Genomic DNA, 144,179 nt, shown 5'->3' on the forward strand with positions numbered 1-144,179 from the left:
AGGCTCCGTGCTTCCTTGGGGCAACTTCCCACCGAATTACCAGCAAATCCAGAGACAAATCGTTCCCAAGGCACCAGAGAGAGGATTATTATTCATCCGAAATGCATCATAAAATCAACATTTCGGCCAGCAAGCGGCCTTTTTCAAGCATAAACAAAATGGCAGATGGAGCTAACATACATGCAGTGCACTGAGCCATTTTATATCTGGGAACCGCAGGGCCGCTCCTTACCGCTCCCGCCCGCTCCTCCCGCAGGTACCTCCCATGTTACCATGGAGACAATCGAAAGACATTGTGTTAAAACATAGTACAGTTTCCAAACAACACTTACATAAAATCACATAGCAAAGTAAGGAGAGTATCAGTGATGTGCAGCCATTTCATCTTGATAATATGCTCATGATCATGTTCATCCCATAGTTTAAAAGAGGAAGGGGGAACGCCCCTATTATGGAAACACCAATCAGGGAATAGCTCTCAAACTTAGGTGTAACTGCCCATGTCAGTGTATCAGGCATTGGTGCACAGTATATGGGTGTATCCAATTAGGGGTTAATAGCTCCTCCTACACCAGCTGTATGTGTGCCTGGTGCTCTGTGTGGATATCATGTGATCACATGTCACTACAGCCAGGTCATGTGCCTCTCTTACATCATGTGGGCTAGTGACCACCCATTCCATAGTCATGTGGCTGGATGTCATGTGACAGCAGTCATGTGCCTCTATTACATCATGTGGGCTAGTGGCCACCCATTCCATAGTCACATGTGGAATATGTATTTAGTATATATGGAGATGGCTGCTCTTAGTAAGCACCTGTACACACCCGTTTTCTGTCTTGGAAGTTACGGTGAGTCTTTTGATATTTGTATACATAGGCTCTCTGACTGAGCCCTCCACCCCTCAGCCTCAGGCGATTTTAATTATAGCAGGATCCCACTTCCCATATACAAGTAGACTTCAGTCTAAGAGAGAATTCACACTAGGTAGGTTCCCAGCAACGAGAGTCGCCTTACCGTGGCTACCAGGTACACATGTATTGGCCAATTTATGCGCTAAGATTTCTCAGTTATTCTATTTTCTAGAGCAGTAATGCTATTCATATTTCATATATTTCATGTTTGCATACTATAGAGCTGCAGAGTGCTAGTTTATTTGTTAGTTATATATGGAATGGGCGGTCACTAGCCCACATGATGTAATAGAGGCACTTGACCGCTGTCACATGACATCCAGCCACATGGCTATGGAATGGACGGTCACTAGCCCACATGATGTAATAGAGGCACATGACCGCTGTCACATGACATCCAGCCACATGACTATGGAATGGACAGTCACTAGCCCACATGATGTAATAGAGGCACTAGACTGCTGTCACATGACATCCAGCCACATGACTATGGAATGGACAGTCACTAGCCCACATGATGTAATAGAGGCACTAGACTGCTGTCACATGACATCCAGCCACATGACTATGGAATGGACAGTCACTAGCCCACATGATGTAATAGAGGCACTTGACTGCTGTCACATGACATTCAGCCACATGACTACGGAATGGACAGTCACTAGCCCACATGATGTAATAGAAGCACATGACTGCTGTCACATAACATCCAGCCACATGACTATGAAATGGGCGGTCACTAGCCCACATGATGTAATATAGGCACATGACTGCTGTCACATGACCTCAAGCCACGTGACTATGGAATGGGCGGTCACTAGCCCACGTGATGTAATAGAGGCACATGACTGCTGTCACAAAGAAAAACATCCAAGCCTGGCTATCTTTTGTCAAAACCTACATCAAGTCTGCCAAAAGCATGTGAAAAATGTGTTATGTGTGATAAGACCAAGTTTTAACTTTTTGTGTACAATTCCAAACTATATGGTTGGTGCAAAGTTAACAATGTGCATCACCAAAAGAACACTGCACCCACATTGAAGCATGGTGGAAGCAGCATTATGGTTTGTGGATGTTTTCTGACAGCTGGAACTGTGGCTTTAGTCAAGTTGGAGAGAATTGTGGACAGTTCTAAATATCAGTTAATTTTTTCATGAAAACCTTAAGGCCTCTGCTAAAAAGCTGGAAATGAAGAGGAATTTCACTTTTCAGCACAACGATCCTAAGAAGATCAATGTTTTGGAATGGCCCAGTCAGAGCCCAGATCTGAATCGATTTGAAAATCTGTGGACTGACCTGAAGAGGGCGCTGTACACAGGAGATACCCTCACAATCTGACAGGTTTGGAGTACTATGCAAGGAAGAGTGAGCAAACATAGCCAATTCTAGATGTGCCATGATGATATACTCCTACCCAACAAGACTGAATGCTGTCATAAATTTAAAGGGTACATCAAAAAAGCATTAGTTTAAGGGTGTGCATATTTATGCAACCACATTAGTTTAGTTCTTTTTCCACCCGAAACGATTTGTTTACTTTTCAATTGAATTGTACAGATTATGGATGACATTACAAAGGTTGTCCACTATATTAACACCCTATCCGTAGGATAGGGCATCAATGTCTGATCGGTCAGCAAGCAAGTATTAGACAGCCGTCAAGCAAGTATTAGACAGCCGTCAAGCAAGTATTAGACAGCCGTCAAGCAAGTATTAGACAGCCGTCAAGCAAGTACTTTTGGCCGGCGGCCACCACCGCCGACACCGATAACCGCTCAACCGATCGGACATTGATGCCCTATCCCAAGGATAGGGCATCAATGTACAAATAGTGGACAACTTCTTTAAAGGTGGGAAATTTCCTGAAATTATTCTTCTTGGTCTGATTTTTTTTGCATGACAAAAACCTGGCATTTTAATAGTGGTATGTAGACATTTTATATCCACTGTATGGCCCTGTGACATTGTTAGACAAGGTGTGTGCCAAGCTCAATGGAGAAGCCAACCCAGTACAGAAGATTAATGCATTCTGGGTTCTGCAGGACATCCATATCTGGAATGCAACGGGAAGCTTATGAATAATATCAGAGTACTTACTTGCTGGCCGTCTAGTTGTAGTGAACTTCATCCTTCCCATCATTCAGATTCAGTCATGGAGGCAGGGGGGGGGGGGGGGCAGTGTTGGTTCAGTCATTATTCTGAGTATACAGAGCGCCCGCTGTAACTGCGCCCCCGGCCCTGACTGACAGCTGAGCCCCAATGCAGAGGAAGTGTCAGTCAGGGCTGGGGGCGCAGTTACAGCGGGCGCTCTGTATACTCAGAATAATGACAGAACCAGCAGCGCTCCTGCCCCATGACTGAATCTGAATGCTGGTGAGGAGAATAAAGTTAATTTTCTCCCCGCTGCATTCGGCTGAGTGCAGGCGTCGGACAGCATAATAACACTGTTAACCTGCAGATTAACCATATATCTGCAAGATAAAAGCATTATTTCTGGTGACAGGTTCCCTTTAAGATACCAATTATTAGTACTAGTAATGGTAACGATATGTTCATGGACTTGGGATTCTATATGTGAACTATAGCGCGAATTCTGTTCCAAAATTTGCATTAAAAAAAAAAACGTTTAAAAAATTTTGAAGAAACTTCCGATTGATTTCAAACCACACTGTTGTTCACACAATAAGGTTTTTCCCAGCAAGGTTTTAAAAATCATGCCAAAAACAAAAGCGAATGAGAACCTTGTTGAAAATCATCATGGATTTCTGATGTGGATTTCTCTAGGCGTTTCACAACACAAACACAGGACCAATCAGTGGCAGATTTATACATATCACAGTAGCGGGACTGAGGAGCAGAGTGAAATATCAAGCGCAGGGTTAATGTACAATACAACAATTTATGCAAAGGAGTTTGTGGCACCTGATCTCACCCCTTGGCCCAACAGAGCTCTCCTCGGCCCTACAGTGCGCGCCTCGGCCCTACAGTGCGCTCCTCGGCCCAGCAGAGCGCTCCTCGGCCTTGCAGTGCGCTCCTCGGCCCTACAGTGCGCTCCTCGGCCCTACAGAGCGCTCCTCTGCCCTACAGTGCGCTCCTCGGCCTTACAGTGCGCTCCTCGGCCCTACAGAGCGCTCCTCGGCCCTACAGAGCGCTCCTCGGCCCAACAGTGCGCTCCTCGGCCCAACAGAGCGCTCCTCGGCCCAACAGAGCGCTCCTCGGCCCTACAGTGCGCTCCTCGGCCCTACAGTGCGCTCCTCGGCCTTACAGTGCGCTCCTCGGCCTTACAGTGCGCTCTTCGGCCCAACAGTGCGCTCCTCGGCCCAACAGTGCGCTCCTCGGCCCAACAGAGCGCTCCTCGGCCCTACAATGCGCTCCTCGGCCCTACAGTGCGCTCTGCCCATCATCTGCCCATATGGCTTCTCCCTCCATCTGTACAATGTGCGGGAAGCGCCTCCTATGATGCGGCCAGCTGCTGCTGCTGACCATGTCCTGAGCCTACGTGTCTGTGGTAGTGATGGTGATGGTGACAAGCACCGAGTTCCTGGACAGCTGGTGCACACGGTGTGTGGCATGGAGGTGCTTCCCTATGAGGTGCCTCTATGAGGTCCCATCGACTTCCACCTAACTCCTCTCTCCTCCCCCACCCGCCCAGACCTCTCCTCCTTCCGCCTCCTCCCGCCTCCTTCCTCCCGGGCAGCCAGAGCACTGTCTGCCGGTTCCTGAAAATGAGCAGCCGCGGCGGATTTTACCGGCAGGAGCTAAACAAGACGGTATGGGAGGTACCGGAGCGGTATCAGCATCTCACCCCGGTAGGCTCCGGGGCCTACGGCTCGGTCTGGTAGGTGAATGGGCCAGGAACAAGTGCTTCCCTCCTTCCCGGGCCCCGCTTTCTGAGGCTGGGAACACCGCAGTATATGGTGGTGCTGTACCTATAGGTGCCAGGTGTGGGGTGTATGTGCTGCTGCCCTGTATATTGCATGTACATAGTGTGTATGTGCTGCTGCCCTATATATTGCATGTACATAGTGTGTATGTGCTGCTGCCCTATATATTGCATGTACATAGTGTGTATGTGCTGCTGCCCTATATATTGCATGTACATAGTGTGTATGTGCTGCTGCCCTATATATTGCATGTACATAGTGTGTATGTGCTGCTGCCCTGTATATTGCATGTACATAGTGTGTATGTGCTGCTGCCCTATATATTGCATGTACATAGTGTGTATGTGCTGCTGCCCTATATATTGCATGTACATAGTGTGTATGTGCTGCTGCCCTATATATTGCATGTACATAGTGTGTATGTGCTGCTGCCCTATATATTGCATGTACATAGTGTGTATGTGCTGCTGCCCTGTATATTGCATGTACATAGTGTGTATGTGCTGCTGCCCTGTATATTGCATGTACATAGTGTGTATGTGCTGCTGCCCTATATATTGCATGTACATAGTGTGTATGTGCTGCTGCCCTGTATATTGCATGTACATAGTGTGTATGTGCTGCTGCCCTATATATTCCATGTACATAGTGTGTATGTGCTGCTGCCCTATATATTGCATGTACATAGTGTGTATGTGCTGCTGCCCTGTATATTGCATGTACATAGTGTGTATGTGCTGCTGCCCTATATATTGCATGTACATAGTGTGTATGTGCTGCTGCCCTATATATTGCATGTACATAGTGTGTATGTGCTGCTGCCCTATATATTGCATGTACATAGTGTGTATGTGCTGCTGCCCTATATATTGCATGTACATAGTGTGTATGTGCTGCTGCCCTATATATTGCATGTACATAGTGTGTATGTGATGCTGCCCTATATATTGCATGTACATAGTGTGTATGTGCTGCTGCCCTATATATTGCATGTACATAGTGTGTATGTGCTGCTGCCCTATATATTGCATGTACATAGTGTGTATGTGCTGCTGCCCTATATATTGCATGTACATAGTGTGTATGTGCTGCTGCCCTATATATTGCATGTACATAGTGTGTATGTGCTGCTGCCCTATATATTGCATGTACATAGTGTGTATGTGCTGCTGCCCTATATATTGCATGTACATAGTGTGTATGTGCTGCTGCCCTATATATTGCATGTACATAGTGTGTATGTGCTGCTGCCCTATATATTGCATGTACATAGTGTGTATGTGCTGCTGCCCTATATATTGCATGTACATAGTGTGTATGTGCTGCTGCCCTATATATTGCATGTACATAGTGTGTATGTGCTGCTGCCCTATATATTGCATGTACATAGTGTGTATGTGCTGCTGCCCTATATATTGCATGTACATAGTGTGTATGTGCTGCTGCCCTATATATTGCATGTACATAGTGTGTATGTGCTGCTGCCCTATATATTGCATGTACATAGTGTGTATGTGCTGCTGCCCTGTATATTGCATGTACATAGTGTGTATGTGCTGCTGCCCTATATATTGCATGTACATAGTGTGTATGTGCTGCTGCCCTGTATATTGCATGTACATAGTGTGTATGTGCTGCTGCCCTGTATATTGCATGTACATAGTGTGTATGTGCTGCTGCCCTGTATATTGCATGTACATAGTGTGTATGTGCTGCTGCCCTGTATATTGCATGTACATAGTGTGTATGTGCTGCTGCCCTGTATATTGCATGTACATAGTGTGTATGTGCTGCTGCCCTATATATTGCATGTACATAGTGTGTATGTGCTGCTGCCCTATATATTGCATGTACATAGTGTGTATGTGCTGCTGCCCTATATATTGCATGTACATAGTGTGTATGTGCTGCTGCCCTATATATTGCATGTACATAGTGTGTATGTGCTGCTGCCCTATATATTGCATGTACATAGTGTGTATGTGCTGCTGCCCTATATATTGCATGTACATAGTGTGTATGTGCTGCTGCCCTATATATTGCATGTACATAGTGTGTATGTGATGCTGCCCTATATAGTGCGTGTGTATAGTCTGTATGTGCTGCTGCCCTATATAATGTGTGTATCTGCTGTCCAATATAGTGTATGTACATAGTGTGCATATGCTGCTGCCCTATATATTGTGTGGACCTAGTGTGTATGTACAATGCTTAATAGACTTATGTTTATCTTCAATCTTAAAAACTATCGCGTTCAACCTATATCCTAACATGTTGATTCAGGAAAGGCAAAAACCCCATGGGCCAGATGCTAATAGCCCCTTATTAGGGAAAAAAATCCTTCCTGACTCCATATGCCAATGAGACTAGTTTCCTCCATCAATATCCCACCTCTGAATTTAGCACCCATAAACTAATATTTGTGAAGAAAAGCACCCAGGCCTCCTTGTAACATTGCAGTGAATCCACCATTACAACATCATGTGGCAGAGAGTTCCATAGTCTCATTGCTCTTACAGTAAAGAATCCGCGTCTGATTGCCTAAGGTGTTTGTGCTGATGCCCTATATAATGTATGTACAGAGCGTGTATGTGCGGCTGCCCTATATAGTGTATGTACAGAGCGTGTATGTGCGGCTGCCCTATATAGTGTATGTACAGAGCGTGTATGTGCGGCTGCCCTATATAGTGTATGTACAGAGCGTGTATGTGCGGCTGCCCTATATAGTGTATGTACACAGCGTGTATGTGCGGCTGCCCTATATAGTGTATGTACAGAGCGTGTATGTGCGGCTGCCCTATATAATGTATGTACAGAGCGTGTATGTGCGGCAGCCCTATATAGTGTATGTACAGAGCGTGTATGTGCGGCTGCCCTATATAGTGTATGTACACAGCGTGTATGTGCGGCTGCCCTATATAGTGTATGTACAGAGCGTGTATGTGCGGCTGCCCTATATAGTGTATGTACAGAGCGTGTATGTGCGGCAGCCCTATATAGTGTATGTACAGAGCGTGTATGTGCGGCAGCCCTATATAGTGTATGTACAGAGCGTGTATGTGCGGCTGCCCTATATAGTGTATGTACAGAGCGTGTATGTGCGGCTGCCCTATACAGTGTATGCACATATCATGTATCTCATACAATAGAATGTATACATGCGTCTCATAGAAACAATTCTATCTCATATGTATGTGCTGCCCTATATAGTGTATGTACATAGTATGTGCTGCTGCCCTATATAGTGTATGTACATAGCATATATCTCATGCAATAGAATGTATACATGCGTCTCATAGAATGCATGTATCTCATATGTATGTGCTGCCCTATATAGTGTATGTACATAGTGTATATGTGCTGCTGCCTTTTACAGTGTATCTATTGTATATGTGCTGCTACCCTATAGTGTAGGTATCTAGTATATATATCTGCTGTCAAATACAGTGTATGCACATAGTGTGTATGTGCTGCTGCTCTTTATAGTGTATGTACGTAGTGTGTATGTGCTGCAGCTCTATATAATGTGTACATTCCTCCCATGTGTATGGATATACTGTCTATAGAGAATAGGAGGGGTGTACCCCTGCTAACTGCGCCCTTTGTGACTTTAGTGTAATGCCTGCCGTGTTCCTCATCACAATGACCCCTCTTTCATGAATTACCGTAGCTTACTGCCAGCTTTAGCATGGAAAGGCACAAGACTGGGGCAACAAGGTGATGGTGCAGGTGCACATTTCCACACTATGTATGATTGTCAGTGTGGGCGCTTTGTGGCACGCGACTTAACACAACAGTCACAAAAAATCCAAAGCTGCTGAATTTTTGGTTGCAAGTTGCTTGTTACTTTGCCATCATGTGTCATTTTTTGTGACAGCGATTCGCCTACGGCTGGTCTGGAGTTTGGATGTGGTTTTGTTCTTTCTCAATTCTAAATTTATTTTTTTTTAGAATTTTAGTAAAAATTATTACATATAAGATGTCATGCAAGCAATGTAGCCCTAGCCTGAATGTTTGCTTAGCAAGCTAGTCACCTCCCATTAACTTCCACTTCATGTCAGGAGAAGTTTCCAGCTTGAATGCGAATCCTTCTGTGGAAATTTCAACTGGAACTGGTACAATGTAATAACTAATTACTCCCTTATACCCCAATAGTGTATAGTATCACTCTGCTCCTACAGCCCACCATCAGCCCGCCATCCGCTCATGTGCATAGCTTGTTTTCTGTCGTGGAACAACATGGATACAGGATTATAAGCATACAGTAGACAGAATTACATTGTAGCTTATCCCAAGATGGAGCCACACACTAGGCGAAACTTCACCCCAGCGCAGGACTTTCCTTTACATGTCAGAAGGGCGGACACAGCACATCCAGGCACTGCATGGATAGCAGTCATGCTAACAGTAGAAATGTATGGCTTTCCCTGGTAGTAGATAGAAGACAGGCCCATGGTAAATAAATGTATGTGTGTGTATATACACACACACATATACAGCTCTGGCAAATTTGAGACCACTGCAAAATTTTCAGTTTCTCTGATTAGGTATATTTTTGAGTAAAATGTACATTGTTGTTTTAGTCTATAAACTACTGACAACATGTCTCCAAAATTCAAAGCTAAAAATTTTGTATTTATTTGCAGCAAATGATAAAGCGTCAAAATACTAAAAAAGAAACAGTGCTTTCAGACCTCAAATTACTCATGTTTTAACTCAGGAACAGTTCAGAAATCAATATTTTGTGGACTAACCATGATTTTTATCACAGCTTTCATGCGTCTTTGCATGCTTTCCACCAGTCTTTCCAATAGAAAACTGTGTTTTATATATATATATATAATATATATATATAATATAATTAGTACAGACCAAAAGTTTGGACACACCTTCTCATTTACATTTTTTTCTGTATTTTCATGACTATGAAAATTGTACATTCACACTGAAGGCATCAAAACTATGAATTAACACATGTGGAATTATATACTTAACAAAAAAGTGTGAAACAACTGAAAATATGTCTTATATTCTAGGTTCTTCAAAGTAGCCACCTTTTGCTTTGATGACTGCTTTGCACACTCTTGGCATTCTCTTGATGAGCTTCAAGAGGTAGTCAACGGAAATGGTTTTCATTTCACAGGTGTGCCCTGTCAGGTTTAAGAAGTGGGATTTCTTGCCTTATAAATGGGGTTGGGACCATCAGTTGTGTTGTGCAGTAGTCAGGTGGATACACAGCTGATAGTCCTACTGAATAGACTGTTAGAATTTGTATTCTGGCAAGAAAAAAGCAGCTAAGTAAAGAAAAATGAGTGGCCATCATTAATTTAAGAAATGAAGGTCAGTCAGTCCGAAACATTGGGCAAACTTTGAAAGTGTCCCCAAGTGTAGTTGCATTAACCATCAAGCGCTACAAAGAAACTGGCTCACATGAGGACCGCCCCAGAAAAGGAAGACCAAGAGTCACCTCTGCTTCTGAGCATAAGTTTATCCGAGTCACCAGCCTCAGAAATCGCAGGTTAACAGCAGCTCAGATTACAGACCAGGTCAATGCCACACAGAGTTCTAGCAGCAGACACATCTCTACAACAACTATTAAGAGGAGATTTTGTGCAGCAGGCCTTCATGGTAAAATAGCTGCTAGGAAACCACTGCTAAGGACAGGCAACAAGCATAAGAGACTTGTTTGTTCTAAAGAACACAAGGAATGGACATTAGACCAGTGGAAATCTGTGCTTAGGTCTGATGAGTCCAAATTTGAGACCTTTGGTTCCAACCACCGTGTCTTTGTGCGACGCAGAAAAGGTGAACGGATGGACTCTACATGCCTGGTTCCCACCGTGAAGCATGGAGGAGGAGGTGTGATGGTGTGGGGGTGCTTTGCTGGTGACGCTGTTGGGGATTTATTCAAAATTGAAGGCATACTGAACCAGCATGGCTACCACAGCATCTTGCAGCGGCATGCTATTCCATCCGGTTTGCGTTTAGTTGGACCATCATTTATTTTTAAACAGGACAATGACCCCAAACACACCTCCAGGCTGTGTTGTAAGCATCTCTGGGAACTCCTTCAAGATTGTTGGAAGACCATTTCCGGTGACTACTTCTTGAAGCGCATCAAGAGAATGCCAAGAGTGTGCAAAGCAGTCATCAAAGCAAAAGGTGGCTACTTTGAAGAACCTAGAATATAAGACATATTTCCAGTTGTTTCACACTTTTTTGGTAAGTATATAATTCCACATGTGTTAATTCATAGTTTTGAAGCCTTCAGTGTGAATATGAAAATTGTACAGTCATGAAAATACAGAAAAATCTTTAAATGAGGTGTGTCCAAACTTTTGGTCTGTACTGTGTATGTGTATATATATACAGTGCCTACAAGTAGTATTCAACCCCCTGCAGATTTAGCTGGTTGACACATGCGGAATTAACTTGGCATTGTGACATTTGTACTGTAGATCAGCCTGGAAGTGGGAAATGCACTGCAGCAAATATTGTTTTTTTTTTGTTTTGTTTTGTTTTTTTAAAACGTTAAAAGTTAATTCAGAGTGTCATTTATTATTCAACCCCTCAAACCACAAGAATTCTGTTTGGTCCCCCTAAAGTATTAAGAAGTAGTTCAGGCACCAAGAATAATGAGCTTCACATGTGTGGATTAAAGATCTCTTTTGCCAACCTTTTCTGACTATTTAAGACCCTCCCCAAACTTGTGAACAGCACTCAGACATGGTCAACATGGGAAAGACAAAGGAGCATTCCAAGGCCATCAGAGACAAGATCGTGGAGGGTCACAAGGCTGGCAAGGGGTACAAAACCCTTTCCAAGGAGTTGGGCCTACCTGTCTCCACTGTTGGGAGCATCATCCGTAAGTGGAAGGCTTATGGAACTACTGTTAGCCTTACACGGCCTGGACAGCCTTTGAAAGTGTCCTCCCGTGCCGAGGCCAGGCTTGTCCGAAGAGTCAAGGCTAACCCAAGGACAACAAGGAAGGAGCTCCGGGAAGATTTCATGGCAGTGGGGACATTGGTTTCAGACAATACCATAAGTAACGTACTCCACCGCAATGGTCTCCGTTCCAGACGAGCCCGTAAGGTACCTTTACTTTCAAAGCATCATGTCAAGGCTCGTCTACAGTTTGCTCATGATCACTTGGAGGACTCTGAGACAGACTGGTTCAAGGTTCTATGGTCTGATGAGACCAAGATCGAGATCTTTGGTGCCAACCACACACGTGACGTTTGGAGACTGGATGGCACTGCATACGACCCCAAGAATACCATCCCTACAGTCAAGCATGGTGGTGGCAGCATCATGCTGTGGGGCTGTTTCTCAGCCAAGGGGCCTGGCCATCTGGTCCGCATCCATGGGAAGATGGATAGCACGGCCTACCTGGAGATTTTGGCCAAGAACATCCGCTCCTCCATCAAGGATCTTAAGATGGGTCGTAATTTCATCTTCCAACAAGACAACGACCCAAAGCACACAGCCAAGAAAACCAAGGCCTGGTTCAAGAGGGAAAAAGTCAAGGTGTTGGAGTGGCCTAGTCAGTCTCCTGACCTTAACCCAATTGAAAACTTATGGAAGGAGCTCAAGAATAAAGTCCACATGAGACACCCAAAGAACCTAGATAACTTGGAGAAGATCTGCATGGAGGAGTGGGCCAAGATAACTCCACAGACCTGTGCCGGCCTGATCAGGTCTTATAAAAGACGATTATTAGCTGTAATTGCAAACAAGGGTTATTCCACAAAATATTAAACATAGGGGTTGTATAATAATTGACCCACACTTTTATGTTTAAAATTTAATAAAATTCAACTGAACAACATAACTTTTTGGTTTGTAAGATTTATGCTTCTGTTCATAAATCCTACTCTCGTTTGCAGTTTGAAGGCTCTAACTTATTTGCATCTTATCAAACCAGCTAAATCTGCAGGGGGTTGAATACTACTTGTAGGCACTGTATGTATGTGTATATTATAATATACTAGATGGTGGCCCGATTCTAATGCATTGGGTATTCTAGAATAGGTATGCGGCCGACCGGGTGCAATCAGCAGAGCGTTGTTTAAATTTGGCGCCAATCTCGCTGATTGGACGTGTCCGGCATCCGCGTCCAATCAGCACAGCAGTGTTTAAATGTGGCGGTAAGATCGGTGATTGGTCGCGGCCGCTGTTTAAATGTGGCGCCCAAATCGGTGATTGGTCGCGTCTTCTATTTAAATGTGCCGCACAAATTGGTGATTGGTCGCCGACTTGGCCCGCGACCAATCACTGATCTTGCGGCCAAAGTTAAACAGTACTGTGCTGATTGGTCGTGGACGCTGCCCGCGACCAATCACCGATTTGGGCGCCAAATTTAAATATCGGCCGCGACCAATCACCGATCTTGGCTCCACATTTAAACATCGCTGTGCTGATTGGTCGCGGCCGATATGTAAATTTGGCGCCCAAATAGGTGATTGGTCGCGGGCAGCGCCAGCGACCAATCAGCGATTTTTAACACAAATGTCCGGACCTTTGTAACACCATGCGGATACTGTGGGGACATCAGCGGCTAGGGTGTGAAGGGAGGACCGGGGAGCGGCGCTGCGAGTCCGGATACTTCTGCTGCGAGCGCCCGCTCATGTCCCGGGTTCTTGCAGCGGAAGTATCCGCACAGGCAGCGGCGCTGACATCCAATTGGTCGCGGACGCTATTTAAAAGTGCCGCACAAATCGGTGATTGGTCGCTGTCTTGGCCCGCGACCAATCACCGATCTTGGCTCCACATTTAAACACCGCTGTGGTGATTGGTCGCGGCCGATATTTAAATTTGGCGCCCAAATCGGTGATTGGTCGCCGGCAGCGTCGGCGACCAATCAGCACAGCTGTGTTTAAGTTTTGCGCTAAGATCAGTGATTGGTCGGGTCCGAAGACCGCGACCAATCATTGAATCGTCTTGGTGAGGACCGGGGAGCGCCGCTGCCTGTGCGGGTACTTCCGCTGCGAGAACCCGGGACATGAGCGACTGCTCGCAGGAGAAGTATCCCGACCCGCAGCGCAGGATGTTATGTCCTTAAAACAAGTCAAAATGAGGCTCAGTATTGTGTGTGTGGCCTCCACGTGCCTGTATGACCTCCCTACAATGCCTGGGAATGCTCCTGATGAGGTTGCGGATGGTCTCCTGTGGGATCTCCTCCCAGACATGGATTAAAGCATCCGCCAACTCCTGGACAGTCTGTGGTGCGATGTGACGTTGTTGGATGGAGCGAGACATGATGTCCCAGATGTGCTTAATCGGATTCAGGTCTGGGGAATGGGCAGGCCAGTCCATGGCTTCAATGCCTGCATCTTGCAGGAACTGCTGACACACTCCAGCCACATGAGGTCTGGCATTGTCCTGCATTAGGAGGAACCCAGGGCCAACTGCACCAGCATATGGTCTCACAAGGGGTCTGAGGATCTCACCTCGGTACCTAATAGCAGTCAGGCTACCTCTGGCGAGCACATGGAGGGCTGTGCGGCCCTCCAAAGAAATGCCACTCCACACCATTACTGACCCACTGCCAAACCGGTCATGCTGAAGGATGTTGCAGGCAGCCGATCGCGCTCCACTGCGTCTCCAGACTCTGTCACGTCTGTCACATGTGCTCAGTGTGAACCTGCTTTCATCTGTGAAGAGCACAGGGCGCCAGTGGCGACTTTGCCAATCCTGGTGTTCTGTGGCAAATGCCAAGCATCCTGCACGGTGTTGGGCTGTGAGCACAACCCCCATCTGTGGACGTCGGGCCCTCATACCACCCTCATGGAGTCGGTTTCTAACCGATTGTGCAGACACATGAACATTTGTGGCCTGCTGGAGGTCATTTTGCAGGGCTTTGGCAGTGCTCCTCCTTTTCCTCCTTGCACAAAGGCGGAGGTAGCGGTCCTGCTGCTGGGTTGTTGCCCTCCTACGGCCCCCTGCACGTCTCCTGGTGTACTGGCCTGTCTCCAGGTAGCGCCTCCAACCTCTGGACACTACGATGACAGACACGGCAAACCTTCTTGCCACAGCTCGCATTGATGTGCCATCCTGGATGAGCTGCACTACCTGAGCAACTTCTGTGGGTTGTAGAGTCCGTCTCATGCTACCACAAGTGTGAAAGCACAACCAACATTCAAAAGTGACCAAAACATCAGCCAGAAAGCATTGGTACTGAGATGTTGTGTGTGGTCAAAACCTGCAGAACCACTCCTTTATTGAGGGTGTCCTGATAATTGCCAATAATTTCCATGTATTGTCTATTCCATTTGCACAACAGCATGTGAAATTGATTGTCAATCAGTGTTGCTTCCTCAGTGGACAGTTTGATTTCACAAAAGTTTTATTTACTTGGAGTTATATTCTCTTTTGTGTTCCCTTTTATTTTTTTTGAGCAGTGTATATATGTATGTGTACACACAATTTTTTTTTCTATTATCACGGTCACCCAGCCTCCATAGAAATGAATAGTCCCTGCATTCTCAGTCCACCTTCTCTTTGTTAGGCTTTGCTTTACAGGGTAACTATTTTAAAGTAACTTTTCAGCTTAAACTCTTGTGTGTGTATATGAGGAATAGCGCTATTTCTGGCCCTTATATGACTTGTAACCTGCATTTTTTTTTTTTTACCAGTTTTTGTTTTTACAGGCTCAATTTCTTAAAGAGCTGTTCCCAAACTGGCAGGTTACCCCTATCCATTGTTGATGGGTCTATTGGAAAAGTCGAGTACTGTACTCTGTTTTCTTTGTCAGACACATTGACAATGAATGGAGTAGAAGCTGAGCATGCAAATCTTCACTTCAGAGCCCCGATCTCGGGATTGCTGGGGATCACAGCGGTTAGACATACAGTGATCACCAAGTTATTCCCTTAACTTACAGATTGGTGATAACATGTTTGGTTTTTTTTAATAACCCTTTACTTTGCAATTGACTCTGAGCTGGTGGGAGGAGACAAGCGGCTTTTATCTGTCCCATATACAGCACAGCACACAGAGAGGGATTCCTACTCTTCATCCCTTAGCACTCAGACCAGCAGCAGAATGGAAGACCTTAAGCAGTGTGCATGTGAATCCAGCACTGGGGTTGCTTATTACAAGGCTCAGCGTGATCTTTCTGTGTACTTTCCACCTGTTTTCCCACTCCTCTCTCCTCTCAATGGTGTATAATAGGAGGTGTAACCTGACACCTCACTGTGTTGGCAGTGGTTCTGGGGTGAGTTCAGAGAGGATGATAAGTTCAGGGGGTGGGGGAGAGGAAGCAGCTTCTGATAATTGGGGAAGGAAGCAGAATTCTCTGATAAGATATATTATATTCGCCTGCGCTATTGATTTTAGCATGGGTTGTTGAAAGTACAGTTCCTTTTTACATTCCATGCATCGCCTCATCTAAGGTGGTGGTAAGCCATAGTCACAGAGAGGACATGTAGGCTGGAGCTATACATGAGTCGCAGACAGTCACCATAAAGCCCAAGCCTAAAGTACTGCAGTGTGAACAATACACTAGCCTCACAGGTTCATAAACTACATTTTCACAAGAAGTAACTAAATGTATTGATCCAGCCATGCCATCCAGCCAGCTACTGCTCATACGAAAACATCCATTGCTGACCGGTCCATCAGACCTGAGGCTGCATGGAAAACTAGGCTACCGAAGCCAGGAAATGTAAACCCTGCGCTGCAGCCTGTTGTCCTCTTCTGATCCATGGTCCTCTCAGCAATTTTCTGTATTATACGATGTTTTGTGAATAGTAAGAAAACAAATCAAATATGTGCTACTTTATCTGCATATTTACTAATGGATATGTCAGTGCCCTATGATAAGAGAACAGACTGTTGTGTAGTATCAGGAAGACATCAGAAAATGTAATGTCATTTCCGAGAACCTTGATTAGCTGAGCCGATATTATCTCCTGTGCATGGGAGAAAAAAATCTTACTTTTGCCCTAGATGTCCTCCCTTTTACTATAAAAATAAGTCTCAAGTTTAGTTGAGACTGAACTGAGGCGAATAAAATATATCTTCTTTGGTCTGGTCGGAAAGTAGCCATGTACTAAGAGGTGTATGCAGCTCCATTCACTATAGGGAAGCTGTGATAATGCAAAAACTACTCCGTTACAGTTGAAACCAGAAGTTTACATACAATATATAAAAAGACACACATGCATGTTTCTCTCAATAACTGACATGAAATCAGAATAAACCTTTCCCATCAATTAGGATTACCATAATTTCTAATATTTGCAAAATGCCAGAATAATCAGAGAGAGAGAATGTTTTAAGACCTTTTTATTACTTACTGCAAAGTCAAAAGTTTACATACATTTCCTTAGTATTTGGTACCATTGCCCTTAAACTGAATGACTTGGATCAAACGTTTGGGATATCCTTCCACAAGCTTCTCACAATAGTTTGTCAGCATTTGGGCCATTCCTCCTGACAAAACTGGTGTAAGTGATCCAGGTTTCTAGGTCGCCTTGCTCGCAGCCTTTTCAGCTTTGCCCATAAATTTTCAATATTTCTGAGATCAGGGCTTTGTGATGGCCACTCCAAAACATTGCCTTTGTTATCCTTAAGCCACTTTGTTACCATTTTGACAGTATGATTCGGGTCATTGTCCATTTGGAAGACCCATTTCCGCCCCAAGCTTTAACTTCCTGGCTGATGTCTTGAGATGTTGCTTCAGTATTGCCACATAATCTTCTTTTCTCATGATGCCATCTATTTTGTTAAGAGTACTAGTCCCTCCTGCAGCAAAACAACCCCACAACATGATGCTGCCACCCCCATGTTTCCCCCGTGAAAATTTGCATAAGAAACTGTATCAAAAAACACTGAAAAAACATAATGTGTGAACCGAACATAGCTTTAAGAGATTTTCCTATTTTTTGTATTTATGGCATATTAAAGGACATCTGTAAGTTGATCAACAATCCTAAGCCATCTATATGGGTATGCAAGTCATAGGAAGCTGAATAAAATGATACCTTGAATCTGCGATGTCTTATTCTAGAGAAATCCAAGGTCTTCTTAATATGTAAATTAGGTGTTAAGATCTATGTTTTTGCCTAAATCAGTAGTACACATGAAAGTAAGAAACTTTGTGATATAACTATATTAGTGAAATCCGTTTCTTTGTCCACCATGTCTGACCATTCATTCTCCAATTTCATACAGATTTTCCCATTGCTGAGATAGGAAATCAGGAGAACTTCCTGCAGAATGTCTGTATTTGCCCCTAGCTATAGAACTTAAAAGTACCAACTGTCATCTCTTGTCTCAGTAATGATAAAATGTGTTTCCACTGAAGACCGGTTTTACCCATGAATTGAGAGTTAAGAGTTGCCTAGCCTTAAGCTACAAGCCTGCAGTCACTCTATCTGACTGCAGACTTGGGAATTCTCCGGTGCCGGCAGCGGCCATGGGAATGCAAGTATGCTGCAACATGCCAACTAGACGTGCGCAGCCTTGCTCAATGCAGGTGTGTTGAGTGAGGCCGGACACGTTCAGTCGGAATGTGGCTGCAAGTATGCAAATCACATATTTACGGTCACATGACCGCCTGCTTCCTGCATGGGAGGATTCACCCTCTTCCTTCTGTGAGGATTCACTAGTCTAGGGACACAGAGTGACTGCAGACTTCTAGCCTAAGGCCGTACCACCCCTTTAAAAGGAACCTTACAGCTTATACATGCTGCCTGTGGACTGGCCAAACGATTTCATTTGACTCATACTGTAAAGGTCGCTGGCGACCAAGCTGCACGCTTGACTATTCGAAAAGGTCAGCTCCTGGCAGCTTCTCCCCATCCACTGCCGTTGGCCGACAGGTCTCTCACAATAGACACATTCAGAGGAGACCAGTCATTCAAGAGGAGCGGCATGGAGCAGCCTATTGGACTAGTCACCCATGCGTTCAATCACCGGCCGGCTTATGAAATATATGTTTTCACTGAAACGCTGGAGCTTTTCAGAATCAAACATTTATGGCTGCAGTCACTCAGCAAGTGCCTGATGCATGCTGCCCAATCCAACATCCATCACCTGCCAGGTTCCCTTCAAGGATAAATCCGGGAGGAGAAAGAAGCAGATTTCTTTGATAAGATATATTACAAAGTTTTCATGTTTACTATTGATTTCTGAATTTACAACAATGGTTACTCTTTAAACTTTGACTTTTGCTTTAAATACCTTAATCATAAAATGGTTAAAGTATATGTCCGTGAAAAATCCTTGTGATATAGGGATTTCTAACCATTTCATCTTTGCTCCTCTTCAAAGTGCTGCCACTAGACGTTATTTTGCCATGGGTGAATTGGAATTGGCAGGAATTGGTCATGTGATGCCATTGCGAGTGCAATATCTTATTTTTTATTCCATAAAACAGCAGACTAGTGGGCAACTGTTAATTCATAACAGGTTTTCAAGGAAACTCAATAAGGTCTGTTTTTTGAGTTGAAGAAAAAGGATCTGCACAATCCTGGTCTAGTAGCCACATTTGTAGTCCATGGCTGCCTGACTAGAGCCCTGCCTTCTATCTGCTGGCATTCCCAGTGCCTCTTCTGATTAGTATTCCTGGCGACCCATCATTTGTGCGTCACATAGATGATGATGAGCCTACTAATCAGAAGAAGTGCTAGGGATGATAACAGGTGACGGAGGTTGGCAGGGCTCTGATCGGGCGTCACGGTCTATGAACGTAGCCGCAGCACCAACTCTTGTTGCTGGTATCCCGGGTGCCCACTGCTCCCTCGCCTACATGGCATTCCATCCATAGTTCTCTATATAGTGACGTGTCATCGCTATGTGTTAGAATAACACCTCTACACCATTTATCATCTCTTGCCTTATTTATATTTTTAAGCTTCTTGTCCTACAAAACACGCTGAGCTGTGGGATTGGGTTAATCCAATAAAAGTATTTCAGGTCTTGGAACTAGTCGTTCCAGTTGTGTGGATACACTCCTCCCTGCATTTTTAGAATATTAATATAGCAACGATTCACATTGGTAAATTACTAGTCACTGAGTGTGCTCGTGTCAGGGCAGCAGGTTCTTAGAAATGTTGTCTCTCCTATGGCAAAGCCACATCTGTATCCTGTGGGTAGCGTTCACGCTTAGCAGACGGTAATATTTCTAGGGGCTGAGACACCCTGCTAAATTATATATGAGCAGATTGATCAGAGGAGCGCGGCTTTTCTAGGCATAGATCTTTGTATATCTGTTATAGGAAGAAATATGCTACATGGCTAGAAAAATCCCTGCTAAAACCCGGAGTCAGGACAATCAGAGACATACAAAGGGGTTTCCCATAGAATAGATTTATCACTGGTCTGTAGGGCACTTGGGATGAGCAGTTTTCATGAATCTGTCAATGTGTTTCTAATAAGAGTGCACCAAGACCGAGAAATGACTAAGCCTGGTAAATTATATTAAGGAGCAGGTTAGTCTGACCTCGTTTTGAAAGGCACCACAAAGCTGATGCTACTACTGATTGGAGGATCCTATGTAGTATTTTTGACACGAGAATTCAATTAATTTTTCCCTAGAGATCTCTGTGCGTGTTCCCTCAAGGCCAATAACAGTTGTAATGCACCACTCCAGCGGGTTCTTTTTTTTCATTTCAGCAGTGGAGTGGTCCCACTAATGTAAGTTCCTGACCCTTGTATTATACTCACCACCCGCCATCTTCAGCTGTTCCAGTGCCCCTCTGCTCCCGTGCCCCCATCTTGTGACCGCAGCTTCTGCCTGACCGTAAATTAGCGTTAACATTCACAAGCTCTCAATGCAAGTCTACAACAGCCCCTTTTCCCTCTGGCTCTCATAGACTTGCATTAAGCCGTGACTTCCAGCTTGTCCAGCTAACACTGGAGTGATTCGGCAGGTCACAAACAACAGAAGACGACTAAAGCGGTGCTGAGAACAGATGAAGACAGTCTTCTAGTGAGTATAATACTAGGAGTGAGGAATATTGATTAGTGACACCACTCCAGCGCTGTAATAAATTAAAAAACACAACAACGCTGAAGTGTTTATTGCAGGTTCTTTAATTATTATGCTCACTGATATAGCACCATTGTATTTCACAGCACTTTACAGACATTATCATAACTGCCTCCATTAGGGCTCCCAGTTTACATTCCCTACAAGTATGTCTTTGACGTGTGGAAAGAAACCCACACAAATATGGGGAGAACATACAAACCCCTTGCAGATAATGTCCTTGGTGGGATTTGAACAGTGGACCCCAGACAGTAGTGCTAACTACCACTACAATTAAGGTCTCCAATCTATAGTAGTGGATGTAAATCTTTTCTTATTAAAAATCTGTAAAGAGTAATTATCACTGAAGTTAGCCATGAGTTTTCTTTGAGTTTTATTTTATTTTTTACCAATTTCAAGGGGTAAAATGTGTGTTAGCTAGTTTTATCTGTTTTTTGGGGCACAACCAATGCGGCAGTCATTGCAGTTCCCACAGAGATTGTCACTCAGATTTCCTAATAATCATCTCCATACATAAATTCTGTGTATATATACTGTTTGTGCATAAGTATAATATATGTACAAAAAAGCACATAGCAGTATCACAGAATTTTGGATTTTAGGAACATTAAGTGGATTTTATTTGTGAGTGGACAAGCCATATAAACACTGGCACAAAAATATTTCTTACGTGCATGACATATGCAAGTCTCCATTTCATCATCACTTGCTTTACTAGAAGTGGGTGGTTAAAGCTGACGGGTACGTGCGCTTTACTTAGTGGCACTCCAATAGATGGGTCGCCTGGGGTCTTTTGAATAGGAATGCTCTTTAAATTATTATTCCCATTTTTTTTCCTGTAGTAGAAGACATAGGGCCTCTCCTCTTTCTGTATTACTTTTTGTCTCTCTCCCAGCAGTAGTCTCCCATCCCCTGCCACAGCAGGGCTGTGGAGTCGGAGCCCATTTTGGTAGAGTCGGTATAAAATGGACCGACTCCTAAAATATATAATAAGTTGGGTACAGTAGTTCAATGCAGTTTGTGGGGAATATTTTTTCATAAGAATTTGGGAAAGTTATGAAATGTCCTATTCCTGATCTAAGGGTCTAGACATTTAGCTGAGATGAATCTGTGCTACAGTAAATTTATCACTTAAACATGAGCCATATATGAGGGAGTCGGTGTCATGGAAATTGAGGAGTCCAAGTCGAAAGTTTGGCTTACCGACTCCACAGCCCTGTGCCACAGTATTGCTTGTCTGCATATATTCATCTCCTGTAAAGCTACTTGCAGCCACCCAGTCCCAACTGCTTCTTATAGTCCCCATCTTCCTGCACAGGTTGCTGGAGGAGCTGTGTGTTCTGTTGGTCGTGTTAGGATCATTCAGCCATGGAGGGTCCTTGTTGGAGTCGGGGTATCCCCGTAACAAGAAATACACAGACACGTAGTGTATAATCAAGTACTGGGAAGCCCCTGAGCGCGTCTGCCTCTATAGGTGCTGTCCCTTTATTTATACTAATAATCATAGTTTTTTTGTCACACATGCGCAGTAAAATGCCTTTGTTTCACAAGCAGTGAAGTGATGATTCATAACAGTGGAATGTTGATAAGAAAGTTTCATAAGCAGAAAAGTGATAATTCATAGCAGTAGAAGGTTGCTGAGACAGCTAAAAACAAGTTACAATCTAATTTCTGGGCGTCAGTCCAAATGTCCAGATAAGGGAAGAATAACTTCATCTGTGTCTTACATCGTAGTCTTGGGTGAAGTATAACTCCTATCATCCTCTCAGTCCCCCCTTTGATTCTTCCTTATGGACTTTTGGTAGAAAACCTGGTCCGGGAGTTCTTTTTTTTTTTTTTTTTTTTTCATATTCTTGAGTCCGTGTTACAAAGCTTATTTATGCATATTAAAATAATTTTTAATCCTATTTTAAACACTACATATATGACTACTATAATTAGCACAATCTGTAATATACCTTGCAGAATTCCAGCCACCCAACCTCCAATACCCTTAAACCAGTTCTTTGGGTTGAGAAAGGAGAAGGTGTCTGACCACCAGCTATCTTTATTTTGGTCATTGTGTCTGTCATATTCATCCCGTAATCGTTGTATATCTGCCAGCTTGAACCTCATACTCATTGTACTGTTTGGATCTATGTAATGACAACAGGTTGGACCAATAATTTGACACATTCCTCCCTGGGCCGCAGTTAGGTAGTCTAACACTACAGTATGTTGATTAGTAACAATTATAAGTTGATTTTGGACAGCTATACTAGTATTAAGTATATCCATAATATCCCATATCTGATCATCTAGATAGTCGGTGGCCTGAACTAATTTATCCCACATCTGCATCAACATTGGATACACAAAGAAAGTGCTGAATATTTTATTAGGAATTCCCATTTGGACCACATGTGGCCTACCTGAAGGTCTAGGCGAGTTGTCGGCTGCTCTTTTGTATAGTGTGTGTTTAGGTACTGCTTGCATATCTACCTGCTGATTCTGAACTATAAATGTGGCCGGTGTTAAGCGTCCTAGAGTACATGCACCTTTTATTCCTACTGGGAGCCATTTGTATGCTCCATTTCCACAAATCCAGAAGGTTCCTTCAGGCAGATCCCATATTGCAGAGTGTTGGAGCACCAACCTATGTACCAAATCTAAAAATTTAGATACATTCTGAAGTATACACCAAGGGGGTTTTTGACCTAATGGACTACAGTATCCTGCGTCTGGATTTTCACAAGTCGGTGTACCTGGGTCATATGCACTTGACTCATTACATAATATATTACCTGGTATCTTTGAACATGTATCATTGTTTCCATCGGGGAATAATTGTGAATATTTCCAACCATTATTGTGTATGTATTTTTCTACTATATCAGGTTTAAAAGGTTGAGGAGAAGATACTGTGCTACTAAAACTGAGTTGTATATTTTCTGTAGGAATTAACCCTAAGTCTGTTAGTCCCGTCTTATTTCTAGGAACCCATACACCTCCTTTAAACGCTAAATATTGTAAGTTGTTTATTTTTCCGGTCATATTACCTTGCCACCAGGGAAATCCCACCCACCCCACAACTGGGATGGCAACAGTGGTGTTCCATAATCTAGAATTAACGGTTTGGTTATTTGCTAATTTGTCTGAGCAATTAGTCCATGTAAACACTTCCTCAGGGGTCATGGGTACGGCCAGGAAGGGTATGCTCGTGGCTGATATTGGAGAATGCGTACAAATCCAACAGTCTGCTATTTTCTGTCCGCCATCGAGCAGCCCGTTTACCAATGTCTCATGATGTTTTATAAATTTATTATCTGCAGGTTTTGGGGAACTTAGTTTATCCCACAGGTCTCCCTGATCTATCGTTATAGCTAACACAAGTACAATCACCACTATTTCTTTTTGCAATGGCTTGCATGTACCCATGCTGATTTTCCTTCCAATTTTACTGCAGTTGGAGTTGTCAATAACACCTGATATGGACCCTCAAATCTGGGTTCTAGCGTTCTTCTGTTATGTCTTTTTACGTAAACTTCGTCTCCTGGTTGCAGCTTGTGCGTTCCCTCAATGGAATCTGGATCTGGAATGGAAGAGAACACTAAAGAGTGTATTTTAGACACATGCTTACATAAATTTTGTACATAAGCAGTTAAGCTTTCAGTTTCTAACATTAAAGTCTGTGGGAAATACAATCCTGTATTGGCAACTCTACCAAACAATATTTCATGGGGGGTGAGTTTGCTCTTTCCCTGGGGTGTGTTTCTGACTGAATACAATGCTATTGGGAGACACTCAGTCCATGGTTTCTGTGTTTCTGCCATGGCTTTCTGTATTTTTAACTTAAGTGTTCCATTCATTCTCTCAACCTTACCAGAACTCTGTGGGTGGTAAGGGGTGTGTAGTTCACTTTTTATACACAACATTTTCATTACATTCTGAAAGATCTCTCCAGTAAAATGTGTACCTCTATCTGACTCGATCACTTCTGGGATACCATAACGGGGTACCAGTTCATGTGCTATTTTTACTGCAGTGACTTTAGCCGTGGCTGTATGAACTGGATAAGCCTCTGGCCACCCCGAAAACATGTCCACACATACCAGTACATACTCATAGTGTCCATGCTTAGGCATCTGGATGTAATCGATCTGAAGTCTCTGGAACGGATATAGTGGTCTTACATGGTGCTTCTGGGGGGTCTTAACAGTCTGTCCTGGATTGTGGGCTAAACAGATTTCACAAGAACCACATTTTGCTCGAGCTACCTGGCCGAACCCTGGGGCTAACCACTTCTGTCTGACCCTCTGTATCATACCGTTTGCAGACACATGTGTAGGTCCGTGGGCTTCACTGACCACAACAGGGTACCACGCTCGGGGGAGACAAAGCTCATCTCCTTTTCTCCATAGTCCTTCTTTTTCTTCTGCCCCCTGTTTCTGCCACTCTTCTTTTTCTTCTCTACTCACCTGCTGGTGGGCTTCTTTGAGCCGTGTAATTAAGTCAAATTCTGATACTGCACTAATAGTGTGGTCAGTTGTCAGAGGTTTTACTGCAGCTCGCTTAGCAGCCTTGTCGGCTCGGTCATTACCCCTAGCTATCTCGGTGTCGAGTCTTACATGTGCAGGTACTTTTATTACTGCTACTTGTTTGGTTGAGGCAGCTGATTCTAGGATTTGTCTAATCATTGAAATGTGTTTTGGCAATACCTGATTCAGTATGCCATGTACATCATGTGTAGTTTGTACTATTAAGGCATGGTCTAGTACTATTTCTGAGGCTTTTTCTACCAAAAGAGAGACAGCTGCTACTACTCTGACACATGATGGTGCAGCTTTGGTAACATTATCTAATTGAGCAGAATAGTATGCGACAGGTCTTTGTTTATTTTCATGTTTCTGTGTTAGTACTCCTGTAGCATGATTAGACATTTCCGCAGCCATTAATTGGAATGGTTTGGCGTAGTCTGGGATTCCCAAGGCCGGGGCTGACATGAGACCTTTCTTGAGGTCTTGAAAGGCTATGAGCGCTGATTCAGTTAACTGAAAAGGCTCGATTTTTAAACAATCATATAGAGGTTGCATAAGCTGACTAGCATGTATAACCCATTGTCTGCAGTGTGATACTATTCCCAAAAATGCTCTTAATGTTTTGTAGTTCTTGGGAGGAACAAGATCTCTAATGATTTTTAGTCTGTCGGCGGTGAGGTGCCGAATACCTTGTGAAATGCAGTGTCCTAGAAATACTACCGTAGTCATACAAAGTTGTACTTTTTTCTTGTTAACTTTACAGCCCATGTCTGCTAGAAATATTAACAATCTTATTGTGTTGCTGTTTGCGGACTCTTGAGCAGGGGCACATAATAATAGGTCATCAACATATTGAAGAATTACAACCTCATCCGTAGGTTTGAAATTTTGAAGAACTGATCTCATAGCTTCTGAGTACAAGGTAGGTGAATGTATCATACCCTGTGGTAATCTTGTCCATGCTAATTGTCTATTCTTAAATGTAAATGCAAACAGTTTGTAACAGTCTGGGTGTAATGGTACTGAAAAAAATGCATTTGATAAGTCTATGACAGAAAATACTCGTGCTGTTGCTGGGATCTGTGATAGCAACGTGTGTGGATTTGGCACAACAGGAGTAATAGGTTCCAAAATTTTATTTATCTCTCTTAAATCATGTACCATCCGGTATCTAGCAGCTGACCCCTCAGTAGATTTCTTTTTTACGGGGTACAACGGTGTATTGGCTGGTGACTTTACTTCTATCAGTACTCCAGTTTTTAGATAATCTTTTATCTGTTCTCCTATGGCGTGTTCTTGTTGGGCACTAATAGGATACTGTCTCAATTGGGGTAGTGTCACACCTGGAACAGGAGTGACTTTTACTGGAGCTATTGGCATTAGTCCTACATCGGTGTCATGTTGTGCCCATAATTTTTCTGGTACCTCAGAAAGATCTAAAATAATTTGGGTAGGGGCAGGATCTTTCTCATCCTCTAAGGCTTGGACTTTTACAATGTTTTCTAGAGACTCTTGGTCATCAGGCACCAAAATTTGGACTCTACCATCCTCCAAAAATTGGATATTCATTTCTGTCTGCTTTAATAGGTCTGTACCTAGAAGACAAGTAGGTGCCCCTTTGACAAAAAGAAATTTAGATAAAAATATTTTAGATCCTATCTTTGTTTCAAGGGGAATACTATATGGGAGTGGCCTGATTCCTCCATCATACCCTTCGGTATAGGTTACATCATCTGATAAACAATCAGCATTTGGTAAGGCGTCTTCATTGAGGACGGAGGAAGTTGCTCCGGTATCTATTAGAAAAGGGCATTGTTTTCCTGCTACTTTTACCTGAATTATTGGGCGCCTTCCAGTCAAAGTGGTTTGCATCACGTCTAGTCACTCGCTTGCTGCAGGAGCAGAAGCCTGTACTGTCTTTTCTTGTGATTCTCTTGGGACATAGGTACCATCTTCTATATCCCTGGCTTTTTTCCTGCATTCTCTAATCCAATGTCCTGGTTTCTTACAGTAGTGACATGGATTAGTTTTCTTATCCAAGTTCCCTTTGTCATAGGTCTGATTTGATCTGTTGTTTTTATTGACCAGACTATTATTTGCTGCTACTCTGACGGGTTTGGATGCTGCCTCACGCATATCCATTTCTATCCCTAATAGTTTTTGTCTGACTATCTGGGGATCATCTAAGGTTCTCCAATCAGGAGTTGCAGCCTTGAACTTTTCCCTAAGTTTTGGGTTAAGATTCTCTATAAAAGTTTTTGTCATCAGTCGAATGACTCCTTCATTGGTAAGGTCCATTACCTCGTCTCTGTAACTGTTTTCTACCGCTAAGTAGTATTCATCTACAGGCTGTCCTGACTTCTGGGAGACAGTTCCTGAAGTCCCTCTCATTCGTTGTTTAGTTCTCATAAACTCCATAAGTCTGATCATAAAATTCTGTCCTGACAGTGCGGTATTTGGATCCTCACCATCTACTGGTTGAGGTCTATGAGGTTCTATAACTGTCATCAATTCCTGATACAACCCTGGTGTCATTTTCATTCTACATAATTCTGTCCCATCTGACCATGTTCCATTATGGGTGTGTATTATCTGCTGTATGTACGTAGCAAATCTTAGTGGGCATTGTATTGGATCTGGTGCATTCTGAAGTAGGGACATTCCCTCAGCGGGGGTCCATGGAAAATATTGTCTAGTCTGATGGTATCTAGTTACTCTACGCGGTGGATTGCCACCATCTTCTTCTCTGTATGGTCGACTGAGGATACGCACTGGTGCCAACATATCATGTGGTCGTGGTGCTCCACATCCTGCACATGTGTCTCTCCAGTCTGGATTCTGGAGTCCACAGTTTGTACATGTCCATCCACCCGGACCCCGAAAATCAGGATACAGTGTGGGTTCTGACCTGGGCTGATATGGTGGTGCCAATGGGTTCATTTGTTTACTGTTTTCTGTTTGTACAATGGGACCCTGTCTGACTGGAGTTCTCCATAATCCATTGTCTTTATTAAAAGTCCAATGGTCTGTCTCTGCTGTTTTTGATAGTTCGACCATGGCCTCTACTTGTTCCTGCCATCCTTTGTCTCTTATCACTCCTGCTTTTCTAACCCGAATGTCCTCCCATAGTTTCCTGTTAAACCTGTCATGCCTTGCTACCTGAAAAGTTTTGCAAACTTTCCCTAAATTCTTAGTTGCTTCTACACCACACCTTTCTTTCACGATTGTATAGACATCTTGTTCATCATTTGTGGTCTTAGTCTGTTTGTTGCCCATTTTTCCTGACTATTCCTACCTTAGGAGGCTTTTTGGGCTAGATAAAATATATTCTATATTTTACCTTTCCTCGTTACCTATTCTGTCCTAAGGAGCCAGTATCTGAAACGGTTTCTCTGGACCGTTTTGTCTGAAGTGTAGAGTAATTCTAACACATATATATATGGCAACAAGGGCAAGACCAACAATACATAAAATGAACCATACAGTCTCCATTATATATCGTGTCCCTGGAGTATTATCATTACTTCCATGGGCTCATTCTGTCAATCTCTTATCCGTCAAAAAGGAGGACAAAGGTTCGGGAGTTAAGCGTGAGCGAAGGTTTCCCCGAAAGGACACAACCTTATGACTCAGTTAGGCAATCTCCGTAATACTTATGTCAACTACCTTAGTGCGGCTTATGAGGCTATTCCCGACATCCACATCTCTTTCATACCATCCGTTTCATAACCTTCTCTGACCTCTCCTTCGGCAGATCCTACAGTATATACATGAATGACCCGAGCTATAGGTATCCTTCTCTACTAGTTCCTCAATCCCAACACAAGATATGCATGAAATTTACGGACTATCGCAGAGCAGATGTAAGAGAACTAACAGTGTCTCTTACCTGGCCAGGTTTGTCATCTGCTGTTCCGATGTCCCAATCTCAGCGGTTACTCGTGCCGGTCGATGAACTTGAAGGAATACGCAGACCTCGGGTCCCTGTTCGGGCGCCAGGAATTGTTAGGATCATTCAGCCATGGAGGGTCCTTGTTGGAGTCGGGGTATCCCCGTAACAAGAAATACACAGACACGTAGTGTATAATCAAGTACTGGGAAGCCCCTGAGCGCGTCTGCCTCTATAGGTGCTGTCCCTTTATTTATACTAATAATCATAGTTTTTTTGTCACACATGCGCAGTAAAATGCCTTTGTTTCACAAGCAGTGAAGTGATGATTCATAACAGTGGAATGTTGATAAGAAAGTTTCATAAGCAGAAAAGTGATAATTCATAGCAGTAGAAGGTTGCTGAGACAGCTAAAAACAAGTTACAATCTAATTTCTGGGCGTCAGTCCAAATGTCCAGATAAGGGAAGAATAACTTCATCTGTGTCTTACATCGTAGTCTTGGGTGAAGTATAACTCCTATCATCCTCTCAGTCGGGATGGTCAGAGACTAATGTATGGAGAAAGATGGGCCAGAATGGAACTTATAAAAAGGGGTTTTCCCATGAACAAAGTGCATTTTAATCAATAGATCTTGGAATAAAAATAATTTCCACAATTGGATGTGATTAAAAAAAATGTTCCTGTGTTGAGATAATTTTATAAATGTGCTCACTGGTGGACACAGACAAAAAAGAGCCCCTGTGCAAGAACAATATATGTGCCCTTTGCAGCCCACAAGCTCCTAAATATGCAATATTGCACCTGCTTTGGAGGTATAAATGGTCTCCCTTACCTCTCGGGCCCCTGTGTGGCCACATAGGTTGCACCAATGATATGTCAGCCCCTGAATGTGCTTCTGCTATGTGCTGTGTAATGGCTGTGTCTCACCGTGCAGGAACATTGTCTGGCTACTGCTTTCCTGCGTTCTGTGAGGTAATGTTTTACCTCACAGAAAGAATCAGCTGTGATCATGTGCTGTCCTGTCTGTATACTCTTCTCCTTCCTCCCCTGCCCAGGAGATGTGGTATGATCAGACAGTGCTCCTGCACGGGCAGACACAGCCATTACACAGTGCACAGCAGGGGCACATTTATAAGATTATCTCAGCACTGGAACATTTTATTTAAATACATTCAATTGTGGAAATTATTATTATTATAAAATCTACTACCGTATTTTTCGGACTAGAAGACGCACCGGACCATAAGACGCACCTAGATTTTAGAGGAGGGAAATAAAAAAAAAAAAAAAAAATTTAAGCAAAAGATGTGGTCATGATGCACTTTTTTAAAGGGGAGGGGGTATTCTGCTGACACTGGTATAGGGGTAATGTCCCCCAATTCTGACAATATCCCCCATCCTGGTATATATGCCCCCCCCTTCCTTTTATACGTGGTCCCCATCCCCATCCTGGTATGCCTGGCATCCCTCCATCCTGGTATGCATGGTACCCCTCATCCTTATCCTGGTATGCATGGCACCCCTCATACCTATCCTGATATGCATGGCACCCCTCATCCCTGTCCTAGTATGCATGGTACCCCTCATCCCTGTCCTGGTATGCATGGCACCCCTAATCCCTGTCCTGGTATGCATGGCACCCATCATCCCTGTCCTGGTATGCATGGCACCCCTCATCCCTGTCCTGGTATGCATGGCACCCCTCATCCCTGTCCTGGTATGCATGGCACCCCTCATCCCTGTCCTGGTATGCATGGCACCCCTCATCCCTGTCCTGGTATGCTTGGCACCCCTAACCTCTGTCCTGGTATGCATGGCACCTCTAATCCCTATCCTGTATAAACACTCGTACTCACCTTACTTCTCTCCAGCGCTGCGTCCTGTCTGCCTGCACTGATCTCTCCATGTGAGCCGCGCATGACGTCACTGCCATGCGCAGCTCACAAGGAGAGATCAGCTGCCGGAAGTCACTGCTCCCCACGCCGGGTCTGTGTGCGCGGAGAGCAGTGACTTCACTCTCCTTCATAGCCAGCACACAGCGAGCCGCGCTGCGGCTGCTGCCGGCTATCTCCTGTGCCCGCTCATTAAAGGGCATGAATATTTACCCCCTCCCCACACCCATGGGCGTGGAGAGAGGTTGAATATTCTTGTCCTTTAACAGCGGGCACAGGAGATAGCCGGCAGCATTAGGAGCCGCAGCGCGGCTATACTGTATACTGCTATTAAGGAGCATGAATATTCAGTGCTCCCCATGGGCGTGGGGAGCAGTGAATATTCATTTTCTTTAGCAGCGGGGACAGTGTAGGCGGCTGCTGCCTCCTGTGCCCCGCTCCTCCACCGATACCGCTCCCCCCACACCACACATAAATATACACCCCCCCCCCAACATTCGGACTATAAGACGCACCCCCCATTTTCCTCCAAAATTTTGGAGGAAAAAAGTGCGTCTTATAGTCTGAAAAATACGGTAATTAAAATGTACTTTGTTCATGGGAAAATCCCTTTAAGCTACATGCACAATGAAAGTTAATCATGAATGAGCGTTCTTAACGCTTGTTTAATGATTATTTTGCAGTGAAAACAGGCTGCCGATCACCTGATGAACAGGCAAAACACTCGTCCATCAGGTGAAATGATCTTTTCTGCAGAACTCGCACTGCTGAGAACTATAGCAGCCTATGTGCACTGAGCGACCTGTAACAGATGGATCAGTGCGCATCGCTTACTTTGGTCTGCTTATGTAAAGAGGTTACTGAACGACCGCCGATTAGTAAAGATTTACCGATCGGCGGTGTATCGTGCCAGCGGACAATCCATGTAAACGGTCCCTTAATCACTATGACGGGAGAACTTGTTTTGTCTCCTTTGATACTTCTAGCTCTGACGAATCTCCATGCACGTACGTAGAGTGATTCATTCTAGGCGCACATTTCTGTAAGCTGCACTTTTATTAGCTGTTGGCCTTACACCTTGTAATAATCTGGTTAGGCCGCATTCACAATTGTGTTTCCAGAACCATGTTCCCTCCTGGCATTAGTCATCAAAGCTTTCAGTGCATCCCGACAGATAGGAGAAAGGAGGGGTTTTGGAAACGTTTCCTTTGTGCCTGGATTCATTCCCTTTCATGAAAAATAATGATGGATAGGAGAACCAAACACAATTTCTGAGCTCATCGGCATATTTTTTTCAGTATGTTTAGTAGTGTGTGAGTAAAAGAGTGGGCTGCACGGGAGAAGCGAGACAGTACTATCTGTACCACTAAGCACAGGCAGTTGGTCACGGTTTTGATCTTACATACTCTGCTATGCAATTTTTTATTTTCTCTCATATATATTTTATTTTGTGTTACAGTTCGGCCTATGACACAAAGACGAGACAGAAGGTGGCAGTAAAAAAGCTATCCCGACCCTTTCAGTCCCTTGTCCACGCACGGCGGACCTACAGGGAGCTACGTTTGCTGAAACACATGAAACATGAAAATGTAAGCAATGATTTTCTACTAGGAAAGTATCCATGCAGTATTATAGTCACTGTGTAGTTGTTCTACTGTATAAAACTATTAGGACATATTCACACATGACAGATCCATCGCCAAAATTTTTGCAACTGTAAATCAGTTCCATCATACGTGTGAAGAAGGTTGTTTCTGCATGAAACGTGATTTTCTGCAAGCCCCTTTTAGATGACAAATTTTAATACTTGTTAAATGTTGATCAAAAGAACAGTGACCAGTTAAGCAGCATGGTAAGCAATGATAAAAAAAATATGTTTCAGACTTCCGTGATTTTTATTGTTCATAAAAAAAACAAAAAAACAAAGACCGTTATTCATCAGGGCTTTGGATCCAAGTTTCATCAGGGTGTCAGATTTTACAATCCGTGTTTCATTCGTGATTTTTATGTATGAAATAATAAATAAATTACAAAGCTTCTCCTATTCATTGCAATGTTAGTCAGCACATAGATGGCAATGGCACGCTGATCCATCCATGTGTCGTGATTTTCACGGACCCATAGACTTGATGATTTTTGACTGTGATAAAAAATGGATATGTCCCTGTGATTTATTTATTTTTTTTTTTTGCTGACCACTAGGTTCACTAAATAGCCCCTTAGACTATAATGGATGGGTTTTATCTCTGAAAGACACCTACGTGACTCACAGAAGTGTTGGATTCAGTCTCGAGGAGATAAGCTGCCACTATACTACATATGGCGCTGCTCAGTACACTGTTTACCTTTGGCTCCATGGGACCTGCTGGCAGCTAATCGCAGGGTGCCCATAAGTTAGCATGGCGGCCAGAAGCCTGCAATGCTAAGGCCCCATTATTGCCATGTTAGTCTTCCTAAGACGCTTACCATGTAGTATAAGTAATCAAATGACAGGTTCAGGTATGATAAGAGAACTGAAAGAGTAAAAGTAATAAAAAAAAAAGTTTCAAACCATGTAAATAAAAAATAGACTAGTTTAAACCGCCCTCCTTTTCCCAGTTCCAAAATAAAGAAGTTTAAATAGAATAAACACATTTTCATATTTTGCATTGACGCTTCATAAAAGTCCGATGTATCAAAATAAAAAGTTACTTAGGCTATGTGCCCACAATGCAGAAATGCTCTGGATTTTTCCTGAGCATTTCTGCATCTCCCTGGCAGAAAAAACGCATGTGGATTGTACATGCGGATTGTACATGCGTTTTTCCTGCCAGGGACATGCGGAAGTGAAGAGTTCTTCACATGCATTTCTGCATGCCGGTTGTCAAGCACTTTCCAAGCGATTTTAGCATCACTTGGAAAGTGCTTGACAGCTTGGTCACACTATATAAATCCATACAACCGGCATGGATTTATATAGTGTGACCAAGCTACGAGGTTGCAAATGCAGCATTAATAGTAAAAAAAAAAAAAAAAAAAAAAAACCATTATACTCACCTTCTGATGTCCCCCGGTCTCCTGTATGATGCGTCAGGTGTCTTCGGCGGCTCACAGTGCTCTAAAAAGGACCTTCCGTGAAGTCATTTAGTCATGTGACAGGTCACGCGACCGCCGACGACAGCGGTGGCGTGACCTGTCACATGACTAAATTATGTCATGGAAGGTCCTTTTACCACCGCGAGCTGCCGAAGACACTGGAGAAGGAGACCGGAGGCCATCAGAAGGTGAGTATATGTTTATTTTTTATTTTAATTCTTTTTTAACTACAGGTTCTATGGTACCCGGGTCTGGAGGAGAGTCTCCTCTTCTCCAGACCGGGTTACCATCCGCTCATTGAACCACATGATATCCGCATGTGCACGTGTGGTCATGGGGATATTATGCAGTCCAATGCAAGTCAATGGCGGCGAAAACGCAGCGATTACGCAAAATTTATGGTAGTGCTGCAGATTTTTCCGCAGCGGAAATTTCTGCAGCATGTGCACAGCACATGCGGATTATCATTGGGGAACATAGCAGACCTTCTACCAAGCGTTTTTTAAGCTTTTCCGCGGCGGAATTGCCTCTGGGGAAACGCTTAAAAAACGCATAGTGGGCACACCGCCTAAGGCTATGTGCCCACGATGCAGAAATGAAGCAGAAAATTTCTGCATCTCCCTGGCAGAAAAAACGCATGCAGATTGTGCATGCGTTTTTCCTGCCAAATACATGCGTATTTGAAGCGTTATTCACATGCGTTTCTGCATGCGCTTTCCAGGCGATTTTAGCATCACTTGGAAAGTGCTTGTCAACTAGGTCACACTATATAAATCCATGCAAACAGCATGAATTTATATAGTGTGACCGTAAGAATGTTTAAAAATAAAAAAATAAACCTATACTTACCGTCTGATGGCCCGGCATGTGTTGCTGCGCTCCTTACTGGCTGCCAGCTGATCGCGGGACACTGCACTGAAGGGCCTGCGGTCACATGACTGTGACTTCACCGCAGGTCCTTCAGTCCTGCCCGCAAGCACAGGGAAGGAGACCGGGGGCCGGCGGAAGGTGAATATTATCCTTATTTTTTATTTTATTCTTTTTTTTACAGGTACAATGGTACCCAGGTCTGGATGAGAGTCTCCTCTCCTCCAGACTTGGGTACCATCCGCACATTGAAACGCATATTATCCGCTTGCACTAATGTACAGACACGGATTCTATGGGTCTCAATGCAAGTCAATGGCGGCGATTATGCCGCGCTTCCGCAAAATTAATGGACATGCTGCGGATTTTTGAGCGCAGCATAAACGCTGCGGAAAAATCCGCAGCATGGGCATAGAACTTGCGGAATCCCCTTGGGGACCATGGGGGGGCGGATTACCTAGCGTTTAACAAGCGTTTACGCTGCGGAAATTCCGCAGCATATACGCTTGAAAAACGCTACGTGGGCACTTAGCCTTAAACTATCAGTCAAACTTAAAAAAAAAAAAAAAAATCCAAAATTGAAATATTTTGGTTGCTGCTTTCCTCCAAAAAAGGCAATAAATAGCAATTAAAACATTTTATGGACCCCAAAATGGTATCAATAAAACGTCAGCTCGGCATGCAAAAAAACAAGCCTGTGTTCATTAAGGGCTTAATAAACTTCTTGGGCATTGGAAAATGTTAAAACATATTAAAAAATACCCTTATAAGTTTGCTGTCACTATCATTTGCTGACCTGGAGAATCATATTACCATTGTATTACCACATAATGAACTGTGTTTTAGAAAAAAAAAAAATAGCAGGATTACATTTTTTTTTTCTTTTTTTCCCCCATATTGCTACACCTGAATTTTATTTTTACCATTTTCAGAATGTTGAATGGTAAAATGAATAGTGTTACGTAAAACTATTACTCGAAACAAGTCCACATCTATATATATAATTGTCTGTCTGTCTGTCTGTCTTGGAAATCCTGAGTCGCTGATTGGTCCGGCCGCAGCCAATCAGCGACGCGGCATTTCAGAAAAACATGGCCGCCGTTAGCGGCTCATGTGTGGCACGGAGGTCAGCGCCGATGCAGCCGGGAGATGCAGCTGGCTGCTCGCAGCATAAGTCCCCCGACCGCAGGCGCCGCTGACCTACATGCGGCTATCGTCGGAAGATCAGCGGCTACGGCCGCTTATCTCCCGAGGACAAGTGTGACGCCCCTCCCCTCCCCTCCTTTCCCTTCCTCTCCTCTCCCCTCCTCTCCTCTCCCCTCCCCTCTCCTCCCGTCCCTCCCCCCGCTCGATCAGGACCCCGGCACCCGGCGTCATACTTACCCCTCTCCCCTCCCCTCTCCTCTCCTCCCGTCCCTCCCCCCTCTCGATCAGGACCCCGGCACCCGGCGTCATACTTACCCCTCCCCTCCCCTCCTCTCCCCTCCCCTCTCCTCCCGTCCCTCCCCTCGCTCTATCAGGACCCCTGCACCCGGCGTCATACTTACCCCTCCCCGTGCCTGCGCAGCAGCTCCTGTGTCTTCCGCTGCAGCTCTGTGACGTCTCAGGTCAGAGGGCGCGGTGACGTCTTTACACCGCGCTCTCTTCTGACCGGTCACAACGCGCAGCGTGAAGATGCCGGCTACGCTGGAGTCCAGAGAAGCAGTGAGGTGAGTATTTTTTTTTTTGTTTTGTATGGCGCCATAGGGGACCTGCATGGGGCACTATGGGGGGATGGGACATCCTGCATGGGGTATTATATAGGGGGGGTGTGACAGCCTGCATGGGGTATTATATGGGGGGAGAGGTGACATCCTGCATGGGGTATTATATGGGGGGAGAGGTGACATCCTGCATGGTGTATTATATGGGGGGGGGGTGACATCCTGCATGGGCCATTATATGGGGGGAGAGGTGACATCCTACATGGGGCATTATATGGGGGGAGAGGTGACATCCTGCATGGGGTATTATATGGGGGGGGAGGTGACATCCTGCATGGGCCATTATATGGGGGGGGAGGTGACATCCTGCATGGGCCATTATATGGGGGGAGAGGTGACATCCTACATGGGGCATTATATGGGGGAGAGGTGACATTCTGCATGGGGTATTATATAGGGGGGATGTGACATCCTGCATGGGGCACTATAGTGGGATGTCACTTCCTGCATGGGGCATTATATAGGGGGGATGTGACATCCTGCATGGGGTATTATATACGGGGGATGTGACATCCTGCATGGGGTATTATATGCATGGGGTATTATATACGGGGGATGTGACTTCCTGCATGGGGCATTATAAAGGAGAGTTGGGAGATATATGCTAGAACAGAGGTCCCCAACCGCCGGTCCGCGGACCAGGACCGGGCCATTGGGGTTTTTCAGCCGGTCCGCGGGGAGAGGGGGCCCCTCCAGCCTCCAGCAGGGCCGCCATCAGGGCATGACTGCCCTGACTCCAGTATGGGGCCCGGCCGGTAGGAGCCCCCTCGGAGCCCCCCTCTTGTGCGTCTCTCTCCTCATGGGGCCCCCGGCCGCATGCTAAGCGCCGGGTCCGGGACATCTTAGCGCTGCGCTGCTGCGGCAGCACCTTCATGATTCCCCTGACTTCCGGTCATGTGACGGCGCCGTCACATGGCCGGAAGTCAGGAGAACCTGGTGTCAGCGATTTGGACGAGCGCCAGGATTCTGCAGGGATCGCATGGGGGTAAGTATAACAAGTTTTATTTTTTTTTAAATACAATTAACTAGGAGTGGGGGGAATGGGAGATGCACATGGGGGGAGGGGAGAGATGAGAGATGCACATGGGGGAGGGGAGAGATGAGAGATCCACATGGGGGGGAGGGGAGAGATGAGAGATTCACATGGGGGAGGGGAGAGATGAGAGATCCACATGGGGGGGAGGGGAGAGATGAGAGATGCACATGGGGGAGGGGAGAGATGAGAGATCCACATGGGGGGGAGGGGAGAGATGAGAGATGCACATGGGAGGGAGGGGAGAGATGAGAGATGCACATGGGGGGAGGGGAGAGATGAGAGATGCACATGGGAGGGAGGGGAGAGATGAGAGATGCGGGGGGGGATGAGAGATGCACGGGGGGTGGATGGGAGATGCACGGGGGGTGGATGGGAGATGCACGGGGGGTGGATGGGAGATGCACGGGGGGTGGATGAGAGATGCACGGGGGGGGTGAGAGATGCACGGGGGGTGGATGAGAGATGCACGGGGGGTGGATGAGAGATGCACGGGGGGTGGATGAGAGATGCACGGGGGGTGGATGAGAGATGCACGGAGGGGATGAGAGATGCACGGAGGGGATGAGAGATGCACGGAGGGGATGAGAGATGCACGGAGGGGATGAGAGATGCACGGAGGGGATGAGAGATGCACGGAGGGGATGAGAGATGCACGGAGGGGATGAGAGATGCACGGAGGGGATGAGAGATGCACGGGGGGTGGATGAGAGATGCACGGGGGGTGGATGAGAGATGCACGGAGGGGGATGAGAGATGCACGGGGGTGAGCTGCACATGGGGGGGTGAGAGATGCACATGGGGGGGTTATGTTTACATAACTTTGTTGCCTTATGAAGGGCGGGGGGGGCCCCCAAAAATTTCTTGCACAGGGGCCCACTACAGTCTGTGTCCGCCCCTGGGATGAAGTAAATGCAGCTGAACAGCAGCTGTCAGGACAGCTGCCCTGTCCTGCTGCAGGGCGTGATGGGGCCTCAGTGATGCGGCTCCTGGCACAGCACATTATGTGGGGCTCCTGGCATAGCTCCTGGCGGGGACCTGGTCTACACTATATGATAAGTATGCACTAAACTCCAAATCCCTCCATTACCCCGCCCCCATATGACCAAAGCCCCGCCCACCCCACCCCCTCCTTGCTGGGCCATGGAAAAATGATCTTGCTTCAAGCCGGTCCCTGGTGCAAAAAAGGTTGGGGACCACTGTGCTAGAATACCCGATGCGTTAGAATCGAGCCACCATCTAGTACTGCTATATCAGTGGAAAAATAAAGTTGTGGTTCATGGAATAGGAGGAAAAAAATGAATGCACACAAAAAAATTGCCTGATCATGAGATGGTTAAATATACAAATGAAATCTGTTTTAACATGACTTGTACAGCCAGAAAATGGATATTTAGAAGACACCACTACCTTGGGTGCCTCCCATATGGCGGTATTATAAGCTATGCTTCGAGGGGAGACCAGGCTTGCACGTACACTAGGCAGTGCGGAGACATCATACGAGTGCATGAGCCCTGGGGTCCATCACAGCACTGACTGGTCAGAATGAATTATAAAATGGCAGTAAAATAAATCAATCAGCTTATTGGTGAGTGTTCAAAAGGTTTTGCCTGAAATTTAATCCTCGGCTTTTTGTCAAATCACATTACGCAAAAAGTGACATTAAGAAGGAGCACTTCTTAAAATACAGTTGTATGTTTCCTTTATTACCATCATATTTCTAGTAAATGCTGCAAGAAAGTATTTCATAAGCTTATCATATTACTGGAAAGTAGTGTATTACATAACATGTAACCTGGGCCATGTGAGCATTGCACAAATATCAGGAGATATTGCCATTACAAAGAAAAACATCACAAGGATTTTTCATGAACACTTGCTTTAACCATTTTATGATTGAGGTATTTAAAGCAAAACGCAAAGTTTAAAGGGTAACTGTCATTTAAAATGTTTCATAAATAAATAGTACAGATGAAAATAAGCAACTTTGTAATATATCTTATCAGAGAAATCTGCTTCTTTCTCCTCCTGGACTGATCAGTCATTATCAAAATTCTCAATTTACAGGTACATTCTATATTCAATGAGGACAGATTGTTACATTACTGAGATAGGAGATGGCAGGTACTACTGATAAGATTCTATGCAGACAGGAGGGTGGAGAAGTTGGGAGAAAATGTTTCAAGCTCCTTCCTTCTCCTCCTCCCATCCCCTCCACATGGGATCTTATCAAGAAAAGAACAAAGACACAGCAACAGTATATAGTATATACATCTATCCTGGACATTATATCCATCCATCCATCCATCACAGTGCCAATAGCTACATCACATTTTGTCTGTGATTTCTTTGGAATCCTATTACATGCTTTTTTCCATGATTTTTTTGGGATTCATTCATTGATATATTCTTTGTAAACTCTTGCTACATCACACACTATTTTATATATTGATGTGTTCCCCAATTGGATCATTTCCCAAGCCGCTGTTTGTAGCATTATATATACAATTAATGCTCAAAAAGAATGTAACACTTTAATTGGCATTTAATATGCACCTCCTTATTTAGCAACTTTGTTGAACAACCACTGCGTATTATTTGTATAATAAATAAATAAAAATATTACCACTAGTGACCATAATCTTGGTTCTTTTTCCTTTTTTCGTTTGTATAGCATCTGATCAGTAGCAGGTGCCTTTGTAATAATCTGTCTTCACTGAATACAAATTTTACCCGTAAATTGAGAATTGTGAAAAGATCAGTCCTGGCACAGAAAGAAGCAGATAAGATATATTACAAAGTTGCTTATTTTCATGTGTACTACTGATTTAGGAAATACAAGTTAAAATGACTGTTACACTTTAGGCGACAACCGATTGGCTACGTGTAAGCCAATCACCAGTTGTTTAACCCTAGAACGCATACCTGGGGCCTCGCAGGCCCGCCCTGTTAATTGTTTTCTATTTTCTGCAAGATTGCTTTAGTTAGAATTTTGAAACTCTAGGTATTCCTCAGGTATATAGTTGTTTGTCATTTGAGTTTGAGTTATTCCATGTTATTTGCACACGGGCCTAAAAGGCCCCAGGTATATGAAAGTGTAGATTTTTATGGTCATGCGTTCTAGGGTTAATAGTCCGTTCAGATAGTCCGACTGCATTCAGTGCCCACAGAACGATCATTACTACGATCTTTCTGTGTGCATAGAAGGTCTTTGTTCTCAACAGCTCACATTCTGTTTACACAGGACATTCACTGCTGAGAACGTTGCCCTTAAACAATCTTAAAAATCATTTCAACAGACAAAAGAACATTTTGCGGCTTAGACAGGCTGATATTGGGAAATAAACATTCCTGGGAATGCTCATTTCTCATAATTGCCTAGTGTAAATACACTCCAAAATGTGACACTTCCGCAACTAACTTCAAAAGACGGTTAAAGATTTTCCAATCCATCTTTATTCTCCAGGTGACATACAGTATTTCTAAATGTTATCTACATTTGTAGTTTTGTAAAATAAGTGGAAATATCCTCATCTGATTTAATCACAAGTAGTACAGGCATAGAGAAGGCTGGAGAATAGTAGTCATCTGCAGCTGTAAATAGGTATGAAATACACGATAAAACACGAGATGGCTTCTTAAAGGGGTTTTCCCCTTTTAGAAACTTGGACCCCAAGTGATTCCTATAATAATAAAATAACAAAGCCAGATAGCACTTGCCCTACCCCTCTTTAGTGTCGGCACTATGTAGATGATCTGGTCTATGTTTTGGGTGAAGCAGTGACGTAAAGTTGACAGCGTGCATCGCCACTGCAGCCAATCACTGAGCTCAGCGGCTCATGCCATCCGCATTGGCATGTTATATTATCAGTTTAGGCCAACGGACTCGCTTTTAAAAGTATCTTTAAAATCTGAAGACACCATGTTAGTCAAGCACTTCCTTTTCATTGCTTCTTGGAATTATTTAGTAATTTTAGAAAGTAATATCTTCTTTTTGGACATGTAGTAAAATGACCACTGCTCGGAATCATTACCCCTCTGTTAATAAGCCTCATTAGTATAGAATTGAGCGATTTAACCTACTGAGGTTATTCTCCCTGCAGTCAGAATGAGCGATGTAATAAAAAGCTAACGCAATTATAAGACGCATACAATAAACAAGTCGGGGTGTAAAATCTGACACATTTAATCTTTTTTTTTTGAGGACATAGGAAAATATTTCTGTCGATTCTGGTCCAGACACACCGGGACAATATCATTATTCCTGGTTTTTAGACATTAGATGTCTTCGTGGAGCTTCTTGGATGCATCACCGGCATGAGTCACTGTCATCTCCACACTTACACGTTACATTAATTTCTGCTATTATTTTACCGGCGAGAGCCAGGCAGCAATAAGAAGGCCATAATGTAATGTATTAGCTGCAGATAAATGGAAGAATAATGCAGTGAGGAGGAATGGTGAAACAAATAGACTTTCCTGTCCTAAAGAATATATTCTGAAATATCAGCCTTGGTTCCTTTTAGGCTTATTTTTATCATTGATTTCTATGCTCCAATCTTATTATAACTGCTGATCTAATCCATCAGAATGTGATTTATGTGACTGTCTCTAGCAAGTACTCCTACATCGAGTTGTTATAATTGAATTAACCCTGTTGGTGAATGTATAAAAGGCTTTCACATGATCTAAATCCTCAGCATGTCATCTAACCACAGTCTGTGTGACACATCTCATTAGTGACTTTCTAACAGGACACGTCTTAAAATGGAGTTGGGGTTTTCTTCCCTGTGGCAGTCGGCTTAGTCAGGCTGGGTTCACACCAGCATTTATCACCGTCTGCAATGCTTGGTCTGGAGGTTGGTCTTCTGAATTTGCTGCCTCGTGTCTATGGGGCTGTAAGCTCTGGTCAGTCAGATCGGGCATTGAGATCCGTATATGGACTAAAGAAGGCGCTCTTCTGAACCCGACCCTAATAGGTAAAATTTAGTGATGAGTGCAAGTGCTCGTTACTCGAGTTTACCAAAGGTGCTCGGGTATACGCTAGGTATCGCGGGTGCTTGATTGAGATGTTCACGTCTCCGCGGCTGCATATTCTGCAGCTGTTAAACAGCCACAACACATGCGGGTATTGCCTGACAAACACCGGCAATCCCCGCATGTGCTGTGGCTGTCTAACAGCTGCGAAACATGCAACTGCGGGGACCCGAACATCTCACTCCAAGGAGGGTGCTCTTACAAGCTTTTTGCTATACAGCTTTCGAGTGCAGTTCTGAAGCTGGTCAGATCTTTGGATCTGCCAGCTTTTGCGCCCCTGTGAACCTTTTTTTTTTTTTTGCTGCAGAGGCAAAACTTGTAGCCTGGGAGAGCGTATGGTTCAGACAAGCACCCATTTCGCAGGGCGCACAACTCACTGTGGATAACAGAAAGCTAGGAGGCAGAAGAGCGGTGCCGCTCCTGAAGATAGACGAAGTGTTACCATATTAGTCAGCGACCTTATCAGATATGATGATATGTGGCCTCCAGGTTTACAGATGGACCCATGTCTGTTATATATAATGCATATAGAAGGTATTGCCGTTATAACCAATAGAATGATAGGAACTGTCTCTTTGGTTCTGCTTGATGGATATACATCATGTAACAAGCCATCACTGCTTGGCTGATACATTTCTGGATTCTCTATTTACCTGGCATAAGTACCTTCAATGCACCTTTTATAGGCCATTAAATCTCAACAGATGTATAGTGGGTACGGAAAGTATTCAGACCCCTTTACATTTTTCACTCTTTGTTTCATTGCAGCCATTTGGTAAATTCTAAAAAGTTCATTTTTTTTTCATTAAAGTACACTCTGCACCCCATCTTGACTGGAAAAAAAACAGAAATGTAGAAATTTTTGCAAATTTATTTAAAAAAATAAAAACTGAAATATCACATGGTCATAAGTATTCAGACCCTTTGCTCAGTATTGAGTAGAAGCACCCTTTTGAGCTAGTACAGCCATGAGTCTTCTTGGGAATGATGCAACAAGTTTCTCACACCAGGATTTGGGGATCCTCTGCCATTCTTCCTTGCAGATCCTCTCCAGTTCCGTCAGGTTGGATGGTGAACGTTGGTGGACAGCCATTTTCAGGTCTCTCCAGAGATGCTCAATTGGGTTTAGGTCAGGGCTCTGGCTGGGCCAGTCAAGAATGGTCACAGAGTTGTTCTGAAGCCACTCTTTAATGAGAAAAAAATGAACTTTTTAGAATTTACCAAATGGCTGCAATGAAACAAAGAGTGAAAAATTTAAAGGGGTCTGAATACTTTCCTTACCCACTGTATTTTGCAAGCAGAACTGCTTGACACCTTCCTTCTGTGACAAATCTAGGAAAAAAATTAAATGGTTTTCTCCTATTTTTTGATTTATAATGTCATTTGTTTTCCAGGTCATAGGACTACTCGATGTCTTTACCCCATCTACTTCAGTTGAAACTTTTAATGAAGTGTAAGTATTCTCATGCCATGGTGTACACACCTGAGCCCAGACTAGTTATAAGGGTAGAGTTTAATGCAATTTTATGTTGCCTTGAGAGACCACTTGATGGTTTAAAGAAGAATTCTGGTACACCAGGCTTGTCATTACTAATAATATATAGATGTATTTACACTGTCACATCTTGGGAGGCTTTTTAAAGTCTTGTGCAGCTGCTTTTCTATGTCTCCATGAATTACTCTGTACAAGCACAATGACAAAGCTTGTATTAGATCCTTGTAACTGGGGCTCCTATACTTCAATGAAAACTGAATAATAAGCCTAAAAATGCAATTTCCTTCAGAGATTTTTTTATTATCTCTTGGGTGATACCATATGTAACATACATTTATGTGTATATTTACCACTTGATATGTGTATTCATAGATATGATTGTGTGAATATGTATATAAGTACACACATAATGTGTGTATAAAAAGTTTAAAAATTGCAAAGTAATATACACCCTCAAACAACGGTGAAAAATGTTGAAATTCCTCCCTTATATAAAACCACCTCAAACTAAAAAGTTATTGTGCAGTTTAATGTAATGTAGAGTGCTTGGACCAAGTGCACCGAGAGAAGAGATGCATTTAAGCATGCCTATGGCACACAAACCTATAGACAACTATTACATTTCAAACTATAGCTTATCAGGAGCTTTTTCGTTTTACGAAAAGTCCCTCGAAAGTTAGGCAACGCCTTTCATCAATGGAAACGTGCATGATTTCCTCTTGGCTGATAGACCAATTAGGTATCTTGACACTGAGGTTGTTGTCCACTGTAAGCTTTCTGGTGTATTAAAATATGGTCAGGATCTTTAAAATGAAATTTATTTTTCAGGGTCGCACATAGTGGAACACAATCTTTGCTAGAGATGAGCGAATCCGTTAACAGGACACTGGTGTAGAGGCCACGTCAGTATTCCACTCCCTGCGAGCCGCCTCCTGCCTGCCGGTATCTCGCCAGTCTAATAGGCCTTACACAACACTGTGCATGCCTCATGCTGCAAAGATGGCATTGCACCAGGCCTACCAATCAGGAGAGGGCCGTGGATTACAGATGGCAGGCGGCAGTTCACCAGGCTCCCACGTGTCAATGGCCGCCGGATCAGACTCCTGCAAAATTGATTCGCTCATCATCCCTCTAATCTTGACTCCTGATGTGTCATTGAAAGGGTTTTCTGGTTTTCTATAAATTCTGCTTCTTCAGTGTTTGAGGGGACGTTTTACACCTTTCTATCATATCTGATAAAAAGTGGGCAATGTCTGTACAATGCCTTGTAAGCTACATACATCATCAGTGTAAATCTCTTGTCTTTACCACAGTGTATGTCTTGCGTTCAGGCTAACTTAAAGCTGGAAAACCCCTTTAATGAGCTTGTACAGTAATCTCTTGGTAGGTAACAGTAGTGTGGGCTTGTAATGATGTACTTTACGCCTGCTTTGTGCAGGACAGTGCATGTCTTCAGAGCAGGTGACAGTTCTGCTTACAATGCACTTTATTTTTTCATTGCTGACAACCGCTTATGGCTTTGGGCACATTCTCATTTCTCTTTTAAGAGATCAATTCCTGTTTTATTTCTTTATTTCTATAAATCATTATAGATTGCACCTATATTGAATATACAAAATAAGTAACTTTGCAAAATCACAAAACTTTTTTTTTTGTGTACATCTTCAGTTTCTACAATTGTTAGCTACTGAGCTAAAACTGTATCTCATGCTTTTTACTTTTTTTTTTTTTTTGCACACTTTTGTGGAGGGAAAGGGGGATGATTTATCTCACAAGACAACATGGGTCTGGGGCCTGCCTCCATACACGAGTGCTATATGGCCCATTCCAAAAATGCTAATCTATTGCACATCAAGCAGAACTGTAAATGCATCTCTGTGGTCCTAGATATTATCCATATACTGCACATCAGGATCAGTGCATGGTATTAGACCTTATCCATATACTCTATCAGCAGAGGCAAATCTAGGGGGATTGGCGGGGATGGGTGACATAATGCCACCCACTGGGAGACACCTCATATTGTGGCATGAAGAGAGATACTAATCCCCCATGCTGACTGCGCCCTGTGCACATGTGGTGCATAGCCTCCACCTCCCAGTTACACCCCTGCCATCAGGAACTGTACATGAAATTAGACATTATCCATATACTCCACTGACGTCACGTGAACATGATTTGACCATTGTGGCCAATCACAGGGCTCAGTGGTCCACTGCCTTCTACATCAGCATCATCGCTAATTCCATTGATTGGCTACAGTCACCACATCATGTCGACGTGATATCATTGCTGCAGCCACAATAGCAGAGACCAGAACAGCGGCTGATGGGGCAGTGTTTTAGTACAACAGTATTTATTTTTATGCACAGGAAGACAATAGATTACAAAAAAATGTAAATAGAAAACGCATTTTGGCCAGCTGTAACGTCAGAATCATTATTTTATTTTGTTTCACAAATTCTACAAATCTGATCGAACATTGAAAAAAAAAAATCACCAGTGTCTCCTTACTAACATGTCAGTCCCACTAAGTGTTGGTTTACACTCACTGGGGCTGACTTACTAAAGCGGTCGTAATTTGTAGTCTGGCTTCCATGGTCCATATTCTGATAGGCAGACACTCAGTGGGGCTGACTTACTAAAGCGGTCCTAATTCGTAGCCCGGCTTCCATGGTCCATATTCTGATAGGCAGACACTCAGTGGGGCTGACTTACTAAAGCGGTCCTAATTCGTAGCCCGGCTTCCACTGTCCATGTTCTGATAGGCAGACACTCAGTGGGGCTGACTTACTAAAGCGGTCCTAATTCGTAGCCCGGCTTCCACTGTCCATGTTCTGATAGGCAGACACTCAGTGGGGCTGACTTACTAAAGCGGTCCTAATTCGTAGCCCGGCTTCCATGGTCCATATTCTGATAGGCAGACACTCAGTGGGGCTGACTTACTAAAGCGGTCCTAATTCGTAGCCCGGCTTCCATGGTCCATATTCTGATAGGCAGACACTCAGTGGGGCTGACTTACTAAAGCGGTCCTAATTCGTAGCCCGGCTTCCACTGTCCATGTTCTGATAGGCAGACACTCAGTGGGGCTGACTTACTAAAGCGGTCCTAATTCGTATCCTGGCTTCCACTGTCCATGTTCTGATAGGCAGACACTCAGTGGGGCTGACTTACTAAAGCGGTCCTAATTCGTAGCCCGGCTTCCATGGTCCATATTCTGATAGGCAGACACTCAGTGGGGCTGACTTACTAAAGCGGTCCTAATTCGTAGCCCGGCTTCCACTGTCCATGTACTGATAGGCAGGCCTGCAGACCTGAACTAACTGCCTTATATATGCCTATCTTTTGCTCCAAAGTAAACTTATTAGGTCCATTTATGAAAGTGGAAGGTTACACCAGTGGAATACAGTGATAATAATATTGGGCTGCTTTTATGAATGGCTGCCTGTACCTGCGTATGTAAGACCGGGACAAATACTGCAACTTGTATTATGTATGTTTGCTAACCATTACTCATACATTCGAGCAGACTAATCTCTACGTCATAGTCAGCAGGGTGGAGGTGACAACAGCTTCACTACAAGGCCTGAGACGTTACCTGTCACTAGACCAGCTCATCTCTTGGATTTATTGTGGGACTTATAAAGACTATTTATAAGCACATCAAACCCGTCTGTGTTGTGTAGACCCACAAATATGTGCTACTGTATTAAATGTATCTAGTCAGTAAAGCTTTCCTTTGTCATAATTATGTGATAAATGGTTTTATACCCAGAGATGACTGACATTACTATATTAACCGCTGTAGAGGTAGCTTCTTCACAGGAGAATGATCTAGATTTAGAAGCTAAAAGTGCGCAGTCTAGTGGTGGTGTTGTCTAATGCTATAATATTCTTACTTGTTTCTATGCTACAGGTATCTGGTAACCAATCTAATGGGAGCTGATCTAAATAACATTGTGAAGTGCCAGAAGCTGACAGATGACCATATCCAATTCCTTATATATCAGTTACTTCGAGGACTAAAGGTGATACATCTCTCTCCTACACAAATCTTCTAGTACCGTAGTAGCTTTCTTATGGTCTAGCTCAGGGATGTCAAACTCAAATACACAGGGGGCCAAAATTAAAAGCTTGGACAAAGTCACGGGCCAACCTTTATATTTCTTAAGGAAAAACTACCTCAATTGTATGTTTTTTATCAAATATGATGAACATTTTCATATGGAAACAAACTTAAAGGGGTTGTGCCACGAACAAAGTACATTTTAATTAATAGATCTTAGCATGTTGAAATAATATAATGTGTGTTATGTAAGAGCAGTAGAATGCATATGGGCAGCACGGTGGCTCAGTGGTTAGCACTGCAGCCTTGCAGCGCTGGGTCCTGGGTTCAAATCCCACCAAGTACAATATCTGCAAGGAGTTTGTATGTTCTCCCCATGTTTGCCTGGGTTTCCTCCGGGTTCTCCGGTTTCCTCCTACACTCCAAAGACATACTGATAGGGAATGTAGGTTATGAGCCCCAATGGGGACAGCGATGATGTCCATAAAGCGCTGTGAAATTAATGCCGTTATATAAGTGAGTAAAATAAATCAAAGAAATATGACCCACCCAATGGCCTAATTTAAATAAGTAATAAAGGATAAAAAACCTTGAGTAATACAGATAATAAAATGATGCCAATAACAGCGCCCCCAAACACCGTAAGATACCCCCACAGTGAATTCCTCCACACGCACAGTATGTTGACCTCATCACAGTATGATTCCTCATACAGCCCTCTACTCAGTATAGTGGCACCACATAGTCCTCCATACAGTATAATGGGTCCCACAAAGTGCTTTATACAGTATAATGACGGCCGCGACCAATCAGCGATATTGGCGCGAAATTTAAAACACCACTGCCCTGAATTTAAAGTAGTTCACAACCCATTTAAACACTGCTTCGCTGATTAGTCGCTCCCGGTCGGCCGCATACATATTCTAGAATACCCGATGCGTTAGAATCGGGCCACCGTCCAGTTTATTATATATTTTAGGAGTCGGTCCATTTTATACCGACTCCAACTCCACAGCCCTGCTTAATTTCCTGATGTATTTTATAGTTATCGGATGTGTTTTTTCATGTAGATCTCTAATCCACTACATTGGCATAGGTCACCAGTAGAGGGAGCATTGTAGCCTGGTATATACTGTTAGACATTGAGCTCAGTAATCCGTTTGCAGGTAACTAGCATGGTGTCTATTAAATCTCTGGCTAAGCAGGGGATTCTGAGCATAGCATCAGAAAGCAGCTCTGATCGCTGTAAAGATACAATAACGGGTTTTTCTAGGACTTTTGTATTGATGCTATCCTTAGCATAGGTTACATAAAGGGAATCTGTCAGTAGGATCATCCCTCATAAGCGGTCTATATGGGCATGTAGGTAGTGATAGTGATACCTTAATATCTGCCACCTCATGTTTTACTCCAGAGAAATCCACATTTTTCTTAATATATAAATGAGTTGTTAAGCACTATGGGCCGAACACTGATCTGCATGAGAATCTGTCCCCAGAGCTTATTTTAACCCCTTCACAACCTTTGACGTATATCAAAGGTCGCGTCCCTGCCTTTGATGTGGACTCGCACACTGAGCCCACATCTTTCCGCGCACTTGATGGCTGATTTAATCAGCCATCAAGTGCCTTTAACAGTTGATTATATTTTGATAGATCGGACATTTCTGAACGCAGTGATACCAAATATGTGTATTTTTGTTTGTTTTATTTTTAATGGGGCAAAAGGGGTTGATTTTGAACTTTTGTGGGTTTGTTTTTTTTTTATTTTGTTTAGATTTTTAAAAACTTTTTTCACACTTTTTACTGACTTCAATAGTCGCCTTAGAAGAGCTTCAGTCCTGCTATGTATAGCATAAAGACTATCTCCCCGGCTGGTGTTCACAGCAGATTCACAATGACAGGCAGGGGGGGGTGAGGTCATCAGCAGACAACCCATTGGCACCCCGCGATCATGTTATCGGGGCGCCGATGGGTGGCATTAATGACGTGCTTCGACCAGCACGTGTTAAATCTCACTGTCAGTGAGAAATGTAATGACTAACAGTCTACTTTCCTGATGGACATATCTCATACTAGTGACTCCCCCACTCCCTCCCCCTTTCATTTAAAATAATGTCTGGAGGCAGGTTCTCATGCACATCAGTGTCCGGCCCATAGATCTTAACGTCTCATTTACATATTAAGAAAGCCGTGGATTTCTCTGGAAAAAGACATCAGGTCGCAGATATCAAGATATAATTTTATTTCGCTTCCTATGACATACATGCCCATATAGACTACTTAGGAAGGTTGATCCTACTGACAGATTCCCTTAAAATACATGAAAGGATGCTCACTATTCTTTGCTGTATAAAAAATGGTGCCATTTATCAGCGACAGTCAAGAGAGCGTGTGCATTTGGTTTATATCAGTTATGGCTGTTTGCCTTGAAACAATATGGCTATATTGATTAGAGAGACCATATAGTGCGGATGCTGTATTTGATCTCTGGGATACTATGTCCAATTGGCCTTTTAGCTATTGACTATAGTATAGGAGTATGGATTTTTTATGGGGTGAGTCCTACAATGATTTTAATGTTTGCACATACTTGGTGTTTATTCTTCACGTCCTACAATTATGCACTTAATGATTTTCTCTATATAAATTTTATATGTATTTATATAAATGTAATATTTAATTTCAATAATTGTCATATGACTTGCATACATTGCGGAGAGAACATTACACATTATATTTGATATTCTTGGGTAATCATGATCATGTTCATACTATGCTATTTAAATTCACTTCTTTGCACCTTATGATTGCTTGAGAAAGGTTTCAGGAGGAACTGTAATATTTGGATGCGCACTAGTAAAGGCATCTCATTTTTTTTCTCTTTAAAGGGAACCTGTTAGCACAGATTGGGCAGTATGTATCAGGTGTCCTGTTCCCTTTAATGGAGGAGTGCAGCTGCTTCTAGAATAAATATGTGTGTGTGTGCGTATGTATGTTTATAGACAACCATGTCCCCAATTATAAGACACACAAAGCTGACAAAAATGCAGGAAATACTTAACCATTTGCACGCCTACAACTGTGAACATTTGGTTTTCTCTTTATTGTGAAGCAAACAACGAATAGGGCAAAATAACTGAATACTTCAGTGTGCATAACTATTCACCCCCTAAAGTCAGTACTGTGTATAGCCTTCTTTTGCAGCAATTACAGCTGTAAGTCTTTTTGGATAAGTCTCTATGAGCTTTCCACATCTTACCACTGGGATTTTTTCCCATTTCTCAGGGCAAAGCTGCTTCAGCTCTTTCAGGTTAGATGGTTTCCTCTGGTGAACAGCAATCTTCAAATCTGACTATAGATTCTCAATTGGATTAAGGTCTGTGTTTTGACTAGGCCAATTCAAAACATTTACATGTTTCCCCTCAATCTACTCGAGTATTGCTTTAGCAGTATTCTTTGGGTCATTGTCTTGTTGGAAGGTGAACCTCCGTCCCAGTCTCAAAGCACTGACAGACCAAAACAGGTTTTGCTCAAGAATATCCCTGCATTTCTCACCATTTCACACCATTCATCTTTCTCTCGACTTGGACCATTTTCCCTGTCCCTCCTGCCGAAAAACATCCCCACAGCATGATGCTGCCACCACCATGTTTCACTGTGGGGATGGTGTTCTTGGGGTAATGAGCTGTGTTGGTTTGGTGCCAGACATAGCGTTTTACCTTGATGGCCAAAAAGTTAAATTTTGGTCTCATCTGACCACAGCCCCTTCCTCCATATATTTGGGGGAGTCTCCCACGTGTCTTATGGCAAACTCAAAACGAGCCTTACAATTTTTGTGTGTAATTAAAGTCTTTTTTCTGCCCACTCTTCCATAAAGGCCACCTCTATGAAGTGTATGGCTTATTATGATCATATGGACAGATACTCCAGTTTCTGCTTGGGAACTCTGCAGCTCCTTCAGGGTTACCTTTGGTCTATGTGCTGCCTCTCTGATTAATGCCCTCCTTGACCGGGCTGAGAGTTTTCATGGGCGGCCCTCTCTTGGCAGGTTTGTTGTGGTACCATGTTCTTTCCATATGATGATAATAGATTTGATGGTGCTTCGGGAGATCATCCGAGATTGGGATATTTTTTTTTTTTATAACCCAACCCTGACTTGTGCTTCTAAACCACTTTGTCCCTGATTGTTTGGAGATCTCCTTGGTCTTCATGATGTTGTTTGGTGACTGATGCCTCTTGCTTAATGGTGTTCCAGCCTCTGTGGCCTTTCAGAAAAGGTGTGTATATACTGACAGACCATGTGAGACTTAGATTGCACCAGAAATTTTTAGGGGCTTCATAGCAAAAGGGGTGAATACATATGCACATGCTAATTTTTAGTTATTTTATCCCATAAATGTAATTTATGCCTATATTTTTCTCACTTCACTTCACCAACTTCGACTATTTAGTGCTGATGCATCTCACACAAATCAGATTACAAAAATATTTAAACACAAGCCACTGTATATACATTTACATTATATTCAGAATAGCCTAATCTAAGCAATAGGTCATTTTCTGATGACACCTTCCCTTTAAGGACGTCAGTGTGATGCTGCAGTTATTTCAAGTGTTCATCTTAAGTCATTTTAATTGTATGCTACCTGTAGGCAGCAAAAAGCAGAAATGTGCTGTTGCAATCTATTCAAGGCACAGTTAGATCCCACATGAATATACATTTGTTTTCAGGGTCCCCTCCTATTTCTTTATTGTATGTGAATACCTCTTTTATATTCTTTTATTTCTCTTCTCTGCACAGATGACATTCACTGAGTTATCCATTAGTGTTTACCCTTGCACAAAAACAATGCTAGTCAGAATGCGTATTCACTTCTGTGCACATTTCAGACCATATTAAGGAATTGCATAAATGTCAGCTTTAGAACAATATAATAATACTTGTATGTGGTGGTATTGTTCTGTGGTGCTCCCCTTAGCACTTCCAGTGGGAAGTTTCTCAAAAATTATTTTAGATGCTAATAAATGCTTACCATAATAAAAGAATTGATCAAAATATTAAAGGGAACCTGTCATCAGTTTGATACAATGGGCAGCATAAAATATTGTCAGGCTGCCTTATTACAAAGAACTAGGTTTTAGTCTAAAATGCTACAGAGGAGTTTTAAAGAGGTTATCCAGCCATAAACTACAAGTCTGCAGTTACTCTATTTGACTGCAGACTTGTGAATCCTCACAGCGCCCCCACTGCGTGCTGTGAGGATTCTCCGGTAGCGAGTGGTCATGTGATTGTAAATATACGATTTGCATACTTCTGGCCACATTCCAACTAGACTGTATCCAACCTTGCTCAATACTCTTGTATTGAGCGAGGCCAGCTACAGTCTAGTCTTTACATGACTGCAAGTATGCAAATCTCATACTCACTACTCTCCCGACGCCGGCACCAGAGAATCCTAGTATGTGGTGTGCGCAATGTGAGGAATCACAAGTCTACAGTCAAATACTCAATGCAGGCTTGTAGTTTAAGACTGAACAACCCCTTTAATCTCTGAACACGAGGAGAAATATCCACACGTGGCTCTCCTCTGATTTCTCCCCTGCCCGGCTCTGCTTAATTGACTGGTCTCTATGTGCAAATGGGGAACTAGTCAATCAGAACAAGTCTGGCTTCTGGCTACATAAAATTAGTGATGGATTTTTTTAAAAGGCGTTATCTAGTTTCTAGTTGATCTTTTAAAAAATAACCAGATGAATATTATTAACCCCTCCTACAGAGGTAGCTCTACCTTTTCACTGCTTCTCTACATTTTTTGTTGATGAAACACTGCCTTAATGTTACATTTACAGCATGTGACCGCTGCGGTCGATCATTGGGCTGAACAATCTTCCGCTATAGTTATGACAGAGAAACAAGCCTATAACCCCGCCCACACCACTGATTGACAGCTTTCTGATTACTGTACATAGGCAGAAAGCTGCCAATTACTGGTGAAGACAGGGTTACACAGAGATCATGAATATGGAGGACTACATGGCAGCATGTTTACTAGTCCTATAGTGATAACATGCTGATAAAACAGTGATTTTATTAAAACTACAGCAAGCAGCCCAATAAGTGAAACATTACTGGAATCAGGGTTTCTGCCTCTACATTATGATTAGGTAGCAAAAACCTGGTAACCGATTTACTTTAAGGCAATGCTATTTAATTAGTTATTTTCTGCTTACTAACAAGGGGAAATGAACCGGCATTGCTCTATCTCGAGATATTGATATGTTCCTATGGATTATCAGCAAACATCTGCAGTGTACAGAGCATTTACATATACTACTCAGTGCTGTATTGGAGCAAAAATAGCAATATTTCAAAACTGATATATTGATGGACAAATTAAAAAAAATAATAATGTATGCTTTCTGTTTGTTTCCACAGTACATTCACTCGGCAGGAATCATCCACAGGGTAAGTAATGTATATCTGGGTACAGCACACTATTGAAATCAAGCAGATACAGAATCCACAGCATATACTGTGCCCAAAAAATGAGCCGGTCATAAATAGCCTGGTCCAGGTACCTGAAGTCTGAGGTGGCCACAGAATAGCCTCCAACCTGATACATTTTTACCTAACAGGGAGACGCTGATCTGAGAAAATGCTAAAATAGAATCAATCTCCTATATACTTCTTATATGTCAAATTAAATAGCCCTTTCCTAAGACGTTCGTTTCTCGGCTAAGTTTTCTTTGTGAATACAGACAAGTCAGGTCAGCGTGTGTCCCTGCTAGTCTGTTAGTCTTTGTATGGTTCACCATATTCATTCATTTATATCAGGTCTTAGGAAAGGGCTAGTTATGTTGGTATATAACATTCTTCTATAGCCTTTTGTGGTTTGACAGCCACAATGTCACCTTGAACCAATCCCAAGGCCCTCAGTAAAACATAAAGGGGTATTAACATCGGAAGTCTCATTGAAAGTATCTGCCATACATGTTTGATGGCTGCCAATTCCACTTCTTGGATTAAAACCAATCAGGAGAATGGTCCCCTTCTCCCATGTCTGCACTTCAGAAATGAAGGGACTATGCATTTGTTTTTTTCTATTGTAGTTTATATAACTTACGCAATTGGCTGTTTGTTTTACTGCTCCCAGAAAACTGCAATACAGATAATGACCCACATGCATGGCTACCCCTCCTGCAGTGCCAGACAGGGGATAAGGAACCCCATCATGCTGACATTTGGGAATCCCAGAGATAGCCACACAATACACCATCTAGTTTTTCTCACCTACGCTCCACTTTAAGTCAACTGGGCATCCTTTGTGAAAGTTAGTGAAAAATTAAAGTAGGCCTGTCCGTAACTTCCAGTAATTTTCTATAGGTTCTCTGTGTATTCCAGTAGTTGCCATTAGGATAGTTATGTTTAATCAGGGTGTGGTGTTTTTTCCTTTATTGTACACTAATCCTTTCATGTTGCTCTATATAATGTTTCCCCGTCATGTGATAACATTATATTTATTTTTGCTATATTTCAGGACTTAAAGCCCAGCAATTTAGCTGTAAATGAAGATTGTGAATTAAGGGTAAGCAAGCTTTCTGCTTCTCTGCTTTGCTTCTTGAAGAAGTCCTTAAAAACTGTCATAGGTGAATTATTCTATTTAAGTAAAACTATCAATATATTTTTTTCTGTTTTTTTACTCGGATATTAGATTTATTTATTTTTTGCTGTACATGATTATGTGGCAGTCTGATTTCATTATTCAGAGTTATGCTGAACTGCAGCCAAGTGTACTTGGGAAACAGTAGACAGTGTTTTCTGACGTCTATGGGAGAGTTTGCTATACTTGCTTTATCGTCTTTTAAGTGGCTACTGTGCAGAGAGAGGGACTAGCTGCACCAGACCGTTGACAGTAATATAATCTCTAGAAAACTGGAACAGTCAACCTATTATTAGGCTTGGTGGCCACAGTGAAAACTGAAAGAATTTAGAAGTTATTTTTAATAGTGATATAGAAAATATAAAGAATAAGCATCATCAAAAATTCTTAAAGCACCACTCCAGGATTTTTTTTTTATTATTATTATTGCAGCGCTGGATGGTGCTACTAACTTTAGATCCCTGCACCTAATATTATACTTGCCACCTCCACCACCTGTCTTCAGCTCTTTCCAGGGCTGCTCTGGTCCCTCAGTGCCATCTTGTGACAACAACTTCTGGCTGACTGGAAAGCCAAGGTAATGGTCACAAGCTCTAAAAGGGGGACTCCGGGGAGATAAACAAAAGTTTTGTGCTGTTCCTGCCCTCATAAACTAGAAGGATAAGATGCCCAGTGCACTTCTATTATCTTTATAACACTTGTAATTTAGTTTGACAGGAGCTGCTCTTCACTGCTCCCCCCTGCCATCTGGGACAATACGTCACACAGCAGAGTGCAGCACCCCACTGTGCGTAACAGCCAGACTGAGAAGAGGGGCAGAGAAACAGCTATTATAAGAGCAGCTCCTGTCATGCCAGCCCCCTGATAGTGTCTTCCTGTCTGAGGTGTGGGGGTGTGACATGCTGCCTGCTAGTAGCCCTTCAGAGAAGGAGACATTATCAGGGGGTTGGCTGCTACTAGAAGCTGGAAGGGGGGCAGGCCACGCCCCCCCCTCACCTCGGACTGAAGACAGGGAGACATCAGGGGGCTGCCGTGACAGGAGCTGCTCTTCACTGCTCACCGCTCCATCTGGGACGTTACAGCAGTGTGCATCTCCATGCTGTTACAATTATAATTAGCCAGTCTCCTGATAATAGCTGTTTCTCTGCAGATAACAGGTGGCATGGCCACGCCCCCTTTTTTGGTACGGCTGATACTCAATTGGGGGGGAGGTGGGGATGGAGAGCTGAACACTGGTGTATGACGTTATGTCCCAGGGGGGAGCAGTGAGGAGCAGCTGCTGTCACACTGAATTACAAGTGTTCTAAAGATAATTGAAGATCACTGGGCATCTGATCTTTATAGTTTGAGAGCAGGGACACTACAAACATTTTTTATCGCCCCGGTGTACCCCTTTAGTGCAAGTTTGAGAGCCAAAACAAGGCTTTCATAGACTTACATTGAAAAGTGACCTCCGGTGTACCAGAAACTGGTGGAGACTGACTGGAGCAGTGTCGATAAAAGATGAAGACGGCGGCTGGTAAATATGAGACTAGGGGCAGGGAACTTAGATTAGTGCCACTACAGCATTGAAAAAAAGCAAAAAAAACGCTGGAGTTGTGCTTCAAACAATGAAACGGAATTTTAAAAATTGGTCATGTTCTGATGACAGATGCACTTTAAGACATCATCTTATTAATGATAAAGAGTCCTAGAATGATGCATGGTATTTATGCTTATTTTTCTCCATCTTGCAGATTTTAGATTTTGGGCTGGCAAGACAGACAGATGATGAAATGACTGGCTATGTAGCAACCAGATGGTATCGAGCTCCAGAGATAATGTTGAACTGGATGCACTACAATCAAACAGGTAGTGGGAATAAAGATGCACAAAATCAATTGGATTGCTTTTAAACTCAAGCTTTTGTAACATTTGTGATCAAAGCCTGGTGAAGAGACCTGAGTAGTCTGAAAAGCTTGCCATTTGTTACCATGTTTTCAGTTAGCCATTAAAAGGTATAAACTACTGAGGACTCTCAAATTTTAATATGTTTCTATCTACTGGCTACAATGATACAAAGATATATATTTTTCCTGTATCAAAAACTTAAGTTACTGGGGCATAGTTATCAATACATTCTAATTTTTAGGAAGTGCACACTTAGACTAGACAGTCTTTAAAATGCACCAGATTTATTAAAGTGGTTCATGATGTTAGACAGATTATCAAAGTTTACGCCAACTTAAGTTGGCTTACTTTGTGCCAGAAACTTGTGTCAACATGTTAGCGCTCTGAGTTACTTAGGAGAGGCCACGCACCCCTTATCTGACGTAGTGGAGAAAGAGTCTAAAACACATCAATATGGCAGAAGTGAGGAGAGAGTTTGTTGGCACATTTTACAACAGAATTTTGGTGCATTTAGTTTGATAAATATGCCCCATTATTTAACCTCTTAATGCTAAAGCTAGTTCTGGCATTTAATTGGCCATGTCACTGTAAATGCGGATGGTAGACTAGCCCTTATGCAGAACTTGTGCTCTTACATTTATCCAGATTTCCCTCAAATTGTTGCAGCGGAAGGAGCGGGTCTTTCATTTCTGCTGCGTTTGGGCCAGAGAATCCCTTTACACTTAGTTTTAGTCTGAAGAACAAACATTTGTTTGGATCTAGAACAACAAATATGAAATCCTTTTCCTGATAAGTTGTCATATAGCCTTGTACACCATAAGTTAAATTGGCCTTTCTACTGTTTCTAATTTACTTTCTAGAAGTGCTGCACAGATTTTTCATTGGTGTTCACTTATCTTCCTCTAATTAGACTAAGATTATACACTATATATTTTTTACAATACAAATGTTTGCTTTTATTTTTTCACATGTACTCTTTTATGTTTGCAGTTGACATTTGGTCAGTCGGATGCATTATGGCAGAGCTTTTGAAAGGCAAAGCCCTTTTTCCAGGGAATGACTGTATCCTTTTATCACAGTTTACTTTAATATTCTAGATGACAAATTGTACCATGGAGATTATATTGAAAACAATGCCCTTACGGATTACTGATATTGTTGGGCTGAAAAGTATACTTTAGAGCGCTTTACAAGTTGTATGGCAAGATGATGTCAATTATAGTTTAGCGGTAATTGTGTCATTGATAAATAAATGTTCTTAATAATATACCAAAATCTAGGCAGCAGATTATCTCCCAGGAAAACAATGATGATGGATTAGAGTCAGGAGGCCCCAATAGCAAAAATGGAAACTGTCACTCACTTGGTTTTTATACCTGGAGAAAGGCGCAGAAACGCATTTGTATTAATAAAAATCTATTTGGAATCCCAAGGCTCTGAATTTCTGCAGTGCAGCCCACCTAAACGTGCCAGCTTCCATTTCTGCTATTGTACATAAGGAAGAATCTTTTCCTCCAGCCACCGGGCGGCAGCAGCTGCGGCTGTCCACGCTTTTATAGGAGATGTACCTGCAAACCATTCCTTCTGGTGAGTGCTACCATTGCTTTCACTTGTCCTTGCCCTATTTTGTGTGCACTTCTGTCCCTCTCCAGAGCTCAGGAGGCCCCAGTACACAGATAATCGTTGGGTGTAGTCGTCTTAAAGGGAAGAGATCGCCTAAAAGTGTCCAGTTGTTTAGCTAGAGTCTTTTCATAGACTGCTCATGACAAAGGATCCACCTTTCACAATGGGAGATTTGACAACTGACCCGCCTCTCCCTCCCTTCCCAGTAACCTTTACACAGGCTCATTTGACACTTCAGTTCAAAAGATTGTATTTAGACTCTGCTGATTGTGGCTATGTACATGTGTTATTTCCTGAAACGACAATCTCCAAAAAGCTCCAGTGGCCAGGGTGAAAATCACAAGATTTATTTTTTAATACAGATTGTAATATGTGATTTTTTTAAAAACAAAAAAATTACATGTGTTAAGTTTATTTTTTTAATGATTACTTAACTCTAATCTTGCGTTTATGGGGGCCTTGAGTTGCACAAACAGAAACCCATATTATTTTAGGTTATTCCTGACAGAATAGTAAAGTGTTTTGTTATGTTGTAATATATGTACCATTTTCCTAAATAAGTTCAGATATCGATCAGTTGAAAAGAATAATGGAAGTTGTCGGCACACCTAATTCGGAATTTCTTATGAAGATCTCATCTGAACATGTGAGTTCTTTATGCTTAAAGCTATACTCGCATGTACCCGTAATTTAGATCTGTTGTTATTGCGCGATCATATTGATCAAACCCTAAAGTAAGACCTAGAGGTAAAAATTTTTATAGAATAACAATATTACCTATTGCAAATATCCTTGTGTCGGATGTCCAATATTTTAATTTTCATACACTCTAGCTTGCATTACAGAACAATGACTTCTTATGATCCAACATACATTTGATGTCTATTTCATGTATAATTTACCGTACTACTGGCCAGGTCAGTGGCCTGGGAAATTGCAATATGAAATAAAAGAAAAAATTTCTGTTCCAATCAAGACTAGCAAGTACAATTTTACTTACCATAATTCCAATTCTGTTTGTATTAACAGGCTCGGAGGTATATTGAGTCCTTGCCACACATGCCGCAGCAGGATCTGAATGAGGTGTTTCGCGGTGCCAACCCTCTAGGTACGTACCTCTTCTGCCATATGCTGTGACTCTTATACATGGAGCAGGATGCTCGATAAGAATGTTTTATCACACAATATATCGTAGACATTGCCATTATCGACATCCAATCAGTATTATCAAAAAAGCAAATAGCTGTGCAGACAGGGAGATGTATGGAAATGTGAGTTGAATGATAATTTCATTCAAAGTCTACAGTATTCACAAGACCAGCTGCTGTGAGTCTGTAACTCTCTGGATCACTTGAAATATCCAGATTCATCATTCATATATCTTCGTTTTTAGTGAACATGGAAAGTCTTATTAATGTTATCTCATCACTTTAAAAGCTGCAAGATTTTGACAAGAATGTCTTCTCTTTTTAGCAATTGATTTGCTGAAGCGGATGCTGATTTTAGACAGTGATAATCGGATCACAGCCACTGAAGCCCTTGCACATCCTTACTTTGAGCAGTATCATGATCCAGAAGATGAGCCAGAGGCTGAGCCATATGATGAGTCTACCGAGAATAAAGAACGCACAATTGAGGAATGGAAAGGTACAGGGATGTATGCTTGTATACACAATGCACAATGTGGGAATATTTTGTGATGCTAGATATGTATGTGTGTGTGTGTATATATATATATATATATATATATATATATATATATATATATATATATATATATATATACATACATACATACATACATACACATACACATATACATATACATATACATATACATATACATATACACACACACACACACACACACTACAGACCAAAAGTTTGGACACCCCTTCTCATTTAAAGATTTTTCTGTATTTTCATGACTTTGAAAATTATATACTTAACAAAAAAGTGTGAAACAACTGAAAATATATCTTATATTCTAGGTTCTTCAAAGTAGCCACCTTTTGCTTTGATGACTGCTTTGCACACTCTTGGCATTCTTTTGATGAGCTTCAAGAGGTAGTCACCGGAAATGGTTTTCACTTCACAGGTGTGCCCTGTCAGGTTTAATAAGTGGGATTTCTTGCCTTATAAATGGGGTTGGGACCATCAGTTGTGTTGTGCAGAAGTCAGGTGGATACACAGCTGATAGTCCTACTGACTAGACTGTTAGAATTTATATTATGGTAAGAAAAAAGCAGCTAAGTAAAGAAAAATGAGTGGCCATCATTAATTTAAGAAATGAAGGTCCGTCAGTGCGAAAAATTGGGCAAACTTTGAAAGTGTCCCCAAGTGCAGTTGCAAAAACCATCAAGCACTACAAAGAAACTGGCTCACATGAGGACCGCCCCAGGAAAGGAAGACCAAGAGTCACCTCTGCTTCTGAGGATAAGTTTATCCGAGTCACCAGCCTCAGAAATCGCAGGTTAACAGCAGCTCAGATTAGAGACCAGGTCAATGCCACACAGAGTTCTAGCAGCAGACACATCTCTTCAACAACTGTTAAGAGGAGACTTTGTGCAGCAGGCCTTCATGGTAAAATAGCTGCTTGGAAACCACTGCTAAGGACAGGCAACAAGCAGAAGAGACTTGTTTGGGCTAAAGAACACAAGGAATGTACATTAGACAAGTGGAAATCTGTGCTTTGGTCTGATGAGTCCAAATTTGAGATCTTTGGTTCCAACCACCGTGTCTTTGTGCAACGCTGAAAAGGTGAGCAGATGGACTTTACATGCCTGGTTCCCACCGTGAAGCATGGAGGAGGAGGTGTGATGGTGTGGGGGTGCTTTGCTGGTGACACTGTTGGGGATTTATTCAAAATTGAAGGCATACTGAACCAGCATGGCTACCACAGCATCTTGCAGCGGCATGCTATTCCATCCGGTTTGCATTTAGTTGGACCATCATTTATTTTTCAACAGGACAATGGCCCCAAACACACCTCCAGGCTGTGTAAGGGCTATTTGACCAAGGGGGAGAGTGATTGGGTGCTACGCCAGATGACCTGGCCTCCACAGTCACCAGACCTGAACCCAATCGAGATGGTTTGGGGTGAGCTGGACCGCAGAGTGAAGGCAAAAGGGCCAACAAGTGCTAAGTATCTCTGGGAACTCCTTCAAGATTGTTGGAAGACCATTTCCGGTGACTACCTCTTGAAGCTCATCAAGAGAATGCCAAGAGTGTGCAAAGCAGTCATCAAAGCACAAGGTGGCTACTTTGAAGAACCTAGAATATAAGACATATTTTCAGTTGTTTCACACTTTTCTGTTAAGTATATAATTCCACATGTGTTAATTCATAGTTTTGATGCCTTCAGTGTGAATGTACAATTTTCATAGTCATGAAAATACAGAAAAATCTTTAAATGGGAAGGTGTGTCCAAACTTTTGGTCTGTACTGTGTGTATATTGACCAAAAAACTTGGCATGTGATTTTTTTTTTTTCCCCCCGTTCACAGTGATTATGGACTGGGTTTATTTTTTTTGCTATTTTGATAGATCAGGCATTTCTGAATGCAGCAACACCACATGTGTATTATTTTATTTTAATATCTTTATTTTTAATGGGGGTGATTTGAACTTATGTATTTTTTTAAACTTTTTTTTTTACTTTTCACTGTTCTTGTTAGTTACCATTGGGGGACTTGAAGCTGTGATCATCTGATTGCTTGTGCTATATACAGTGATGCCACAGAATCACTGCATATAGTAAAAATCACTGTCTCCTTTGAAACCTAGCCTAGCCACAGGCTTGGATATCAAAGGAGCTTGGTAATGCCAGCACAGGGGTCTTCAGCGGACCCTCGGATCTCATAGCAACCTATCGGCGACCCGCGATTATGTCACGGGCGCACCAATGGGTGCAATGAATGACGCGCCCCTATGACTGTGTGTGTTAAATGCCGCTGTCAGAGTTTGACAGCGGCATTTAACAATCGCGGGTGGTTAACACACAACTATGATCTGCCAGGTATGGGACTGGCTCATATGGATTTATACAGATTATGGATGACATTTAACATGGAAAAGTTTCTGAAGTGATTCTTCCTGGTATGATTTTTTTACATGACAAAAACCTGGCATTTTAACAGTGGTATTTAGACTTTTTATATCCACTGCGCACATGTATGCCCCAAATTCATCGAAATGTACGTGTGCATAACCATTTCACATGACGCAGAAGTTCTACTCCTGCCATCCATAGCAGGAGCCGGCTGTAATATACAGATGATCTTCCGCTGCATCTGCTCTGGCCGTATCTAGCTCAGATAGCAAAATAAAATAAAAAGTGATCCAAAAGCTGTGTGAACCCAACAATATTACCAGTGGAAACTACAGATTGTCCCTCAAAACAAGCCCCTCACACAGTTCTGTGGGCAGAAAAATAAAAAAATGTTATGGGTCTCACAATATGGCAAGAACATATTGGTTTTTATTGCTAGTAAAATGCAAGAAAAAAAAAAAAACTACCAATGTGGGCAGAGCTGAGGTGGGGCAACTGCCTATTCATCAAATTCATGATGAGCGGCGGTGTTTGTTACGCCACAAATCTTACACCAGCAGTGATTGGAGTAGGATTTCTCTCGTAGCACATAATGAGGAGTACACCTCTTGCCCAGCACTCCTCATTCAGAAAGAGGTGTATGCCTCATCGTGAATTAGGGCCGTCTGACTCCAGCACATCTCCTTATCAAGACAGGCATTAACTGTGGTCTTTATGAATCGGGCGCTTAGACTAGACAAAAACTTTTTATTTTTTATTTTCCAGACTATTTGTCAGGGAGAACAGCAGAAGGAATCGCACAGGTCTGATCGATGCCACCAGTTTGTCAGGGGACGCAACTCTGCTTCCTCCAATCGTCAGGACAGTTACGCAATTGACTGATGAGTGATGGACGATGAGTGATGTTTCCACTACTAGGCTAGCTCTTGGGGAATTCCCAGTCAGCTTATGGTGTATATACACCTCTGATTCCAATACATGGAATAATATATGTATGTATATATATATAGAATATTAGTGGTGGCCAAAAGTATTGGCACCCCTGCAATTCTGTCAGATAATACTCAGTTTCTTCCTGAAAATGATTGCAATCACAAATTCTTTAGTATTATTATCTTCATTTAATTTGTCTTCAATGAAAAAACACAAAAAGAATTGTCCTAAAGCAAAATTTGATATAATTCCACACCAAACCTAAAAAAGGGGCTGGACAAAAGTATTGGCACTGTTTGAAAAATCATGTGATGCTTCTCTAATTCGTGTAATTAACAGCATCGGTAACTTACCTGTGGCACCTAACAGGTGTTGGCAATAACTAAATCACACTTGCAGCCAGTTAACATGGATTAAAGTTGACTCAACCTCTGTCCTGTGTCCTTGTGTGTACCACATTGAGCATGGAGAAAAGAAAGAAGACATAGAACTGACTGAGGACTTGAGAAACCATATTGTGAGGATGCATGAGCAAGCTCAAGGCTACAAGTCCATCTCCAAAGACCTGAATGTTCCTGTGTCTTCCGTGCGCAGTGTCATCAAGAAGTTTAAAGCCCATGGCACTGTGGCTAACCTCCCTAGATGTGGACGGAAAAGAAAAATTGACGAGAGATTTCAACGCAAGATTGTGCGGATGGTGGATAAAGAACCTCGACTAACATCCAAACAAGTTCAAGCTGCCCTGCAGTCCGAGGGTACAACAGTGTCAACCCGTACTATCCGTCGGCGTCTGAATGAAAAGGGACTGTATGGTAGGATACGCAGGAAGACCCCACTTCTTACCCCGAGACATAAAAAAGCCAGGCTGGAGTTTGCCAAAACTTACCTGAGAAAGCCTAAAACGTTTTGGAAGAATGTTCTCTGGTCAGATGAGACAAAAGTAGAGCTTTTTGGGAAAAAGCATCAACATAGAGTGTACAGGGAAAAAAAAGAGGCATTCAAAGAAAAGAACACGGTCCCTGCAGTCAAACATGGCGGAGGTTCCCTGATGTTTTTGGGTTGCTTTGCTGCCTCTGGCACTGGACTGCTTGACCATGTGCATGGCATTATGAAGTCTGAAGACTACCAACAAATTTTGCAGCATGATGTAGGGCCCAGTGTGAGAAAGCTGGGTCTCCCTCAGAGGTCATGGGTCTTCCAGCAGGACAATGACCCAAAACACACTTCCAAAAGCACTATAAAATGGTTTGAGAGAAAGCACTGGAGACTTCTAAGGTGGCCAGCAATGAGTCCAGACCTGAATCCCATAGAACAACTGTGGAGAGATCTCAAAATGGCAGTTTGGAGAAGGCACCCTTCAAATATCAGGGACCTGGAGCAGTTTGCCAAAGAAGAATGGTCTACAATTCCAGCAGAGCATTGTAAGAAACTCATTGATGGTTACCGGAAGCGGTTGTTCGCAGTTATTTTGGCTAAAGGTTGTGCAACCAAGTATTAGGCTGAGGGTGCCAATACTTTTGTCTGGCCCATTTTTGGAGTTTTGTGTGAAATGATCAATGATTTGATTTTTGCTTCATTCTCTTTTGTGTTTTTTCCTTGCAAGCAAATAAATGAAGATAATAATACCAAAGAATTTGTGATTGCAATCATTTTCAGGAAGAAACTGAGTATTATCTGACAGAATTGCAGGGGTGCGAATACTTTTGGCCACCACTGTATATGTACACCGATACGATCCCTGCCAACTCCACAATAACAAAAGGAATTACTAGCTGCCGCCACCAATCATTTATACAGGGTGATTGGCTTCAGAGATGTGGTTTATAGAGAGAGAGCAACGAAGCTATTAAATTTTATATATTTAATCCAGACAGGTACGCAGTCTTTATAAAAAATATATATACAGTGCCTACAAGTAGTATTCAACCCCCTGCAGATTTAGCTGGTTTGATAAGATGCAAATAAGTTAGAGCCTTCAAACTGCAAACGAGAGTAGGTTTTATGAACAGAAGCATAAATCTTACAAACCAAAAAGTTATGTTGCTCAGTTGAATTTTATTAAATTTTAAACATAAAAGTGTGGGTCAATTATTATACAACCCCTATGTTTAATATTTTGTGGAATAACCCTTGTTTGCAATTACAGCTAATAATCGTCTTTTATAAGACCTGATCAGGCCGGCACAGGTCTGTGGAGTTATCTTGGCCCACTCCTCCATGCAGATCTTCTCCAAGTTATCTAGGTTCTTTGGGTGTCTCATGTGGACTTTATTCTTGAGCTCCTTCCACAAGTTTTCAATTGGGTTAAGGTCAGGAGACTGACTAGGCCACTCCAACACCTTGACTTTTTCCCTCTTGAACCAGGCCTTGGTTTTCTTGGCTGTGTGCTTTGGGTCGTTGTCTTGTTGGAAGATGAAATTACGACCCATCTTAAGATCCTTGATGGAGGAGCGGAGGTTCTTGGCCAAAATCTCCAGGTAGGCCATGCTATCCATCTTCCCATGGATGCGGACCAGATGGCCAGGCCCCTTGGCAGAGAAACAGCCCCACAGCATGATGCTGCCACCACCATGCTTGACTGTAGGGATGGTATTCTTGGGGTCGTATGCAGTGCCATCCAGTCTCCAAACGTCACGTGTGTGGTTGGCACCAAAGATCTCGATCTTGGTCTCATCAGACCATAGAACCTTGAACCAGTCTGTCTCAGAGTCCTCCAAGTGATCATGAGCAAACTGTAGACGAGCCTTGACATGACGCTTTGAAAGTAAAGGTACCTTACGGGCTCGTCTGGAACGGAGACCATTGCGGTGGAGTACGTTACTTATGGTATTGACTGAAACCAATGTCCCCACTGCCATGAGATCTTCCCGGAGCTCCTTGCTTTTTGTCCTTGGGTTAGCCTTGACTCTTCGGACAAGCCTGGCCTCGGCACGGGAGGACACTTTCAAAGGCTGTCCTGGCCGTGGAAGGCTAACAGTAGTTCCATAAGCCTTCCACTTACGGATGATGCTCCCAACAGTGGAGACAGGTAGGCCCAACTCCTTGGAAAGGGTTTTGTACCCCTTGCCAGCCTTGTGACCCTCCACGATCTTGTCTCTGATGGCCTTGGAATGCTCCTTTGTCTTTCCCATGTTGACCATGTCTGAGTGCTGTTCACAAGTTTGGGGAGGGTCTTAAATAGTCAGAAAAGGCTGGCAAAAGAGATATTTAATCCACACATGTGAAGCTCATTATTCTTGGTGCCTGAACTACTTCTTAATACTTTAGGGGGACCAAACAGAATTCTTGTGGTTTGAGGGGTTGAATAATAAATGAAACTCTGAATTAACTTTTAACGTTTTTTAAAAAAAAAAAAGAAAAAAAAATTTGCTGCAGTGCATTTCCCACTTCCAGGCTGATCTACAGTACAAATTTCACAATGCCAAGTTAATTCCGCATGTGTCAACCAGCTAAATCTGCAGGGGGTTGAATACTACTTGTAGGCACTGTATATGTGTATATATATATATTTATTTATTTAGTTTTTTACAAAATGGGAACAAAACAATCGCATATCCTTTCAGGCTAAGAAAAGAAAAAGTACTAAACCTATGACACGGAAATGGTTCAGAGGTTAGTGGAGGGGAGGTACTCCTTAGGAAAACGGACAGAACTACAGCAAGCTGTACCTTTCAGGAATGACAAATGGCCAAAACCCAAACTCTGATTTTTATTAGATCAAGATTACGCCCAAATACCTCCTGTTGGTGAGCTCATATGGGGGCTGGATGTGGGATGTGCTAGGTCTTTTAGAATTTCATGAGATCCCAAACTTTCAGGATATCTTTGCCCCTGGGAGATCCCAGGCGGAAGATTTTGTTGTCATGTTTCCGATCACGAATTTACTTTTTTATAGACATGGAACATGGCATGGATAGCAGCATTCATCTGTCCGATATTAAGTTGGAGATGTTAGAATGGCCTTACGGTGATTTGAGTTAATGTGTTATATTTTCGGTGTCGTATGGAAGAAACGAAAATATCTCCCATAAATAGATCGATGCAAACCCCAATATTCAGCACTGACCATTTGCTCCAAAAAAATCTGAGATAGGGTATGTGCACACGATGCAGAAATGAAGCAGAAAATTTCTGCATCATTTCTGCATCTCCCTGGCAGAAAAAACGCATGCAGATTGTGCATGCGTTTTTCCTGCAGAATACATGCGGATCCACATGCAGATTCACATGCGTTTCCGCATGCAGATTGACAAGCGCTTTCCAGGCGATGTTAGCATCACCTGGAAAGTGCTTGATAACTAGGTCACACTATATAAATCCATGCAAACAGCATGGATTTATACAGTGTGAACCGAGAGAGTGTATATACTTACCTCCGATGGCCCGCGCTGTCCTGCTCAATCTGTTCTCCCTCGCCGGCAACTTTGAATTGAAAGACCTGCCGACGTCAGCGTCACGTGACCCGTCACATGACTCTGACGTCACCGCAGGTCCTACAACTCACTGCAAGTGCCGGGAACCAAGCGGGAGCGCTGCGCGGGCCGACAGAAGGTAAGTATACATTTATTTTTTATTTTATTCTTCTTTTACAGCTTTTTTAATGGTACCTGGGTGTGGATGAGACTCTCCTCTCCTCCACACCCGGGTACCATCCGCACATTAGAACGCACCAATTACGCAAGTACAAATGCTGTCTTGCGGAATTGGCGCGTTCTAATGCAAGTCAATGGCGGCGAAATCGCCGCGTTTCCGCAAAATTAATTGACATGCTGCGGATTTTTGACCGCAGCGTTAACGCTGCGGAAAAATCCGCATCATGGGCACAGCACATGCGGATTTCCATTGGGGAACATTGCTGCCCTTCTACCATGCGTTTTTCATGCGTTTCCGCGGCGTTTACGCAACTGCAAAAACGCCGCGGAAACGCATGAAATACGCATCGTGTGAACACAGCCATACAGTGCGTTGTGAAAGTATTTGGCCCCCTTGAACTTTTCTACCTTTTGCCACATTTCTGGCTTCAAACAAAGATATAAAATTCAAATTTTTGGGGGAAGAATCAACAAGTGGGACACAATCGTGAAGTGGAGTGAAATTTATTGGATATTTTAATCTTTTTTAACAAATTAAAAACTGAAAAGTGGGGCGTGCAATATTATTCGGTCAAAATCTACAATGGAATGGTTCAAAAATTAACTTATCCAGGTGTTAGAATGGCCAAGTCAAAGTCCAGACCAGAAAACTGCTGTTCACAAACGCCCTCCATCGAACCTCAATGAGCTTGAGCTGTTTTGCAAGGAAGAATGGGCAAGAATTTCAGCCTCTCGATGTGTAAAACTGATAGAGACGTACCCCAAGCGACTTGCAGCTGTAATCACAGCAAAAGGTGGCACTACAAAGTATTAACTCAAGGGGGCCGAATAATATTGCACGCCCCACTTTTCAGTTTTTAATTTTTCCACTTCGCGATTGTGTCCCACTTGTTGTTGATTCTTCCCCAAAAAAATAGAATTTTATATCTATGTTTGAAGCCAGAAATGTGGCAAAAGGTAGAAAAGTTCAAGGGGGCCAAATACTTTCACAACGCACTGTAACTCCTTTGAACAGAGGAAGCTCTTGCCTTGGAAGTATACATCTCTGCCTCTGAGCTGGTTGTTGGTTTGGCTGGTTCTCATCAGATTGCTTGTTGTAATTACCTGTTCACTGCAAGAGGCCCTACTTCAATGGAGGTTGAAGTTTCAGCTCTTTCTCACTTCCCCAAGTTATAATTAATCCAATATGTTCAATGTGAGGGTGATACGGTCCCCCTCCGTAGATGTATTTATGGATTTTACCATTTTTCTCTACGACCGTATTTATTGTACAAATATAACAACATAAATAACAACTATATAAATAAATAATTGTAATAAATAACTATATAAATGTATTGCTACAGTTGCACTGACCCACACAATCTTAACATTGTATTTGCGCAGCACTGTGAATCTTGTCAAATTTAAAATAGAAAAAAAAAAACACTCAAAAAACCCAGTAATTCTGCAGTTTTTATCAATTTCTCCATATAAAGAGTTAATAAGTTACTCAATAATTATATGCACCAGAAAATGATGCAACTGACAAATTCAACTAGAAAAAAAGTGATTTGAAAAAAATGTATATGATTTCTGGCATGCAATCATTTTAAAGAAAAAAATGAACAAAATAAAAATGTTTGATGTTAGATGCTGAAATAGGCCTGGTCCTTATGTGTTAAGGTCCCCAGAACAAAGGCATGCACCATTTTTTTTATTACTGACATCACAGTTGTCACTGGGGGCTAATGACTACATGTTTTTTTATTCACACTGCTTTTTTTTATATATATATTTATGTGAAATGTTAATGTTGAAGCTACTATTTTATCTGTTGAAACTTTCATAATTTTATTTTGGCTTCTGCTTTTCCACCAGAGATTACATATGAGGAAGTGGTCAGCTTCAAGCCACCTGATATTAAAATGGATAATCTGGAGATTGAACAGTAAAGATTGCTATTTCTCCTCCTCACAACGGACAATTACAGTATTGGCTTTGGCTTTTGCAACGTGAAAGGCTTCTGTTGACCAAAGACAAGAGGGCCCTGAAGATGCCATCATTATACGCTCATAACAGCTTCCATAAACCCATCATCCTTTCTGGAAATATAATTCTCAATGAAAACCCGTCATTTTTCTAAAGCTACACACAAGCACAATCGCATGTGATTTTCTAAATTTCATGTTCTCTCGACATCTGCTATATGAATGTCAGTTAAGGTATCAGATGTCTGACAATACTTGGAGTGTAGCCTTATTGCTTTTCATCCACCGGCCAGTAACGTTCTCCTTGGTCCGAGCATTGATCAAGGCCGAATTCATCTAGCTACATAAACATCATCTGGGCGCTAAATGTGAAAGTTGAGCAGCTGGATGACTTCACGTAGAGGGCTTTTAGTACAGATGGAAGGTGACTGTGCAGACCCTTAAAGTACATTTGTGGTTACCACACTTGACAGCATTACAGCTATTGAACTGATGACATACAGTAAGGTTAATGCAATCTACAGGGGCTAATTGTGAGCATATTCCATCATGAATAATTGCCATCCCTTCTTTTGGTTATACTCATGAAGCCGAGAACTGCTGCGGACATGAGAACAGCCTAAATTTTTTATATATATATATATATATATATATATATATATATATATAATATTGTACCACTCTGGTTGTAGTAAATCATTCTTTATCACTGTAATCTGCACATAACAGTCCCCAATGATGGCCTGTTTAGTCCAACTCTGAAAACCACTTTTTTTTCTTTAATTCTCAGAAAAATCCATTTGTCAGATTCACTGTGGGACAAAATCTCTTGTCAACAGTCTTGTTCATCCGCACTTCCTTCCAATCTATAGTAATGATAGCCTTCCGTGACACACGGTGATGTGTGGGTGTTCAGAGGTGGCTTTGACATGTTGCGTAAACAGCGTGGGTGAGCGTTATTTATATGCATTGCTATATCATGATGCAGCATGGCATGTACATTTACAGCGACAAATATTTCCCATGAATGTGAAAAGGCTGCTTTTTAGTGTGATTTCTGCATGTTCCTAATATGTTTCTAATGATAGAAGGGGAGCTCCAAATCACATGGATTCACTGATCAGGTAAAGGTTTACTCCTCGGACCGAAAAGATTTTTGCCAGCTTTAAAAGCGGGTGCCTTCATATGGTGGCTGGGCACAATTAAGCCTGCTAACTATTTCTTGACTGTCTAGGAGGTAATGTGAAAAAAATGGTGGTGAGCCGTGTATTTGTCCTGCTGCAAATAAAATCAATCTTTTAATTATTTCTTGTCTTGTCTGGATAAGTTCTCTTTCCTGGTATGGTTCGTACTGAAGCATAGTAAGTGATTATAGAAGTAATAATCGATAACCTACATTGGTAAAATTCATCACTTATTAGTCCATTCTTGTTTCCAAAGGAACATGATTAACATGCAGTAACATCAATATATAGAATATATTTTTTAAGTGTTTTCATTGTGCAAAATTGGTACAACCAAAAATAAAAAAAGTATATAAATTGCCTTAATTGTAGTGACCCACAAAATAAAGTGAATAACGTCATTGATTCTGCACGGTGAACACTGTGGGGGGTTGGGGAAACTCTTGGGCTATGTTCACACGTTGAGTTTTTCCAGCGGTTTTTTTTTATTTAGTTTTTTAATGCACGTTTCAGCTGCGTTTTACAGTACCAGCCAAGTCTGAGGTTTCCAAAATCTCATGCACACACCTTGGTTTTTTTCCTGACTGTTTTGTCAAAGAGCTGCGTTTTTGCAAAATGCGACATGTCACTTCTTTCAGTGTTTTTCACCCATTGAAAGCAATGGATAGTGCAAAAACGCTGCAATAATGCAGGTAACCGGTTTTGCTGCGTTTTTGGTGCCAAAACCTGATGAAGTTGAATTAGGTTATTTATTGCTGTACTAAACTTTATCAGCATGCACAAGAGACAAAATGCACCCTGACAAAACCGCAGTAAAAAAAAAAGTGTCAAAAACTCAGGAAAATGTGCTTTTTCTTACTGCCAAGAGAGCAGGTTTTGCCTGCGGGAAAAAACGCAACATGTGAAGATAGCTTTAGAAGAAAAGTGGCTGAATTGCTTATTTTTGTACATTCTCCCTTCTAAAAATGGAATAAAAAAAAATACCAAAAAGTTATGTACTCCAAAATGTACCAATGAGTTTATCGCCATAAATGTAACGACTTGCAGAATAAATATAGTGTGTATATAATATAATTTATTATTATTATAATATATTATTATTATATAATACAGGGTTGTCCAAAAGTAGGTGGCCAGAAAATAGCATTTATTTTGATTTATATATAAAATTATATTTACTAACACAAGCATAACATTGGCAATTACATTTTATTCTGAACAATAATACAAAAGCCCTTAAATTTTATCAGTGCAGGTGCTCAAACCGTTTTCCATTACAATTTGCACAGCTTTGAAGTCGCCTCTTACACTTCTACAAACTTTTTTCACAAGTCTCTTTGGATATTAATTTCTTGAAATGCATCTTTTATGTAATTTTTCAAATCACTGACACTTTTTGGTTTTCGACTATAAACTTTGTGAGGAATGAAAAGTGGAATCTGATTAGTTGCTAAGGGCGACTGAGCCAGTTTCACTTTACACCATGTTTGATAAATCTCCCCCTTCATAACCTTATTACACTTTCTGTCCACCTACTTTAGGATAACCGTGTGTGTGTGTGTGTGTGTGTGTGTGTGTGTGTGTGTATGTATATATATATATATATATATATATATATATATATATATATATATATATATATACACATATACAGTGCCTACAAGTAGTATTCAACCCCCTGCAGATTTAGCTGGTTTGATAAGATGCAAATAAGTTAGAGCCTTCAAACTGCAAACGAGAGTAGGTTTTATGAACAGAAGCATAAATCTTACAAACCAAAAAGTTGCTCAGTTGAATTTTATTAAATTTTAAACATAAAAGTGTGGGTCAATTATTATACAACCCCTATGTTTAATATTTTGTGGAATAACCCTTGTTTGCAATTACAGCTAATAATCGTCTTTTATAAGACCTGATCAGGCCGGCACAGGTCTGTGGAGTTATCTTGGCCCACTCCTCCATGCAGATCTTCTCCAAGTTATCTAGGTTCTTTGGGTGTCTCATGTGGACTTTATTCTTGAGCTCCTTCCACAAGTTTTCAATTGGGTTAAGGTCAGGAGACTGACTAGGCCACTCCAACACCTTGACTTTTTCCCTCTTGAACCAGGCCTTGGTTTTTTTGGCTGTGTGCTTTGGGTCGTTGTCTTGTTGGAAGATTAAATTACGACCCATCTTAAGATCCTTGATGGAGGAGCGGAGGTTCTTGGCCAAAATCTCCAGGTAGGCCGTGCTATCCATCTTCCCATGGATGCGGACCAGATGGCCAGGCCCCTTGGCAGAGAAACAGCCCCACAGCATGATGCTGCCACCACCATGCTTGACTGTAGGGATGGTATTCTTGGGGTCGTATGCAGTGCCATCCAGTCTCCAAACGTCACGTTTGTGGTTGGCACCAAAGATCTCGATCTTGGTCTCATCAGACCATAGAACCTTGAACCAGTCTGTCTCAGAGTCCTCCAAGTGATCATGAGCAAACTGTAGACGAGCCTTGACATGACGCTTTGAAAGTAAAGGTACCTTACGGGCTCGTCTGGAACGGAGACCATTGCGGTGGAGTACGTTACTTATGGTATTGACTGAAACCAATGTCCCCACTGCCATGAGATCTTCCCGGAGCTCCTTCCTTGTTGTCCTTGGGTTAGCCTTGACTCTTCGGACAAGCCTGGCCTCGGCACGGGAGGACACTTTCAAAGGCTGTCCTGGCCGTGGAAGGCTAACAGTAGTTCCATAAGCCTTCCACTTACGGATGATGCTCCCAACAGTGGAGACAGGTAGGCCCAACTCCTTGGAAAGGGTTTTGTACCCCTTGCCAGCCTTGTGACCCTCCACGATCTTGTCTCTGATGGCCTTGGAATGCTCCTTTGTCTTTCCCATGTTGACCATGTCTGAGTGCTGTTCACAAGTTTGGGGAGGGTCTTAAATAGTCAGAAAAGGCTGGCAAAAGAGATCTTTAATCCACACATGTGAAGCTCATTATTCTTGGTGCCTGAACTACTTCTTAATACTTTAGGGGGACCAAACAGAATTCTTGTGGTTTGAGGGGTTGAATAATAAATGACACTCTGAATTAACTTTTTACGTTTTTTAAAAAAAAAAAAAAAAAAAAAATTTCTGCAGTGCATTTCCCACTTCCAGGCTGATCTACAGTACAAATGTCACAATGCCAAGTTAATTCCGCATGTGTCAACCAGCTAAATCTGCAGGGGGTTGAATACTACTTGTAGGCACTGTATTTGTGTGTGTATATATATATATATATATTATATACACACACAGTACAGACCAAAAGTTTGGACACCTCATTTAAAGATTTTTCTGTATTTTCTTGACTTTGAAAATTGTACATTCACACTGAAGGCATCAAAACTATGAATTAACACATGTGGAATTATATACTTAACAAAAAAGTGTGAAACAACTGAAAATATGTCTTGTATTCTAGGTTCTTCAAAGTAGCCACCTTTTGCTTTGATGACTGCTTTGAACACTCTTGGCATTCTCTTGATGAGCTTCAAGAGGTAGTCACCAGAAGTGGTCTTCCAACAATCTTGAAGGAGTTCCCAGAGATGCTTAGCACTTGTTGGCCCTTTTGCCTTCACTCTGCGGCCCAGCTCACCCCAAACCATCTCGATTAGGTTCAGGTCTGGTGACTGTGGAGGCCAGGTCACCTGGCGTAGCACCCCATCACTCTCCCTCTTGGTCACATAGCCCTTACACAGCCTGGAGGTGTGTTTGGGGTCATTGTCCTGTTGAAAAATAAATGATGGTCCAACTAAACGTAAACCGGATGGAATAGCATGCCGCTGCAAGATACTGTGGTAGCCATGCTGGTTCAGTATGCCTTCAATTTAGAATAAATCCCCAACAGTGTCACCAGCAAAGCACCCCCACACCATCACACCTCCTCCTCCATGCTTCACGGTGCGAACCAGGCATGTAGAGTCCATCCGTTCACCTTTTCTGCGTCGCACAAAGACACGGTGGTTGGAACCAAAGATCTCAAATTTGGACTCATCAGACCAAAGCACAGATTTCCACTGGTCTAATGTCCATTCCTTGTGTTCTTTAGCCCAAACAAGTCTCTTCTGCTTGTTGCCTGTCCTTAGCAGTGGTTTCCTAGCTGCTATTTTACCATGAAGGCCTGCTGCACAAAGTCTGCTCTTGTTGAAGAGATGTGTCTGCTGCTAGAACTCTGTGTGGCATTGACCTGGTCTCTAATCTGAGCTGCTGTTAACCTGCGATTTCTGAGGCTGGTGACTCGGATAAACTTATCCTCAGAAGCAGAGGTGACTCTTGGTCTTCCTTTCCTTGGGCTGTCCTCATGTGAGCCAGTTTCTTTGTAGCGCTTGATGGTTTTTGCAACTGCACTTGGGGACACTTTCAAAGTTTTCCCAATTTTTCGCACTGACTGACCTTCATTTCTTAATGTAATGATGGCCACTCGTTTTTCTTTACTTAGAATTTGTATTATGGCAAGAATAAAGCAGCTAACAGTCTATTCAGTGGGACTATCAGCTGTGTATCCACCAGACTTCTGCACAACACAACTGATGGTCCCAACCCCATTTATAAGGCAAGAAATCACACTTATTAAACCTGACAGGGCACACCTGTGAAGTGAAAACCATTTTTGGTGACTACCTCTTGAAGCTCATCAAGAGAATGCAAAGAGTGTGCAAAGCAGTCATCAAAGCAAAAGGTGGCTACTTTGAAGAACCTAGAATATAAGACATATTTTCAGTTGTTTCACACTTTTTTGTTAAGCATATAATTCCACATGTGTTAATTCATAGTTTTGATGCCTTCAGTGTGAATGTACAATTTTCATAGTCATGAAAATACAGAAAAATCTTTAAATGGGAAGGTGTGTCCAAACTTTTGGTCTGTACTGATATATAATACACACACACACACACACATACACACACGCTGTATAAGTAACAAAAAAAATACTAGCGTAAGATACGTGAGCTAGAAAACGAACCTTTATAGAAATATGGAACAAAAATGTGTAATAGAATAAGTCTGGTGCTACATGGCTACTTTAGCCAGCTATATTGCAGCGAAATACAGGTGAATGGGGGTTCTGCATCCAAGTTGCAAAAAATTGAACTAGTTCTGACTGTTTGCGGCTTGCTTGTTGTGTTCGTGATTTTCTAGTGGTCGCAATGCTACCATATATAACTGCATTATGTTACGATGTAGCAGCTCCATAGAGTGATGTTTGCCAGTGCGACCTCTATGAAGGCTAGGGATGGGCAGACCGGTGGAAATTCGGGTATTGGCACCTTACCTGAACTTTTGAGAACCTTTGGTTCGGGTACGAGAACAGTACCTGAACTTCCACCAGAACCCAAACTCCATTGAAAATAATGGAGACCCGAACTTGTAAGAGAAAAAAAAAATATTCTCTCTTCTCCTCTCTCCTGTCTCACCACCACGGACTTACTTTCTCCTGAAGTTAGGTGCAGTGTTCAGGGTGAGTGTTCGGCATTCAGTGACTGTCATTTCTGTTCGGGTTCGCCCATCTCTAATCACGGCCAAAGTCAACATGTAGCCCCAGTTATAAAGTGACTTTAATTTTAACTATATTCAAGTTTCTCTGCTCACACAAAGAAAGTTCCCTCTTTTTGTTGGTACTTGATACTCCCTTACTGATAATGAATGGTGCCATCCTAAATCCCAGTTAAAGGGTTATTCCCATCTTCAAAGATCGGTATAATTGGAAAGTGCTTGTAAAAACCAGCAACTTTCCAATTACTTTATTTTATTTTTTTTGTTTATAGCTTGTTAATAAGAATATCAGCCACAGCTGCTGTCTTGTCTCAGGGGCTGAACTGGCTCTCTGCTTAGCTCTTTTCTGTTGAGCTTGAAAGCTCTGCTCTGAAGCGCACTGTTCCCAGACAGATTCAGTGCTGCTATACTCCTCCCAATGATGCATAACGAAAGTTAGAGGTCCCAATTCATCAAGAAATTTTTGATAGGTTTCTGGAATAAAATAGCTTGAAATATTGCAAGCTTTTGGTGGCAACATGAGCTTGCATAAAATTAGTGCACCTTTTAGAGTTTTTACACCAGCCCCGACCAGCTCTGCCAACTTTTTGAAAAGTGGATGAAGCTCAGGCTCGATGGAGAATGGCCAAACGCATCCAATAAATTAATCAGAATTGACACCACAAAGGTGTCATAATTTATGCCAGGGATGTACTCCAGCCCTTGTCTTTCAGTGACACATTGCAACGTAAAGTGCCAAATTCATTGAGGCACATGCCATCTAGTGAATTTGGCGCATCTTACTCTAGCACACAGTTGATCAAGCTTGGTATGTAAAAAGCCATTTATGATTCATTAGGGCCATGCATCTCAGAAAATAGCAATACAAACAAATTTTTTTTTTTTTTTCAAAATTTTATCCACTGAAATATTAGAAAAAAATATAAAAAGTTTAGTATGACCTGAAGAATCAAATGCCTTAAAAACCAAAGAACAATGGCAGAATTGCGTTTTGTTTTTTTCTTCACTATTTCACCGCAGTTGCAATTTTTTTGATTTTTTTTTATAAGGTAAAATAAATGGTAGTGTTCAAAACTACACTTGTCCTTATAAAAAATAAGCTCTATGGGCATGTCAACAAAGAAATAAAATGATTTTAGGAAGAAGGGGAGGAAAAAGAAAAGTATAAAATGAAATTTGCCCTCAGCAAGAAAGATTTATAGCTAATACTCAGCCAGATTGGTTTTATAAAACGTGTGTCCTGACAACAAGAACCTTCTAGCAGGAGGTTGTGTCTGTCTATATTATCAGACTTCACAATTATATAGTATAGTCCGGATCCAAAGACCTTTGCCTTCTCTATACTGAATGACACTATAGGGGAAGGAACTAGACACTAAAAGGTATTTAGTTGCTTCCCAGCCAGCACTCCATTTGCAGGAATTATCCCTTGGAGTTATGGGTCATAAAGGACTCCAGAACACAATGGAAATCTTTGCCTTTCATTTGATTTCTGATTTTCACTCCTTGGTCACCTCTTGTTCATTTTACCATGTTTGTTTCGCAGCCCTATAATAACTCATGTGACTTAGTTATATGAAAAAGTTTGGGCACCCCTATTAATCTTAAGCTTAATGTTTTATAAAAATTGGTGTTTTTGCAACAGCTATTTCAGTTTGATATGTGTAATAACTGTTGGACACAGTAATGTTTCTGCCTTGAAATGAGGTTTATTGTACTAACAGAAAATGTGCACTCTGCATTCAAACAAAATTTGACAGGTGCATAAGTATGGGCACCCTTATCATTTTCTTGTTTTAAATACTCCTACCTACTTTTTACTGACTTAGTAAAGCACTTTTTTTGGTTTTGTAACCTCATTGAGCTTTGAACTTCATAGCCAGGTGTATGCAATCATGAGAAAAGCTACTTAAAGTGGCCACTTGTAAGTTGTTCTCCTGTTTGAATCTCCTCTGAAGAGTGGCATCATGGGCTCCTCAAAACAACTGTCAAATGATCTGAAAACAAAGATTATTCAACATAGTTGTTCAGGGGAAGGATACAAAAAGCTGTCTCAGAGATTTAACCTGTCAGTTTCCACTGTGAGGAACATAGTAAGGAAATGGAAGAACACAGGGACAGTTCTTGTTAAGGCCAGAAGTGGCAGGCCAAGAAAAACATCAGAAAGGCAGAGAAGAAGAATGGCGAGATCAGTCAAGGACAATCCTCAGACCACCTCCAGAGAGCTGCAGCATCAACTTGCTGCAGATGGTGTCACTGTGCATCGGTCAACTATACAACGCACTTTGCACAAGGAGAAGCTGTATGGGAGAGTGATGCGAAAGAAGCCGTTTCTGCAAGCACGCCACAAACCGAGTCGGCTGAGGTATGCAAAAGCACATTTGAAGAAGCCAATTTCTTTTTGGAAGAAGGTCCTGTGGACTGATGAAACCAAGATTGAGTTGTTTGGTCATACAAAAAGGCATTATGCATGGCGACAAAAAAACACAGCATTCCAAGAAAAACACTTGCTACCCACAGTAAAATTTGGTGGAGGTTCCATCATGCTTTGGGGCTGTGTGGCCAATGCCTTCACCGGGAATCTTGTTAAAGTTGAGGGACGCATGGATTCCACTCAGTATCAGCAGATTCTTGACAATAATGTTCAAGAATCAGTGACAAAGTTGATGTTACGCAGGGGATGGATCTTTCAGCAAGACAATGATCCAAAACACCGCTCCAAATCTACTCAGGCATTCATGCAGAGGAACAATTACAATGTTCTGGAATGGCCATCCCAGTCCCCAGACCTGAATATCATTGAACATCTGTGGGATCATTTGAAGAGGGCTGTCCATGCTCGGCGACCATCAAATTTAACTGAACTGGAATTGTTTTGTAAAGAGGAATGGTCAAAAATACCTTCATCCAGGATCCAGGAAATCATTAAAAGCTACAGGAAGCGACTAGAGGCTGTCATTTTTGCAAAAGGAGGATCTACTAAATATTAATGTCACTTTTCTGGTGAGGTGCCCATACTTATGCACCTGTCAAATTTTGTTTGAATGCAGATTGCACATTTTCTGTTAGTACAATAAACCTCATTTCAAGGCAGAAACATTACTGTGTCCAACAGTTATTACATATATCAAACTGAAATAGCTGTTGCAAAAACACCAATTTTTATAAAACATTAAGCTTAAGATTAATAGGGGTGCCCAAACTTTTTCATATAACTGTATGTAACTATTCTATGCAGTGAGGTACCAAAAGCACATGGCTAGGAGCACCATTACCGGAGGGTAATTTTGTACATGTACTCCAAAATTTAGCAATACCTTACGAGAAAACTTCACCCACCATTTCCTCTTTTATAGGAATTCTTTATGCAATGCTGTCTATTAGATCACCTTTTTATTCTACAAGTATGGAGACATATTCTTGGTTTGCAAATTTAGAATGATTTTAGAATGAAGGATTAAATAAAAACTTTAATGTCAAAGAAGCACTCCCACAATTTTTTTCCATTAATTCTGTGTATACGGCATATGAATGTAATGTAGTGTGTGTGTATTAATATACTGACCTACCGCCGCCTTCTCTATGATCCAGCACCGTTCTGCTCCTCTTCTCAGTGATGTCACCACTCTGCAGACGCCCTGGGTCACACTGCTCTCTGTGGAAGTCACTTTCGTGTGACGCAATGTAAGTCTATGGAGCGTCAGAATGAGACTTCATAGGGCTTATATTGTAAAAGACTCCCGGCTCACATATAGGGCTCCGGCACACGACCGTATAAATAGGATGAGTGCTATCCGTAGTGTTGACAGATAGCAGTGGTACCCATGATATTCTGTGGGGCTGTGCTCATGTTCAATTTTTTTCCTCACCAAGTGGTCTGAGGAAGAAAAACGCAGCATGCAAAATTTGTCTCTAAGAATTGGTTGGCACTTGACCATTCAAGTCTATGACAGCTGAGCGCGGTCTGATTTTCACAGACTGACTGCATGAAGAAGGTGGAGAAACTTTTCAAACTTTTTTTTTTTTTTTATTTGTCTCTGGATCCCACTCTGATTAGAGTGTAATTAGCATAATTGGACCGATTTTCTCAGATGGAAAGAAAATAATGGTGTGACAGTAGCCATAAAATTGAGCCTGCAAGTGTGGAGAGCGGTGGAGTCCTGAGAAGAGGAACAGAACGGCACTGGATCCCAGAGAGGGTGGAGGTAGGTGAGTATATTAGCTCCTTCACGACCTTTAATGTATATTTATGTCAAAAGTCATGTCCTTGCCTTTAATGTGAATTTGCACGCCGAGCCCACACCTTTCCCCGAACTTGATGGCTGATTTAAAGAATACACATATTTGGTATTGCTGCTTTCAGACATCTCTGATCTATCAAAATATAAAGTAAATTAATCCAATCTGTGAACGGCGTAACGAGAAAAAAAATCAAAACTCCAGAATTACGTTTTTTTGGCTGCCGCAAAATTGCAATATAATAAGAGGCAATCAAAACATATCTACTCCAAAATGGTATCAATAAAAACATCAGCTCAGGGCGCAAAAACAAGCCCTCACCCAGACCCAGATCTCGAAAAATAAAAACTTTATGGGTTTCAGAATATGGAGACACAAGCAAATAATTTTTTTTTTTATCAAATTTCGGAATTTTTTTTTGCACCACATAAAATAAAAAATAGACTATACATGCTTTGTATCTGCATACTCATACTGACCTGGAGAATCATAATGGCATGTCAGTTTTACCATAAAGCCCTCGGTAGTAGGGCTATAAGAGGGCTGTCCCTGGGTAGTAGGGCTAAGAGCGCTGTCCCTGGGTAGTAGGGCTAAAAGAGCTGTGCCGAACCTCTACACTAAGTACAGGCTCCTCCTGCTCTGATTCAAAGTTGGAACCTACTTCCTTTGCAAACCTGTCTGTTACGTACTGGCTGCCTTTGTCCTGATTTAAAGATTCAAAGATGGAACCTGGTTCCTAGGTTTTAAGTGCTAGCTGACTGCGTCCACTAGGTTTCAAATATGGCACCCGCTCCTTATCCTGGCTCCGCCACCCTGTACCAAGTGCTGGCTGCGTCTGCTCAGATTCCAAATTAAATACCAGCTTCCTGTGCTGTTTCCCCCCCCCTCTCCGCTTCGCACTGGCAGTGTCGACGTAGAACACAGCCAGTACTTAGTAGAGGGGGTGGCGCCAGCATAAGGAGTGTGTGCGCTACCTTAGGGTGCTTTCACATAGCATTCTATATCCCCGTCGGGGCATACGTCCTAAAATTCCCAGCAAATTGGGGTCCGGATGTATTCTCTGACAGGGCCATAGACCGCAATGGTGACGGCAGAGGCACCATTGCGGTCTATGGCCCTGTCCGAGCATATGTCCGGACCCCGTTTTGCAGGGAATTTTAGGACGTATGCCCCGATGGGGACATAGAACGCTATGTGAAAGCACCCTTAGAATTTGAGCTTCGGCGCACACAACCAAAGGAAACTCAGTCAGTGAATGCAGAAAGACCGACTCTCTGTATGGGGAAAAATTGAGAGCCGGTCGTTCTGCGTCCTTTCCTCACGGGCCACATAAAATGACATGGCGGGCCAGATTTGGCCCTCGGGCCTTGGAGTTTGACACCCCTGATGTACTTGGTAAATAAAAAATTAAAAAAAAAGCAATTGTGGAATTGCACTTTCTTTTGCAATTTCACGGCATTTGGAATTTTTTTCCTGTTTTCCAGTATGCTATATGGTAAAATCAATGGTGTCATTCAAAAATACAACTTGTCCCACAAAAAATAAGCCCTTATAAGGCTATATTGATGGAAAAATAAAAAAGCTATGGCTCTTGGAAGAAAGGGAGGAAAAAAATAAAGTGCAAAAACGGAAAATCACAAGGTCATGAAGGGATTAATGTACTCACGTTACATTACATGCACATATACACAGAATTAATGAAAAAAATATTCATGGGAGTGCTTCATTAAGTTCAAATACATATATAGTGTGTGTGTATATATACACATACATACATACAGTGGGTGTGGAAAATATTCAGACCCCTTTACATTTTTCACGCTTTGTTTCATTGCAGCCATTTGGTAAATTCTAAAAAGATCATTTTTTTTTCTCATTAAAGTACACTCTGCACTCCATCTTGACTGAAAAAAAACAGAAATGTAGAAATTTTTGCAAATTTATTAAAAAATAAAAACAAATATCACATGGTTATCAATATTCAGACCCTTTGCTCAGGCACTCATATTTAAGTCAGTTGCTGTCCATTTCATTGTGATCCTTCTTGAGATGGTTCTACTCCTTCATTGGAGTCAAGCTGTGTTTAATTAAACTGATAGGACTTGATTTGGAAAGATATATATAAGATCTCACAGCTCACAGTGTATGTCAGACCAAATGAGAATCATGAGCTCAAAGGAACTGCCCAAGGAGCTCAGAGACAGAATTGTGGCAAGGCACAGATCTGGCCAAGGTTACAAAAGAATTTCTGCATTACTCAAGTTTCCTAAGAGCACAGTGGCCTCCATAATCCTTAAATGGAAGAAGTTTGGGACTACCCAAAGTCTTCCTAGACCTAGCCGTCCAGCCAAACTGAGCTATCGTGTGAGAAGAGCCTTGGTGAGAGAGGTAAAGAAGAACCCCTAGATCACTGTGGCTGAGCTCCAGAGATGCAGTAGGGAGATGGGAGAAAGTTCCACAAAGTCAACTATCACTGCAGCCCTCCACCAGTTGGGCCTTTATGGCAGAGTGGCCCGACGGAAGCCTCTCCTCAGTGCAAGACATATGAAAGCCTGCATAAAGTTTGCTCAAAAACACAGGAAGGACTCCCAGACTATGAGAAATAAGATTCTCTGGTCTGATGAGACGAAGATAAAACTTTTTGGTGATAATTCTAAGCAGTATGTGTGGAGAAAACCAGTCAATGCTCATCACCTGCCCAATACAATCCCAACAGTGAAACATGGTGGTGGCAGCATCATGCTATGGGGGTGTTTTTCAGCTGCAGGGACAGGACGACTGGTTGCAATTGAAGGAAACATGAATGCGGCCAAGTGCAGAGATATCCTGGATGAAAACCTCTTCCAGAGTGCTCTGGACCTCAGACTTGGCCGAAGGTTCACCTTCCAACAAGACAATGACCCTAAGCACACAGCTAAAATAACAAAGGAATGGCTTTAAAACAACTCTGTGACCATTCTTGACTGGCCCAGCCAGAGCCCTAACCTAAACCCAATTGAGCATCTCTGGAGAGACCTGAAAATGGCTGTCCACCAAATTTCACCATCCAACCTGACGGAACTGAAGAGGATCCGCAAGGAAGAATGGCAGAGGATCCCCAAATCCAGGTGTGAAAAACTTGTTGCATCATTCCCAAGACGACTCATGGCTGTACTAGCTCAAAAGGGTGCTTCTACTCAATACTGAGCAAAGGGTCAGAAAACTTATGACCATGTGATATTACAGTTTTTCTTTTTTAATAAATTTGCAAAAATTTCAACATTTCAGCTTTTTTTCAGGTAAGATGGGGTGCAGAGTGTACTTTAATGAGAATAAAAATGAACTTTTTAGAATTTACCAAATGGTTGCAATGAAACAAAGAGTGAAAAATGTAAAGGGGTCTGAATACTTTCTGTACCCACTGTATATATTCAAACTCCAACATTTTTTTTTTATTATACTTACCACCTGCTATCTTCAGCTCTTCCCGACACCGGTCTCGGCCAGTGCAGCCTCTCTTGTGACCACAACTTCTGACTGACCGGAAGTCAGAGGTAAGCGTCACAAGGACTCAATTCAAGTTTATGACAGTTTCATTCTGGCTCTGTTAGGCGGTATTTAGTCAGTATTCGGTCAGTATTTTTTCTCAGGAATAGGAGCCAAAACCAGGTGAGGAACAATCAGAGAAAAGGTATAATAGAAACAAGTGCACCAAATCTGCATTTATCACCCACTCCTGAGAAAAACTGCTGACTAAATACTGATAGTGGGGCCCTGGCCTTAGGCTTACATTTAGTTGTGACTTCCAGATCGCCCAGCAAACACTGGAGCGATCCGGCAGGTAACAAACTGCTAAAGATGGATTGGAGCGGCTGTTTCTGGTAAGTATAAGACTAGGGGCAGAGAACTTAGATTAGTAGCGCCACTGCAGCGCTGCAAAAAAAAAAAAAATGCTTGAGTGTTGCTTTAAACTATCTGTATATCTGTATAATATCTAAAGATACTACAGCTGCTGATGCCTTCAGTTCAAAAAAGAGCAATTTTCACACCTATAAACAACTTAGAAGAATAGAAACTTCTTAAAAGGTTCTGTTTACTGATTGGTAAATCTAGAAGATGCATGTAGTGATCCAAAACTGACGTGCAAGTCAGTTTTTTTAGAGGAAATCTTGCTATTTCAGAGGTCCTACATAGCTAATGACAAGGGGCAGACAACAGAGAGGCCATGTGCAAAAATTTCCAGCTGCAAATGGAAGACCACCCGTGAGGTCATAGCAGCTTACCTGACAGAAAGAGTTTTCATGTGAAACACTCATGTGATATTACAGTGGCTTACCTTACTAAAACTAGTTATGTCACAGCATGTTATCTGTAAGAAGCCCACTTAACAAGTTACATTGGATTACCTTTCTTTAACCTGTAACTACCGAAGCCTGTTTTCACCTTACTGACCAGGCCACAGTTTACAGTTCTGTCCAGTATCACTTTATGAGGTAATAACTCTGGAACACTTTAACTTACCCAGGCAATTCTGAGATTGTTCTTTCATATTACATAGTACTTCATGTTAGTGGTAAATTTAGGTTGATATGATTTGCTTTTATTTATGAAAATGTTGACAATTTGCCAAAAAAAAATTGTAAAATTTTGCAATTTTCAAACTTTGAATTTTTATGCCCCTAAACCAGACAGTTATACCATACAAAAGAATTAATAAAATGGACCACGTCTACTTTACAGCATCATTTTTGAAACATAATTTTTTTGGGGGGGTTAGGAGGGTTAAAAGTTTATCAGCAATTTTTCATTTTTGCAACAAAATTTACAAAACCTATTTTTTAGGGACCACATCACATTTAAAGTGACTTTCAGGGGCATATGGGAAAGAAAATACCCCAGATTGACACCATTTTAAAAACTGCACCCCTTAAAGTCCTCAAAACCACATTAAAGATGTTTATTAACTCTTTAGGTGCTTGACTGGAATTAAAGCAAATGTTGCTTTAGCCCCAAATTTTTCATTTTCACTAGCGTAACAGGAGACAATGGACCCCAAAATTTGTTGTGCAATTTCTCTCGTGTATGCCGATATCCAATATGTGGTGGAAAACTACTGTTTTGGCACATGGCAGGGTTCGGAAGGTGAAAAGCACCAGTTAACTTTTGGAGTGCAAAATTGGCTGGGATAGATAGCAGATGTCATGTCGAATTTTCAAAGCCCCTGATGTGCCTAAACAGTAGAAACCCCCCACAAAGGACTCCATTTTGGAAACTACACCCCTAAATAAATTTATCTTGAGGTGTGATGAGCACCCTGAACCACAGGTGCGTCACAGAATTTTATAGCATGGAGCCAGGAAATTGAAAAATTAAATTTTTCCCTACAAAAATGTTGCTTTATTTCCAAATTTTAAATTTTCACAAGGGTAACAGTAAACTATGAACCCCAAAATTTATAGTGCAATTTCTCCTGAGTACACAGATACCCAGGGCCGGCTCCAGGTTTTTCTGGGCCCCGGGTGAAAGAGTCTCAGTGGGCCCCTTTAATACATACCACGATTCATGATGCACACATACCGCAGAGAAATATATATATATATATATATATATATATATATATATATATATATATATATATATATATATATATAGTACAATGCAAAGATTTCACTTCTTACATTACATGAGTGATATCTATTGTAAATTCTACAATATCACAGAAACCAGCGAATCGCTCCACACAGAATACTGGCCCCCATATAAGGCCCCATACGGAATACTGGCCCCCATATAAGGCCCCATACAGAATACTGGCCCCCATATAAGGCCCCATAAGGAATACTGGCCTCCATATAAGGCCCCATAAGGAATACTGGCCCCCATATAAGGCCCCATACGGAATACTGGCCCCCATATAAGGCCCCATACAGAATACTGGCCCCCATATAAGGCCCCATAAGGAATACTGGCCCCAATATAAGGCCCCATACGGAATACTGGCCCCCATATAAGGCCCCATACGGAATACTGGCCCCCATATAAGGCCCCATACGGAATACTGGCCCCCATATAAGGCTCCATATGGAATACTTGGCCCCCATATAAGGCTCCATACAGAATACTGGCTTCCATATAAGGCTCCATACGGAATACTGGCCCCCATATAAGGCTCCATACAGAATACTGGCCTCCATATAAGGCTCCATACGGAATACTGGCCCCCATATAAGGCTCCATACAGAATACTGGCCCCCATATAACGCTCCATACAGGATACTGGTCCCCTTATAAAGCTCCATACAGGATACTGGCCCCCATATAACGCTCCATACAGGATACTGGCCCCCATATAATGCTGCATGCAGGCTGTTACCAGCCACATAATGCCCCTTACAGGCTGTCCCCCCCCTTATAATGCTCCATGCAGGCTGTTACCCCCCACATAATGCCCCATACAGGCTGCCCCCCCCCTTATAATGCTCCATGCAGGCTGTTCCACCCACATAATGCACTATGCAGGCTGTCCCCCCCCTTATAATGCCCCATGCAGGCTGTTCCCCACCTTATAATGCCCCATGCAGGCTGTCACCCCTCCTCTTTATAATGCCCCATGCAGGCTGTCACCCACCTCTTTATAAGGCCCCATGCAGGATGTCACCCCCCTCTTTATAATGCCCCATGCAGGATGTCACCCCCTCTCTTTATAATGCCCCATGCAGGATGTCACTCCCCTCTCTTTATAATGCCCCATGCAGGATGTCACCCCCCTCTATTTATAATGCCCCATGCAGGATGCCACCCCCCCTCTCTTTATAATGCCCCATGCAGGATGTACCCCCCCTCTTTATAAGGCCCCATGCAGGCTGTCACCCCCTCTCTCTATAATGCCCCATGCAGGATGTCACCCCCTCTCTCTATAATGCCCCATGCAGGATGTCACCCCCCCTCTTTATAATGCCCCATGCAGGATGTCACCCCCCCCCTCTCTTTATAATGCCCCATGCAGGATGTCACCCCCCCTCTTTATAATGTTCCATGCAAGATGTCACCCCCCCTCTCTTTATAATGTCCCATGCAAGATGTCACCCCCCCATATTATGCCCCATGCAGGATGTCACCCCACCATATTATGCCCCATGCAGGATGTCACCCCCCTATACCCCCCCACCCCATATTATGCCCCATGCCTCCATACATTAAAAAAAAAAAAATCAAATACTCACCTCCCTCCTCCTCACCTGCTGCCCGCTGCTCGGGTCCGGACTCCAGCGTTGCCGGCGTCGTCCCGCTCTGCGCTCCCTGTGACGGCTCAGAGGAGCGCGCGGTGGAAAGATGTCACCGCGCCCTCTGACCTGAGACGTCACAGGGAGCGCAGAGCAGGAAGACAGCGGATCTGCGGAGGCACGGGAAGAGGTAAGTATCCGGCTGCCGGGGCCCTGAGCAAGCGGCGGAGAAGGGAGGGCGCTGGCACCGCTCTCCTCCGCCCATAGCCCAGCGGGGTGAGCGACCGCCAGTGGGCCCCCCTGCCTGCTCAGGGCCCCGGCACTTGCCCGGGTGCGCCGGGTGCTGACGCCGGCCCTGCAGATACCCCATATGTTGTGGAAAACTACTGTTTGGGCGCACGGCAGGGCTTTGAAAGGAATAAGCACTGTTTTACTTTTGGAGCACAAAATTGGCTGGAATAGATAGTGGACGCCATGTTGCATTGAAGAACACCTGATGTGTCTAAACAGTACAAACTCCCCAAAAGTGACCCCACTTGGAAACTACACCCCTCAAGGAATTTATCTAGAGGTGTGGTGAGCAATTTGAACCCACAAGGGTTTCACAGAATTTTATAATATTGAACTGTGAAAATGAAAAATGACATTTTTCCCCAGAAAAATATTGCTTTGGCCCTACATTTTTCATTTTCACAAGGGTAACAGGAGAAAATGGACCCCAAAATTTGTTGCTCAATTTCTCCTGAGTACGTCAATGCCCCATATGTTGAGGAAAACTACTGTTCAGTCATACTGTAGAGCTCCAAAGAAAGTAGTGCCATTTTTGGAAGCAAACTTTGCTCACATGGTTTGTGGGCACCATGCCATATTTGAAGAGCCCTTGTATTGTCAGAACAGCAGCAAGCCCTCCCACAAATTACCCAATTTTGGAAACTGCACCCCTCAAGGAATTCATCTAGTGGTGTGGTGGGCATATTGAACCAACAGGTGCTTCACAAAATTTTATACCTTTGGGACGTAAAAATAAAAGTTTTTTTCCATGAAAATGTTGTTTTAGCTCCAAATTTTTAATTTTCACAAAGAATAATAAGAGGAAATTAACCCAAACATTTATAAAGCAATTTCTTCCGAATACAGCAATTCCAAATATGTGGTCGGAAACTACTATTTGTGCACACAACAGGGCTGAGGAGGGAAGACTCGCTGTTTGGCTCTTGGAGAAGATCAAAATGTTTCCTGCTTACTATAGTGTAAGGCGGCTGTGTCCACGGAGTGGGGCTGAAAGTTGGCCGGCTAGATTGTGGTCATGCAGCGGCCGGTGGGGTATGTCTCAGTCACTTTGCCCGCATTCTCCACCAAGCTGTAAGGCGGAGGTGTTCACACCGTTCAGTAAGTGAGGCAGTGACCCAAGCAAGTCCAACATAAACAGCTTTATTCAGCTACTCACGGGTAAACAGAAAAGTCCTCCGGTTCGCAGCCGGGTTAACACGAGTCCTTAAACAACGGTTGCCGTGGGCAACGGCCGCGCCGGGCCGCTCAGAGTCTTCCCAGGCGTGGGTCCAACCACACTCAATCCTGCTGAGCTTTCCTGCTATGCTCCTAGCAGGTTCCAACATAGAGCAACACTAATCCTTTATGCATGTTTTTTAAAGGACCTGTGGCAAGAGCCACTGGAAAACCCGGGTTGGAGGGAGGAGGCCGCCCCACTGCCTTCCTGTAGCCTCCCCCAGGAAATGAAGGCCCTGCCGGGTTTTATTTAATCTGCCTTAGCCAGATAGCCTGACCAGGTCAATGCTCACCTTCATTCCTGCATTGCAGCCGCAGGTGAGTTTGTGACTGCAATGCACTCCAATGGATTTAATAGGTTTCTGTACACATTCTGGGGGATATATAACGTCCCTCGTATACGATCCCGGTCACTGCCTTACAATAGCTATAAAGAAAAAACGTACCCCGTAATCCCATGCTCTTTCTCCCAAGAACGGAAATACACTATATGTGGTTATATACTTCTGTTTGGGCATACAGCTTTCAGAAGAGAAAGTGCCATTTTGCTTTCAGGGAGCAGAATTTCCTGGAGTAGTTTGTGATCACCATGTGATGCGCCCCCTGGTCCGTGGGGTACTCGGCAGCCGGGCCTCTGGTTGCTGAGGGATATCACTGTGGCTGGCCTGGTCGGTGACCGAGGGCGGTCAGTAAAAGGGGGAATAGTTTATATGGGGTTTGGAATAGTGTTCGTGACGCCACCTGTGGATTGCGGCTAAAGGGGGGCCGCCGCTGCGGAGCAGTCCTCTGGAGCCGGTGTTACGGCAGCAGGGATGGTGTGGCTCTCCACAGGTAGAGGCTCCAGGGCAGTGTAGATAGTGTAAGTTGCGCTGGGCGTTGTAGTGCCGAGAGGGAGAGATGGCGCAGATGAAAGAAGGGACGGAGGCAGTGCGGTGCAGTTATCCGAGTTTTTACTAACAGTTCTTATGACAGTTCCACTGGCGCACTGTACAGGTGTCAGCCTCCCATGTTGCGCTGCGTTCATCAGGCAGGGGTTCAGCACTTCCTCAGGCAGATTAAGAGTACCTGACAGAACCCCACTTTCTTGTGTTCCTCGCTAGACCGTCTTCACGCTGGGTCTTTCTCCCTCCTGCCCTGCGCTTTCCACTCTCAATCCCGCTCGGGTGCTCTGAAGTCCCTCCTGTCTCGTCGGAGTTCCCGGACCTGCTTGACCCTCACGGGGATTAGAATGAGGCTTCGGCAACTGACTATAGAAGCCAGACACCTCCGGTTTTCCCAGCCGAGACTTGAAGTTACACGGCTGTACCAGGGGCCGGTCCCCTTCTTGCGGCCTACGATCCCTCTATCTTCTGACAGATGCGGGGTGTACGGGTGCCGTCCTGCACTCACCGTAGCCCCCAGGATCCCTTCTTTAGAACGGAGCCTACTCCTCTGCTCCCCACCTGGGCCTCTAGGACTGGGATAAAATTTAACCTTTATTAAATAATTATTAAAAAGCCCAAAGTACAAGGTGCATGCATAAATGCAAGAAGTACCAGGAAGTACGAAAGATGAAGGAAAATAGGAAACTTATACTGATAGTATTCCTATTTATCAAAAAAAATAGATCAATCATCACCTTTGAGGAAATATTTTTCAGGTAAATGGTGGATATTAACAAAATAACCTCACTAGTAAAGTCCACCAGACCACCATATCCTCTCTAGCTAATTCCCATCAGTAAATAACCAGGTCAGTAAACAAAGTATTGAGCAGGTATAAATCAAATCCACAACTTCTGGGAATAGTAAAGGCTAGTTAAGTACATGAAACCAATCAGCCAGACATATAGAACCATTAAAGGAATATTTTCATAATTCATTTTATATCAAAGCATATATCCACACATATATTAATTATTTTGTGGCTTTGCAAAGATTATCATACAATCATAGAGGAAATTTTGAACTTATCTGATCCTCCATTAGTGATGGGTATGAAGTCTCATTACAGGCGGGCTCCCGACGCGTTTCCCTTTTATCTTCAGGGGAGTAAAATGCCCATAATCATGCCCCCATTCATTGGATGTGTCTTAGTAGCTGGTATATCGTTCCCATTAATGTGGTGCCTCTTATATATGTGCTGCATGCTGAAAACAGCATTATACTTCCGGGTGTGACGTCATATCCTGTGCGTGGCCATTCAGGATGCAAAAAGATGACTACATCCGGTCTGTAGAACGCATATGGAACGCACCAGACTCGCGCATGCGCAGACGATACCTCAGGACTTCCTCCTAGATAACACATGCTAGCGATGGGCGTATACATCTTAAACATGCTCTCCATGGTAACGCACCAGACGCTGAGTTTACTGCAGTATGCCAGCGTCCTATTGTGATCAAAGTGAGCCCAAATGAAACTAATAGGAGCAAACCAGACCACATACCACAAAATATGTACAGTACCTAGTCACAGAATACCTAAATATGCGTATACTGAAAACGCATACCTTCAAGAAACAGGCCTATGACTTACGTGGACGTTTTAGAGAGAGGGGTTATCCTGAACACATTCTTTCTGAATCTTATAAAGATTCATTGACTAAAGATCAAAAGACTCTGTTGACCCCAAAGGTTGTTAAGGAGGAGGAGAGGATCTCAAGGTTCATTACCACTTTCTCTAGTGGGGCCAAGGGAGTCAGAGAGATTTTAAAAACGTCACTGGCTTATTTTACTCATGGATGCAGACATCAAAGAAACGGTGGGTCCCTTTCCCCAAATTACTTTTCGAAAGGGGAGGTCACTTAAGGATAAGCTGGTCCACAGTTTTTTTAAGGAAACTCCAGATCCATCATGGTTGGGTAACCAAACAAAAGGCTGCTACAGCTGTGGTAATTGTTGTGCATGTAAGTCAGTGACAAAGGGCAGGTCCTTTGTGGGGAATGTGACTGGGAAAGAATACATTATACGACACTTCATCAATTGCCGCACCACAGGAGTGATATACAAAGCCACATGTCGTTGTGGTATGAAATATATAGGCAAGACTAGACGGGAATTTAGAAAAAGAATAAGAGAAGATGTCCGTGACATTGCCATCAAACGTGACACCCCGGTATCGAATCATATCAATGTTAATCATGGGGGTGATGTCAATTTTATTCAGTTTATGGGAATCGACAGGATTGCACCCTCTGTTAGAGGTGGTAACTGGGATCAAAAAATCCTACAAAAAGAATGCAAATGGATTTTCTGGCTCAAGACAACGCAACCATTAGGCCTCAATGAACAACTATCTTTCAACTCTTTTTTTGTAGAGAGAGGGCCTTATAGGGTTTATTATAGAGAGGGTCAGCCGTCGACGAGTGGGGGCGCCAATCGCGTTTCCCTTAGGGTGCCAAGCTCCGCGGTAGGTAGGGCCAGGTAGTCCCTAGTAATTATAGGGGCATGTCAGATCCTCTTTCTTTCTTCCCTTTTCCCACCTTGCCACATATCATCCTGTGTCGGGTATGCGAGCTCAGTGACCCCTGGCTTAATTTACATATGCATTTCAATATACATCTATACCATCAGATTCCTCCCTTATCTAAATTGGCTTTGGTGATTCTGCGTTTTCAGTATACGCATATTTATGTATTCTGTGACTAGGTACTGTACATATTTTGTGGTATGTGATCTGGTTTGCTCCTATTAGTTTCATTTGGGCTCACTTTGATCACAATAGGACGCTGGCACACTGCAGTAAACTCAGCGTCTGGTGCGTTACCATGGAGAGCATGTTTAAGATGTATACGCCCATCGCTAGCATGTGTTATCTAGGAGGAAGTCCTGAGGTATCGTCTGCGCATGCGCGAGTCTGGTGCGTTCCATATGCGTTCTACAGACCGGATGTAGTCATCTTTTTGCATCCTGAATGGCCACGCACAGGATATGACGTCACACCCGGAAGTATAATGCTGTTTTCAGCATGCAGCACATATATAGGAGGCACCACATTAATGGGAACGATATACCAGCTACTAAGACACATCCAATGAATGGGGGCATGATTATGGGCATTTTACTCCCCTGATGATAAAAGGGAAACGCGTCGGGAGCCCGCCTGTAATGAGACTTCATACCCATCACTAATGGAGGATCAGATAAGTTCAAAATTTCCTCTATGATTGTATGATAATCTTTGCAAAGCCACAAAATAATTAATATATGTGTGGATATATGCTTTGATATAAAATGAATTATGAAAATATTCCTTTAATGGTTCTATATGTCTGGCTGATTGGTTTCATGTACTTAACTAGCCTATACTATTCCCAGAAGTTGTGGATTTGATTTATACCTGCTCAATACTTTGTTTACTGACCTGGTTATTTACTGATGGGAATTAGCTAGAGAGGATATGGTGGTCTGGTGGACTTTACTAGTGAGGTTATTTTGTTAATATCCACCATTTACCTGAAAAATATTTCCTCAAAGGTGATGATTGATCTATTTTTTTGATAAATAGGAATACTATCAGTATAAGTTTCCTATTTTCCTTCATCTTTTGTACTTCCTGGTACTTCTTGTATTTATGCATGCACCTTGTACTTTGAGCCTTTTAATAATTATTTAATAAAGGTTAAATTTTATCCCTATGCTAATTATTAATATAAACTAATTGGGTACCACTTTAGCTATTTCTGCCTCTAGGACTGGGCCCTACTTGTGGAGCAGAGCTCCTAAAGAGACTCGGCTCCCTCACTGTTCTCCACTGACTCATCGGCCACCCTAAGATGGCTTCCCTTTTTATACCTCCTTCTATGGTGCTCCCCTAAACTTCTTCCTCCACCCACACCCACTACTGGTTCTCCCTACCTCTGGGTTCCCCCCACTCCAGCCAGGGACAGGGCTCAGCAGCTGCGCACATGCATGTTGCCCCTCCAGCCGTCCTGGAGTAGTGTAGTGTTGGATGCAGGTGTTGGGGTTCCGGGCAGCACTCCCTCCTTACCTGAGAGAAGGAGACACCACACCTCTGGGTGAGGTGCAGCACCTCTGTGGCGACTGAACCCTCAGGGGAGCCACACATGTACAGAGCCCCTAAGCTCCCAAAATAGCAGAAATCCCCCCAAAAAATGACCCCATTTTGCAAATTACACTCAGAAATCATCTAGTTTTGTAGTTATTACTTTGCAATGATGAACACATCACTCTGCTAGTTTCATTGGAGGGAGCACGGATAGGCTATCATTTCCAAAATTGAAATACACTGTGTTCCAAATTATTATGCAAATAATATTTTCTCAGATTTTCCCAAATTACCTATATGAATTGCAGTCATTGTAATTTTCCAGTCAAAGAACTATTAGAGTACAATTGAAAGGTTTTTGTACAAACTGCCTATGATAACAGTATATTTTTAAAGAAATAAAAAACTCAAAATGCATGTTCCAAATTATTATGCACAGCAGAGTTTTCAACCTTTTCATTTTAATAAAGAACAAAAGAATGGTCATTTTTGAAATTATAAGCATTGGCAGGTTATTACAAACTGAAATCAAACAGTTTTCAAATCAAAACTTTATTCTAGGTGATGTTACATTTGCACATAGGACCCCTTGTTCGAAAGGAGCTTCTGAACTCTCTCGTCCATTGAATTTGTCAGGTTTTGGATGGTTTCTGCTTTAATTGTTTTGCATGAGGACAGAATACCCTCCCAGAGCTGTTGCTTAGATGTGATCTGCCTCCCGCCATCATAGACACTCCTTTTGATGATGCTCCAGAGGTTCTCAATGGGGTTGAGGTCAGGGGAGCATGGGTGCCACACCATAAGTTTGTCCCCTTTTATGCCCATAGCAGCCAGAGATGCAGATGTGTTATGTGCAGAATGAGATGGGGCATTATCATACATGAAATGATCTCGATGGTCCAGATGGATGGAGTGAAGGATGGCTGGTTGATGGACACCCCATGCAAACACGGCTACGGCGCTAACAAGGAGGAGGTGGAGTAATGTTTTGGGCTGGAATCATGGGGAGAGAGATTGTCGGCCCTTTTAGGATCCCTGAAGGGGTAAAGATGAACTCCATAATGTATGTTGAGTTTCTCAAACAGCACTTCCTGCCATGGTTCAAGAAGAAGAACCGTGCATTCCGCAGCAAGATCATTTTCATGCATGATAATGCCCCGTCTCATGCTGCACATAACACATCTGCATCTCTGGCTGCTATGGGCATAAAAGGGGACAAACTTATGGTGTGGCACCCATGCTCCCCTGACCTCAACCTCATTGAGAACCTCTGGAGCATCATCAAAAGGAGTGTCTATAATGGCGGGAGGCAGTTCACATCTAAGCAACAGCTCTGGGAGGGTATTCTGTCCTCATGCAAAACAATTGAAGCAGAAACCATCCAAAACCTGACAAATTCAATGGACGAGAGAGTTCAGAAGCTCCTTTCGAACAAGTGGTCCTATGTGCAAATGTAACATCACCTAGAATAAAGTTTTGAGTTGAAAACTGTTTGATTTCAGTTTGTAATAACCTGCCAATGCTTATAATTTCAAAAATGACCATTTTTTTGTTCTTTATTAAAATGAAAAGGTTGAAAACTCTGCTGTGCATAATAATTTGGAACATGCATTTTGAGTGCAGTTTGAGTTTTTTATTTTTAAAAAATATACTGTTATCATAGGCAGTTTGTACAAAAACCTTTCAATTGTACTCTAATAGTTATTTGACTGGAAAATTACAATGACTGCAATTCATATAGGTAATTTGGGAAAATCTGAGAAAATATTATTTGCATAATAATTTGGAACACAGTGTAGAAGAATCACGGTACTCCTTATTGATCAAAAATTCATAGATTACCGGTAATTAATTAATAGTAATCCAAAGCATTAATCAATTTACATTTTGGTCAAACAAGACCTTCATCAAAAAATTACTGGAAGAACTAATAACATTCCCTTCACTGGCATCATTATATCGATGACATTTTTTGCATATGGGGTGGCTCTTTGGATTCCATTCAGAATTTATATTTATACTTGAACAGTGTAAGGCCCGAACTTCAGTTATCATTACACTTCAATTTACAAAACAGTAGTTATTTGAATACTGCAGTAATCAAGGGAAAAGAGGGGAAACTCTCTAGTGACCTATTCAGTAAAACCACATCTCAAAATAATCTACTTCTTTTCTCCAGAATCCATACCTGTCCCTAACTTTAAGAGAGTCACTGGTATTGTTTCTGATGAGCATGTTACGTCTAAACGTATTGAAGAGATTGAGAAACGTTTTCTAGATGGATATCACAAAGGTATCTTAGAGTCAGCTAAATCACCACTCCCATCTAGGTATTCACATAATACTACACGCAGAATTCTGTTTGTCCATACATTCTATCCTGATAAACATAAGATTCACATGAGCATCCGATGACATTGGTCCATCTTACAGAGAGGGTATCCTACAGTTGAAGAATTTCCTTCCTTATAAACCCCTAATTTATGTAATGTATTGGTACGAGTGGATGAAGGTCCCAGTACTCCCAGGACAGTCCAATCATAAATCCAACCACAACGTTTTGGTACCTTTCCCTGTTTCCATTGCATTCAGTGTAACAATATATATAACCCCCATACTGGCTAGGGAATTGACATCAAAGGTTATTTCACGTGTGACTCTAGTTTTGTAGTTTACACTATTAAATGCCGATGTGGCCTCCTGTACGTAAGGGAGACAACTCAACAGATTAGGGATCACATTTCCCATAATAAATCGGACATTTGGTGTAAAAAGAACTACTTACCTTTACCAAACTATTTTCATAAAGCAGCGAATGCAATTTTGTAATTGAAATTACAGGTTCTTGAACATCTCCTGCCTCCACGCAGAGGGGGAGATTGTATTAAGACTCTTAAATATAGAGAGGCCTACTAGATATATTCCTTACAAACATTAGTACCCATAGGGTTAAATAAGGATTTTGATGTACTTCGTTTTTATTACTACCTTATATTTTCCCTTATTTGTTTTCTTTTTCTTTGCAGGTCCATTAATTATGACTTTTGGCATTTGTGTTCTACTTTATTATTCTCCTTCCATATCTAATTTACCTCACCGTTTTCTATTCTGTTCCTCTATATGTCATTCGTGTATTCATTACTTTGGTCTAGTCTTTTGCTTCTCCTGTTTTCTCTTCCTATTAAGCTTGCCATCCAATGGCCAACCAGGACCACGTCATTTCCGGTCCCAAGAATTTATCTTCTCTGACGCCTGTAAATTAGGCATGACTTCTTGGTGTCACTTCCGGTTCGATGGCATCATGGTGAGCCTTCACTCACATATCTATTCCCAGTGCGCACAATGGTCATGACTCTCACCCACCATTTAAAGGGAACCTGTCACCAGCAAAAACGCTATTTACCTGCAGATATGGGGTTAATCTGCAGGTTAATAGCGTTTCTACATGCCTGCACGTAGCCAAACGCTGCAGGGAGAAAGTTAACTTTAATCTCCCTGGCAGCTTTTGGTTTCAGTCACGGGGGCGGCGCCAGCGCAGGTTTAGTCACCACTCTGAGAATACAGAACAACAGCTGTAAACGCCCCCCCCCAGCCCTGACTGACACTGGCTCTGCACGCTATTAACCTGCAGATTAACCCCATATCTTTAGGTTAATAGCGTTTTTGCTGTTGACAGGTTCCCTTTAAAACACCATTATGGAGTGGCTGTTCTTTAGCGCATTTCACCATTGCAACGGTATAGCGATTACCTTGTCCACAATCGTAATTCCCTTTGCACCACTCCACAGGCTCCGTGCTTCCTTGGGGCAACTTCCCACCGAGTTACCAGCAAATACAGAGACAAATCATTTTCAAGGCACCAGAGAGATGATTCTATTCCTTTGCTTATTCAAATTTTATCATAAAATCAACATTTTGGCCAGAAAGTGGCCTTTTTTAAAGCAAAATGGCAGAAAAAGCTATTATACATGCAGTACACTGAGCCATTTTATATCTGGGAACCGCTGGGCCGCTCCTTACCACTCCTCCCACAGGTCCCTCCCATGTTACCATGGAGACTGTATACAATTGAAAGACATTGTATTAAAACTTAAAACAATTTAAAAACAACATTTACATAAAATCACATAGCGAAGTAAGGAGTGATGTGCAGTACCTTTTAATCTTGAAATCATGTTCATGATCATGTCCTGATGCTATAGTATATTAGTCCCATAATTCAAAAAGGGAATGCCCAAACTGGCCGATAGAGGTTTTCGCCTCCTTTTCCTTTCGGATGTCAAATGTAGTGGCGTACCGTCAATGGCGGCAGGCCACGAGGCAGTTATATCTATATCTATGATGCCAATATAGTTGAAAGAAATGATGAGAGAGGGAGCGTCACTATGGGGTGCATTATATTATGTGGAGGACTATGGGGTGCAGCATAATACATGGAGGACTATGGGGGTGCATTATACTATATGTCGGACTATGGGGAGTATATTATACTGTATTGTATGGAGGGCTATGTGGAGTGCATTATACTGTATGGAGGGCTATGTGGAGTGCATTATACTATGTGGAGGCCTATGGGGTGCATTATACTATATGAAGGACTATGGGGTGCATTATACTGTATGGAGGACTATGGGGTGCATTATATTATATGGAGGACAATGGGGTGCATTATATTATATGGAGGACAATGGGGTGCAGTAAACTATATGCAGGACTATGGGAAGTGCATTATACTATATAGAGGACTATGGGGGTGTATTATACTGTATAGAGGATTATGGGATGTGCATTATACTGTATGAAGAACTATGTGGTGCAGAATACTATATGGAGGACGATTGGTAGTGCATTATACTATGTAGAGGACTATGGGGGTGTATTATACTATATGGAGGACTATGAGGAGTGCGTTATACTGTATGAAGAACTATGTGGTGCAGTATACTATATGGAGGACTATGGGGAGTGCATTTTACTGTATGAAGAACTATGGGGTGCATTATACTATATGGAGAACTATGGGGTGGATTATACTATATGGAGGACCGTGGGGAGTGCATTATACTGTTTGGAGGGCTATGGGGTGCAGTATACTATATGGAGTATTATGGGGTGCAGTATACTATATGGAGGACTATGGGGCCCATTATACAATATGGAGGGCTATGTGGGGGCCATTATAATATCTGGGAGCCTTTATACAGGGCTATGTGGGTGCCCTTATACTGTATGAATTATAATTTGTAAGGACTGCAAAGTTGTGAGCTATGCTCTTCTGCAACCCTGCCAAATTTTATTTTTTTACTGGGGGGGCCAATTAGAACTTCTGCTATGGGGTCCCATGATTGCTATGTATGCCCCTGGTCAAAAGTGTTTATTATATACATTGTTCTTGACTTGTAGGCATTGGCGGCTGTAGTAGCCCCTTTAACACACCTGTGATGTCACAGAAGCAAACAGCAGTTTGAAATGAAAGCTACTTGTACACCACAACAGGTTACCTCACTGAAACACAGTTGTAATGTCACAGTAGCTTTTTCTTTTATAACTTGAGTATGATTTAGGCATCTTACAATATTAACATCTATAATCTCACATCAGAAAGATTAAGTATGTAGTTCAGAAAAAAAAAGAAAGGGAAAAAGCAACTGATCCACAACGTGTTCTATGAAAAGGATATATAACACCACCAACGGCTAAATCTTAATAGTGCAGCTTTTAAACAAGCCGCTGCCTTTCATCCATACCTCCCACCTTCTCTGGTAACTTTCTCCATCCCCAAACAGAATTCATATTACAGACATGTATTCACTTTATTAATCCCTGCTTCTACAGAAGGCTATTGTGTAGGTTTTCATGCAGTGGGTATGTCTCTATGAGCTGCACATCAGATATTACAGACTGCCCACCTAGTACTAGCTGGGACTGTCTCTAATTTTACGTTGAATAGCACCAATTCAGGGGTCGGTGGCATATTTATGTTGGATAATCTGGCTATAATAGCAATAATACCCAACCAAAAGCATTAAATTACATTGCAGTGCCACCAATTATGCACAAGATCTGCTACTTGTCCACATTCTTTCCAACATAGCTTTGGGATCAGACCTGTATGTCTCTACACTGAATGGACAGTCATGCATCTCCATAAAACCTTTCTAGTTGCCTCTATATGATTTACATACTATCCTACCAACTGCTGTCCGCCATTCTTACCACAGAAAAATCAGTATGTGTAAGCCAAAACCAAGAGTGGGTGATAAATGCAGAAGTGGTGACGTGTTTCTATTACACTTTCCTCTAAGACTCGCTCACACTGGCGTATAACACGGTCGAGTGCTATCTGATGTTTTATGGAGAAGTGCAGATCTGCCATTTTTTTCTTATGCGGATTCGGCATGAGAAAACAATCATAGGATACTGCAAGTGCATCCGATGATCGGATCACGTCCATATTAGTCTATGGGTGAGTGTGAAACATCGAACTGCACTTGGATATCATCACAGAGACAATGGAGAAGATGGGGAAATTAAGTTCTCTGTCTTCTCCGCACCTGTGCATTGACTCTCTCATGCAAGACAATCTGATCACATTAAAATGACACTAAGTGTCATTATGCTGTCCGAGTTTGAGCCGAGTGTCATTAGCACAATCGGCCTCTCGCATGAGAGTTGCCAGTGTGAGCGAGCCCTGGTTGTTCCACTCCTGATTTTAACTTACAAATACTGATGTAAAATACTGACCAAATACTGAACTTGTGAACATGGCCTAAGATCCTACTGCCATGTTTCAGTAGCTTATCTTAGTGTCACAATCGCTGAAATGAATTGTGAACAGTCTCTGCATGTTCACAGTTGTCTGTGATGTCACTGTAACTTCCAATATCCCAGGGTGGACAACAGTGCATAATTTATGTGGGAGTGCATATTTTTCATAATCCCTCTGGAATGGATTTGAAGTAAACAATATACTCAAGAGCAGTCCACATTGAAATAGGTTATGCCTAGACTTAAAGTGTAGCTCTCATTTTATTTTTTTAATTAAAAAAAAAAATCAACCACTTCAAACACTTTTAGGATGAACTAGAATGGAGATTGTAAGCCAGGTCATGTCATTCAACATCTTCTGGATAAATTGGCCAAAATTCACAGACACACTCCAAAATCTTCTAGAATGCCTTTGTCACGCAAGGTGTGGGAAAGACTTAGTGCAACACAAAGGGAAGAGGGAAAGGGAGCCCAGACACTAGGGAAAGGGGGGAGTGGAGACCTCTAAGGCTGATCTAATATCACCTTGTCTCCACTAACGTCCCTATATTGGCTCTTCACCAATCGCCGCACGTGAACCTCACCCTGTCTTTCCCTGGCGTTTGGCCCTGGCTAGGGAAGGGAGGGGGATGAGCGCTAGTCGATCCCCACTGACCACTAAAGACAACAAGGGGAAACAAACAGGAGAAGATAGCTTAGCTTTTAATCGACTTCAGAGAGATGAACACCCATCCTCATAGCTCCAAAGAGGATGAAGTAATGCACTTGCTCCGAACCTTCACAAAAGGGTAATGTGAGTATTGCCTGCACCTCCCTCTAGCAGACAGCAGGTATTTGTACACCCAGGCCAGGGTGTTAATTAGCCACAGGAAGGTAGCCATTGGGTCCTAGAGTAACAGCCTCTAAGAAGGTGTCTGTAATGCCAAACGTAGAGATCTCCTGCAACCAACTGCAGGGCAACTGTCTGTCACCTCTGACACACCCGTGACAGCCTTCCCAGAAGAGTGGAAACTGGTTTAGCTACAAATGGGAAACAAGTCTATAGTAAAGCACCACTCCAACGTCTTTTTTATTATTTCAGCGCTGAAGTGGTGCCACTAATGTAAGTTCTCTGACCCTAGTATTATACTCACCAGCCAACTCTCATAGACTTACATTGAGTAATGATTTCCGGATTGCCCAGCAAACACTGCAAATATCCGGCAGGTCAGAACCTGAAGATGACTGGAGTGGCGGCAATATCAGATGAAGATGGCGGCTGGTCAGTATAATACTAAGGGCAGGGAACTTAGATTAGCAATACCACTCCAGCGGTAAAATTAAAAAAGAAACGCTGGAGTGGTGCTTTAATGCTTGCCCATATAGTGTACATGTAAATTAACATTTTGGCAGCAGGGCTTAACTATGCATTATGGCTGACCAAGTTATCCTTTCCAGGCAGCTGTTTACCTTATGACATTAGGACACTTTCAGCCGGACAGTGTATTGTGTCACAAGGGCTGTATATTTTTGGATTGGTTTCTGGGACATGATGGTAAGTTTTCCTTGCTCCCCTTTGATCTAAAAAGTATACAGGTAGAAAGGACTATTTAGAGCAGGGGTCTCAAACTCAGCTGGGCATATCGGCCGCACACGGAAAAACATTTAATTTGGGGGGCGCCGCATTATTTGCATGACAAAGTGACATTTTTAGTGATACCATTTTATTTTCTATACACCTTTTGAACTGGTCCTCATCTTGCAGACATGGTCTCCCATCCAGGTCCTTCATATTGCAGACATGGTCTCCCATCCAGGTCCTTCATATTGCAGACACGGTCTCCCATCCAGGTCCCCCATATTGCAGACACGGTCTCCCATCCAGGTCCCCCATATTGCAGACACAGTCTCCCATCCAGGTCCCCCATATTGCAGACACAGTCTCCCATCCAGGTCCCCCATATTGCAGACACGGTCTCCTATCCAGGTCCCCCATATTGCAGACACGGTCTCCCATGCTGGTCCCCCATATTGCAGACACGGTCCCCCATCCAGGTCCCCCATATTGCAGACATGGTCCCCATATTGCAGACATGGTCCCCATATTGCAGACATGGTCTCCCATCCAGGTCCCCCATATTGCAGACATGGTCCCCATATAGCAGACATAGTCTCCCATCCAGATCCCCCATATTGCAGGCACGGTCTCCCATCCAGGTCCCCCATATTGCAGACACGGTCTCCCATGCAGGTCCCCTATATTGCAGACACGGTCCCCCATCCAGGTCCCCCATATTGCAGACATGGTCCCCATATTGCAGACATGGTCTCCCATCCAGGTCCCCCATATTGCAGACATGGTCCCCCATACTGCAGACATGGTCCCCCATCCAGGTCCCCCATATTGCAGACACGGTCTCCCATCCAGGTCCCCCATATTGCAGACACGGTCTCCCATCCAGGTCCCCCATATTGCAGACACAGTCTCCCATCCAGGTCCCCCATATTGCAGACACGGTCTCCTATCCAGGTCCCCCATATTGCAGACACGGTCTCCCATGCTGGTCCCCCATATTGCAGACACGGTCCCCCATCCAGGTCCCCCATATTGCAGACATGGTCCCCATATTGCAGACATGGTCCCCATATTGCAGACATGGTCTCCCATCCAGGTCCCCCATATTGCAGACATGGTCCCCATATAGCAGACATAGTCTCCCATCCAGATCCCCCATATTGCAGGCACGGTCTCCCATCCAGGTCCCCCATATTGCAGACACGGTCTCCCATGCAGGTCCCCTATATTGCAGACACGGTCCCCCATCCAGGTCCCCCATATTGCAGACATGGTCCCCATATTGCAGACATGGTCTCCCATCCAGGTCCCCCATATTGCAGACATGGTCCCCCATACTGCAGACATGGTCCCCCATCCAGGTCCCCCATATTGCAGACATGGTCCCCCATCCAGGTCCCCCATATTGCAGACATGGTCCCCATATTGCAGACATGGTCTCCCATCCAGGTCCCCCATATTGCAGACATGGTCCCCCATACTGCAGACATGGTCCCCCATCCAGGTCCCCCATATTGCAGACATGGTCCCCCATCCAGGTCCCCCATATTGCAGACATGGTCACCCATATTGCAGACATGTCCCCCATCCAGGCCCCCCCCCAAACTGCGCACAGGATCCCCGTTCCCCCCCATACTTCGCACAGGGTCCCCGTCCCCCCCCATACTGCGCAGAGGAACCCCGTCGTCCCCCCCCATACTGCGCACAGGGTCCCCCCCCCCCAATACTGCGCTCAGGGTCCCCATCCCCCCCATACTGCGCTCAAGATTCCCATCCCCCCATACAGCGCTCAGGGTCCCGGTCCCCCCATACAGCGCTCAGGGTCCCCATCCCCCATACTGCGCACAGGGTCCCCCCCTGTGTTTCACATGACTGAGAAAAAAAAAAAAGATTCTCACCTGTCCTCCGTTCCCTCGGCGTCCTTTCTGCACCTGTGACCCGCAGGCACAGACCACATAACGATAGCGACTCTCTCCAGCAGCCGCCGACATCAGCGCTGTAATGCAGTGTATTGCCGCGCAGAGACTGTCTCCCAGCACAGCAATACCAGTGTCAGCCGCCGGCCTATCAGAGGCCAGCAGCTGACATCTGCGCATGGCAGTGACGTCATACGCTGCTGCGCTGGGACGCAGATGTCAGCTGCTGGCCTCTGATAGGCCGGCGGCTGGCACTGGTATTGCTGTGCAGAGAGCCGGTCTCTGCGCGGCAATACACTGCATTACAACGCTAATGTCGGCGGCTGCTGGAGCGAGCCGCGATCGTTACGGGGTCTATGTGCCTGCGGGCCGCAAGAAGCTGCCGGAGGGGCCGCATGTGGCCCGCATGTTTGAGACCCCTGATTTAGAGCATGCCAGTACCTCCATCTAATTTGCAGCAATAACAAAATGTTATGTTATCTACATGGATCAATCAACATCCCTGAAGATTTCTACACGTAGACCCAATTCATCAAGATTGTCATTGTTCACACTGGTCTTGATGAGTGGGCATGTAGGAGTAAGATGCCCGGATTCATTAAAAGTCGCATGACTCTTAATGAATCAGGCGCCTCTGAAAAGTAGCATGCACCTCACCACAAATCTTACTCCAGTCAGCAATGGTGTCCCGCGCCCCCGTCCAGCTTCTCCCATTTTGACAGAGCTGAAAGAAAATGGTGTGAAAATGACAAAAGTTACAAAATTTTTGTGCAACTCAGCATTAAGTTAAGCACTTTTCAAAGCGATTTATGCCAGATAGCTGACGTAATTGCTTTGATGAATCAGGGCCTTAGTGTATAATATGTCACAATAAATTGCTGCTGTTCTGAAGGTCAGAAGAGGTCCTACATGCTACCTAATGGGTGTTTCTAATAAAATGGATCATTCAGTGATCTATTCAATGACAAATGCAGGTTGTGCACTAAAAAGGAAATGTACCCACTTGATGGAGCTGTTGATTGAATGCTCTTCCACCCAGCATCTAGTCCTGCCAATCCCCCATATACAGTACATGGCTCTCAGCTACGCCTGCTTAGTTTTAATGGAAAGAGGGGAATAAGCCACTTGCAGTCTCCTGGTAGAAGCTTGTCCACTGCAAGAACAAAAGATGGAGCATAATATGAGTCCGGTTGACTTTCCTCAATTGTGTATTGGCAGATATTACATATGTCACTAAAGTGTCCCCTAAAGCTGCAAATGGAAGATGTATAATTCATTCTAATGAAATGATAAGACTTTGCAGCGTGTTTTTCTATCACCCCCCCCCCCCCTGTAGCCATTTGCAAAGAAATCCATCCCTGTAACCTTGAAGCCAATTGTAGATGTACATAACTAAGTGCAAGCGTGTGTGTATGTTGCGGGGGAATTATATTGAACATACTGAGTAGTCCTTGAAGGATTACCGTACATTTTTTCTCGGCTTTTGTGAGCTTTCAAAAGGTAAAATTATTCATTCACTTTCCTGATTTCCAATATATTACCTTTTTCACTTGCGGAGATCCTTCTTTTTACCATACAGTGCCGTACTCTAGTACTATTTGTTGTCATTTTGTGGCAGATTTCTGTGTAACTACATCATGTAATCAGGACCTAAACAAACAAACATGCTAATACGCTATTTTATTTTTCAACTCATTGTAATAATAACGCAAAACCTAGACACATTTCAACCTGTCAGAACGTTCAGTAGGTGGCAGCATACTATAAAACATGTTTCTAAACGTGCACATTTGTACTCTTTGTACCAAGTTCACAATGTATTTTAATGTAACCTTTCCCTGTCTGGGCATGTTTTCAAAAAACTGTTTTGTTGTGGATTTAGGATTGTCCACAATAAAATGCTAAATAACTGCTGCAGATTTTGTTGTGGAAGCACCTTTTCCCAATTGTATTGCAAAGGGTGAAATCCTCAGTGCAGTGGCATACTGCTAGCGGCATACTATGTGGGTATTATTTAGTCCATGAGCTGGAGAGAGAGGCCCGGTGCCAAACGGCGCAGCCACTCCCATTCCGCACCTGGCATTTTGATTTTAATGGTATCTGCATCCTTAGGATACCGAAACTGTTGAATCAAATGTTGGATCAGTGAACCATCGGCTTCTTGCAGACATGCATCTGAGCCTCCTCACAGCATGACATCACTAGATCGCACCTGCTGCGCAGAGCCTCAGTCCGCACACAGCACCGAGCGGAGCAGCGCAGCTGGGGAATGGGGCTAGGGGAGTCGTTTTTTTTTACTTTGATAGTATTTGTCCGAGAATCATACTTTGCGTGGGGGGACTATTGCAGCCATCCGAATATGCTGAAGGGTTGTGCGTGGCATCATATAGTGTTAGGGCACTGTGGGGGCATAATTCTGTGTAAGTGTGGAAGGGGAGAGGGTGCTGTGGAGACAAACTGTGTGGGGGAACAAACTGTGAGGATATCATACCGTGTGTGTATGGGGTCTGGCATCACACTTTATGGGGGTCATAAAGGGGTATTGTAGAGTGTGAGGAAACTAAAGGGCTTCAATAGATGCACATTTACTGTGCACATGTCGCAGTGTCCCTCTCCCTGTCTAAACTTTGGGAAGTATGACCTTCTGTGACTGGACCTATACAATGTGACCCTTTCTACTGTACCTAAAAAAAAATCTGGGCCCAATTAGGAAATTGGCACCATGATTTCTATGTACACCCCTGCCTCAGCGCCATCTGCAGCATCAAATTGATCTGCCGTGGAAATGTTTCTTGCGTATTTTCCCTTGGGGTATAACCCTAAGGCTACATTCACACAGTCAGTATTTTACATCAGTTCTTGTAAGCCAAAACCAGGAATGGAACAATCAGAGGAAAAGTATAATAGAAACACGTCACCACTTCTGTATTTATCACCCATTCCTGGTTTTGGCTTACAAATACTGATATAAAATACTGACTGTGAATGTAGCCTCAGGGCTAGTGCCGGGGCCCTGAGCAAGGGGGGGCCCACTTGCCGTCGGGGACACCAGCACACTATGGGGCCCGTGGATCAGGGGAACCTGGTGCCAGCACCTACAAATGGGCCCCCCGCTTGCAATACTTACCTCTCCATGTTCCACCGCAGCTCCAGTGTCTTCCACATCTTCTGACACTGTGACATCTCAGGGCAGAGAGCAGGATGACGTCACTACAGCGCGCCCTCTGCTCTGAGCAGTCACAGTGCAGAGAGTGGGAAGACGCTGAGGAGTTCGGAGCACTGCAGCAGGAACTAGTAGAGGTAAGTATTTGATGCTATATGTAGCATTATATGGGTTCCATTATTCTGTATGGAACATTATATGGGGTCCATTTTACTGTGTGGAGCATTATATGGGGCCCATTTTATTGTATGGAGCATTATATGGGGTCCATTCTGTATGTAGCAATATATGGGGCTCATTATACTGTATGGAGGACTATACTATCCGGTCTAAAATGAAAACTTTTGAATCTACTCCCCCACCCCCCAGGGCACGCACTGTGTGCGGAGAGCATTCACCAGTATCTGACCTATTGTATAATTTACAATATATATCACTCATGTAATCTAAGAAGTGAAATCTTTGCATTGTACTATACCTATATTTCTCTGCTGTATCTGTGGTTCATGAATCGTGGTATATGTTAAAAGTGCCCACTGAGACTCTTTCGCCCGGGGCACACGACCAAATACTGAACGCAACCTTAGGGTTATACCCCAAGGGAATATACACAGGAAACATTTCCATGGCAGAAAAATTCAGTGAATCTGCTGTGGAATTTGCTGCAGAAAAGTTGCAGATTTACTGCAGATTACACCCTTAGCATTGTAAGGCTTAGGGTATGTGCCCACGTAACGTTTTTCAAGCGGATATGCTGCGGAATTTCCGCAGCGTAAACGCTTGTGAAACGCTATGTTATCTGACCCCCATGGTCCCCAATGTGATTACGCAAGTTCAATGTGATTACGCAGCATGTTCATTAATTTTGCGTTTCCGCAAGCGGAATTGCCTTTGCAGTGCAATAAAAAACGCAAGGCAATTCCGCATGTGGAAATCACGCGATAAACGCACGATAAACGCATGCGGAATTCCGCATGCGTTTATCCGGGAGAGGACATGCAGAAATGAAGCAGAAAATTTCTACCTCATTTCCGCAGTGTGGGCACATAGCCTAAGTGCCCACGATGCAGAAATGCTGCGGATTTTTCCTGAGCGTTTCTGCATCTCCCTGGCAGAAAAAAAACGCATGCGTTTTTTCTGCCAGGTAGAAACGTTTGTGTAGCGTTTTTTCCAAGCGATTTTAGCATCACTTGAAAAGTGCTTGACAACTTGGTCACACTATATAAATCCATGCAACCGGCATGGATTTATGTTGTGTGACCATGTTACGATGCTGCAAATGCAGCATCAATAGTAAAAAAAAGAATAAAAATGTTGAAAAATAAAAAAAAACATTATACTCACCTTCCGATGGCTCCCGGTCTCCTATACCTGTCCGGTGTCTTCGGCGGCTCGCGGTGCTCTAAAAAGGACCTTTCATGACGTCATTTAGTCATGTGACAGGTCATGCGACCGCCGACATTAGCGGTCTAAATGACTAAATGACATCATGGAAGGTCCTTTGACACCACTGCGAGCAGCCGAAGAGCCAGCAGCGCCGCCGTGAGCAGACAGGGGGCCATCAGAAGGTAAGTATATGTTTTTTTTATTTTATTCTTTTTTAACTACAGGTACTATGGTACCCGGGTCTGGAGGAGAGTCTCTTCTTCTCCAGACCCGGGTACCATACGCGCATTGACATTTTTTTTTTTTTTTTTTTTTTACTATTGATGCTGCATTTGCAGCATCGTAACTTGGTCACACAACATAATTCTATGCTGGTTGCATGGATTTATATAGTGTGACCAAGTTGTCAAGCACTTTCCAAGTGATGCTAAAATCGCATGTGAAAAACGCTTGACAACCCGCATGCAAAATCGCATGTTCAAAACGTTTCACAAATGTTTCTACCTAGCAGAAACGCTCCGCAGCACTTCTGCATCGTGGACACTTAGTTTAAAGGGTGAAATCCATGGTGAACATCACCAGCAGGATGCAGATGTCAATTACATACTGCAATTCAATTTATGCTGCAGATTATGCTGCGATGGATGAGATTTTGTAAAATTGTTCGAAAAATCCCACAGTAATAGGAGTTGTGTGAACATGCCCTTAGAGACTGTTTACGCGAACAAATAATCATTTAAACGATGAATGATGCTAACTCACGGCTATCAAACTATGTCAGACAAGTGTTTACATAGGATGAGAATTATGAATGAAACGGTTGAATAGCGATCATTACATTGTAATGTTGAACATGGCGCGCTGTTCACACAGACAGATAATCTGAAGTATAGGTGTGTTCAGCATTCAAATCCCAAAAGTGATACTGTTTACTTCGAATACATGAATTCATAGAGTATCGTACTTAACAGTTTCATATGAACAATAACGATGAACAATATGACACAAATATGTTCTCATTTTCTACCAATAAATGCTACTTGCGCATAGTGAAGAAAGTGGAACACTTTATACTAAAACACCACATAAATAACATTGTATTAACAGGTGAATTTACAAATAAAAGTGTTTAGCTTCTACAGTATATAAGCTTGTAGTAGATATGCCAACCTGTTGAAGCATATGAGTCCACAGGTCCGATTCCCAATTGGACCCCGTGATATGTGGCTTGCTCAAATCCAGTATACCCCTAAAGTGATGCTCTGAGTCCTTCAGTAGCGCCCCCCCGTAGGCGGCTACTACTTAGAAGTTTGTGTGAGGAGGTTTTCCAAGCCTTCTATTGCAGTGTGATCACATCTAACACAGCTTAGATGAGAAACTCACACAGCTGATCTGAGAGTCAGAGTCAAGCACTAACCAAGACGCAGGTTCTGAGAAAAATGAGGGTCTCATCCCTAGAAACTAACGGCATTCAGGAGCTTCACTCTAGGAGACGGACTTCTAAGCAGTAGCCGCCGGCCGGGGCACTACTGAAGGACTCAGTGCACTGGATTTGAGCAAGACGCACATCACTGTCTCCAATTGGGAATTGGAACTGTGGACTCATATGCTGGTTGGCGTATCTACTTCAAGCCTATATATAAGCTAAAAACTTTTATTTGAAAGTTCACTTGTCAATACAGTGTTATTTATATGGGTGTTTTAATATAAAGTGATCCACTTTCTTCTTCTTGTGCAAGTAGTTGATTGGTATTACTATTTAGTTGCTAATCATGAGGTGGTCAGGATTGCTACTTTGCAGCAGGTGAATTTCTGGGTGAAGAAAATTAGCTCCTATGGTATTTAATATATACATTATATTCTCATTTGCTCCAACGAGAGGCATAGCTAGGGTTTTGGTTTAGGGGTAATGAAACTTCTGAGTGGGTGCCTAACCAGGTAACCCTGATTACAACTATGGTGGCGCACCCTGACAGTGAATGTAAGAGACACTCGGCAGATGACCGGGCTGTTACTGAAAAAAATCTTTATACAAAGACCAACACTGATATTACTGCCATATGGTGACCATATAGTGGTAGATACCAGTCCTGCAGAACATATATGAGATTACAGTACAGTTATCTATAGTAACTTACAGTTGATGTTCTTTTTGGTGGAGTTGTTCACTTTTCCCGTCTTTTCCATCTGACCCAGACCGACACGACAACCTCTCCAGCCAGGACTCGTCTGTAGAAATTACAACAAAGTCACATATGACTTCTCGCATTCTCAGCACTGTCCTCATCTATTCCCAACTTGCACACACTCCTCATCCTAATGATACCCCAATACTGAGCCGCTGTTGCCGTATATGTCCCTATTACCGCACCTACTGTGTGGCACTATGTGCCCTCTAGATGGTAAAACAACGCTCTAGAACAGACCTGGGCAAAGTGAGGCCTGCGGGCCGCATCCGGCCCTCTGGCTGTTCTAGTCTGGCCCGCGGACCGAGACAGCCGAGGGGCAGATAACAGTGGCCCACAGGCCGCACTGTGCCCTTCCCCGCCCGCACCTCGGTCTCAATCCGCCGTGAATGCATTGGTGGAGGAGGGACCGCCGTCTCCCTCTTCCACTAATCAGCGTTAGAAACAGCTGAGATAATACCTCTGGAACGCTTCAACGGATCCCGCTGATTCTGAGATTGTTTTTTCGTGACATATTGTACTTCATGATAGTGGTAAAATTTATTCGATATCACTTGCGTTAATTTGTGAAAAAATCTAAAATTTGGCGAAAATTTTGAACATTTTGCAATTTTCAAAATTGTAATTTTTTAAATCAGAGAGATATATCACACAAGATAGTTAATAAATAACATTTACCACATGTCTACTTTACATCAGCACAATTTTGGAACCAAATTTTTTTTCTTATTAGGGAATTTTTGGAATGGGGAAGAAAAAAATGAACATTTAACTTTTTTCACAAAAATGTTACTTTAGACCCAATTTCTTTTATTTTCGCAGGGGTATCAGGAAAAAATTGACCTCAAAATTTGTTGTGCAATTTCCCCTGAGCACGCAGATACCCCATACATGGGGAAAAAACACTGTTTGGGCGCACGGCAGGGCTCAAAAGGGAAGGAGCGCCATTTGACTTTTTGAATGTAAAATTTGCTTGAATAATTAGCGGACGCCATGTTGCGTTTGGAGAGCCCCTGATGTGCCTAAACAGTAGAAACTCCCCACAAGTGACACCATTTTGGAAACTAGACCCCTAAGGGAACTTATATAGATGTGTGGTGAGCACCTTGAACCTCCACGTGCTTCACAGAAGTTTATAACATGGAGCCGTGAAAATGAAATTTTCACATTTTTGCCACAAGAATGTTTTTCAGCCTCCAGTTTTGCATTTTCATAAGGGTTACAGGAGAAATTGCACCATGCAATCTCTCCTGAGTAAGCAGATACCCCATATGTGGGGGGAAACCACTGCTTAGGAGTGCGGCAGGGCTCGGAAGGGAAGGAGCGCTATTTGACTTTTTGAATGTAAAATTTGCTTGAATAATTAGCGGACACCATGCGTTTGGAGAGCCCCTGATGTGCCTAAACAGTGGAAAACCCCCACAAGTGACACCATTTTGGAAACTAGACCCCTCAGGGAACTTATCAAGATGTGTGGTGAGCACTCTTAACCCCCAGGTGCCGTGAAAATAAAAAAATCTAACTTTTTCCACAAAAATGATCTTTTAGCCCCAAATTTATTTTTACAAGGGTAAGAGGAGAAAATGGAACCTAAAAACTGTTGCGCATTTTCTCCTGAGTATGCCAATACCCCATATGTGGGGAAAATACCCTGTTTGGGCGCACGACAGGGTTCAGAAGGGAAGGCGTACTGTGTGAGTTTTTGAACGCAAAATTGGCTGGAATCAAGAACGGACGCCATGTTGCATTTCAGGAGCCCCTGATGTGCCTAAATAGTGGAAACCCCCCACAATTGACTCCATTTTGGAACCTAGACCCCTCAAGGATTTTATCAAGGGGTATAGTTTACATTTTTTCACCCAGACGTACAACAGAATTTGATAACATTAGGTCATCATATTGATTAAGTTGTCATTAGTCTTGAGTAGTGTTGAGCGAGTATGTTCTGTCCGAGTACGCTCGTGTGACATCCTGTCTCCGGTGTAAGCCCTATTAGTTTACCCTGGGAGATGGGGGACTCGGAGTCGGGTCCTGTGATGGAGAGATGGAATGCAGGCGTGGCCCGGACCTGACCCGTGCTCAGGGCCGTCACATTAAAAGGAGATGGTGTGGGCTTATCCGGGTTGAGTGGCTAATTAACGACTATGCCACCTGTGGTGCCTGGTGAGGGTCCACCAGCGCTGCTGCAGTCCACTGAGGCATGATGTTATGGCGGTCAAAGTTATTACTACATCCCACAGGCGGAGCAAGGCCTCAGGGCAGAGGGACAGGATGGAGGGGGTAGTAGTAGAGGAGTACGGATGCCGCGTCGCGCGGTGTGGCGCAGAAATAACAGTCCGGAGGCCATAGGGGTGAACTTCCAAGGCTTTACTCACATAGCTGGCAAAGGAAGGCAACTCCCTGCTCCCCGCGGAGTCCTGCGCTCACCAGAGATGGGGGTCCGACCACCTCCGAGTAAGTCCAGCATTCAGTTGGGACCCTACAGCAGAGTGTTCCTGAACTACAGACCGAATCCTTTCCTGTTCGTGTGTGTGCAAATAGGCCGGGTCTCCCTCTGAGCTCCTCTCAGAACGAGGGCACGGGTGGCAGTTCTGCTCCGTCCGGTACCCGGTCGGATCCTCAGGGCCTACCGGGCTTTCCCGACCAGGACATAAAGTAGCAAGGTCGGGTGTCGGGGGCCGGTACCCCTCTTGCAGCCAGACTCCCTCTGAATATATCAGTATGGCGAGGACAGGTGGCGTACACCGCTCCGTCTGCATCCCGCCTGGGATCCATTTGCTATGGAGCTACACTCTTGAGCTCTGGGCCTTCTTGATTATGGTCCTTGACCGGGTTGAGACCTTCATTATCTGCAACCTGCCTCTCGACCCCAAGGCTAAGGTGCGAGGGCCGTGTCCCCATCTACTGCAGGTCCACACAGGATCCACTCTCAGGAAGGGAGATCACAATCAAAGAACCAAGAGCCAAGATGGCAATCTATTAAATATGAAATTTAAAGTGTAACTAACTTGTAAGTCCTCCACCCTCACCCACTAACTGGTTCCCCTAACTCTTGGTTCCCCAGCCTCCCTGTAACCTGGGGAGCAGCACCTAGTGCATATTAGCCCCCTCTGGTAGAGAAGTGTGGTGTTAGATGCAAAGGTTGGGTCACGACTATCACACTGTTCTTACCTCAAAGGAGGAGCACTACACTCCATTATAGAAGTGCAGCATCTCTGTGGCGGTCGAACCCTCAGGGGCGCCACACTCGGGCAGAGCTCCGAGTATTTATAGCTGCTCGGTGATAAGGTTAAATCGCTCCCGTGTGTGCATGATTTGCAACTGTTTGACAGTTTTATTACATGGGAGGAATGTCTATTTCTTACAGATTCCTCCCATGTAATAAAACTGTCAAGCAGTCGCAAATCATGCACACAGGAGCGATTTAACCTTTATCACCGAGCAGTTATAAATACTAGGAGCTCTGCCCGAGCGTACTCGGCGAAAGGGTTAACAGAACATACTCGCTCAACACTAGTCTTGAGCGCAAGTGCTCGCTACTTGAGTTTGCATCGGTTACTCGGGTATGCACCATGTATCACGGGTGCTCAAGTGACATGTTGGAGTCCCCGCCCCGCATGTTTCACGGTTGTTAGACACCCAAAAAAAAACATACGGTGATTGCTCGTGCAACTTTTTTTTGGCCGCGAAGCATATGGGACAGAGACTCGAGCATGTCAGTCGAACACCCGCGATACTCAGTGCTCAATCGGATTCAGGTCTGGGGAACGGGTGTCACGCTGTCTCTGTATACTGGAGGTAGGGGGCCTAAGCTGACCCTAAGCTGGGGCCCTGACTAATCCCTCAACCTGGAGGTACTGTTAAAGGTACAGAGGTCCAGGCCGCCAGCGTAACCCCTACCTCCTGAGGATCCCTGCACCTAAGTAATCTAGTCCTGAGAAGGACCCCGATCACAACAAAAGGGGACAAGTAATAATATGCCCACACACAGTACTTAGACGAACGAGACAGTACAAGGGAAAAACCAAAACCACCTTGCATACAAAAACTACACAACTACAACAGAGGGAACACCAACGGGAAAGGAGATAAATGATAAAGCGAGGAAGGGAAAAAACTCTCCGAATACACTTATCTCTGAAACTCCAAATACCACGATCCGCTCTGTTAGTCTGCATGAAATGCTTTCACCGACACTTCCCTAACAGACCGGCAGGCATTTGAAGGAGTCTCACTACAGCAGCATTGATTGCAGCTGGGCGAGGCTGGACCTCGTCTAGCACAGAGAGAGAGAGAATTAACTCCCTCACTGCCGAAAAACACAAAGCACCAAAAAGTCAGCTGCGAGAAGTCAGGCTGTGTAATCGTGACGATCTTCGTGGCGACACACCCGTGACAACGGGCCAGTCCATAGCTTCAATGCCTTCATCTTGCAGGAACTGCTGACCCACTCCAGCCACATGAGGTCTGGCATTGTCCTGCATTAGGAGGAACCCAGTGCCAACCGCACCAGCATATGGTCTCACAAGGGGTCTGAGGATCTCATCTCTGTACCTAATGGCAGTCAGGCTACCTCTGGCGAGCACATGGAGGGCTGTGCGGCCCTCCAAAGAAATGCCACCCTACACCATTACTGACCCACTGCCAAACCGGTCAAGCTGAAGGATGTTGCAGGCACCCGATGCAAACTTTTTTGAAAAAAACTCTAGCCCAACCCTAACTCTAGCCCAACCCTAACTCTAGCCCAACCCTAACTCTAGCGTTAATTTTTTTACACCGTTCCTCGTGTGGTATAAGTAATTAGACGACTTTATTCTTTGGGTCGGTGCGATTACAGCGATACCAGATTGATATCGGGTTTTTATGACTGACAGCTGTCACACACTAAAAGACTAATTTTTTTGCAAAGACTAGTTTTTGCATCGCCATATTTTGAGAGCTATAATTTTTCCATATTTTAGCCGACAGAGTCATGTTATGGCTTGTTTTTTGCGGGACAAGTTGACGTTTTTATTGGTACCATTTTTGGGCATGTGACATTTTTTGATCGCTTTCTATGCCGGTTTTTGGGAAGTATAATAAACAAAAACAGCAATTCCGGAATTGTTTTTATGTTGTTTTTTTTTTATGCCGCTCTGCGTGTGGTAAAATTTATAAGGTAGATTTATTCTTCGGATCAGTACATTTACAGCGGTACCACATTTATATCTTTTTTTATGTTTTGGCGCTTTTACACAATAAAAACTATTTTCTAGAAAAAAAAATTTTTTTGTATCGCTTTATTCTGAGAGCTATAACTTTTTTATTTTTCGGATGATAGAGCTGTATGGCGGCTTGTTTTTTGCAGGACAAGATGACGTTTTCAGCAGTACCATTTTTATTTACATTTATCTTTTTAATTGCGTGTTATTCCATTTTTTGTTTGGCGGTATGATGATAAAGCATTGCTTTTTGCTTCGTTTTTTATTTATTTTTTTACCGTGTTCACTAAAGGGGTTAACTAGTGGGACAATTTTATAGGTCAGGTCATTCCGGACGAGATGATACCAAATATGTGTACTTTTATTGGGGAGACATTACTTTGGTCATGCACTGTGCATGACCATAGTAACGTCCTGCCTCCTGGTGACCCGGATGTTGTCATGATAACATCCGGAGCCGCCGCAGACATCGTTGGAGGCCGGAGAGGAGGTGAGTATCGGCGCTTACCTCCCCACTTGACCCCGCAATGCTGTGATCGACTTCGATCGCAGCATTGTGGGGGTTAATGTGCATGGAGCGGTGCGGGACCGCTCCCTGCACATAGCAGCAGGTGTCAGCTGTGACAATCAGCTGACACCCGCGGCAATCGCCCTGCACCGCTTGTGTGCGGGCGCGATCGCATTTTGCGTAATAGTACGTAGCTGGTCCATAAGTCCCAGGGCACAACTGCGTACTACTACTGACGTTGTCGGAAATTGGTTAATATTAATATTGAGCAGAATTAATTTCAGCCTATTGGTTCGGCCCTCCCCAGCAGTCACGGTCTCTCATGTGGCCCCTTGGGAAAATTAATTGCCCACCTCTGCTCTAGAATATAGTAATGCTGGGTGCAAGTGCCCTAGAAAACAGTACCCTCATTTTGCCCCCCAGAAAGTAATAATGCCCTCTGTTTGCCCTTTTGACAGTCACAATAACCTGAGTTCCCCTATATCAATAAGTGCCCACTTAACATTTAATGATGTCTCGAGTCTCCTCCCATGTAAGGCTCCACTCTACACAGTATGATGCTCTCGTATACATAGTATAATGCCCCCTCACTGTATAGTACCCCCCCACACAGTATACTGACCCCTTAGTAGCCCCCAAACGGATAGCTCCAATACTGTATGATGGCCCTCACTGTAATCCCCACACATTATGATGGCCCTCTAAATAGCCTCCATATAGTATAATGCACCCCCATAGGCCTCTATCTAGTATAATACAGCCCCCATAGGCCTTTATATAGCATAATGCAGCCCCCATAGGCCTCTATATAGCATAATGCACTCCCCATAGACCTCTATATAGTATAATGCACTCCCCATAGGCCTCTATATAGTATAATGCACTCCCCATAGGCCTCTATATAGTATAATGCACTCCCCATAGGCCTCTATATAGTATAATGCACTCCCCATAGGCCTTTATATAGTATAATGCACTCCCCATAGGCCTCTATATAGTATAATGCACTCCTCATAGGCCTCTATATAGTATAATGCACTCCCCATAGGCCTCTATATAGTATAATGCACTCCCCATAGGACTCGATATAGTATAATGCACTCCCCATAGACCTCTATATAGTATATGCACTTCCCATAGGCCTCTATATAGTATAATGCACTCCCCATAGGCCTCTATATAGTATAATGCACTCCCTCATAGGCCTCTATATAGCATAATGCACTCCCTCATAGGCCTCTATATAGCATAATGCACTCCCTCATAGGCCTCTATATAGTATAATGCACTCCCTCATAGGCCTCTATATAGTATAATGCACTCCCTCATAGGCCTCTATATAGTATAATGCACTCCCTCATAGGCCTCTATATAGTATAACGCACTCCCTCATAGGCCTCTATATAGTGTAACGCACTCCCTCATAGGCCTCTATATAGTGTAATGCAAATTATCATTTTATTTGTATCATTTATTTTTCCCATTATTCATTTATTTTTTCACTTAATTTTTATTTTATTTCTTTTTTATCTTTATTTTCATATTCCTTTTTCACATGATTTTTGACATTGAAGGTTTTCACACATCATAGTATTTTGTATGACATTTTAGCGCACATTTTCAGTGTGTTTTGAATCCCTTACACTAATCCACATGACTGGCATAATTATTTAGCATATTCTATTTATATTACGGCACATTAGTTGGTCTTGTACCACATGCATTCCAGATTGCGAAAATCAGTGCACTTCGCACCATTCCATGCACATCTTCACAGAATACCTCTCACACTTATTCCCCCCCCCCCTTTTTTTTAAGTTGACTTTGGGGAACGCTGTGCGATGCTGGGCACATCTGCTCACAATGCCCTCTATGGATTTATTTTCTCCCTTTTCCAAGATGATGATTACTAATATATAGTTATATCAAATGTAGTTTATTAGGATAATTATAATTAACATGGAACAAGCACATATATAACATCAGTGATGTAACAGGTGCATATGGATACATTTTGATACAATCATTTTTCAGCTCTATTCTGGTACATTGATTTATTGATAAGGTCACCATTTACTATTGTGGGCATACCGTTCTCCCTTCCTGAGCTACTTTTTATCTTCTCCTTTTTTAATATGTCCGTGTTTTGTGTTGATTTTATTTGATTAATAAAATGTATTTGTGAATTAAAATTGATTTTGTCCTTCTTTAAATACCATCTTCTGGTTATATCACTTTATTGAACCATTACTGTTATAGCCAGACCTACAACTATGCCATAATGTTTTACTCTTTAACATTTGGCTTACTATTCATTAAAAGTGTTGTCTGGATGTTGACCTATCTTTATAGTGTAATTTTTGCCAGGAAAGACCCTGTTCACACTGCATAGAAGGCAAAGAGCCTTTTATTTACATGTTTAACATAATAAAATAAAAGACTAAGAGACCTCTTGGATGCTATGTGATCTGTTAGGTTTCAGTCTATTCCTTTTACTTAGTTTATAGCATAATACTTTGCAAAGGCAAAAAGCAATGGAAAACTGACTGAACTAAACCTAGCATAAGGGCTGAGGGCTAACTAAGGGCTCCGGTGTAAGGACCTGATGTTAATACATCCAGATCACTATCCTGACTACTCCCAATGTATTTAAATGGGACAACAGGGAGCAATAGTGTTTTTATATACTATATGTGTGTAGGGTAATGTCCAAAATCTACTACCATAGATGTATCCTCTCTAGTAATGAAGGCGACACTATCCTTTGTGAGTGTACTGTCTATACTGATATGTAGCTAAATGCAAAATGAAAAATACCCCACCAAGTCCCTAAACTGACCCCTTCCTAGCCACGGACTTTGGCATCCTAGGAAATACACTGCTCAAAAAATAAAGGGAACACTCTAATAACACATCCTAGATCTGAATGAATGAAAGATTCTCATTGAATACTTTGTTCTGTACAAAGTTGAATGTGCTGACAACAATATCACACAAAAATCATCAATGGAAATCAAATTTATTAACCAATGGAGGCCTGGATTTGGAGTCACCCCCAAAACTAAAGTGGAAAAACACACTACAGGCTGATCCAACTTTGATGTAATGTACTTAAAACAAGTCAAAATGAGGCTCAGTATTGTGTGTGGCCTCTACGTGCCTGTATGACCTCCCTACAATGCCTGGGCATGCTCCTGATCAGGTTGCAGATGGTCTCCTGTGGGATCTCCTCCCAAACCTGGACTAAAGCATCCGCCAACTCCTGGACAGTCTGTGGTGCAACGTGACGTTGGTGGATGGAGCGAGACATGGTGTCCCAAATGTGCTCAATCGGATTCAGATCTGGGGAACAGACGGGCCAGTCCATAGCTTCAATGCCTTCATCTTGCAGGAACTGCTGACACACTCCAGCCACATGAGGTCTGGCATTGTCCTGCATTAGGAGGAACCCAGGGCCAACCGCACCAGCATATGGTCTCACAAGGGGTCTGAGGATCTCATCTCTGTACCTAATGGCAGTCAGGCTACCTCTGGCGAGCACATGGAGGGCTGTGTGGCCCTCCAAAGAAATGCCACCCTACACCATTACTGACCCACTGCCAAACCGGTCATGCTGAAGGATGTTGCAGGCAGCAGATCGCTCTCCACAGCGTCTCCAGACTCTGTCACGTCTGTCATATGTGAAAAGAAAAAAGACGTTGAAGCTAATAGTAAGAAGCGCTAGGATGTCAAAATGAGGGGCAAACAGTCCATGAGCTAAAATGAAAAAGTAAGCCAAAGCAGCTCACCAATAACCCCAAAGGGGTGAAATGTGGAAAATGCAAAAGGTAAAAGCTGGTGATAAGAAGCGCTAAGGCATATAAATTCAGCAATTACTACCTTTAATAAAGTCCTTGTAAAAACACAACGCGTTTCGACGGCATGCAAGCCGTCACCTGATGAAGACGGCTTGCAGCCCTCCAAAGAAATGCTACCCCACACTATTACTGACCCACTGCCAAATCGGTCATGCTGAAGGATGTTGCAGGCAGCAGATCGCTCTCCACGGTGTCTCCAGACTCTGTCACGTCTGTGACATGTGCTCAGTGTGAACCTGCTTTCATCTGTGAAGAGCACAGGGCGCCAGTGGCGACTTTGCCAATCCTGGTGTTCTGTGGCACCTGCCAAGCGTCCTGCATGGTGTTGGGCTGTGAGCAAAACCCCCATCTGTGGACGTCGGGCCCTCATACCACCCTCATGGAGTCGGTTTCTAACCGTTTGTGCAGACGCATGCACATTTGTGGCCTGCTGGAGGTCATTTTGCAGGGCTCTGGCAGTGCTCCTCCTGTTTCTCCTTGCACAAAGGCGGAGGTAGCGGTCCTGCTGCTGGGTTGTTGCCCTCCTACGGCCCCCTCCACATCTCCTGGTGTACTGGCCTGTCTCCTGGTAGCGCCTCCAGCCTCTGGACACTACGCTAACAGACACAGCAAACCTTCTTGCCACAGCTCGCATTGATGTGCCATCCTGGATGAGCTGCACTACCTGAACAACTTCTGTGGGTTGTAGAGTCTATCTCATGCTACCACGAGTGTGAAAGCACAACCAACATTCAAAAGTGACCAAAACATCAGCCAGAAAGCATTGGTACTAAGATGTGGTCTGTGGTCCCCACCTGCAGAACCACTCCTTTATTGAGGGTGCCTTGATAATTGCCAATAATTTCCATCTATTGTCTAGTCCATTTGCACAACAGCATGTGAAATTGATTGTCAATCAGTGTTGCTTCCTAAGTGGACAGTTTAATTTCACAGAAGTTTGATTTACTTGAAGTTATATTCTGTTGTTTAAGTGTACCCTTTATTTTTTTGAGCAGTGTACATTGCCCCTATACCACAAAACACATAGCTGCACATAAATAAATGTAGACATTTGAAGACATGATTTGCTACACAGTCTCTCGATTACCATTCAAGATCTTTGTATGAGCAAAAAAAACGCTTTAACCCCTTAATAACATCTGACGTACTAATACGCGTCTGTGCCCTGGGACTTAAGAGCCAGACCCGTATTAGTACGTCATCGCGATCGCGCGCGCACACAGGCTGTGCGGGCGCGATCGCCGCCGGGTGTCAGCTGATTGTCACAGCTGACACCCGGTACTATGTGCAGGGAGCGGTCGTGCACCGCTCCCAGCACATTAACCCCTGCGATGCTGCGATCGAAGTCGATCGCGGCATTGCGGGGGCAAGGGGAGGTGATCGCCGATACTCACCTCCTCTTCCGGCTTGCAGCGCAGTCTGCAAAGGCTTCCCGGGTGTTGCCATGATGACCCGATGTTGTCATGACAACATCCGGGTCACCAGACAGCAGGAAGATTGTTTGGACATGCGCAGTGCATCTCCAAACAATCTTCACACTGTGCACCGCTGACAGCCTGCATGGCATAGGGATGGTGCTCCATTCCTATGCCATGCAGGCGATCAGAGAAAAAAAAGTGAAAGTCCCAGAGTGGGACAAAGTAATAAAGTGTATAAACTGTCTGAAAGTGGAAAAAAAAAAAAAAAAAATTGCAAAAATATTTAAAAAAAATAAAAATATAATGTACCCATCAATAAATATTATTATAAAAAAAAAAAATAAGTAAAAGTACACATATTTGGTATCGCCGCGTCTGGAACAACTTGACCTATAAAACTGTCCCACTAGTTAACCCCTTCAGTGAACACGGTAAAAAAAAAAAAAAACGAAGCAAAAAACAATGCTTTATCACCATACCGCCAAACAAAAAGTGGAATAACACGCGATTAAAAAGACGCATATAAATAAAAATGGTACCGCTGAAAACTTCATCTCGTCCCGCAGAAAACAAGCTGCCATACAGCTCCATCAGCCGAAAAATAAAAAAGTTATAGCTCTCAGAATAAAGCGATGCTAAAAAATATTTTTTTCTATAAAATAGCTTTTATTGTGTATAAGCGCCAAAACATAGAAAAATTATACAAATGTGGTACCGCTGTAAACGTACTGACCCGAAGAATAAAGCTACCTCATCAATTTTACCACACGCGGAACAGAGTAAAAAAAAAAATAAAATTCCTGAATTGTTGGTTTTTGTTTATTCTGCCTCCCAAAAATCGGAATAGAAAGCGATCAAAAAATGTCACGTGCCTGAAAATGGCATCAATAACAACGTCAAGTCATCCCGCAAAAAACGAGCCGTCACATGACTGTCTGCCAAAATCTGGAAAAATTATAGCTCTCAAAATATGGCGATGCAAAAACTAGATTTTACAAAAAATGCGTCTTTTAGTGTGTGACAGCTGTCAGTCATAAAAACCCCATATGATTCTGGCATTGCTGTAATCACACCGACCTGAAGAATAAAGTCGTCTAATCACTTATACCGCACAAGGAACGGCGTCAAAAATAAACTCTTGGGTTAGGATTGGGCTAGGGTTAGGGCTGGGTTTGGGGCTAGGGTTGTGCTGGGGCTAGGGTTGTGCTGGGGCTAGGGTTGTGCTGGGGCTAGGGTTGTGCTAGGGTTAGGGCTGGGGTTGGGATTTTTTTCAAAAGTAAGAAAAAAAGATGACGATATGGCGACTAGTGTTGAGCGCAAGTGCTCGCTACTTGAGTTTGCATCGGGTGCTCTGGTATGCATTGAGTATCGTGGGTATTTGAGTGACATGCTCGAGTCTCTGCCCCATATGCTTCGCGGCCAAAAAAACTTTAAGGGGATTGCCTGCCATGCACGAGCGATCCCCGCATGTTTTTTTTTTTGGGTGTCTAATAACCGTGAAACATGCGGAGCAGGGACTCGAGCATGTCACTCGAGCACACGCTGTACATGGTGCATACCTGAGTACCCGATGCAAACTCAAGTAGCGAGCACTTGCGCTCAAGAATAATGACAACTTATTCAATATGATGACCTAATGTAAACAAATTCTGTGCCGTACCTCTGGGTTCAAAATGTTCACTATACACCTTAATAAAATCCTTGAGGGGTATAGTTTCCAAAATGGGGACACTTGTGGGGGAGCTCCACTGTTTAGGCACATCACGGGCTCTCCAAACGCGACATGGTGTCTGCTAACGAATTGAATGGAAAATCGGCTCAAATTGTTAGCGGACGCCATGTTGCGTTTGGAGAGCCCCTGTGTGCCCAAACATTGGAGCTCCCCCACAAGTGACCCCATTTTGGAAACTAGACCCCCTAAGGCACCTATCTAGATGCATAGTGAGCACTTAGAACCCCCAGGTGCTTCACAAATTGATTCGTAAAAATGAAAAAGTGAAAAAAAAAAACACTTTTTCATTTTTATGAATCAACATGGTGTCCGCTAACAATTTGAGCCGACATTTTGTTAGCGGATATCATGTTGCATTTGGAGAGTCCCTGTGTGCCCAAACATTGGAGCTCCCCCACAAGTGACCCCATTTTGGAAACTAGACCCCCCAAGGCACCTATCTAGATTCATAGTGAGAACTTGGAACCCCAGGTGCTTCACAAATTGATTCATAAAAATGAAAAAGTGTTTTTTTTTTCACTTTTTCATTTTTACGAATCAATTTGTGAAGCACCTGGGGGTTCCAAGTGCTCACTATGCATCTAGAAAGGTGCCTTGGGGGGTCTAGTTTCCAAAATGGGGTCACTTGTGGGGGAGCTCCAAAGTTTGGGCACAGAGGGGCTCTCCAAACGCAACGTGGTGTCCGCTAACAATTTGAGCCGATTTTCCATTCAATTTGTTAGCGGATACCATGTTGCATTTGGAGAGTCCCTGTGTGCCCAAACATTGGAGCTCCAACACAAGTGACCCCATTTTGGAAACTAGACCCCCCAAGGCACCTATCTAGATGCATAGTGAGCACTTGGAACCCCCAGGTGCTTCACAAATTGATTCGTAAAAATGAAAAAGTGTTTTTTTTTTCACTTTTTCATTTTTACGAATCTATTTGTGAAGCACCTGGGGGTTCCAAGTGCTCACTATGCATCTAGAAAGGTGCCTTGGGGGGTCTAGTTTCCAAAATGGGGTCACTTGTGGGGGAGCTCCAAAGTTTGGGCACACAGGGGCTCTCCAAACACAACATGGCGTCCGCTAATTATTCAAGCAAATTTTACAATCAAAAAGTCAAATGGCGCTCCTTCCCTTCCGAGCCCTGCCGTGCGCCCAAACAGTGTTTTTTCCCCAAATATTGGGTATCTGCGTGCCCAGGGGAAATTGCACAACAAATTTTGGGGTCCATTTTTTCTTGTTACCCCTGTGAAAATAAAAAAAATTGGGTCTAAAGTAACATTTTTGTGAAAAAAGTTAAATGTTCATTTTTTTCTTCCACATTCAAAAAATTCCTGTGAAGCACTTGCAGGGTTAATAAAGTTCTTGAATGTGGTTTTGAGCACCTTGAGGGGTGCAGTTTTTAGAATGGTGTCACTTTTGGGTATTTTCTGTCATAAAGACCTCTCAAAGTGACTTCAAATGTGATGTGGTCCCTAAAAAAATGGTTTTGTAAATTTTGTTGGAAAAATGAGAAATCGCTGGTCAACTTTTAACCCTTATAGCTCCCTAACAAAAAAAAATTTTGGTTCCAAAATTGTGCTGATGTAAAGTAGACATGTGGGAAATGTTATTTATTAACTCTTTTGTGTGACATATCTCTCTGATTTCAGGGCTTAAAAATTCAAATTTTGAAAATTGCAAAATTTTCAAAATTTTCGCCAAATTTCCTTTTTTTTCACAAATAAACGCAAGTGATATCGAAGAAATTTTTCCACAATCATGAAGTACAATATGTCACGAAAAAACAATCTCAGAATCAGGGGGATCTGTTGAAGCGTTCCAGAGTAATTACCTCATAAAGTGACAGTGGTCAGAATTGTAAAAATTGGCCTGGTCATTAACGTGCAAACCACCCTCGGGGCTTAAGGGGTTAACAAGCAAAATTCCCCTTATCCAACAACTTCTAAGTAGAGGTTCAATAGCATATACCTTCATGTCCACACATTATGTTTGGAGCCTGCATGCGGTTTTGATTCAATGTAGTAAAGATGCGGCAATCCACTCATCCCCTGTGCTCAGGTCCAGGTGCGGACAGACCATTGATCCAACCTGTGCAGGCACACAAGAGGTAAGGGACCCATTTCCACCTCCCAAGCGGCAATCAGCTCCTGTCACAGACACATTATTGGACTGCACAGGGCCTTTTTCAGTCTGCATCTGCCACTAGTCAGGTCCAAAGTATCTCAGTTGATCCTGGTGGGTTCCACTTGACATGTGCATGTCATTAAAATGATGTTCCACCTGCATTAACTGTATCTTCATTGGTCTATTCAGAAAACCATGGCAACCCTGATTGTCAACATCTTCTTCACTGTCATTATAGATATATATAGTGTGGACCAAGTTGGTCATAGTACATGTCAATATTCTTGTTCTACTTACTGTACCTGCATGACAACACCAAAGTTCTACTAAGAGGTTGTCATCGATGAGCAGTGGAAATACTTACAATATTTTAGGCTGACAATTTAGACAAATTTTATCCCTGTTTTTTCCAAGCATTTTAAGGGATATTATATCTCTCAAGTGAGAATTGTGGTCCAGCTCAATCCACAGATTAAAAATGAAAACTTCTAATGTAGATCCATTTTAAAAATATAGAAATTTACAGTACAGTAAAAAGCTTCAACATGTATCAAACACAGTAAGAGATGTTAATAGTGAAAATACAGCAAATCCGCACACTAGCACAAGCTCAAATAGAATTTCCTAAAACACCTAAATCCACCTCCAGCAAACATATCTATTGAGGAATTGACTAACAGCTAATCCCAGGGCTGGAATAAAATAAAAAAAATCAGTTAAATGTAATCTGTCACTGGATTTAATCTGCCTAAACACAGGAGCATGAATCAGAGCCTGGCTGTGCAATTGCATCATTTGAAAAGCCGGCTATGCACCACAGGGATAGACATGACTAGTCCGGCATGTCCCCCAGGCGGCTTCTCCTGACCAGCTCCAGGTGATTGACAGGTCTCTTCCAGAAGTGTACATAGGGAGAGAGCGGAGCAGGGAGAAGCCAAGCCGGCTGGAGGCTGCCTAAAACAGCATTCACTTGTTTTTTTTTCCTTGCATTTTTGACCTGTTGACATGTGGTGCTTTTTCTTAAGCATAGCCTGGCAATTCTTTCAGCATCTTTTTCACCATTGAGATCAAAATGACTTAACATCACTATGCAGAAAAAAAATGCAGAAAAAAAGCTATATGTAAACATACCTTGAGATGCATTAAATACTGACCTGAAAGGGATGAATACATTTTATGTCTGGCTGCATCCTCAATGTACGGGTTGTCGTTTGTGTTGTTACATACATGTACCTGCTCCAGTATGGAAAAAACACACCGCACATGTTCAAACAATTAACATTGGCTTTTGGGAGGTCTAAGGTGATAGTTCAAGCACATTGCAGTCATGGTGATGCGGTATATGTAGCAATACATGACTACTGACACACCCCAATGTTGGAATTACTAAAGCACAAGTAGAAGCACTCACCAGAATAGGGTGTCTAAAACCCCTCAAAAACAGCGATATAGTCAATTATCTTTATTTAGACAGGAAACATATTTTTGATAGATTTTTTTGGATTTTGCATTCCCCAGTTTGCAAGATTCCTTTATTAATTGTCCTGTAATATTTTTGTAGAGATTACTTGCCATTGCTAGCAGTGCCTTATTTATTTGATATAAAAATACTATAAACACAATCCATTGAAGGACTGAATATGTTTTATAAGCACTAATATAAATGAAAATGGTCTCTAAATGTTCCATGTCATTTTGTATCACCATTGTATACACTTTGTGTCTAATATTACATTTCTTTCTTCTAGAAAATGAGCAGGCTTCAGAGGAAATGACAGGAACATGACTCATCTTACTCTATGCAATCATGATAATACTATTTCTATTTACTGAAGAATACACATTTTATTTTGTTCTTTCACATTTCAGGTTTCTCCCTACTTGCTTACATTATGAATGTTTCATCTTCTATATTTATTCAATGAAATGAGGATAATGACAAGTGGAATATGTCCTGAAAGCCTATACTTGGTATATGCAAGAAAACTATGCATGAACCATTCATAATGTTAATGCTAGTTTAAAACCACGTTATGGTACAATTTTTTTTATGTTTGAGTATTTGCCATAAGTGACTATGATAAAACAAAAATATCTTTCTAATGTGGTCTGTGGTCCATACTTATATGGAGCTGTGTGTTGTCTACAAGTAGGCGTATATTGGATTTGTGCATCTTCGAGCATGTCCAAAAGTTGTTTTTTTTCAGTATATCTTTTGATTACTGCATACATAATAAATGAGCTGTCCAGTTCCTTGAAAAGTTTTTATTAATGCTTAGAATGAATACCAAACTCACCTGTCCCCTGCTGCTCCTGTGCTAGCGCTTCAGTTCCCCTTGCTGGTCTCTGTAGCCTGGCCTCAAGTGCTGACTTTTCAGAACGGACATGTCAGCTCTGCAGCCAGTACCAGAACCTCATCACTAAAGTCCAAGATATAGAGACCCTCAGGGAAAGTAATAACACAGGAGGGGCAGGAGATTGGTAAGTTGAGTATTACTAATTTGTTCTATTGTACCATTCTAGGCTTTTAGAAAGAAATTCAAGTGACTAAACAATCCCTTTAAAGGGAATCTGTCAGCAGGTTTTTGCTACCTCATCTGAGAGCAACATGATATAGGGGCAGAAACCATGAATCCAACGATATATCACTTAGATTACTGGCTTCAGCAGTTCTGACACAATCAGAGTTTTTAGATTTAGCAGTGCAGCAGAGCTGAGAAAGCTAACCACGCCCACATCTGGCTTTGTATTTACATTGTATTGAGAGTGAGCTGCTTATAACATGAGGGAGGCGGAGTCAGATTAGCAGTCGGGTGCACATCAGACCTAACAGTAATAATGTCCTAGTGATAAAACCTTCACTGTAAGTAAACAACAGTACACAGCGTGATAAGTGACACATTGTTGAATTCTGTGTTTTAATCCCTACCTCATCCTGTCCTCAGATAGCAAAAACCTGCTGACGGATTCCATTTAAAGGGGTTGTGCAGGATTTAGAGATTCATGACCTATCCTTAGGATAGGTCAGCAATATCAGATCGGTGGGAGTTTGTTTCCTAGTACCTCACTAATGAGATGTTTGCAGGTTCACCAGTAGAGGGAGATAAGCAATGTATAGAGCTGGAACAACACAGCACTATACAATGCAGTGGGTATCCCATGTGCTGCAACTCCGCACCCTTTGAAGTGAATGAGAGCTGAGCTGCAGTACCCTCAAAAGTCTACTACACAGTGTACAGAGCTGCAGTGTTCCTGCTTTACACCCTGCGTGCATGCCGCCACGGGATCTGCTAATATCTGATCAGGTTGGGAGCTGGATATTAGATCCCAACTGATTTGATATGTATGTGCCTCGCCCCCTGGGCCGTGGGGCACTCGAGACCGGACTTCAGGGCAATGCTGGGAGTAGTAGTGGCGTCCCGGTCCCGTGGCTCAGGGTGGTCAGACCAGTGGTAGTCTATGATGTGTTTTAGGTAATGTCCGACTACGCCACCCGTGGATTGCGGTCAGGGAGGACCGCCGCTGCAAGGCAGACCGCTGAGGCTGGTGTTGGGGATGCAGCAGGGAATAGTACAACTCCCCACGGGAGGAGTGTAGCCTCAGGGCAGTGTGATAGGATGCTGGGGGTGATGGTGCAGGCACAGCAGTAACCACACAGAGTCCAATAATGCAGTCCAGGGTCTTTTACTGATCTTATCAAAGACCCAACAGGAGTACAGGGTAGGAATGGACCTGGGTGTCTGAGGGCATTCAGGCGAGCTCCGCTGGTCAGGGTGAGTGGGTAGGCCTACCATTCTCTCTCTGCCCTTGCTGACTATCTCCCCCTTTAGTGGTATGATAGCCCACGTCCCTGAGCTTGCCGTGTTACTACGCCTGTATGGCTTGCGACTCGGGCCTTAGGTACCTGTAGCTTCTCCGTGCTGTACCGGTCCCTCTGTGTGGCGGAACCTCCAGGCTTCTTGGCCAAGGGACCTAAAATCCCTCGCGGGTAGATGATCTGCTGCAGGACTTGCAATCCTGACAGCCTCGGACCCCAGTGTCCGGTATGTAGTATCTCTCTGCCAGGACCGGCTCTCGTCGCCTCTGTCCCTGGCTTGGTGTTCCTCCTATGCCTCCTGGACTCCTCAGCTGCGGCTGACCTGTCCCTCTGCTTCTGAGAACCCTTCTGGATACTTCAGAAGTGGGTCCTGGTCTCTTTAACCCTGCCATCAGTACCAGTTTTTATAGGGGCAGCCTGCTCCCCCTACTGGCCTGGGACAGGAGGTGCGGCATGCAAATGGTCCAACCTCCCTCCTGCTCTCAGACACAGCCTTACAAGTTTGTGGCATCCAGGCCTGGGGTGACACATTCCCCCCTAGGAAAGCTTAGTACTCCGGGACTAAACAAGAAACACGATACAGGGTAAAAATTATAACATAAACACAACAGAGAAAGAAATAACAAACAACACCACATATTGAGTTCTTTAGGTCACAGTATGGCCTGTGACCGGGTGTCCATATCACCAACAAAAGAAGAGGGTCACAGTATGATCCGTGACCGGGTGTCCATTTCACCAACACAACTGGAGCTTTAACCAGGTGGGAGTCTGTCCTTGCCCCGAGTCCTTGACAGTCTTTATTCTTTCCTTTGGTTAGGCTCCGAACATATTTACAAGGAAGTCCCGGTTACTCAGAGTTCATAACCTTTTAGTCCATTTGTCACTATGAAAAACTGGAAAACAGTATTAATAACCAGGGTACAAACATAACACATTAAATATATAAATTTTACATTTAGATCTTCCAGCGAGCTGGCATTTGACCCCTAGTGCTCCTGGTTGACCTCCTTAACCCACTGTCTGGTGGTGGACCAACCTGGCTTTCCCCACTATCATTGAGGGTATAGCTACTAGCTGGGTGTACAGGCAGGGCAGGCAGCTGTCTGCGGGTCCTTTGGCTTACCGCAGGCAAGGCAGGCTCACTGTCAGCAGAGGGTAGACTCTCCTGGGCTGCTGGCGTGGGTTCTTCCGCCTCTGGGGTCGCTTGCTCTTCTTGTTCTTCCTGTCCTCCTGTAGGCTCCTGCTGGGTAGGCTAAAGGAAGTGTAGGACGGGTACCACTATTGCGCCATTTATCTGAGTCCAGGTCCGGGGGAACTCTCCGAGAACTGTGCTGATCATCTCTTCCTTGTCCTCTGCGGGTTCAAAGTCATCTTGATCTTCACTTGGACTCTGTAGTTGCTCGGGGCACCGTTTTAGGTGGTCTCTGGAGACGGTGCTAGTGGTTTCTCCTCCATCCTTGGTAATCACACATACCTTCGGGTTGTCATGGTCGGACTGCAGCAGTGTGTACGGGTCTCTCTCCCACTGGTCATCCAGCTTGTGAAGCCTTCTCTTCCGCTTCAGGACCTGCTTACCAGATTCCAGGGGACCAGCAGGGGCATGTTGGTTGAAGAGCCTCTCTTGCTTTTCTCTCGCTTGAGCCAGACTCCTCTCCACACTCTCCTGTACCTTCTTGTACTGTAGCCGCCGTTCCGTATCCCAGTCCGCGTCTGGGGAGGTGTCCTCAGGTGTCAGGACTCCCATCTCCAGGTCGACCGGCAGCTTATCTGGTCTTGCTCGCATCAGGTAAGCCGGGGTGCAATTTGTAGCATTCACCGGGATGTGGTTGTACAAATCAATCAGATCTGGCAGCTTCTCCGGCCACAGGCTGCGTTCTTCCAGGGGTAACGTCTTGAGGAGATCGATGATGATATTGTTCATTTTCTCACACAGCCCGTTGGTTTGCGGGTGGTAAGGCGTTGTCCGAATCTTCCTACAGCCGTAGAGGTTGCAGAACTCCTGGAATACTTCAGCCTCAAACGCTGGACCTTGATCAGTCAAGACCTGTTCCGGATACCCATGTGGACGGCAGAAGTGTTGCTGGAAGGTTCTGGCCGCTGTTTGGGCTGTCAGGTCTTTAACAGGAACCACTACCAGGAACCGGGAGTAAAGGTCCACAATTGTCAGGGCATAGACGTAGCCCGACCGGCTTGGAGCCAATTTCACATGGTCCAGAGCTACCAGCTCAAGAGGCTGCCTGGTGACGATGAGCCTCAAGGGTGTCTGCTGACTGGCACGGTCCTTCCTTCTGAGGTGACATGGGCCGCAGTCCCTGCTCCACTTCTCGATGGCCCTTCTCATGCCGACCCAGTAGAACCGCTCCCTCAGTAGGAACTCCAGTTTCTTCCACCCGAAGTGTCCCGCTCTGTCATGGTAGGCCTCCAGGACCATTGCTGCATCTCGCCTTGGGACCACTATCTGCCAGGTTAGCTCGTGAATCCGGTGATTGACAAGCCTTCTACACAGCTTACCCTCGTAGAGGAATAGCCTGCTTTTCTCCTTCCATATCTGCTTGGCTTCCTCTGGAGTGGCCGGGGCCAGGGCTAGCGTCTTCCTGGGTTAACATGTCTTTCACTAGGTGTATTGCAGGGTCGCTATCTTGCGTTTCAGCCCAGCCGTGGTGGGGTAAGGGGTTGAACATGACGGTGGTTAAGTCCTTGTCTCTTACCCGGTGAGAAAGCTGAGTGGCCCCATACCGGTGGAAAGCAGGGAGCTCTATTTCCTCCAGCTCTTCCGAGTCGTCTTCTCCTTCAGGTAGGTGGGGTATTCTTGATAGGGCGTCTGCGTTGGCGTTGGTTCTGCCTGCCCGGTATTTGATTGTGAAGTCATAATTGGATAGCCGGGCCATCCACCGCTGTTCTAGGGCACCTAGTCTTGCATTGTCCAGATGTGTCAACGGGTTGTTGTACGTGTACACGGTGAACTTTGCGGAGGCCAGGTAATGCTTAAACCGTTCTGTGACGGCCCACACCACTGCCAAGAATTCTAGCTTCAAGGAGCTGTAGTTCTCCGGGTTTCTTTCAGTGGGCCTCAACTTCCGGCTGGCATAAGCGATCACCCTTTCTCTGCCTTGTTGGTTCTGTGACAGTACGGCTCCCAGCCCCACATTACTGGCATCTGTGTGGAGGATAAAAGGCTGGCCATAATCGGGGTAGGCCAGTATCTCATCCCCCGTGAGGGCCATCTTCAACTGGCGGAAGGACTCCTCTTCCGGCTTGTCCCACTTGAAGGGTGGCTTGTGACTTCTGGATTTAGATTGCCCTATCAGGAGGTCCTGCATAGGGGCTGCCATCTTAGTGAACCCGGGGATGAACCTTCGGTAGTAGCCTACCAACCCGAGGAATTGCCTCACTTCCTTGATGTTAGAGGGGCTTGGCCAGCTCTTGATGGCTGTAATTTTGTCGGGGTCGGGGGCTACTCCCTCTGCACTCACCACGTGTCCTAGGTATTGGACCTTCGGTTTTAACAGGTGGCACTTTGAAGGCTTCACTTTCAGGCCGTAGCCTGCCAGGGCTTCGAACACCTCGGCCAGGTGCTTTAGATGGTCCTCGTAAGTCTTCGAATAGACGATCACGTCGTCCAGGTAAAGGAGGACCGTCTCGAAGTTTCAGTGCGCTAGGCAGCATTCCATCAGCCTCTGGAAGGTCCCTGGTCCGTTGCAGAGCCCGAAGGGCATACAGTTGAACTCGCTCAGTCCCATCGGGGTGGTGAAGGCGGTCTTCTCCTTGTCAGCCTCTGCCACAGGAACCTGCCAGTACCCGCTAGTAAGGTTCAAAGTAGAGAAGAAATTAGCTGATTTTAGAGCTGCCAAAGACTCCTCTATCCTAGGTAACAGGTACGCGTCTTTATGGGTGATATGATTGATTTGCCTATAGTCCATGCACATTCTCATGGTACCGTCTTTCTTTTTCACCAAAACTAAGGGAGCTGCTCAGGGGCTACAGCTATCTCTAATGACCCCAGCTTCTTCATTTCTCTCAGCATACCATTAGCGTTCTGATAATGTGCAGGGGGTACAGGCCTGTGTCTCTCTTTTATTGGTGGGTGGCTCCCCGTGGGGATATGGTGTTCTATCCCTTTTACTCTGCCGAAGTCTAGCGGGTGCTTACTAAAAATTCTCTCGTACTCCTGAACCACCCGGTAGACTCCTTGTTTTTGGTGCAGGGGAGTGGAGTCAGCACCCACATGGAGTTTCTGGCACCAGTCCTCCTTTTGTTTCTGGGAGCCATTACCCTCCACCTGTGGAGATGGAGGCAATGGTTCCACGGCCCTTATAGCTTTGTGCTCAACAGCAAACAGTTTGGCAAGTGTAGCGCACCTGGGTAGGTGTACCTCCCTCTCCCCAATGTTGAGAATGCGAACGGGCACCCTCCCATGACGGACATCAACCACCCCCCGGGCTGTCAAAATGGTGGGCCTGCTGTCTGAGTACACGGGTTCTACCATGGCTTGGTAGTCTCTGCCTCTCAACCCGATTGCAGTCCGACACCAGATCATCATTTCACTTTTGGGAGGCATGGAAATGGGGAATGGGTCACTCATTCTTACGCTAACGATCTCACCACCAGACAGTTCTACCTGCTGCCGTCTCATCAGGGCTCTTATCTCTTTCTGGAGGACCCTCTTTTGGCTGGAGCTCGCATTCATCGCCACCTGCTGTAAAATCACAATTACTTCTGAAAGACAGTTTTCAATTATATTAGTACCCACAGTTATTTTAGGGTGACTTTCACGACGGTCAATGTCCACAATGATCACTCCCTGTGCCGGCAGTTCCACCTTACCAATCTTGATGGTCATCTCTCTGAACTCCACCTGCGGCACGGGTTGGCCATTGCTGGCAATGATGCTTAAGTCATCGTCTGGGTAGCAGGTTATGTCAGCGTCACTCCAGTACCGCTTGAAAAGTACGTAGGGGATGGTAGTCACTTGAGACCCGGTGTCCAGCAGTGCACTCATGGGGATACCGTCCAGCACTACGGGTAAGACCGGGCGTCCTCCCACGTACTTATCACGCCAATTAGACGGGCCTGATGACCTTATGCCTGGGGGTTAGCCCTCTGCCCCAGGTTGGACCCATTTAAAGTACAGTACCTTGCTATGAGTCCTGGCTGACAGCAACGGCGGCAAATTGGCTGTCCATCCTCAGCATAGCGGTCGGCGGGCCTCCCTCTGAATGGCGGGATCCTCCTCTGTCGACGCCACGGGACATCCTCCGGACTGGAAGCCAGCTTGATTGGTCTTGACGGTTCCACCTGCAACGACTGTACGGTCCTGGTTAATGCAGCCACACTCTTTGTTAGCTCCTGGACCTGATGGTGCAGGTCTGCAGGCTGGGATGGATTTAGGGCCTGTGCATCAGCCGCCACAAGGTCTGCAGGGTAGGGCGCTGCCCCCTGGTGGTAAGTGATGGCAGGGCGCCGGGAAGCTGCAGCGCTACCTGCTGCGGGTTCTCTGAGCACTCGGATAGCCTGATCCTTGAACAGCGCAAAAGTCAAATCGGGGTTCTGTAGGGCCATGAGGCGCAGCTGGGTTCTGTGGGAGCTGGACAGCAGACCTTCTATGAACTGGTCAGTCAACAGTTTATCAGAGTCCTGCACCCTACCAGGGTCAGCTTGTTTGATAGCTCTCAGGGCTTCTTGCAGGTTCAAGGCATAGTCTCTGATACTATCCTGGGCCCGCTGCTTACAGCCATAGAACCGCATTTTGATTTCTGCTGAGGTACGGGTATCAAAGGTACCCCGCAGCCGGGTCAGAATGTCCTTTACTGTCTTTTTCTCTTCATCTGACCATGATTTCACTTCCCGCTGGGCTGCACCGGTGAGCTGCCCCGTCAGAATGCTCACTTTCTGTTCTTCTGTCAGGGGATAAACTTTGAATAAACTGTGCAGTCTTTCCCTAAAGTCAGTTAAGGTATGGGGGTCCCCTGAGTATTGGGGTAGCCAGGCTGCTCCGGGGATGTAGGGCATAGAGAACGGCATCACCGCCGCTGCAGCCCCGCTGGTTGTAGAAGGCCCCTCCGTGTCCGTCATCTTCCTCCCCCCTAGTTAAGCGTGGCCTACCTTCCGACGATCCTCTTCTGTAGGCCGCGGCTCCGCTGGTGCTGCTCCGGACGAGGACCTTGCGTCGCGTCCTGGTGACGTCAGCGTCACTCTCTCTCCCTTCCAGGACCTTGCGCAGCGTCGGTGCGTAGGGCGGGCTTCAAGTCTCGCGCGCTTTGGACGTCCACGCCCCTCTTCTTCCCGCTCGGCGTCCTGAAGATGGCGTCCGATGGCGTGAAAACGGCTGAAGATGGCGGTAGACGGCTCCGGATGGCGGGAACCTCTTCTTCAGGTACGTGTACAGTCTTTTTCAGGCACGCAATACCCGTTTGTGGCGGGTTGGTCACAATCCTGCCGACTACGCCAAAGCTGCCTCGCCCCCTGGGCCGTGGGGCACTCGAGACCGGACTTCAGGGCAATGCTGGGAGTACAGTCATAGCCAAAAGTTTTGAGAATGACACCAAAATTATATTTTCACATGATCTGCTGGCCTCTGGTTTTTATTAGTGTTTGTCTGATGTTTATATCACATGCAGAAATATAATTGCAATCATATTATGAGTACCAATAGGTTATATTGACAGTTAGAATGAGTTAATGCAGGAAGTCAATATTTGCAGTGTTGCCCCTTCTTCTTCAAGACCTCTGTAATTCTCCCTGGCATGCTCTCAATCAACTTTTGGACCAAATCCTGACTGATAGCAGTCCATTCTTGCATAATCAATGCTTGCATTTTGCCAGAATTTGTTGGTTTTTGTTTGTCCATCCGTCTCTTGATGATTGACCACAAGTTCTCAATGGGATTAAGATCTGGGGAGTTTCCAGGCCATGGACCCAAAATCTCTATGTTTTGTTCCATGAGCCATTTAGTTATCACCTTTGCTTTATGGCAAGGTGCTCCATCATGCTGGAAAAGGCATTGTTGGGCGCCAAAATGCTCTTGGACGGTTGGGAGAAGTTGCTCTTGGAGGACATTCTGGTACCATTCTTTATTCATGGCTGTGTTTTTAGGCAAGACTGTGAGTGAGCCGATTCCCTTGGCTGAGAAGCAACCCCACACATGAATGGTTTCAGGATGCTTTACAGTTGGCATGAGACAAGACTGGTGGTAGCACTCACCTCTTCTTCTCCGAATAAGCTGTTTTCCAGATGTCCCAAACAATCGAAAAGGGGATTCATCAGAGAAAATGACTTTGCCCCAGTCCTCAGCAGTCCACTCCCTGTACCTTTTGCAGAATATCATTCGGTCCCTGATGTTTTTTCTGGAGAGAAGTGGCTTCTTTGCTGCCCTCCTTGAAACCAGCCCTTGCTCAAAGAGTCTCCGCCTCACAGTGCGTGCAGAAGCACTCACACCAGCCTGCTGCCATTCCTGAGCAAGCTCGGCACTGCTGGTAGTCCGATCCCGCAGCTGAAACAGTTTTAAGATGCGGTCCTGGCGCTTGCTGGTCTTTCTTGGGCGCCCTGGAGCCTTTTTGACAACAATGGAAGCTCTCTCCTTGAAGTTCTTGATGATGCGATAGATTGTTGACTGAGGTGCAATCTTTGTAGCTGCGATACTCTTCCCTGTTAGGCCATTTTTGTGCAGTGCAATGATGGCTGCACGTTTTTCTTTAGAGATAACCATGGTTAACTGAAGAGAAACAATGATACCAAGAACCAGCCTCCTTTCAAAGTGTCCAGTGATGTCATTCTTACTTAATCATGACTGATTGATCGCCAGCCCTGTCCTCATCAACACCCACACCTGTGTTAATGGATCAATCACTAAAACGATGTTAGCTGCTCCTTTTAAGGCAGGACTGCAATGATGTTGAAATGTGTTTTGGGGGTTAAAGTTCATTTTCTGGGCAAATATTGACTTTGCAAGTACAGTAATTGCTGTTAAGCTGATCACTCTTTGACATTCAGGAGTATATGCAAATTGCCATTACAAAAAATGAAGCAGTAAACTTTGGAAAAATTACTATTTGTCTCATTCTCAATACTTTTGGCCATGACTGTAGTAGTGGCGTCCCGGTCCCGTGGCTCAGGGTGGTCTGACCAGTGGTAGTCTATGATGTGTTTTAGGTAATGTCCGACTACGCCACCCGTGGATTGCGGTCAGGGAGGACCGCCGCTGCAAGGCAGACCGCTGAGGCTGGTGTTGGGGATGCAGCAGGGAATAGTACAACTCCCCACGGGAGGAGTGTAGCCTCAGGGCAGTGTGATAGGATGCTGGGGGTGATGGTGCAGGCGCAGCAGTAACCACACAGAGTCCAATAATGCAGTCCAGGGTCTTTTACTGATCTTATCAAAGACCCAACAGGAGTACAGGGTAGGAATGGACCTGGGTGTCTGAGGGCATTCAGACGAGCTCCGCTGGTCAGGGTGAGTGGGTAGGCCTACCGTTCTCTCTCTGCCCTTGCTGACTATCTCCCCCTTTAGTGGTAGATAGCCCACGTCCCTGAGCTTGCCGTGTACTACGCCTGTATGGCTTGCGACTCGGGCTTTAGGTACCTGTAGCTTCTCCGTGCTGTACCGGTCCCTCTGTGTGGCGGAACCTCCAGGCTTCTTGGCCAAGGGACCTAAAATCCCTCGCGGGTAGATGATCTGCTGCAGGACTTGCAATCCTGACAGCCTCGGACCCCAGTGTCCGGTATGTAGTTTCTCTCTGCCGGGAGCGGCTCTCGTCGCCTCTGTCCCTTGCTTGGTGTTCCTCCTATGCCTCCTGGACTCCTCAGCTGCAGCTGACCTGTCCCTCTGCTTCTGAGAACCCTTATGGATACTTCAGAAGTGGGTCCTGGTCTCTCTAACCCTGCCCTCAGTACCAGTTTTTATAGGGGCAGCCTGCTCCCCCTACTGGCCTAGGACAGGAGGTGCGGCATGCAAATGGTCCATGACCAGAGAACCTCCCTCCTGCTCTCAGACACAGCCTAACAAGTTTGTGGCATCCAGGCCTGGGGTGACACATATGACCTATTCTAAGGATACGTTGTGAATTTGAAAATCCTGGACAATCCCTTTAAACTTTCTAAGAATCCAATGTTTATTATATTCTTAGCCCTGTCTAAATTTGTTTTTCTTTATACTCCTTATACTTGTGGCCACGAGCAGGCCCTGGCCTAGAATAAACAACAGGCTGGAGATGCTGTGTGGCAGAGGACTGGACAGCAGGCAGGGAGCAGCGGGGGTGACTAGAGAGGTAAGTGACCAGCAAAAGGTTAAAAAGAAAAAAAACAAACATACCTCTCATCTTTCTGACCGACCCTGCTGCTCCCTGCTTGCTGTTTGGTCCTTTGTGCCTCCATCGTGCCGCATCTCTGGCCAGTGTTCACTTTGGACCAGAAGTCCTGGCTCGGTGCTCACTTTAGGCTGGGTCTTCTGGTTGTGAGTAGGTAAGAGTGAATAATGGGCCAGAGGTACAGCTCGATAGAGGCACGGAGGACTGGACAGCGGGCATCGGGGACGGACAAAGAAATAAGTGGTGAGGTATGATTTTTTACCTTTTTTTTTTTAAAGCTTTTGATGGCCCTCTACTGTTCAGTGGCAGACACCACTTTGTTGAATTCGCAGGGAGCGAATTACAAAAAATCTGTATTCTCCAGAATGTGGATTTATGTAAAATTCGACTAGAAATCGACTATCTTTAATAGTGGCCAAGGGGCATGTTGGAGGTATACCTTTAATATGTAAAAAAACTAAATGTGAACATATCTTGAGTCACATCATGCAGTATCACCCAGCCTAATAATATGCTTTTAATAAAAATACAGGGCAGAATGGATTATACACAAGTTAGACAAATGTGTAGCACTTTGTACAACATATATAATTTGGAAGAGAAAAGACTCAGAACAAACAGAACTGGCTTAATACAAAAATAATACACAATGCAGTTGAAAAGATATTTAGGATACAGGACAAATAATAGCATGTTACTTGTTTCATGGGCAAGGAGTAGTAAGATGTGAGTTATAGGTTATTGAGCTATACAGTTGTGGCACCCCAGGGGTCTGGTTGCCACAGTAATAGAAATATTATGTCTGAGAGCAAGTGGGAGGTTTCTCTGGTCAGGAGCCCTAAGCATGCAACACTGCCCGCCCAGACCTGGGAGGGGAGGAATCTGCCCTTATAAACTGGGTCTGGGGCGGGATTAGGAGAGTCAGGTCTGGAGGACAGCAGACACAGGGAAAGCAAGAACTAGGAGCTCTGTAGGAGCAGGAGCGAGTGCCAGAGGCTGGAAGCTAGAAAGCTCGCCTTGGCTGAAGACACTAAACCCGGACACGGAGTCCGAGGCTGTGGGGACATCCAGGTCCAGCAGCAGAATCCAACCGGCAGGGGATTCCATGTCCTCTGGCCATAGAAGCCCGGAGGCACGGTCACAAGCAAGGGACCAGCACTGCCATCGTGAAGCGGAGGCTAACGGAAGGCCCCAAGTCACCGGCCATACGGGTGAGCACCACACGGTATACTCAGGGACGTGGGCTACTTATACCCGCACACAGCAAGGTAGCCAGGAAAGAGTGCAGAGAGACGGGGAGGCCTACAACTCCACCTGGCCAGGGGGAGATCCTGCTAGCTCTCAGACTGACCAGGCCTCTACTGCTAGCCAGTACTCCCGGGAGGGTCTGCGTTATACCATCAGTAAAGACCCTGAACTGCACCACACGTCTCTGTGTTTCATCGCCGCACCAGCACCATCAGTACTGGGACGCTCACACCATCACTCCCATCATCCACACTAGCTGCCCTGAGGCAATACTTCTCCCGTGGGGAGTTATCCCATACTTGGCTGCGCATACAACATCAGCCTCAGCGGTCTGCAGCGCAGCGGTTGTCCCCACTGACCGCAATCCACGGGTGGCGTAGTCGGACATTTGTCACATTACTAAGACTGCCACTGGTTTGACCGCCCTGGGCACGGACCGGGTCACAGCCACGGAGGACTACAACCCCCAGCGATCCGGCTCCGGGTATCCCCTGCACCGCACAGGCCCAGGGGGTGCGTCAACTTTGGCGCAGTCGGCAGGATTTCGTGCCTGCAACCACCGGGTATTGCGTGCCTGAAAAAAAAAAAAACTTCTGCACTTACCTGAGAAAAGTTTCCAGCCGTCCGGAGCCGTTTCCCGCCATCGGACGCCATCTTGGGTCATTTCCCGCCGTCTTCTGCCGTCTTCCCGCCATCCGCAGCTGCTTCCCGCCATCGGACGCCATCTTCAGGACGCCGCACGGGAAGAAGAGGGGCGTGGACGCCAAAAGCGCGCGAGATCCGAAGCTCCGCCCCACGCACTGACACTGCGCAAGGTTCTGGAAGGGAGGAAGAGCGACGCTGACGTCATCGGAGCGCGACGCCAGGTCCTCTACCCCGACGATTGACTGCGGAGCCGCGGCCTACGGAAGAAGAGCATCGCAAGGTAGGCCACGGTCCACTAGGGGGGTAGAAGGATGTCGGACACCGAGGGGAGCTCCACCGCCACATCGGCCGCCAGCGCAACCGCTGCTGCGGTCATGCCATTCACCATGCCCTATATCCCGGGGGCGACCTGGCTACCCCAGTACTCAGGGGAGTCACATACTCTAAGTGACTTTAGGGAAAGACTGGATAGCCTCTTCCAGGTATACCCCCTCACGGAAGAGCAAAAAGTGAGCATCCTGGTGGCCCAGTTAATCAGGGCAGCCCAAAGGGAGGTAAAGTCCTGGTCACCTGGGAAGAAGAGGACTGTCAGAGAGATACTAGCCCGTCTGAAAGACACATTTGACACCCGGACCCCAGCTGAAATAAAACTAAGATTTTACGGGTGCAAACAACGGGCACACGAAAGTATAAGAGACTATGCTCTAAACTTACAAGAGGCCCTGAGAGCAATTAAGCAGGCAGACCCTGACAGCGTGGGGAATGAAGACAAGCTGTTAACCGAACAATTTATTGAGGGTCTACTGTGCAATGCCCACCGAACCCAGTTGCGGGCAATGGCCTTACAGGACCCTGACCTGGACTTTGCACAGTTCAAGGACAGAGCCATTCGGGGGCTCCGAGAACCGGCACCAGGTGGCGCCGTGACCCACAGGCGCCCTGCTATCACTTATCACCAGGACGCAGCGCCCTTGTCTGCAGGGCCTGTGGGAGCTGATGCGCAGGCTTTGAACAATAACCCGGCTACAGACCTGCACCATCAGGTCCAAGAGCTGACTAAGAGCGTTGCCGCGCTAACCAGAACTGTGCAGTCTTTACAGGTCTCTTCTCCAGGAAAGATCCAGCTGGCATCCGGACCGGAGGACGTCCCGTGGCGCCGACTAAGGAGGACCCCACCGGCCAGAGGAGGACCCAGCAACAGATACAACGAGGACGGACAACCCATCTGCCGCCGCTGCAATCAACCCGGACATATGGCAAGGTACTGTCATTTAAACGGGCACAACCTGGGGTAGAGGGCCAACCCCCAGGCTTAAGATCATCAGGCCCATCGAACTGGCGTGACAAATACGTAGGGGGAAGTCCAGTCTTGCCTGTGGTACTGGATGGCATTCCTATGAGTGCCCTACAAGACACTGGGTCACAGGTGACTACCATCCCATACGTGCTCTTCAAGCGGTACTGGAATGACTCGGACATAACCCGCTACCCGGATGACGACCTGAGCATTATAGCCAGCAATGGTCAGCCCGTGCCCCAGATAGGATTTAAAGAGGTGACCATCAAGGTCGGTAAAGT

At 43.9% G+C, this 144,179-nt stretch overlaps 1 protein-coding gene across 2 annotated transcripts; it reads left to right on the forward strand.

The window, feature by feature from the left end:
- Positions 1-4,547: 4,547 nt before the first annotated feature.
- On the forward strand, positions 4,548-72,457 carry MAPK11 (mitogen-activated protein kinase 11). 2 transcript variants are annotated; one of them, XM_073652101.1, is made up of 12 exons: positions 4,548-4,752; positions 32,555-32,684; positions 44,265-44,323; positions 48,282-48,393; positions 54,870-54,899; positions 55,972-56,019; positions 57,831-57,945; positions 58,975-59,046; positions 60,174-60,253; positions 60,637-60,715; positions 61,081-61,254; positions 64,423-64,481. In XM_073652101.1, exons 1-12 carry the CDS (start codon positions 4,640-4,642, stop codon positions 64,464-64,466), a joined length of 1,056 nt encoding a protein of 351 aa, XP_073508202.1. In that variant the 5' UTR covers positions 4,548-4,639; the 3' UTR covers positions 64,467-64,481. The 2 variants fall into 2 exon arrangements, with proteins under 2 accessions (XP_073508202.1, XP_073508201.1); XM_073652100.1 differs by lacking the exon at positions 64,423-64,481 and adding an exon at positions 71,043-72,457 and having other exon boundaries at positions 4,549-4,752.
- Positions 72,458-144,179: the final 71,722 nt, after the last annotated feature.

The sequence above is a fragment of the Phyllobates terribilis genome, unplaced genomic scaffold (assembly GCF_046119375.1).
Source record: "Phyllobates terribilis strain yellow unplaced genomic scaffold, ASM4611937v1 Scaffold_11__3_contigs__length_659146591, whole genome shotgun sequence".
Classification (NCBI taxonomy): Eukaryota; Metazoa; Chordata; class Amphibia; order Anura; family Dendrobatidae; genus Phyllobates; species Phyllobates terribilis.

Bases quoted from the DNA above. Each gene is read 5' to 3' on its own strand.
- MAPK11 (XM_073652100.1), top strand. From the start codon at position 4,640: ATGAGCAGCCGCGGCGGATTTTACCGGCAGGAGCTAAACAAGACGGTA. The intron at 48,394-54,869 runs GTGATACATCTC...TTGTTTCCACAG, and splicing joins AGTTACTTCGAGGACTAAAG to TACATTCACTCGGCAGGAAT. The intron at 54,900-55,971 runs GTAAGTAATGTA...GCTATATTTCAG, and splicing joins CGGCAGGAATCATCCACAGG to GACTTAAAGCCCAGCAATTT.